This window comes from Myotis yumanensis, unplaced genomic scaffold, assembly GCF_028538775.1.
Source record: "Myotis yumanensis isolate MYYU_CA2020_CCGP unplaced genomic scaffold, mMyoYum1.0.hap1 SCAF_6, whole genome shotgun sequence".
Taxonomy (NCBI): Eukaryota; Metazoa; Chordata; class Mammalia; order Chiroptera; family Vespertilionidae; genus Myotis; species Myotis yumanensis.
The window spans coordinates 29,250,737-29,394,915 of record NW_027223757.1 but is presented as its reverse complement, the minus strand read 5'-3'; the positions used below and the strand labels follow the sequence as shown (position 1 = coordinate 29,394,915).

At 41.0% G+C, this 144,179-nt stretch overlaps 3 protein-coding genes and 1 long non-coding RNA gene across 6 annotated transcripts; 2 read left to right on the top strand and 2 right to left on the bottom strand.

Annotated features, from left to right (window-relative positions):
• Window positions 1-34,656: 34,656 nt before the first annotated feature.
• LOC139012226 (uncharacterized) lies at window positions 34,657-77,726 on the top strand. 3 transcript variants are annotated; one of them, XR_011471840.1, is made up of 7 exons: window positions 34,657-34,823; window positions 39,636-39,706; window positions 48,764-48,805; window positions 58,538-58,605; window positions 61,759-61,790; window positions 65,959-66,020; window positions 77,487-77,726. It is a non-coding gene; the product is annotated as an uncharacterized lncRNA (long non-coding RNA). The 3 variants fall into 3 exon arrangements; XR_011471838.1 differs by having other exon boundaries at window positions 62,944-66,020; XR_011471839.1 differs by having other exon boundaries at window positions 61,759-63,069.
• A 1,720-nt stretch (window positions 77,727-79,446) lies between these two features.
• Window positions 79,447-86,060, top strand: PLAGL1 (PLAG1 like zinc finger 1). The gene is made up of 3 exons (XM_070419272.1): window positions 79,447-79,603; window positions 79,729-79,926; window positions 83,675-86,060. Exons 2-3 carry the CDS (start codon window positions 79,775-79,777, stop codon window positions 84,900-84,902), a joined length of 1,380 nt encoding a protein of 459 aa, XP_070275373.1. The 5' UTR covers window positions 79,447-79,603; window positions 79,729-79,774; the 3' UTR covers window positions 84,903-86,060.
• A 1,648-nt stretch (window positions 86,061-87,708) lies between these two features.
• On the bottom strand, window positions 87,709-124,078 carry ZC2HC1B (zinc finger C2HC-type containing 1B). Its single transcript, XM_070419273.1, has 8 exons — window positions 124,051-124,078; window positions 119,583-119,644; window positions 116,709-116,828; window positions 116,023-116,161; window positions 102,225-102,364; window positions 95,626-95,734; window positions 88,663-88,747; window positions 87,709-87,883 (listed from the first exon to the last, which is right to left on the bottom strand). The coding sequence occupies exons 1-7, from the start codon at window positions 124,076-124,078 to the stop codon at window positions 88,677-88,679; spliced, it is 669 nt and encodes a 222-aa protein (XP_070275374.1). The 3' UTR covers window positions 87,709-87,883; window positions 88,663-88,676.
• A 5,953-nt stretch (window positions 124,079-130,031) lies between these two features.
• LTV1 (LTV1 ribosome biogenesis factor) lies at window positions 130,032-143,748 on the bottom strand. The gene is made up of 11 exons (XM_070417829.1): window positions 143,615-143,748; window positions 142,272-142,403; window positions 141,004-141,177; window positions 137,508-137,595; window positions 134,399-134,540; window positions 133,791-134,049; window positions 132,734-132,861; window positions 131,665-131,804; window positions 131,413-131,465; window positions 131,023-131,223; window positions 130,032-130,894 (listed from the first exon to the last, which is right to left on the bottom strand). The coding sequence occupies exons 1-11, from the start codon at window positions 143,615-143,617 to the stop codon at window positions 130,784-130,786; spliced, it is 1,431 nt and encodes a 476-aa protein (XP_070273930.1). The 5' UTR covers window positions 143,618-143,748; the 3' UTR covers window positions 130,032-130,783.
• Window positions 143,749-144,179: the final 431 nt, after the last annotated feature.

The following is a 144,179-nucleotide window of genomic DNA, read 5'->3' as shown; positions in this document are numbered from 1 at the left end:
AATCACTATGCTTTAATTATGTTCAATTTGTAACAATGAAATTGAGGGTCACCACAACATGAACTGTATTAAAAGGTCACGGCATTAGGAAGGTTGAGAACCACTGATCTAGATGCACAGAAACAAAGGAAGGGTTTACTTAAGGCAAAGATTAACTTTTTACTGAAGAAGTTATATGCCTGGGGTGTGACTACCCACCATGACCTGCCCAGTTAGGCATTTATGATCATTTCACCTTGTGAGGTTACTTTTCATAGAACTCTCTCTTTTTTTGGTCTACAGTTTTTATAGTTATTATTTGAGAAAAATAAGAGTGTGAAGTTTTTAGCAAGCAAGAGATAAATAGAAAACTACCCATTATTACTGATTTGCAATGTGTAAAATGTCATTGACCCTGTCTTTATATAGGTGTTGACATTATTTAATAAAGATGAATGTGTCGCCCTAACCAGTATGGCTCAGTGAATGGAGCATTGGCCTGCAGACCACATGGTACGGGGTTTGCTTCTGGTCAAGGCATGTACCTCGGTTGCAGGCTCCTCCCTGGCCCTGGGCCCTGGGAGGTCAGTGCTTGTTCAGGAGGCAACCAATCGATGTGTTTCTCTCACATCGATGTTTCTCTCTGTCTTTCCCTCTCCCACTCTCTCTAAAAATCAATGGGAAAATATCCTTGGGTGAGGATTAAATAAATAAATAAATAAATAAATAAATAAATAAATAAAATAAAGATGAATGTGTCGAAATATATAAAGTAGTTCAAACTGGTTCAGCGGAGTTCTGGGGTTCCACAGGGGTGCCCAAAGCTGGGTGTGGGTTGGGAAAAGGGGTGAGGGAAAAGTAAAGTGAATATATATATTTTTTTACAATGCTGCTGCTTCAACTCATTTGTTGTATTTTTATTTGTTTTATATTTGAGTTTTTGGGATAATATCATTGTGAAAAAGAGTGTCTACTTTCAGAAGTAAGAACATCACTATTTTACAAGCTTTCAAAGGTAAAATTTTAACCCAAATTATAGGGCTGCTATGTATTTATTATTTGGAACATGAATCTGTCTCTGTGAACATAGTACTGAAATGAAGACATGGCGTATGTAAAGTTTTGTGGGGATCAAATTCTTTATCCCGGGCCTCGTTACCATTAATAATGGAAATGTACCTTTGGTTTTCCTCAATGCACCTGTGCTTATGATTTATCTCTCTGACAACCGTGGCTCCAGTCTGGAGATGAGTGTGTTGACATTTCACTTTTTTGAGCCTCAGGACTTTGCTAACCATGAATATGAGGAGCAGGGTTCTGGGAAGAGAACAGATGAGCCAGCAGGAGGGTTGCCCATGGAAGAGACTGTAGAATCCAGCCTGGAATGGGGAGAAAGGATCACAGGCTTGAGGGTAGCTGGGGGTCTGGAATAGAGGCACCCAGGGTGCTGAGAAGCAAGATTTGGGGACAGAGGTAATTGTTTTTAAACCGTATAAAACCTCATCTATATAATATAATTCCTCGTGTTGAACAACGCCGAGGCAGTGTGGTTTTGTATAGCAAGCACAGCAAGAGACGGTGGTTGTGGCTGTGTTGCTGCTTCTGTTCTTGGCTTTGTGACCTTTGAGTCCACTTCCTTAGATGTAAAATGAAAGCCTTCAACTAAGCGTTCTGCAAGCTTTCTTCTCTGATAAACAACCCGCTTCAGGACAGGTGTGTTTTCATGAATATCTATGGATATGAATATCAATGAATGTTCCTTTCAGAGCGCATTTCTCACATTTCTTGTATAACAAGAAATTAGATTTTCTTTTTTCAATATATGAAAGTACCACCATACGTTCAGGATTTTTTTTTTTTTTCAGTAGAAAGGCTTATTTCTTAGGCTTCAACAACATTTGGGGTGAATTTTTCATTATGACAATTCATGGTGAAAAAGTACTGGGATACTGCATCTTTCCCATGTTTTATTCTATTTATTTATTTATTTTTAAATATATTTTTATTGATTTCAGAGAGGAAGGGAAAGGGAGAGAGAGAGATAGAATCATCAATGATGATAGTGAATCATTGATCAGCTGCCTCCTGCACGCCCCCTACCGGAGATCAAGCTTGCAACCTGGGCATGTGCACTTGACTGGAATTGAACCAGGGACCCTTCAGTCTGCAGACCGAAGCTCTATCCACTGAGCCAAACCAGCTAGGGCTCCCATGTTTTATTTTTGATACTGAGCTGCATTAGATGCAAAATAAAATGGCATAAAAAAAACAAAATAAAATGGCAATCAATTTTGCATTACCAGTCACCTATTATTTAAATACTGTGTTTCATTTATAAATGTAAAATTTGCTAGAAATATTTTGGTAAGGAATGTAGCTCATACATGAGTACACACACATTTGTTTTATTGTATAAATATAAAGAAAGTTTGGAAGGACATTTGCCAAACTTAATCATGGCTACCTCAGAATGCACTGTTAGAGGACCTGGTAAACTTCCAATTTTTACATTGTTACAGTGAACATATATTAATTTTCATAATTTCAAGTATGTGATATGTTACAGCATAAGCCTTTGTTATTATAAAGCATCTCACTTTATTGGACTTGTAGATACAGTCACCATTGGACAATAGTAATTTAAGACCTAAAGTTAAGTGGTATAATTTGTTAGACCACACAGAAAAATAAGTACCTCTTCCTTCATGGATTTTGGAGTTGAAGGTGTTCTTTTTGGTATGTGCTGGACTCATGGGATAGTTAATGTAAACAGAGACTTTTCTCCAATCAAGTAAGAGGCTTGAGCCCAGAGATGAAAAATAAATTTCATTAAATTTGATTATGGCTTCCTAGAGGGATGTGTGAGAAGAATCTTAAGGTCATGTCTATGTTCACAGGGCAAGAATTCCAAGGTCAGTAACTGGCCTGACATAGGTACCACGGTTGAGGAAAATGGCTCATCATTTGCCATCCTTGAAATCTAGAATTTTAGGTGATCTTTCTTTCTTTCTTTCTTTCTTTCTTTCTTTCTTTCTTTCTTTCTTTCTTTCTTTCTTTCCTTCCTTCCTTCCTTCCTTCCTTCCTTCCTTCCTTCCTTCCTTCCTTCTTCTTTCTTTCTTTCTTTCTTTCTTTCTTTCTTTCTTTCTTTCTTTCTTTCTTCATTTCTTCCTTTTTTTCTTTCTTTCTTTCTTTTCCAAATCTCTTAAGGACTGTCCTCTATATTATACTTAATCAGGTAATATTTTGCATAGTTAGTGGACATTTTAATGATAAATCATGCTAAGGTTGCAAGGACTGGAATCTTTTGTATTGCTCACAGAGGCTGGCATGATGCAATACCTGAAAGAACTACTCAGGAATTAGTGACTCATGAAATAAATGACTAGTTCATTTATTTTGGCAATATGAGGTTATAAGTAACAGGGATAAATCAATATGATTGAGCATCAACTAAAATAAATGTTTCCTTATTGATCAAAACATTTACCAGTATTGATGGTAAGCTGAACAATTGAGTACCGTGACTTGTAATTTTTTTCTGTGACCCTCTTTAATCATCTCAGTTGATGAAACCAAGAAAGAGTCAAATGGATTACATGCATGAAGGAGTTGCTTAAATTTTACATTTGTGGTTTTAAAGGGCACCAATTTTGCATATATCCTGCACGTGGAGAGAATGGTACATACACTCTTTATTTTCATAAGGACTAGCTGTTGGAAATGAAAATTACAGAAATTTCCCCCCTCCCTTTTTCTCTCTTGGAAAAAAAGAAAGAGAAAAGCACTTAATCACAGGGTAATATGAAGCTGCCAGCATATTGGGTCTCCAATTAAACAGACTGGATTTTAAAACAAAGTCATGCATTTGGATGATATCCCACTTACAACCATATGGACAAGATATTCATTCATCCGCTCACGTCAACCACTGTGCCAGACTTGGGGAGCAGAATAGTGGACAAGAGACTGAGCCCCTGCCCCATGTTATTCATTACAGATGAGAAAATGAAATCTCTACGAAGTGTCATGACCAACTCTTGGTTCTAAATTCAGTGTTCTATCCTCTATACCACATAGTTTTGGAGGACCCTGGTTGAATGTCAGCAGGATGGTTCTGTCTGCCTTTTCTTTGCTCTTCCCACTTCCCATAGGATGGTCTACTCTTTTCCATCATGGGAAGTGGTATGGATATTGTCCATGAGGATCACTTACACGTTTCTCTGGTTCTAGGGAGAATCATATTCAGTTTCTGAAAAGCAATCTAGGATCACATTATTAAAAATAATAGGTGAGTAAAAGCAGTATTTTTCCAAACTCTTGAGTTTTAATTTGGTAGAATGAAACCAGCATTTAACAAAATAGAAACGACGCATGGATACATGGAACAAACTGACAGCTGTCGGCGGGGCGGGGGGGGGCGGACTGGATGAAAGAAGGTGAAGGGATTAGCCAAAGAACATATATGCATAATCCATAGACACAGACCACAGTGTGGTGATGGCCAGAGGGGAGGGGAGGCAGGAGCTGGGTGGAGGGGAGCAAAGGGGAGTAAATAGGGACATCTGTAATGGAGTCAACAATAAAAATAAAAAACAAGGATTAAAAAATGTTAGCGTGCACCATGATTAGTAAGGTACATATTATGTAAAACTTTTATTCCATGAATATATCTTTGTATTGGGTTGCAATATGAATATTTCTTTTACTGTTGGTTGTGTTAAAAAAATCTTTGAAACATATTGATTTAAAGAGCATCAGGGAAGATAATGTTTGTGACAAAAATAAGGGTATATGATAATCTTTAGCTATTATTTAAGTGTGTGTGTGTGTGTGTGTGTGTGTTGTATACCTAAAAGGTTCATAGCAATAAAGTAGGATTTGTATAATGAAAGTTCTACAAGTTATTTGTCAACTGAATTATATGCCTGAACAAATTTCTTTTTTTGTTAAACACACATGTTGCAGTTACTGGTTTCCCTGTGTCCTATACTTTTGTTTATTGTGGTTTCCTGTATTCAGTGGTTTCGTTATTTTTTGAAATATATTTATTTTGTCATTTAACTGCATGGTATATAGAGAAATTTGGGGAAATACAGTATCTAATTGAGGCAATCCTATGCATTATTTGATTATGATAAAGTCTACAGCTGGTTAGACTTTAATATAAGTTGTTAAATATTGTATGCTAACTTATTTTAAAACTGATTTAATATATTATTTTTCACTTAATTTCTAATATCAGATTTTGCCTGAAGATATGATTTATAACACAAGAATAACAGATGTAGTTTTCTAAGTTGAAGTTTTTCATATACTATAGGAAAACATCATTAATTTGGAATTTGTGATAATTTGGACAAGTTGGATTAATACTTTAGAAAGATGAGAGCTTGTTGTTAAAAAAAACAACAGTGCAAATAGATTTTAAGAGTTTTAAATCTGTGTAAAAATATAGTTTTGGAAGTACATAAAAATCTACTTTTGTATGTTGTAATTTGTTTAAGATATATATATTTCAATTATTGAGATGGCCAAGATAGAGATATATTTAAACATTATATGCTTATTCTTTGCAAGGCAAGAACTTACTTCTCGGAATAAGTTTGTAATCTAATTATGGAGATAGAATGTAGAAGACAGGCTACCCTTGAAAGAATGTAGAGATATTTTTCTGTACAGACAGAGGATAGGAGAACATACAAAAGATAAAATTTCCTTGCCAAGGGCTCTGGGCAGGAAAGCTGAGGGAGCTCTGATTGCTGGTATCAAAGACCTTACAATGGAATTGCATTACCAGCACATTTATTTGAGTTCAGTCGAGGTCAAGCGAAAGAAAAGCACAAACTAATAATGATGTCCAGAGCTACCTAGCATTTCATGCAATTGGGTGTATGTCCTCGAAGAGTGTGTCATGGAGAATGTGAATCGCTTCTTTACTCAGCTCTCACCAGGCACAGAAATATTTTTAGTTCCACCCAGCCTGCACCCCACTTACTCTAAGCAAACAACCTGACTCCCTACCTCATTCAAAAACAAAATGGCAGCTGTCAGTTGTAAGCTGCTTCCTTCCCATTCACCCTTCCCCACCCCTTCCAGTCATCTTTCTCTTTTCCAGCCTCAGAGGTATGTCTCTGAGTCAGGATCTGTCTTCTCTCCTCTAGGACTTGGCTCCCTCACTTGTATTCTTCCTCTCATAATCGGAGGTTGGATGCACAGAGGAAAAAAATCCTGGCTATGGAGCCAGGCCTGCCAGGTGGGAATATAGTTTCCTACTTTCTAAGTGTGTGACTGTGGGCATGTTGCTTAACTGCTTTGTGCTTCAGTTTTTCCTTTTGAAAAAATGGGATTAATAATAGAGCTTATCTTACAGTGCTGTGAGCATGCCATGAGGTCAGGCACGCGAAGGGCTTGGAACAGTATCTGGCACAAGCTCTCAATGAACGTTAGTTCCTACCATTCTTACTACTACTGTTAACCTCCAATCTCTAAATCTCTATTGTTTTTCACCCCTGAACTCATATTTTTGCTGAACCATTTCCTGTTCTGGAAAAGAATGAAGCCAAAAATTCTCTTGACTCTGGCCCCCTTCTAACTACTATATTCTCTCTCTTCTCCTCTTACCCAAGTGTTTTAAAACTTATTCACGGTTTTCTCCATCTCCTATTCACTTTTGTTTTCTTTTTAGAAAAATTTAAAAAAAAATATTTTTATTGATTTCAGAGAGGAAGGGAGAGAGAGATAGAAACATCAATGATGAGAATCATTGATTGGCTGCCTCCTGCACGCCCCCTACTGGGGATTGAGCCTGCAACCCGGGCATATGTTCTTGAACGGAATGGAACCCGGAACCCTTCACTCCACAGGCTGACGTTCTGTCCACTGAGCCAAACTGGCTAGGGCTAGAAAAATTTTAATGAGATATTGAGTAGATACAAAAATGATAAAATATTTTTTATTCTCGGTACTCTGAAAACCTAGGTATCTATTATTTACTACTAGAGGCCCAGTGCACAAAAATTTGTGCACTGGCGGGGGGCGGGGGTGTCCCTCAGCCTCACTTGTGCCCTCTCACAGTCTGGGATCCCTCAGGAGATAATGACATGCTGGCTTAGGCCCACTCCTGGGTGGCAGAGGGCAGGCCCAATCCCTAGGTGCAGCCCCTGGTCGGGCTCAGAGCAGGGCCGATTGGGGGGTTGGGGCGCTGCCCCCTGTCACACTAAAGGCAGGGTAGATGGGGAGGTTGCTGCACCACCCCCTGTCACACACAGAGCAGGGCCCATCAGGGGGTTGGGGCACCGCCCCCTGTCACTCACAGAGCAGGGCCAATCAGGGGGTTGGGGCACTCCCCCATCACACTCAGGGCAGGGCCGATGGGGAGGTTGCGGCTCCACCCCGTCACACACAGAGCAGGGCCCATGGGGGGGTTGGGGTGCCGCACCCTGTCACACACAGAGCAGGGCTGATCAGGGGGTTTGGGAGCTCCCCCCTATCAGGCACAGAGCAGGGCCGATCAGGGGTTTGGGGCGCCTTCTCCTGTCATGAACAGAGCAGGGAGGATAGGGAGGTTGTGGCCCCGCCCCCTGTCACACACAGAGCCGCAGGGTGATCAGGGGGTTTGGGCTCTGCCCCCTGTCACGCTGATCCCGGTGCCGGGAGGCCTCGCGGCTCCGCTTGACACAGGGGCAGTGAGGCCTTGCTGCTCCGCTGATCCCAGTGCCAGGAGGCCTCGCGGCTCCGCTGATTCCGGTGCTGGGAGGCATATTACCCTTTTACTATATAGGATAGAGGCCTGGGGCATGGGTGGGGGCTGGCTGGTTTGCCCTGAAGGGTGTCCTGGATCAGGGTGGGGGTCCCCACTGGGGTGCCTGGCCAGCCTGGGTGAGGGGATGATGGCTGTTTGCAGCTGGTCACACCCTCTTCATGGTGGGGGTCCCCAATGGGGTGCCTGGCCAGCCTGGGTGAGGGGATGATGGCTGTTTGCAGCTGGTCACACCCCCTTCAGGGTGGGGGTCCCCACTGGGGTGCCTGGCCAGTCTAGGTGAGGGGCTGAGGGCTGTTTTCAGGCTGGCGGGTGACTGAAGCTCCAAACCTCTCCTTTTTTTCTTTTTTTTTTTTTATTCTTGGATTTATTTACCTTCTATGGCTGTCACTGGAACTGAGAGCCGGCTTTCTCTCTGAGGCTCGGCTCCAGCTCTGAGACGTCGGCTGCTGAAAGCAGGTATCTGGTTTGTTTGGGTTCTATAATCGAAACACTGTTTCAACTCCAGCTCTGAGGCCCGGCTGGCTGAAAGCAGGTTTCTGGGTTTTTTTTTTAGCTTCTATATTTGTAACAATGTTTCTTAAACTGCAAGCTCAGAGGCCGGCAGCGGCAGGCGGGAAACGTTGGCTTTCTCCATCACTGAAGCAAGCAAGCCTCCTGTTCGCTTCAAGCTGCCTGGCTGCCGGCCGCCATCTTGGTTGGCAGTTAATTTGCATATCGCCCTGATTAGCCAATGGGAAGGGTAGCAGAGGTACGGCTAATTACCATGTTTCTCTATTATTAGATAGGATTAACTTTGGAGTTCCCTGTGAGTCCCTCCCTAAATCCTTCCCCCCTCATTTCCCTTCCAGTGTTATCATATGCAGATTTCAATATTCATCATTCCTTTACTTTCTCCATAAATTTATCTCATATTTGTGAATATTTAATTTTGCATATTATTGAACTTTATAAGTAGAATTATATAAATTATCTGGAGGCTTGCTTCTTTGAGCCTAATTATAATTGCATTCATTTTTATTGGCATAAAGAATATCATCCTAAAAAAAAAAAAAGAATGTCATTCTATGCCACAATTTATTCATTTTTCTGTTGGTGAGCATTTGGTATTATAAACAGGTTTGCTATGAACATTCTTGTACATAGAACCTGGCATACACATACCCAAGTTTTTCTAGGATGCATATCTAGGAATGGAATTTGTATTAATTGAAAATTAAAAATTGGTGGTTAAAGTGGTTATGCTATTTGATTCTCCCATCAGAAGTGTAAATGCTCTTGTCAGACATTTTAATTTTGGACAGTGAAATGGTATTTGACATTTTAAAATTACATTGTCTGATTACTGATGAAATCAACCATCTTTTCATTTGTTTCTTGACCATATTTTGGTTTCTATTTCAGTGAAGTGCCTATTTATATGTTCTGCTCTGTTTTCTTTCAGGTTGTTTCTCTCTCTCTCTTTCTTCTATCTATCTATCTATCTATCTATCTATCTATCTATCTATCATCTATCATCTATCTATTTTCTCACTCATTTATTGATAGCAGTTTTTTATAATTGTGGGATAATAAGCTTAACTCCAAATTTGTGGTTTGTCTTTTGACTCTCTTTGTGTCCTTTCTCCCTCCCTAGCTGCTTTTGAAATAGTTTTCTTTGTTACTGGTTTCCAGCAATTTGACTATGATGTGCCGTGATGTGGTTTTCTTCTCTTAAAAAAAAACAAACTTAGATGTAATTCATATACCGTGCAATTTACTCACTTAAAGTATACAGTTCTATGGCATTTAGTATTTTCATAATCTTGTGTACCTATCACCACAGTCAATTCTGAAATATTTTCATTACCTAAACAAGAAACATCATTTCTCTTAGTCATCACCCCAAAGCCTTCCACCTCCCCAGGCCTAGGCAACCACTGACCTGCTTTCCGTCTCTCTCTGTTTGCCAGTTCTGGGCATTCCATATAAACAGAATCATACAATGCATGGTCTTTTGTGATGCCCCTCCTCCGTCATAGCATATGTTTTCAAAGGTCACCCCTGTTGTAGTATGTATGAGTACTTAATTTCTTTTTGCTGCCAAGTAATATTTCTTTGTAAGGTTATATCATATTTTATTTATTCATTTGTTGAAATGATTGTTTCCCCATTGTATTGTGTTGTCACTCTTGTGAAAAATCATCTGGCCATAGATGTATGGGTTTATTTTTGGCCTTTCAGTTCTATTACATTGATCTAAGTCTAGATCTTACAAGAGTACCGCAGTGTCTTGATTACTATAGCTTTAAAATAAGTTTTGAAATTGGAAAGGCTGAGCCCTCCAAGTTTGATCTTGTTTTTCAGGTTCCCTCAAATTTCCCTGTGAATTTTAGAAGCAGCTTCTCAATTTCTGCCAAGAGGTTAGCTGGGATTTTGATAGAGATTATGTTGCACTTGTAGATGAAGTTCAAGTGAGGCTTTTTTATTCCAGTAACATATTCCTCATTTCCTTGAGTCCTCACTGGTAGCACCTTTCATGTCCATATCTCTATTAGCAACAATCTGTTCAAGGAAATCTTGCTTCTCAAAACTCTTCCAGCCTTCACACACTGCTCGATTCCAAGGCTGTTCCATATTTTAAGGTTTTGATTATAACAGCCTACGACTTCAGGCACCACAGTTTATGTTCATTTTCTATTGCCGCCATAACAAATTAACATAAACTTAGTGGCTTCAAATACTTATTTGATTACCTCACATTTCTGTAGGTCAAGTCTGAGCTGACCCTGCAATAGTCTTCTGCATTATCTCTCACCATTCTTTGTGTATTCTAGGCTCTAGTGATTAAAACAAAACAAAACTGCTGGTAGGTCCCTGTAGATATCATGCCATTTACTTATCTATGCACTTCTTGTGGTCTTCCCTTTATCTACTGTGTGAGTCAGTTTGGGCTATTGTGATAGACTGGGTGGCTTAAACAAACATTTATTTCTCACAGTTCTGGAAGCTGGACATCCAAGATCAGAGTGCCAGCGTGGCTGGGGTCTTGATGAGAACCCTCTTATTGGTTATGTCTTCACCTAGCCTTTCCTTAGTACTTGCATCCAGAGAGCAAGAGAGCTCTAGCACATTTTCTCCTTACAATTTTTTGATAAGCCCATCATCAGGGTTCTATCCTCATGACCTCATCTAAATCTAATTATTTCCCAAATGTCCCCCATTCAAATACCATCACATTTGGGGGTTCAAACTTCAATATAAGAATTTTGAGAGGACCGAAATATTCAGTACATAGCATTCTGCCCCCAAATGCATGTCCTTCTCACATGCAAAATACATTCTTTCCATCCCAACAGCTCCAAACATCTTAACTCATTCTGGCATCAACTTTAAAGTCAAAGTCTTATCTAAATATCATCTGAATCAGCTATGAGTGAGACTTGAAGTATGATTCACCCTGAGGCAAAATTCCTCTCCAGCTGTGAACCCGTGAAACCAGACAAGTTATGTGCTTTCAAACTATAGTAGTGGACAGATTTAAGATAAACTTTCCCATTCCAGAAGGGAGAAATAGGAAATATGGAAGGGATGGTGGGTATCAAGTAAGTCCATAACTTAACAAGCAAACTCCCTTAGATTTTAAGCTTCAAGAATAATCCTCTTTGGCTGGATATTCTACCTTTGGGACCCACTGGGGCAATGGTCTTGAACCTTGGCTCTGCCAGACAGAGGTTGTGTCTCCACTTCTCTGGGTGGCCCACTCACACAGCTCTGCTGGGCAATGGTCCCACCCTTTGAAACCAATGTTGGGGCAGCTTTGCTCCCACTCCATGGACCCATGCACTCCAGGTCTGTGGTGGGAGCAGCATCCCTGATAATCTATGAATCTATGAATCTTTGGTGTTATTCTTCCTTTGTCTTGAAGAGTAGCTCATGTTTACAACTGAATAACTTCGTGGTCTGGTCCTGTAGGGTCTGAGAAGTCGGACAGCCTTCCTTCACTTTGTCCTACCTCTGCTCCCTTCAGTTCAAACTAGCAACTAGCAATGTTCCTGCTGGAGTGGTTCGGTTCATGATTCAGACCATACTAATCTCCTTATCAAATGGTTGGTCAGCCACACCCTTGGTATTCTCTTTTGATCATGCTTTCTCATTTTTTGCAATATGGATAAGCTGAATATTTTCTAAATATTTAAGGTCTGGTTCCTTTTTGGCTTAATAATTCCTTCTTCAATTCATTTTTCTCTTTTGCACTTTACTATAAGCTACTGGGAGAAACCAAACAGCTCCTTCAAAACTTTGCTTAGAAATCTCCTCAGATAAATATCCAATTTTTTTTTTGTTTGAAAGTTCTACCTTTCACAAAACACTAGAACACAAAGACAGTTGAGCCAAGTTCTTTGCCACTTTATAAAAATGATGGCTTTTCCATGGTCCAATAGCATGTTCCTCATCTTCATCTTAGACCTCATTAGGATGGCCCTTAACATGTTTTTTACCAACATCCTGTGCATTACTACTTATGTATTTTCCAAGAAGCTAGATAAAGGCTTCTCTACAGTTCTCTTTCCTTTTTGAACTCTCACAAAAATCTCCTTTAAAAGTGGCTTCACAGTAATATCAGCTTTTCTAGCTGGTACCTCAAAATGCCTCCAGCCTCTACTCATTATACAGTTCCAAAGCCCCTTCCATATTTTTTTAGCTATTGGTTCTATATTTTTTAGGTATTTGTTATAGCAGCACCCCACTTCTCAATACCAATTTCTGCTTAGTCATTTGGGCTCCTATAAAAGAATACAATTGGGTGGTTCAAACAACAAATTATTTCTCACAGTTCTGGAGACTGGAAGTCCAAGATCAGGATGCCGGCATGGTCAGGTTTGCAGAGAGGTCCCTCTTCCTGGCTGTGTCCTCAAATTGCTTTTCCTTGGTGTGTACATGCAGACAAAGACAGGGAAAGAGAGCTCTTGAGCTCTGGTTTCATCATACCCTCATAAGAGCTCATCATAGGAACTCCACTCTCGGGACCGCATCTAAACCTAATTATCTCCCAAAGACCCCATCTCTAAATGCCACCATATTGGGGATCAGGGCTTCAGTGTGTGAATATTGGAGGACACATTCAGTTCATAGCAACTAGCTTGCTCATCCCATGCTAGGGATCGTTGGCTATCATCTTTATTTTCTAAATTAATCTAGATAATCATTTATTCTAAAAAATTGGACTCTACTGCAAGTTGAGCTAAGTAGCCTTTGTGTGTTCATAATAGCATGTGGTCCTTCATCTTCACTTACATATTGTATCAGAATTACTTATCACATGCCAGTCACCCCTAATAGACTATGTCTCTCAACTCTGTACTCCCAGGGCTTAATCATTGCCTGATACATGGTAGTAACTAAAGAGTGCTTGGAACTGAAGTGCACTGAGGAAATTATAACTACAATTGACCACAAGAAGTTAAAAGTTCTGTCAAACAGCTAAAAATTGAAAGATCAAAAACTGGTTTTAAAAAGTTGCAATAAGTGACAGGAGAAGGTTGATATACAACGTATTTTAGGGAAAGCATTGTCCCCAATAAATCAAGGCGAAAAGGTCATGACTAGGTACGTCACAAATGATTAAATATAGAGCTTTCAAAATATGGAAAATGTTCAAACTGATTAGTAATCAAGATATGCCAGTCAAAATGATGCTGTTTTTCTAACCTCTTTGTCAAATACAAAGTTCTTGTGTTGCCTATAATGCCTGTGAAAGATACATATTGCTACCAGAAGTAGAATTTGCTAAGTCCTTTGGGAAAGCAGTTTCACAGTCAAGAGTCTTACAGTGTTTAGATGCTGACTGGATAATTCTACTTCTAGATGGAAGTAGCTATCTTTTAGATACCTATCCTAGAAGAAAAATTTAAATTTTATTTTTCTAATTGGAATACATTAAAATGATTTTCAATTTAAAAGGCACTAGAGGACCCTGGCCAGTGTGGCTCAGTTGATTGGAGTGTCATCACATGCACTGGAAAGTCATGGATTTGATTCCTAGTTAGGGTACATACCATGGTTGCATGTTTGATCCCTGGTTTGGGTGTATGGGAGGCAACTGGTCCATGTATCTCTCTCACATAGATGTTTCTCTCTCTGTCTCCCTTCCTCCCTCTTTAAAATTAATTTTAAAAATGCCACTAAAGGATAGATAGTGAGTGTTTGTAAAAACAAACAAAAAACTTGTGTATCTATTTAGAGGTTTTGAGCATTATTCATTCAAAGGTGTGTGTGTGTGGGTGTGTGGGTGTGTGTGCGCGCGCACGCGTGCGCATTATCTCCTTCTCCACACTCCAATTTTACACAACTGGTAACATGCTATGTAAACTGGTAGTATTTTGCTTTTTTGGAGATTGTTACTAACACCTTGGAGATTGTCACATGAAGAGCTTCCTCTTTTTTCTTTTTTAACCTCCTCACATGAGAATGTTTTACTGATTTTTCTTAGAGTGAATGGAAGAGGGAGGGCGAGGGAGACGGAGAGGGAGAGGGAGAAATATTAATGTATGAGAGAAACATCAATTGGCTGTCTTCCACTGAGGATTGTACCCACAACCTTTTGGTGTATGGGATGACACTCCAACCACCCTGGCCAGGGACTTTCTCATTAAAAAAAAAAATTATGTTACATGTCAGTACATGAAGAGCTTTCTCTTTTTTTAATCAGCTGCTTCCTATTCCATTGTATGAATGTATGTAAATAATGCTTTATTGCCTATCCTAGAAATATAGCATGCTAGTTTGTCTACAGGATATATTCTTAAAAGTGGAATTGTGTGATCCAGAGGTACACACATTTATATTTTTAATAAATATCATCCAATTACAGGGTTGTATTAATTTATACTTTCAGCAGCAATACCTGAGGGATGAGAGTGCCTTTCTCCAAACCCTTGAGTACAGTATGTGTTAGAATCTTGGACTCTTTGCCAATCTGATAAGTGAAAAATATTAGTGTAGCTTTAATTTGAATTTCTCTTATGATGAGGAGCATCTTTTAATAGATTTAAAAGCTCTCTCTACAGTCTTCTAAATGAACTGTTTATATCCTTTGCTCATTTCTCCTTTTTAAATCATTTTTTTCAACTACAATTGACATACAATATTATATTAGTTTCACGTGTACACCCCAGTGAATAGACCTTATATAACTTACTAAGTGATCATGCCAATAAATCTTATACCCATCTGACACCATATATAGTTATTAGAATATTATTGACTATATTCCCTATGCTGTACTTTACATCCCCATTACTTCTGTAACAACCAATGTGTACTTCTTAATTCTTTCACCTTTTTCACCCATCCTTATATCTCCCTCCCATCTGGCAATTGTCAAAATGTTCTCTGTATCTATACGTCTTTTTATGTTCTGCTTGTTTGTTTATTTTGTTTTGTTTTAGATTTAATTGTTGATAGATGTGTATTTATTGCCATTTTATTGTATGTATGTATGTATGTATGTATGTATTTATTTATTTATAGTGTGAGGAACGTGAGGAAATGTGGGGAGAGTGAGGAGCGTTCATATTTTTAATCTTTTTTCTTCTTCTTCTTCTTAAAGAAGACCCTTTAACATTTGATGTAATACTGGCTTGGTGGTGATGAGCTCCTTTAGCTTTTTCTTTTCTGTGAAGCTCTTTATATGTCTTTCATGTCTAAATAATAACTTTTCTGGGTAGAGTAATCTTGATTGTAGATCCCTGTTTTTCATCCCTTTGAATATTTCTTGCCACTCCCTTCAGGCCTGAAATGTTTCTTTGAGAAATCAGCTAACAATCTTATGGGGGCTCCCTTGTAGGTAGCTAACTGCTTTTCTCTTGCTGCTTTTAAAATTCTCTTTGTCTTTTGCATTTAAATTATGATGTGGGCCTCTTTGGGCTCATTTGTTTAGACTCTCTCTCTCTGCACTTCCTAGACTTGTATGTCTATTTCCTTCACCAAGTTAGAGAAGTTTTCTGTCATTATTTTTTCAAATAGATTTTTAATTTCTTGTTCTCTCTCTTCTCCTTCTGGTAACTCCATGATACAAATGTTGGTACACTTGAAGTTGTCCCAGAGGCTCCTTACATTGTCTTCATTTTCTTTTGTTTATTCTTTTTTCTTTTTGCTGTTCTGATTGGGTGCTTTTTGAACCCTTATGTTCCAAACTGTTGATTTGATTCCCAGCTTCATCTGCTCTGTTATTGATTCCCTGTAAATTATTCTTCATTTCAGTTTGTATATATTTCATTTCCGACTGGTTCTTTTTTATTGTTTCTATGTGCTTTTTTATGCTGTTAAAGTTCTCACTAAGTTACTTGAGCATTTTTATAACCATTGTTTTGAACTCTGTATCTGGTAGTTTGCTGCTATGGAGGGATTGACACCCAAGCCGATTGGCTGTGAGGACCAACTGTGACTACAGCAGAGGCGCTGCAGTGCAGGAGTCAACCCTACAGAGCAAGACTTGCTTCAGTAGGGTTTTGATACTAACTGAGTCTGCCCCTTGATTTTGTCCCTCCTGGAGGTGATAAGGTTAAATCTACGATGGTCTGAAGTTGTCCACTGGGTGTGCTGGCTCTGAGATAAGCTGGGATATGCAAGGTCAGCCATCACCTGTGCCCTGTCTGAGGCCCACAGGCATGAACTACAGAGTCGTCTGTAGATGGCTACTTGTGCTGGGCTTGGAGGTACCCAGGAGAGGCCAAGCTGTGAACCAAGGCCAGCTGTTGCTAGTGCCTGGCCTGGTGCCATTTAGCAAGAAATACAGGTACACAGAGGCCAGGTGCTCTTTATTTGAGATATTTTTAGGAAAGTCTGAAGCATGAGGCAAGAGAGGCCATTTGTATGGAAAAGCCACTGGAAATGGGTTGGGTGGGCCTGCAAGTTGAGTGGGGCGGGATCTCAGGGAATCACCAGGGCAGCATGAACAGTGTAAGACAGGTTGATGGAGACTCCGATATGGTACTGGACTGCCTGCTCTGTGTTGGGAGGGTCTCAGAAAAGGAACAATGGCCTCTACCAGCACTTCTGTCTGGCAGAAAGCTTCCTCCCTAGATCTTATCCTGATGCCAGACAATTCAGTTCCTCGCCATGTGTCCCTAGTTCCTTTCAAGCTGCTGTCCCAAATTGGGAGCTCAGAGGGAATGAGTTCAAGGAGGTGCACGCACTTTACGAGGACCTGTCTGGGACTCCACCAGCCTTCTATCTTACTCAACCACAATCCCAACTGGTTTTTACAGCCAGAATTTGTGGGGACTTCTCTTCCTGGCTCTGGAATTCTGGGCTGGGAGACCTGGTGAGGGCTGGGATCCCTTGCTCCTCAGGGGAGGACCTCTGCAGCTAAGCTATCCCTCCCAATTTTTATGCAGCACATGTGCCCTTACCAACCTCACTGTGTGTTCCTCTCTAAATCCCTAGTTGTAGGACTTTCATTCAGCTAGATTTCAGGCAGTTCTGAATGATGGCTGTTCTGTAGTTTAGTTGTAATTTTGAAGTGGTTATGGGATGATCTGAGCACCTCATTTACCTACCATCTTGACCAGAAGTTTTGCTATTTTTTCTATATTGAGTTGTTGGTCTTTTCCTTACAGATCTGTAGAAGCTCTCTGCATATTAAGGAAATTAGCCTTTTGTCATGAGTCACAGTTTGTTTTTCTGTCCTTCCCCCTCGTTGTCTTTTAACTGTGCTTATGGTGTGTTTTGTCATGCAGAAAATTTGTTATATGGTTGAATTGATAACTTATTTTTCTCTCATGGTGTTTCAAGTTTGTGTCAAACTTAGGAAGACTTTACTTACCTCAGGAAGTAATTTTAAATATGTTTAAAGCTTTATATGTAAAAGTGTTTATTGCATTCTTTGTAAATTTAAAAAATTGATAACAATGTAGTACTTCAATTATTATTGAATGGTTGCTTTAATTGTGTGTTATAACTACATTATGGATTACTATGCAACCTGTATAGATAATATGTACAGGAAGTTCTCCATATGTTTACAAATGAATGTCATGGGAAGATATTTGTGTTCAGGTTGAAATCGGAATCGAGATCATATTTATTTCAGATCATTGCAATAATGGAGAGTAAACAACAAAAGACATATTGATAATTGTAATTGGATAATGAGATGATTTTACTTTATTTTTTGGATGATGATTTTAAATGTCCTCCATTTATTTGTAGACTTCTAAAAACAAGTATGTCTTTTATAACAAGGAAAAAATTACAATGTGGATGGTACTGTAGTTTCACCTGCATCGTGTACTATGTGCTTTGTAGGATCCACTTGTTTTCAGTACTTGACATTCTCCACACCCTCTGAAATCGAGAAGCTGGGCAAAGAAAACAGATGGTTGTTTGACTAGAATAGAGCTAGTTTATCCAGATTTTCTTCTTTTTTCCCCCCCTTCTATTGTCAGATATCAGGATCTCAGGGAATGTTGTCTTTTATGTATTTCACTATAGAGAAGGTGCAGCTCAAATGACAACCGGCATCCTAAAATTAGCACGTAATTGTGAATTTTTATTTCTCACTTTTAAATTCTTCCTCCTAAAGTGGTCTGTTTCTCTTTTTAAAATTAAATCCCCAAATAAATAAAAAAAGATAAAAAAGAACAAAAAAATTAAACCCCCACTTTTTTCCTTTTGTCCTCTATATCCTCATAACATATGGTAGCGTCTCCCCCCCTCCTCCCCCCAGCCCCATTGGCTCTGTTGAGTTACAATTTTCAAACAATAAAATGCAAACAACCTCAATGTGCCGCTTGAGTTTTGACAAAAGTGTTAGCCCTTAGAGCTGCCACCACAATTGAGATAGAACATTTGCATCGGGAGACTACAGAGACGTGACTTCAAAAATACAATTTAGAAGGTACGATGTGTTTTATACTAATATATTCTGGAACGGTTACAAGAGTGACAGTTAATTTTAGAGGATTCAAAAGAAATAAAGATTTTGAAAAGTTAATGGTTTATACAGTAACTGTATATACTTCAATAATTAACTTCACAAAGGAATTCTGCTTTGGTTATAGCATGAAATTGTAATAATTAAACATGATAAAGAACCATATGAACCACTGATTGAATTCTTTCCAGCGCTGAGACTTTAAAGGAACAGACTTGTGCATTTGGGGGGTTTTGATTCTTTACATTTCCCGGTCCTCTCCGTATTCTTCCTTAAAATGCTGTAAGGCATTTGTTTATTCTCATATCAGAATGAATTATATGAGGCCACTGGGGATCAGCAGCAAAATTCTTTCTTTAGGATCTCATTATATGTGAGTGTGTACGCATCTCAGCGACACTGGAGACATTGAGATGATTAGAATGGATGTATAAAAGTAAGTTTAGCAAACATGGTTCAGATTTCCCCAGCACAGCAAAGTGTTTCTCAGTACAGAGATTGTTTTAAATATCCGCCCTCACTTCAGAAGCGGAACACTTACAGAAGCTTTCATCTGTAGGAGCAAGAGGTTATGTCGGTGTAAATCCAACCATTGCGCAATCTCAGTCTGAATGTGAGACTTTCCTAGGTCCTTTTCAGTGTGTGCAGCTCATGCTGGAGCTCGGTGGGAGTGCAGCGCAGCGCTGCCATTTGGACCGTTTTCCTTTTATTCCCTCCCATTTTGCGTTTATTCCCTCCTGTCTGTTTCACCCATTAACTACTTCTCTATTCCTACCAAACAATAAAATGCTTATTCTTGTGTCCTCTTTTCTCTTCCTCCCTAGCCTCTTTTCTGGAAAATGTGGAAGAAACAAAAAGGAGGCTCTCATTCACAATTTCACTTTTTATCCTGAATCCTTTGATTTCACTTCTTAAGAAAACTTTGTCCTCATACCATTTTATTCATATTATTAATTTGCATTTGGGGAGCCTAAGGTGAATTGGTCCAACCTGGAGATCTCAAATTGAACATTTCAATCTTTAGATAGAACATTTTCCATCCTCTTGTTTACAGTGGTTTGCAGGACATCCAAAGGCTTAAATGGTAATTGACCTTGTGCTTGTGGAGGTGATCTAGAGATTAGAAATGAATGTATAGTCTAACTCAAAATAATAGCTAAATAAACTTAGCAAGCCATTCAGAAACTTTAGTATACTTGAATTATTGGAAAATCATGGCCATTTGGATTTCTATAAAAATATACCATGAGACATTTTTTAGGCCATTTGTAGAGAGAATTTGTACAGCAATTGACCATTAGGCCCCTAAATTTCATAGCTTGGATGACTATCTCAGCTAGTTAGCTGCCTTAAATTCCTTTCGGAGGTTAGTGGTGTATTTGTCTGCTAGGGCTGCCCTCACAAAATACCATTGTCTGGGTGGCTTAAATAACAGAAATTTATTTTCTCATAGTCTGGAGGCTAGAAGTCCAACATCAAGATGCTATCAGGGTTGGTGTCCGGTCAGACCTCTCTTCTTTGCTTGTAAATGGCTATGTTCTCACTCTGTCCTCCCATGGCCTCTTCTCTGTGGGTGTGGAGAGAGAGAGAGAGTTCCAGTGTCTCTTCCTCTTCCTATAAGAACAACAGTCCTATTAGGGACCTAGCTTTATGACCTTTTTGAACCTTAATTATCTCCTAAAAACCCTATTTGCAAATACAGTCATACTTAGGATTAAGGCTTTACTCTATGAATTTGGAGGGGGACACATTTAGTCAATAACAGGTAGAGTGAGTGATAAGTAATTATAAATATGCAGTGATGCTAATTCAGCTATGATTGTGTGAACTGGTGAGCATTATACATTTATTTGTATGAATCATAGAAAATAGTTTCATTATGCTATAGTTGAAAAAAAAAATTTCCCCAAGATTTACTTTTCTGCTGCAAAAGCCCCTTGGGGCCAGGAACATAACTTCATGCAGTAGCTTTCAAGTTTTTTGTTGCTGTTGTTTTGTTTTTATTGTAACCTATATTAAGAAATTCACTTTAGGTCATAATCCAAGACAAACACACTCATACTCAAAATAGTATCCCAAAGCAAAATCTTGTTATGTAAATTGCACTTGGATATTTTTTTATCGTTTCATTTCATTAGGAAAAAAATGCTGGTCAGGACCCATTAGGTCAATTTCATGACCCACTGACAGTTTATGGCCAATGTTTAGAAAACTAGTGTAGTTTTTGAGTCACAGTACCTTGTAGATTCCCCGGCACATGGTAGGCCTTCTGTAAGTGTTTATAAAATATATGAATGATTGAGTTGGGTGCATAATAAGGAGCTGGGGTAGATTGGAGAAATTCTTGAGAGGTGGATTTGTTCAGTACTTGCCTATTACTTAGAGTTCCTGTTAGCTTCTACTCATGGCAGCATTCCCAAACTGACCAAATCCAACTCTCTTCAGGTGGAGCTCAGGCAAGTGGGTTTTATTTTTTAATACACTTTTTTTAAAGTTATTTTAGACTTACAAAAAAGTTGCAAAGGTAGTAGAGACAGTTCCCAGATACCCTGCATCCAGTTTCCCCCATTATTAACGTCTTACATTTCTATTGTATGTTTGTCACAATTAATGAGCTAATAATAATTTTATTAACTAGACTCCATACTTTATTCATATTTTTTCCCTAATATTCTTTTTTTCTGTTCCAGGGTCCCAGGAAAGCACATTGCACTTAGTCCTCATGACTCTAGGGATCTCTTGGGGGTGACAGTGTCTCACAGTTTCCCTTTTTGGATCATCTTGACAGTTTTCTAAAGTCCTGGTTACGTAGTTTGTGGAGAGTCCCTCAATTGAAGTTTCTGTAATGTTTTTTTCTCATGGTTAACTGGAATTTTTGGGAAGAAGACCATAGAGGTCAATGAAAAGCGAACATACTGTGAATAGGACTTATTACTTGTTTATGTTCACCTTGATCACCTGGCTGAGGTAGTGTCCATCAGGTTTCCCCACTGTAGCATTACCCTTTCCATATTGTACACTTGGGAAGGAAGTCACTGTGTGCAGCCCATACCTGGGGGGTGAGGGGTTAGATATGGCTCACCTTCTTGAGGGCAGAGTATCTACACAGATTATTTGGAATTCTGCACAGGATTTGTCTCTTATTACTTTAATCCTTTATAGGAGTCCATGCTGGTATAAATGCTGATATTACTTTATACCTCTGCTTGGTCATCGGGAACTCTTTCGAGTTAGCTCCTGCGTTCCTTTGACATGCCGCCAGTATTGTGTTGTTTCTGAGCACGTCCTTCCTTTCTGGCATTACAAGGTGCTTTAGATTCAATCTGGTGTATTCTCTACCCCAGCCCTGGAATTTAGCAATTTCTCCAAGGGGCCTGCTCTTCGTTATTGGAAAATGGTATTAGAAACAGAGATCTGAGTGCTGGGTGTGTTGTTGCTATGGGGTGTCATTGCATCTGGGTCTTCTCAACAGAGCTAGGAAATGTGAACCTGTGCGTGACACATATCTAGAACTATTTCTGTATCCATCTGTGTCGTTCTTAAGGTAAACAGCGATCATAATGATGTTCTTTGACTCTAACCCAGTAATACATGGCTTAGTCTAGCCTTTCCTTCTTTCTTTTTTTTATTTTATTTATTTTTATTTTTATTTTTATTTTTTTTATTGCTTAAAGCATTACAAAGGGTATTACATATGTGTCCTTTCCCCCCCCCCCCCCCCCCGCCCTTGACTATACCCCGGCTTCCCCTACCCCCCAGTGTCTTATGTCCATTGGTTATGCTCATATGCATGCATACAAGCCCTTCAGTTGATCTCTTAACCCCCTCCCTCCTGCCCCCCAACCCTCCCCGGCCTTCCCGCTGCAGTTTGACAATCTGTGTGAGGCAGCTCTGCCTCTGTATCTATTATTGTTCAAAAGTTTATAATGGTCTCTATTATCCATGAATGAGTGAGATCATGTGGTATTTTTCCTTCATTGACTGGCTTATTTCACTTAGCATAATGTTCTCCAGCTCCATCCATGCCATTGCAAATGGTAAGAGTACCTTCTTTCTTGTTAGTAACTTCCGTCTCCAACAGTGAGAGAAAGCTGGCTCCCACCATGTATTTTACTGTTTTCATTTAGTATGCATGTATGGCAGTTTCAGCACTGTTAACTTGTACCCCCATGGGAAACAACTTTATCAACTAGAGTGCATTGCTTATGTACAGTTCCTTTTTTCTTTGGTCACTTCCAAAGTTACTCAGGTCAACACCCTTTTTCTCAGATCCCCCCTCATTGAGATTTTAACATACATTAATAAATGTTAGATTGTTTTGTCACAGTCTGCATTACATGACCTCCTGGTAGATTTTTTTTAAAAGTTTTCATACATTTTGATTTACTTTTTATGCTGTATAATTCTGTGGGTTTTGTCAAATGCATTGTGCTATGTATCCACTACTATATTACCATACAGAATAGCTTCACTGTCCTAAAAATTCTCCTGGGCTTCACCTAGTCAGTGTTCTCTCCCAAAACTGATGAGTTTAATACATTTTTAAAAAATATATTTTATTGATATTTTACAGAGAGGAAGGAAGAGGGATAGAGAGTTAGAAATATCGATGAGAGAGAAACATCGATCAGCTGCCTCCTGCACACCCCCCACTGGGTATGTGCCCGCAACCAAGATAGATGCCCTTGACTGGAATCGAACCTGGGACCCTTGAGTCCGCAGGCCGACGCTCTATCCACTGAGCCAAACAGGTCAGGGCAATACATTTTTTAAAAAATAAATTTTTATTGATTTTCAGAAAGAGAGGAAGCGAGAGGGAGAGAGAGAAAAACATTGATGTGTGAGAGCAAAACATCGATCAGATGCCTCCTGCCCACCCCCTACCAGGGATTGAGCCCACAACCTGAGCATGTGCTTTGACTGGGAATTTAACTGGCAACCTTTTGGTGCATGGGATGTCGCCCAACCAACTGAGCCTCACTGGCCAGGGATAAATCAGTTTTTTATCTCTACAGTGTTGCCTTTTCCAAAATGCTATCTGAATGGAATCATACAGTTTGTAGTCTTTTGAAAATGTATCCTTTTACTTAATAATATGCATTTAAGATTCTTCCATGTTGTATGAATTAGTAACTCTTTTGATTGCTGAATAGTATTTCATAGTATGGATGTATCATTAGTTTGTTCATCCATTAATCTTACTGAAGGCGGACAGACGTTTTCCGCTCAGCTGATTCCTACAGCCAGTCGGCCTGGTGGTCAAATCCCTCTAGTGTTAACTACAACAATTATTGCTTGGCTAGAACAAGACTGCGCACAGAGACCACAAGGGGGTGCACCAAGAAAGCATAAAAGATGCGGAGACAAAAAAACATGACAGAAATGGAGGATATGGAGCTAAGAATCGCAATTTTGAGGGCTTGCCATAAATTTGTGCAGAGCCTCACGAAAACTAATGAGACCCTCGATGCTACGATAAAGAAATTAGAAAGTAAGCATACACGGACTGAAATAAAGAATATTATACCCAATAGCAGACCAGAGGAGCTCAAGAATCAAACCAAAGATCCGACAAAAAACACCCAATTGGAAAAGCAAAATGAAAAAAGAATCCAAAAATGTGAAGATAGTGTAAGGAGCCTCTGGGACAGCTTTAAGCGGACTAATATCAGAATTATTGGAGTGCCAGAAGATGAGAGACAGCAAGATATTGAAAACCTATTTCAAGAAATAATGGCAGAAAACTTCCCCCACCTGGAGAAAGAAATGGACTTACAGGTCCAAGAAGCGCAGAGAACCCCAAACAAAAGGAATCCAAAGAGGACCACACCAAGACACATCATCATTAAAATGCCAAGAGCAAAAGACAAAGAGAAAATCTTAAAAGCAGCAAGAGAAAGAGGCTCAATTACCTACAAGGGAATACCCATACGACTGTCAGCTGATTTCTCAACAGAAACTTTGCAGGCCAGAAGGGAATGGCAAGAAATATTCAAAGTGCTGAATACCAAGAACCTACAACCAAGATTACTTTATCCAGCAAAGCTATCATTCAGAATTGAAGGTCAGATAAAGAGCTTCACAGATAAGGAAAAGCTAAAGGAGTTCATCACCGCCAAACCAGTATTATATGAAATGCTGAAAGGTATCCTTTAAGAAGAGGAAGAAGAAGAAAAAGGTAAAGATACAAATTATGAACAACAAACATGCATCTATCAACAAATGAATCTAAGAATCAAGTGAATAAATAACCTGATGTACAGAATGAACTGGTGATTATAATAGAATCAGAGACATAGAAAGGGAATGGACTGACTATTTTTGGGGGGAAAAGGGGTTTGGGAGATGCGGGAAGTGACTGGACAAAAATCATGCACCTATGGATGAACACAGTGGGTGGGGAGTGAGGGTGGAGGGTGGGGTGGGAGCTGGAAGGAGGGGAGTTATGGGGGGAAAAAAGAGGAACAAATGTAATAATCTGAACAATAAAGATTTAAAAAAAAAAAAAAACAAAACAAAACAAAAAAAATCTTACTGAAGGCTATCTTGGTTGCTCCTAGTTTTTGGTGATTAGGAATATGGCAGTTATAAACACTTATGTGCAGGTTTCTGTGTAGATATAAGTTTTCTAGTCAGTTGGTAAATACCGAAGAGGGTGATAGCTAGATGGTATGGTGTGTCTGTGTTTAGCTTGGGAATAAAGTGCCAAACTGTCTTTCAAAGTGGCTGTTGCATTTTTGTATTCCCACCAGAAATGATGAATTGTTCTGCATCTGGCCAGAATTTGGTATTGTCAGAATTTTGGATCTTTGCCATTCTAATAGATTTATGGTGGCATCGTGTTGTTTTAATTTGCATTTCCCTTATGACAAATAATGTTGAGCATCTTTTCATATGCTTTTGTGCCATCTGTATATCTCCTTTGATGAGTGGTCTGTTTGGATCCTTTCCCATTTTAAAAAATTGGTTTTATTATTTTCTTGTTTCACTTTAAGTACTCTTTGTATATCCGAATACAAGTCCTTTATCAGATATGTGAGTTGCAAATATTTTCTCCCAGTCTGTGGCTTGTTGTGGACATGTGGCTTTTAAAATTTCTTTGGGTGATTCTAAACCTCTGGTTCAAAGCCCCAGATCTGATTGAGACAGGAGAGTTGGATCACCTCTACCTTCTCCTAGCCCTTTCCATTTCTTACTGGTCAGCCTCTGTGGCTCTTGGTGGCCTCATCTATAAATGAGGAATATTGAGTTACCTTCCAGAGAGCAGGTATCTTTCAATGTTCAGTTCTATGATTCCATGACCATCTGACCTTTGGAAACCACCCGGAATGCTACCAATATGCAGGTAGATCCCCTTACCTTTCTAATTGCTTTCACAAAGGAAAGAACTGCATGATCCAGACATTGAGAGTCTTTCATTTCTTTGTGGAATTTTATTACTTCCACTGCCGCAAAGCTCAACCGATATGATGGCATGCCAGAGTGAAATAAATCTGTCAGGAACTTTACAATGACAATGGGACAGAAATCTACTGGATCCTGTCTCAGAGGTACAGCTCACAGAAGTGACCTCCATGTTTACCATGTATTACAAACTTCGGACATCTGTAGGCAGGTGAGAAAACAATTCGGCAGTTTAGAATTTCTCTATATCCTTCCTCTATGCTTACTACATCATTAAAAAGCAGACCCCGTTTTCTATAGAACTGGTGTGTTTGTTTTTTCTCTGCAGAAAATGTCCCTGGAATGGCAGAACAGGAAAGCAAACTACAAGATATTAGAAAGATACACAAAGAGTGAGGGTGTCGTACCTTGAAGACCAGCTCCAGATGGAATAATTTTAGAAAACATATTAATAAACCTTAGGATAGTAACACAAAAAGAACAGTAATAATTGCTAAAAGTTTCCTAATGAAATAGACCTTGTGGGAGCTCTTACCCCATCCCGTGGTGTCATTCAATGAATGCAGAACACGAAGTCCCTTTTCAACTTCAGTTTCGGTGTCATGCGTTGTGGGCTCACTCAAACCTCACAGTCATAATGTCCTGCTACCCACTTTCTGTTTCTGCCCCCTGCCATTGTGCTCATGTCGTCTAATAATTCTGGGAGAGTTTCAGGACTTAGAGGCAAATCTTTAATCCATTTTGAGTTAATTTTGGGTTATGGTGTCAGATTCCGTGTAGTTTCATTCTTTTGCACGTGGCTTTCCTTCCCAGCACCATTTACTGAAGAGGCTTTCCTTTCTCCATTGTATGTTTTTGGCTCCTTTGCTGAAAATTGGTTGCCCATATATGTGTCGGCCTCGTTCGGTTTTTAGATGTTCAGTAATTCTCCTGTTTTAATCCTCTCACCTATGGGTCTGAGCCTGCATCTTTTCCAGTTCGCTTTGTTCAGATATTAGCTCTCTGGTTTCCTCTGGAGTGGAGGAGGTGTGCTTGCCTGACTCCTGAGGGTACCAGAAGGGACCCGGTCACCCAATTGCTCTGAATGCAAAATAAAGCCTTTCCGCTGACACTTTCCTGAAAGCCCTGCACTTGGACTCCTTGCTCGCTGGCACTGCTGAGAGTCAGGTAGCACTCCTGCATTTGCTTTTTATCTTTCAAAATCCATGGAACGCTCTCAGCCACTGCTCACGTCTCTCCTCTGATGTCCTGGTTTTGGCGGAGGCCTGGAAAGGGAAGGACATGACTAGGTGGAGTCAGCCTGCCGTATCCTTTGACTTTCAAATGAGTGGCTGGTCCCCCTAAATTATGAAAAGCGTCTAGCACCTTCCTTTCTTCTTGTATCTTCTAGCCTATTGCTGTGGAATTTTGTGATGAAATTTTAATTACAGCAGAATGACAAATGGAATATCAATATTTTGCATTTGTGCTGCTTTTATTTCTTCGCTCCAAAGGCCAGCATTTGGTCAGTCATTGTCAACTTGCTTTTTCTTTCATGCCACATGAAACGGGCATGAAAATTGATGCCACTGATTCTATTTTAAATCACCGCTGGCTGGTTCCGGTTGCTTATCTACAAAAGGCAAAAGTTTGGGGTTTCTTTCCCCCACATTTGATGTGTTTTCATTGCAAGCTAGACACTGAATTTTTCTACTTAAAAATTTAAAAATTGTATCCACACTTTGTATAATTTGAAATGCTTTAGTAAATTTTCCTAAAAACAAAACAAAAAAACAACAGAAAGCATATAGCTGCTGAAACCAATGGGCCATCCTCGTTAACTTCTTCTTATTTACCACCTTGACCCTTGGTGGATGGCAAAGCAACACAATTGTTTTGAATATATATAGTATATGATTATATATTATTTATATACTTTCCAATGTGCACATCACAGGAGAACTTCACCACATAATGTAAAAAGTGTCCGCAGAGGAGCTATATCCCAAACATCGCCTTGCGAGCTTACTGTGTTCCTCAAACATTGGTTGAAGATAGATATGGACATTATTAAGTCTTTCTTTAGGAAAAAGAAAATGTTCTCCTGGGAGACCTTTTTGAGGAAGTGATACCTGGATGGAGAAGTCATTGAAGATAGTGACAAGAATCAGGAAGAGGGGAGGGATCCTGTGAGCCAAGAATTACCCTCTCTAAAAACGGAGAAGGGACCTGGAGATTGAGAGGCCAGCCCGAGGCCCGAGCGAGATGATTTGTGTATGTCTTAAAGCGCTCCTTAAATTTCGGTTAGAGAACGTTAAACCTAGGCCCTCAGTGAATATTGGTTGAGTTGAATTCACCAGAAGATTTTTTCAAGTGGTTACGGTTGAAATCTGTTAAGCAGAATGTAAACTGTGTCATGCGATTGCTGCCCAGGGCTGGCACACAGCTCTTGTGAAAAAACACCAGATTGGGAGTCAGAGGAAAGACTTGGGTTTGAGTTTTATCTGAGCCACCTAAACAATCGCAAGTGAAAAGTGAATTGGTTAACAATGAGTAAAAACTCTGCTTAGTGGGGAACTGAGTCAGGTGGGGTTTCAGAGAAGCAGGCGGCTGTGGGGGCAGTGGACGTCGGAGGGCCAGGCTTGGGTCATGTTGGCAGAGGATCATCTGGTAAGCAGAAGGGACTGTGCTTTGCTTTCAGATGAGAGAGAGAGAGAGAGAGAGAGAGAGAGAGAGAGAGAGAGAAAGGAAGGAAAGAAGAGAAAGTTAACAAAAAAGCAGAAGTTAAATTCTAATTCAAACTGTGGATGAAGATAAAAAGTCTCATATAATTTATTTTCCCCATTCCGTGCAAGTAAGAATAGAAAAATTTTAATGAACTTCACTGAGGTTTTGTGTGCATATCACAAAATGTACTTAAAATTTTAAGTATATTGTTTGGTGACAAATATGAATCTGTGCAGTCATTTCGATGATCATGATATAGGATATTCCCATTACCTTATAAAGTTCCCTCATGCTCCCCCTCCATCCATTCTAGGAAACCACTGATCTGCTCTTTGTCACTATAGATTCCGCCCCCCGCCCTGATATAAATGGAATCATATAGTATGTTTTCTTTTATGTATGGCTTCTTTTACACAGCATAATGATATTTAGATTAATCTATGAGATGGTCAAAAGTTTGCTCATTTTAATACTGACATTTGAGTGGTTTTCAGTTTGGGGCTAATATGAGTGTTTGTATGTAAGTCTTTGTGTAGACATGTTATTATATCTCTTGGGTCAGTACCTAGGAGTTGGGTTGCTGGGTCATAGCGTAAGTGTATGTTTCACACTATAAGAAACCTTCTGTTTTCCAGAGTGGCTGTGCTATTTTATATTCCCACCAGTAACGTATGGGAGTTCTAATTTTCCCACATTGTTGGCAACACTTGGCATTATCCATCTTTTAAACCTTATCCATTCCGGTGGGTCTGTAGTGGTCTTGCATTGTGATTTTAATTTGCATTAGTCACTGGGGAATGGTGCTGAGTGTCACTCATTCATTGACTTATTGGCCATTCATATCACCTATGGTGAAGTGTCTTTTGAAGTCTTTGCCCATCTTTATTGCATTATTTATCATGTTACTTAGTGGTATGAGCTCTTTTTAAAAAAAAGATTTTTATTGATTTCAGAGAGGAAGAGAGATAGAAATATCAATGATGAGAGAATCATTGACCAGCTGCCTCCTGCACGCCCCACACTGGGAATCAAGCCTGCAACCTGGGCATGTGCCCTGACTGGGAATCGAACTGTGATCTACTGTTTCGTAAGCCGATGCTCAACTACTGAGCCATGCCGGCCGGGCTGTATGAGCTCTTTAAATATTCTGAAACAAGTCCTATGTCAGGTATATGTATTGTGAATACTTTTATCCTAGTATGTAGCTTGACTTTTCAATTCCTTAATGGTTTCTTTTGGAGAACAGAAGGTTCTGTTTTTGGTAAAAATCCAATTACCAATTTATTATTTTATGGTCATTGCTCTTCATGTCCTACCCAAGCAATCTTTACCTATACCTAGGTTTTCTTCTAGAACTATGCTACCAAACAGAAATATAGTGTGTGCAAAAGTAGGTTTACAGTTGTTCTTGTGGAAAATAATACAATAAATTAGTAAGACAAGAATGAACTCCTTTATGTACACCCAACTGTAAACCTACTTTTGCCCACCCCATATTATGCTGGCCATGTATGTAGCTTTTCCTAGTAGCTACACTAAAAAGTAAAAAAATAAAAAAATTTGAAATTAATTTAAATCATGTATTTTATTTAAACCAATATATCAAAAATATTATCATTTCAACATGCAGTCGATATAAAAGTCATCACATTCTATTTTTAACTGAAGTCTTTGAAACCTGAATTTATCCTGGAGCATGTTTTGGTTTGGACTCTCAGTGGTATGGCTAGTGGCTACCATATTGGACAGGGCAGTTCTAGAAGTTTTATAGTTCTTGCTTCTTATTTAGGTCTGTGATCTAATTTGATTTAATTTTTGTACATGATGTAAAGTATAAGTTTATTTTTTTCCTCTATATAGATGACCAGCTCCCCCACCATTTATGTTTTTCCAATGGAATTGTGATACCTTTGTCAAAAATCAATAGATCATATATGTGGGTCTATTTCTGGACTCAATATATTGTTCCATTTATTCTTATGCTAGTACCATCCTGCCTTGATTATGGTAGTTTATAGTAGGCCTTAAAATCAGGTAATGTAAGTCTTCCAATTTTGTTCCTCTTTTTCACTGTTGCTCTCCTAGGTTCTTTTCAGTTCTATATAAAATTTAGAATCTGCTTGTCAATTTCCACAACAAAGCTGACGGGGATTTTCCCCAGTATGAGGGTTGAAAGAATGGCCCAACCAAATATACGTCCATGTCCTAATCCCTGAAACTGTGAATGTTACCTTATTTGGAATAAAGGATCTTCGCAAATGTATTTAAGTGAAGGATCTAGAGATGGGGACATCCTCTCGAGTTATTCAGGTGAAATCTAAATCCAATGACAAGTTTCCTTATAAGATAAACACACAGAGGAGAAAAGTCACGACACATACAGAGGAGAAGACTATGTAAAAATGGAGGCAGAGGTTAGAGTGATGTGGCCAGAAGCCAGAGGCCAAAGAATACCACCAGCCACCAAAAGCTGGAAGAGGCAAGGTAGGAATTTCCAACAGAGCCACTAGAGGGAGTGAAGCCTCACGGACACGGTGCTTCGGACTCCTGGCCTCCAGAATTGTGAGAGTAACTTTCTTGTTTTAGCCACAAAGTTGTGCTAATTTACTGTAGCAACCATAGGAAACAAATACACCCATTAGTAGCGTGAGGAAGCTTCATTCTTTTCCTAGTTCTTTTTTTTTTTTCTTTCCAAGAATGGGCGTTGGATTTTGTCAGATGCCTTTTCTGCATCAATTGAAAAATATTTTCTCTACATATTTTGTTAATGTGGTCATAATCCATATAGATTCTCTGTTCACATGGTATTAATTTTAGCTTGATCCCATAGCCACTGCCCTTAGCAACACCTGTTCGTGAGAGTGTTGGGTCCTGGCATGTATCAAATTGTAAATATGTTGGCATGAATCCTCCTGCTTTATATTTCTAAAAGTCATTTTAAGAAGTCATTGAGGAGTCTGTAGAACAAAACTGTACCTCAAAATACTTAGAAGAGAAAAACAGTAACCGTGGAATTTCTCCTGAGTGGTTCTCTATAATAGGTATCACACTGGTAACCCTTGGTTCCAGTTTGGCCTGTGAGGGATACTTCATTTGGCTTCCGTAATGCTTCCAAAATTAGGAAATTTTATATTGAAATACTAGATAGCATGCCTTCCTGGAAGATTATACAGATTTGGCAACACTGCCCTGAATTCCAACATGGCAGCAGTTGGCCCGAGCTGCACAGCATCTGCTCCTTACACAAAGAATGTTTTTTCAGTTTACCATCATTTCATTCCTCATTGTTTTACACTTCATAAAGATTTGAGTTTGCAACTTCTGTTCTAGAACCTCTCTCTCTCTCTCTCTCCCAATTCAATTTTTAAAAAAAGTTTCTGTTGATATGTGGTGTGTCTACAAACCCCCACTCTCCGCCGCTGCCCCCCCCCCCCCCCCCACTCTTATTCCTCCGAATTCCTGCTGCAGGACATACTGAGGGAAAAGATGATCAGACCAAATCCTGAGAATTTTCACAAATGTCCCCCAATTAGGAAAGAAGTCAGTGAAGTCTCTGTGAAGCACCAAAGAAGCTTTATACACCGCTGGATCTTGCAGGAAAGTTTGCCACCTTCTAGGGTACTGGGCCGAACTGGGCCAATGAGTTGAAGCTCATAGGCTCGGGATAATCCCTTGACTGCCTTGAAGGTGGGCTGGTGAGGATATCAAGGAACCTCAGAAGTGATGGCTGATTTCCCCCAGTCAGCTCTATACTCAGTCTCAATCTGAGTTCCACAATCCCCCATCGCCTCTGCCCTCATTTGAAAACCCTCCAGTCACAGAAAAGGCAGAAACAACATTCAGCCCAAAAACGGAATCTCAGGATGGGGAAGACCGACACGTCTCAGGAGTTCACTTGTATATATTAGCTCAAATACAAGGTCTGTTGTTAACTTTTAAGGATAAGCGAGTTACAAATTACAATTTGGCTGTTATGCAAACATGCTATAGCATGGGAGATGGGAGTGTAAAACAAGGAAAATAGCATGCAGAAAGCAAATGAAGAACCAAGTCTGGAAGAAAACAACCAAGGAACAGAAATTTATCTTCCTTATATGTGTTTCACTCTACAGAAAAAAGAACAATTAAGAATGGAGTCCTCAAAATAGCTCAACAACAATATAAGATGAAAAAGGAAATTGCAGAGCTAAGGAAATTGAAATTCTAAACAATGTGACTTTAAAATCCAGTAAACTACAAAAACCAATGAACAGAATATTTTGAAAGAATCAGAGTTAGTGCAAATCGAAAGAAGATGTATGTTGAAGAAAAAGATCAAGTATAAGGATAAATGGCGACTCTGAAGCAGAAAATCCAACCAATGAAAGAAATTTATTCAGATATACGATATGAATGGGATACTGTACTAAAGAAGAATGGAACCCATAAGCTGAAAGATAATACTATATACTGGGGGATGTGGAATAATTGACGCTAAGCCATAGCCCGGATAAGGATATAAAGTGTACTTTAATGGTAAAGAATTTAAGGCATCCAACGAGAAGAATCAAATCACTTGGTAAGGAAAAATCACATGGGATTCTGATTCCCCACAGAAACCTATGTCAAAAATCAGTGAACCAATTGCCTCTGGTTCTGTTACGTTTTGAAGGAAGGTGTCAATCCAAAATATTTACCCCGCTCAGTTTTTTCTTATGTATGGAGATTTTTTTAATAAAAAACCACATACACAGATCAAATGTTAAGGTACTCTATCGCCCTTCTTAAGAAAACTACTTGAAAAAGAGAGCAGTCCACCAAAAATAAAGAAAAATAAAGCATTTAGGAATGGATAGGTTAGGGTGCACCTTGAATCCATTTAAATATAGGATTGAGACGGAATGTCTGAGGGATAAGGCGGGGCAGAGAACTGGTCAATGTTCCAGCGCCCTCAGCCAACAGTAACAGAGGCGATGGAAACTGGGAGGCTGCGGTGAAGATGGGCGGAACGTGCTGTTAGCCTCGTCTTTCAGAGCTGCGAGGCCCTGAAATATGCAGCGCATTCCTTATCTTCCCCAATCTCTCTACTTCGTGTTTATAGGGCTCTTAGGAATGTATATCTGGTAAGGAAGAAAATTACCGCCGGAGGTTTGCTTCCGTTTCTTTTTCTTAAATTCAAAAACATTGAACCGTTTTAAAATTGCTCACGGCATACATAGTGTGACCCCCAAACTATACAATTGTTTCCATCTAATCTCTCTGTGCCTTCGTGCCTTCCTCTGTCAGACGGGAACAACGGTCTTGCTCAGGGGTTCTCGTGAGGGGCACCTTTTTGCCCGTCAAGGGCTGAGACCAGGGCCTCGCTCACAGTTAGTGGTCACAGCGAAGCTGCCATTGCTCAACGCTGCTCCAGTTCGAGCAAGCGTGTGGCCTGCGGTCCTGCTCCCCTAACATCTGCCCGTTTCTCGGTTAGGATCGGGCTCCGGGCGGATCATCCCGGCGGGGACCTCGGTGCACGTTCGTAGTGACCGCGGGGACTTCGGGCCGCCTTGGGTTTACCTGCGCCAGCGCGGCACCTGGACGACCTTGGCGTTGCGCGCACGCATGACTCCATCGGCCAGGCGTCTGGGCGCCGGTCCCGGTCCCGCTCCCCCGCCCAGACCGCCGACCCCCGGCTCCCCAGCGGGGCCTCCTCCTGCCACGTGACGCCCCCGCCGGGGGCCCCAGCGCCCTCCCGCCCTCCCTCCCCGCAGACGCGCCGTTCCGGCTCGGGCTCCGCCTGCACGGCCTCCCCTCTGCAGCCATCCTCGCGGCTGCCAAGCGGCAAAGCCCACGGCATCTGCCACTTGTCACTCAAGCCGCCGGCACCGCCCCGAGCCTTGATTTAGGCGCGGCCGGGAGGATTCTGGCCTCACTCTCCTGCTGGACAGACGGCCACACGGACGGGGCGGCTCTCCTGCTCAGCTCAGCTCAGCTCAGCGGGCATCGCGCGGCACTTCCCCGGCTTTGCCGTCATGGCCGCAGTGGCAACAGCCTGAGCTGCCTCGCCTGAGTTCCGCGGGACTCTCGACCCGAAGGGTAGGTGGTTGGTGCCCGTGGCCAGGCTCCGTGGCCAGGCTCCGTGGCCGTGGGGCCCGCCACGGGACTGGGGTGGCGGCGGGCGGCGGGCGGAAGGCGGCGGCATTGCCGCGGAGCAGAGCGAGGACCGGGCTCCGTGCCGCGCCGGGGAGGGTGTGCCGCCCGCGCCGCGGACGGGAAGGTCCGGGCTCCTCGGGACCTCGGGACCTCGGGACCGAGCGAGAAACTCCGACCGATTGTCACCGGGCGAGCCCCGTCCGCTAGAGTCCACAGTGCTGTCGCCAGGTCGCATTTCTCGCCCCTTTGGGAAGCCTTCGCGTCTATTGGGCATGCAGTAAGTGGACTCGCTGTTCGAAACCTGGCGCTCCAAACTTGCCCAAAGGCCGAAAAGATCATTGAAAAGTCCGTTAAAAGTAAGAACACGAGCTGTTTGCAGGTTTGTAAATGCATTATGGAAAGTAGGATTCGTTTTATGCTTTCATCGTACGGACCTACCCGATAGGCGCTTAAAACTATTTTAGAATGTGGGCTCCTAACATGTCTCTGGGATAGGATAGGTGATCGTGTAATTTTTGTTATTTAGTTTCAGCATCAGACTGGAGGGACACCGGTGAGGATGTTTACTTCTTAATAAATATACTCCTGTAATTTTGACTTTTTTCCCGCCCTCCCAACAAATGTGTTACTTTTATGTTTCAGGAACCCAATAAAAAAGTTAAAAATAGAAACACTCAACTTAGGTCCTCCTCCTTCCAGGAATCCTTCCCTCCCCCCTCCCTCCCCAGGCACGATCCGAGTCCCCTCCTGTGAGCTTTCTGGGGCCTCACCGAGGTCTTGGTCCCTAATGTCCTCCCCACCCCCATGCCCGTGTATTAACCCATCCGTCTGGCTCGGAGCCCAGTGGATCCTCAGCACATGGTAAGTGATTAATACTGTTTAACGACCGAAGGAAATGATAAAACGGCCTTATGTTTCATGGTTTTAGCTCTAACATTAGAGTGGTAAAATTAGATAAGAATATTTGTTCAAAAGTTAAGGATCTGGAAAAGTTGACAACAGCCGATGCCCCTGTTCCACGTCCTCTCAGATATTTATCCTCTAGAGCAGCGGTTCTCAACCTGTGGGTCGCGACCCCTTTGGGGGTCGAACGACCCTTTCACAGGGGTTGCCTAAGACCATCGGAAAACACATATATAATTACATATTGTTTTTGTGATTAATCACTATGCTTTAATTATGTTCAATTTGTAACAATGAAAATACATCCTGCCTATCAGATATTTACATTACGATTCATAACAGTAGCAAAATTACAGTTATGAAGTAGCAACGAAAATAATTTTATGGTTGTGGGTCACCACAACATGAGGAACTGTATTAAAGGGTCGCAGCATTAGGAAGGTTGAGAACCACTGCTCTAGAGCGATGTTTTTCAAAGTTTGGAGCGCATTTTTGTGGGTCTGAAATCAGTTACGTGGATAATGATCAGGACTTGTACAACACGAATTGACAGAGAATAGAAAAATATGGGAATGTATATCAGGTCATAGGGTATTTGTTTCATGAAAAAAAATTTTTCCTCTCAATTTTATACATACACACAGATGTGTGTCATGATGTAAAACGTCATTCTTTAGTATGTATGAGTCATGGTCAAAAAAGTTTGAAAGCCACTGCCCTAGATAATGTTCATACATATACACAAGCAGACGTGTACAAGAAGGTTTGCTGTAGTGTTGTTTTAATACCCCCAAAGCTGGAAGAAACCTTTATGTCCATCTGATAGAAGAAAGGTAAATTGTACTCTAGTCATAAAATGAAACCCACCCAGTACAGTGGTGAACGAAGTAGTTTTGCATTTTAACATAAATGCATCTCGAAGTTGAGCCAAAAAAAAAAAGCAAGTAAGAATACTGTATGATATCATCTATGTAAAATTCAGAACCTGATGAAATAAAGCTCTTCTTAAGGATGCATGCATAGGCATTAAAAGTAGTGAAGAAATTAATACCATAAAAGTCAAGTTAGTGGTTATCTCCTGGGGGAGTGGGGTGGGGGCTGTGAATGTGAGGGGACACACGGAGGGCTTCGGGGATGCTGGAAGTGTTTTGTCTCCTGATCTGGGCAATGGTTACATGGGTGCTTTTGCTTTATAACTCTTTGTTAAATGATGCATATGTCTGTATATTAAATCCCCCCCCCAATATATTAAAATATGGGCATCTCAGAATGAAGAAACCTGAAGCCAGAACTCTAGTTTATTATTCATATTTTCCAGCTGCTCTTTTTTAAAAAAAAGTCATGATCAGGGAGAGGTATCTAGGAAATTTAAATATCAGAAATATTTTATTTCATAAATGTTATGGTAGATACAACAGTGTTCATAAAATTTTTAAATGTTTTATATCCTAAATAACAATATTTAGCCAGGGGATTGTCAAGGGCGGGGAAAAAAAGGAGACATATGTAATACTCTTTGTAATACTTTAAGCAATAAAATATAATTAAAAAAATAAAATAAAAAATATTTAGAATAAAATTAAAATCATTCACAAATAATAAATTCACATTTTGGTGTGTTTTCTAAAATGCAATTTTTGTGTATTTTTTTTACAAAACTGCAATTATATTTTATATAGTAATTTAAATTTAAATAAAGTCTTTTTATGAAAAATCAAAGATGGAAAAACCTATAAAAACATAACAGACCTTCATCAGAGATTTTAAAATACTAACATGTTGTCATATTTCAAAAATTTCAGTTCCTCAGTCACTTTAGGCTACATTTCAAGTGCTCAGTAGCAAGTGTGATTAGTGGCTATTATATTTCATGATATTATTTTACATTATACTATATTGTTTAACAGAACTTTTTCATCATTGCAGAAATTTCTATTAGAAAACATTGTTTAAGATACAAACCCTTTGTTGGTTAAATAAACTGCGGACAATCTTTTCTTTGCGTTTTTGTGCCTTAAGGTAGTCTTCTCTATTAGGGTAATATATTTTGAAATTCTTTTCTAAAAAATTTTGAAGTTTGTATCTTTTACATACTTAGATCTTTAATTTACCTGACTCATAATGTATATATGTATGTATCAATGTATAGTTGTTATGTTGTGATATTAAAATTAATCTGTTTTCTTTTTCCCCGTGTGGAGCAGTCCCGGGACCTGTGGTCTGCAGTGCCACCTCCGTCATAAACATATTTCCAGATATGCTTGGGCTCATTTCTGGGCTCTTTATACTGCAAATTCTGCAGATTTTTATTTACTATTGCTTTATATTTAGTATATTTTTCAGTTCTAAAAATTAAAACTTTTTTTCATTATATTTTTCTTTTTTAATGAGATTTTTAGAAGTATTATTTACTTCCAAACCTGGAAGGTTTTGTGAGTTATCCTTTTGTTACTGGTTTCTAACTTGCATTGTAGTCAGCAAATGAGGGCTCTATGCTACCGATTCTTTGAATCTTTGAAATTTGAGAGTTGCTTTATGGCCTCATGGTTACTTTTCCAACTGCTTCTTGAATGATTGAGAAGAATATGTACTCACAGACTTTTGGGGCAAGGTATACACACACACACACACACACACACCCCAGTCCACATATCTCTCTCTCTCTCTCTCTTTCTCTCTCTCTCTCTCTCTCTCTCTCTCTCTCTCTCTATATATATATATATATATATGTCTTAGATTAAGCATAAGAATTGTGGCACTGAAATCTTTTCAACCTTACTAGTATTTTGGTTTGTTTGATCTATCAGTTACTGAGATAGGTATAATAAAAACATCACAATAAAATAATGTGTTGTCTCAATTTCTTCTTGTAATTCTGTCACCTTTGCTTTATAAAAGTTGAGTATATGCAAGTTCGGAATTGCTTTATCTTCTCTGTGAGTTGGAGCTTTTGTCATTCTATAGCTGCCTCTCCCAAAAGCCTTTTACCTTAAAATCTGTTTTGTTTTATAATACTGTAGTCACACCTTCCTCTTAGCATTAGCTTAGACTTTCAAAAAGGTAAAATCTGATTGTTTTTCAATCCACACTGCCAATCTTTGTCCTTTTACTGGGAGCTCTCAGCCCAATTAAGTTTAACATAATTACTGATACACTTAGGATTAAAGTTAGCATTCTGTTTTATGGTGTGGGTTTTTTTGTTTGTTTGGTTTGGTTTTGTTTTAATCCGGTCTTCTTTGTGTGTGTGTGTTTTCTTTCTTTGCCACCTTTTGGATTTTTTCTTATTTCATTTTCCTCCCTCTCAGCTAGTATGAAAATTATATGTTTGAGTTCTTTCTTTTAGTCATTTCCTTTAAATTTTTAATGAATAAACTTAGCTTACTCTAAAGTTTATTAATTCTATTCTTATTACAAATAATTCAAGAAAAAGTTTGCTAAGACTCCAGTTTAGTTTCCTGGCTCACATGTTATTGTCATCCAGAGTTTTGGGTCCATCTTGATTTTTTTCTCCTATAAATTTTACATTATTTTTTTCTTTTTATGGATTCTTTGTCATTCTTTCTTGTATCTCAGATTTTTTTTCTTCCTCGGGCATATATTTTAGAAGCTTGTTTATTCAGAGGCTGTTGATGGCAAACTTTACCTGAAAATGTCTTTATTTTGCTTTCATTCTTGAGTAATGGTTTTGCTTGGTATATAATTTCAGGCACACAGTTTCTTTCTCAGCCCTTTGGAGGTATCATTCCATTGACGTTCACTTCAGTGTTACAGTTAGTTCAAATAACTGCTGTTTGTTGGTAATCTGTGTTTTTTTGCTGGATTTTAAGATCTCTTTTCTCTTGTGTTCTACAGTTTTACAACGGAGTGTGTCCAGGTGTGGCCATTTCATTTATCCTGGATTGATTGTGTTTCCTGTGTCTAAGGTTAGTGTTTCATCAGTTCTCAAAAGTTTTAACCTTTATCTCTTTCAGTATTGTTTTCTCTCCATTTTTTTCTTTTCATTCCTTCAAGAACTCTGATTCAACTTCTGTTAAGCTTTCTCATTCTGTCATCCATGTCTTTTAATTTTAATCTAGCTTTTCTATATTTTTCACCATGTTGAATTTTAGGTAATTTTAGACCTGTATTGTGATCTTTGTCTAATCTTTGTTTTCTTCTCCAAATTTACATACAATAAAAACAAAAATAAAATGTGTGGCTTATTGAAATTTATGGCTGCGTGATCACCACCCTGATAAAGATAAAAAAACATTTTTATCCCTGCAAAAGTTCCCTCCTCTTCCTTACTATCGACAGAACCGTTCCTCTCCCCCAGTCAAGTACTCTCCTGACATCTCTCACCATGGATTATTTTCAGGTATTCTTGAACTGCTTATAAATGGAATCATATAGTTTATTCTTTTTGTGTTATTTTGTTCACAGAATATTTTTTAGATTCATCCTTGTTGCCAGTATAAGTAGTTTTGTTTTTGTTTTTGCTTTATAGCAGGGGCTGGCAAACTATGGCCTGTCAGCCCATGCAGCCCAAAACATGTTTTATTAAAATGTTATTGGACATAGCCATGTCCTTCCATCAGCGTCGAGTAGTTGTAACAGAGACCATATATCCCACGAAGCCTAAAATATTTTCTATTGAACTCTTTATGGATAATGTTTGGTTTATATGGATATACCACAGTTTATTTATCCTTTCTCTTGTGGATGAATATATGAGTTGTTTTCAATTTTGGGTCATTATAAATAAATAAATAGATACATAAATAAATACATAAATAAAAATTACTGCAGATGTTCATGACACCGCCCTAAATACATGGAGCTGAACTGGTGGTCTTTGGGTAAGTTGGTTGCATTTCCATGAGTATTAATGTTAAACATCTTTTTATATCTTTATTGACCAGTCAGACTTGTTTTGTGAAGTTCCCTCAAGGTCATAAAGAGATTTGCCTCTGGTTTCCTCTAAGCTTTATCATTTTAGTCCTCACAGTTGGGTCTTTGATTTACCTCCAGCTGATTTTGTGTATGTTGTGAGATGGGGGTCAAGATTTATTTTCCACATGGACATCCAGCTGCTCTACACATTTATTGAAAAGACCTTTCTTTTCCCATCAGGTTGCAGTGGGGTCTTGGTTAAAAATGAATAATCATATTTTGGATCCTCTTCTGTACTCTATTCTGTTCCACTTGAAATGCTGACCAATTTTCCGTCAGTACCACACTTTCTTAATTAACTACTGTAGTTTATAGTAAGTCCTGACATACAGTAGTGTAAAGCCTCCACTTTTGTTCTTCTTAAGGACTGTTTTAGCTATTGCATTTCTATATAAAATTTAGAATGAGCTTATTAATGTCTATTTTTTTAAAAAGTCTACCAGACTTTTGATTGCGATTGCATCAACTCTATAGAACAAATTTTGGAGAATGGGCATCTTAACAGAATCTTCCAATCTATGAACATGGTATGTCTCTCAATTGAATAGGTTTTTCAATTATTTCTAGCATTATTTTGGTGGTTTTAGTGTGGAGAACTTAATGCATTATTAAATTTATTTATAGGCACTTGATTTATTTATGCTATTGTAAATGTCTTTTTCTTAATTTTATTTTTCAATCATCTTGCTGGTATCTAGAAAGACAATTGATTTTGTGTATCGAACTTGTATTTTGTGACCTTGCTAAATTCACTTTTCAGTTCTGGTAGCTTATAGATTGTTGGGGATTTTATCAATGCACAATCACATCATCTGCAAAAAAGAAATTGTTAATGCCTTTCTAATCTCTACTCCTTTTTTCTTTTTCTTGCTTTATTGCATTGGCTGGGAACACTGGAAGGATATTTAACAGAAGCGTTTAAAATGGATATCCTTGTTTTTTTCTAAACTTAAGGGAAGATAATCAGTATTTCACTATTAAAGATAATGTTTACTGTATTTTTTTGTTTTTTTGGTAAATGTCTTTTACCAGATTGAGAAATTTTCTTCTATTCCTGGTTTATTGAGATCTGTTTTCACTAATGGGTATTAAAGTAAAAAATGTATTAAATAATTTTAGATTTATGGAAGAGTTGCAAAGATAGTATAGAGTGTTTTTATACACCCTTCACCAACCTTCCTCTATGTTAACATCTTACATAACCTGGTACATTTACCAAAATTAAGAAATTAACATTGACACAATACTATTAACTAAATGACAGGCTTTATTCAAGATTTCCTACTTTTCCCACCAATGTCCTTTTTCTGTTCCAGGATCTAATCCATATACCAAATTGCATTTAGTTGTCATGTCTCTCTAGGCTACTCCAATCTGTGACAGTTTTTTTAGTTTTTACTTGTTTTTCATGACCTTGCCACTTTTGAAGAGTACTGGTCATGTATTTTGTACAGCGTCCCTCAATTTGGGTTTGTCTGATGTTTTCTTACTATTAGACTGAGGTTGTGGACTTTGGAGGAAGAATACCACATAGATATTGTGTCCTTCTGTTGCATCCTATTTGGGGGAACATGATATTCACTTCAGCATGTTAACCTTGATCACATAGCTTGGATGGTGTCTACTAGATTTCTCCACTGTAACATCATTACTTTTTCACTTTCTATCTATTCTGTTAGAAGCAAGTCCACACTCATGGGGAGGAGAAGGAAAAGTATCAAATGATTTGAGAATATATGTTAAAACTACCATGGTAATTAGTAAATACTTTGAGGGAGATATTTTGAGGGTTTGCAAATACCCTGTTTCTCCTTAAGGTTGTCCACTAATTTTAGCATTCAGCTGATCTTACCTGCAGCAATTATTGTGGTATTCTAATGATGATTTTCCATTTTCTTCATTCTTTCTACATTTATTAACTGGAATTTTGACTCTGGAGCCAGATTGCCTGGGTTCAATTCCTAAGTGTGCCTCTTCTTACCTCCACAGTGTAACCTTGGGCAATTACTTAACTTCTCTATATTTCAATTTTCTCATCTATACAATGTAGATAAAATGTCTACCAAGAAGGTTTTTGAGATCATTAAATGAGCTCATACATAGAAAGGGCTAAGAATTATGCATAGTCCTAGGGACATAGTTATTTTTTCCTTTCTGTATTTCTTAATGTGGCAGGTTATTTTAATTTTAATTATTTTAATATATTAATTATTAAATCATCTTGTATTCCTGGTTAAACCTTACACATATTTCTATGATCTGGATTTAACTTGTTTAATTTTTTTCATATACTATTCATATCATACAGTGGCTCTTCTTTTGCCATAGCACAAGACGTAATGAGTGATAAATTCCTGAAAAAAAGATTACACAAGAGCTTAGCAACTGAGGTGGCAACATTCCCAACTTTCTAGAGTGATTTATATCTGAGTCTTTGGGTAGAGATAGAGATCAAGATAGCTCTTGCAAATGAGTCTTTTTCAATATTGAATTGAGCAAATTCAGAACTTGGCATATATTATGAAAAATGGGCCCTCAACAGGAAATGAAAAATGATCTTAGCTTTTCTACATGTTTCACCTTGAACAATCTTTTATTGTAGAGGTTTCAATATTTGGAATATTCTGAAAGATTCATTTGCCAACAATATGTATTGAGTACTTTTGATGTGCCAGGCAATATGTTTTGCTGGTTTGGGATTCTTCTCTGCTCTTGAGCGTATGGGCCGTGTCAGATGTCTGTCCATTTTTAAAATGTGGGTAACATTGAACTCTATCTTTTCTGTTTGTTTCTTTCACTCCTCTGAGCATCTTGGATTGGGCCCTTATCATCCTATGTTCTCCCCCCCCCCCCCCCCCATATGTTTTCCTCCCCTTTCTAGCATATGTTTTCCTCCCCTTTCTAGCATGGCTAATGACCACTGGGGGTCAGTTCTCTAAAAAAAATCCTTCAGTGACATGCCAGGACTTGAGAAAACAGGTCCTTGACAGTGGTCCTTCCCTGTCTAGTCCCAACTTGCTTTCCGAGCCTCATAGTCTTATTCCTCAGAGTTAGTCCAGTAGCACAGTGGGTCTTAACTACTCGCCAGAATCTGAAGTCACTGTACTGTGTTTGAGGCTCTGCTTTTACTCATGCCATTTCCTATGCCTTAAGTGGGTTTTCCAAAAAATTCCCAAGCTCTGTTCAGAGGATACTCCTCCGCAACCCTACTAGCTAGATAAGAACTCTGATTTGTAATCTGTAGCCCTTGTTAAATTCTTACCTTTCATCACCAGTCTTTATATCTAAATGTCATTTCCAGTTGGTCAGGTTCTTAGAGCTAGGGTTCCATTACCTACCATGATACTTTGCATACAAAGAGCTATTGCTAAATATCTACCATTCTTAAGTACCTTCTATACCTACTATAATTGTACTACAAGTCTGCAAAGTAAGTATTATTGTCCCTGTTTTAAATTGTGAAGAAACTCAGTATCAAAGAGATTAAGAAATTTGCCCAACACCATATAGTTAGTAAGTGGCAGAACTGGTTTGTCTGATTTAAAAGCTCTTGCTCTTTCTTCTATGCCATACTACTGTGGTACTAAAAATAAATAGTTAAATAAAATTATTTAATAGACATATTTATGGCAAAAACACACTACCAAAATTGCGTTACTTACATCGTCAGTGTGCTGCTTGGAGTCTGTTTCAGTGACGAAGCCACTTGATGTGGACTAACTGATGTACTCCTACTTTCTTTGGATTTTCCTTCTAAGTTTTATTTATTCTAATGAGTAAGGTTTGAATAGTCTAATTATTTTAGGGCCAGTGAAACAGTTAGAAACTTAAGCACAATTTGTTTGGTTTCTGTCCTATGTTCAAGTAGAAAATTTTACGTTTGCCTAATAACCTTGAAGTAAGGCAACTGATAAGGTAAAAATAGTTGGCCTATATTTTATGAAGTACTTTTTCTCCTACTGAGTTATAAAATACATGGGGCGGGGGGAGCATATAAAGTGAGGCAATCTTAAATATACAGCTTGATGAATTTATATATATCTGCGTAAGCACTAGATCAAGGTGGACAATATTACATCCATCCAGAAAGAAAAATTCTCTCATGCATCCTCCGGCCAGTACCTCCCCTAGAGATAACACTCTTCTGATTTCCCTCACTCTAGATTAGTTTTGACTATTTTTGAACTTTAAGAATAACCAAATAGTATGTATTGCTTTGTGTCTGACTTTTTTTCATTCTGCATACTTTGTTGAAATCCATCCATGTTGAAGCATGCATACATACTTTGTTGTTTCTCATATATATATATATATATATATATATATATATATATATATATTCTGAGTAGCATTCCATTATTTCAGTATACCATAGTTTTTCTTTGATGGGAGTGGAATGTTGATGATCTCTGAATTGCCTAGGGGGGGGTGTCCTTATTTCCTTTTCTTAAAGAATAAAGCATGGTTTGCAGTCAAATAGCTTATCTTCTAGTCCTATTCAATCTCAGTAGTGGAAAAGCCTTCCTTTATTTTATCCTATCTAGGTTCCCTTTGGTCCAAATTGGCAGTGTCCTGTTGGTATAATCCCAACTCTATTTCTGGCTTTTGCAGATTTAGCTGATTAATTCCAATCTCATTGTGGAATGATTATCTAGCCACACCTTCTCCTGGACATGCTTTCTCATTTTTTGCAGGATGGGTAGATTGAGAATTTTCCCAAATCTTCATGTTCTCATTTTTTGCTTAGGGATTTTTTCTATTTATCTCTCTCCTCTTAAATTTTACTGGAGAAGCCAGGTCACATGCCTCAACACTTTGACTAGAAATCTCTTCAACTAAATATTTGATTTTATCACTTCCAAGTTCTTTCTTCCACTAAATACTAGAACACAATTCAGCCCAATTCTTTGCCAGTTTATAATAAGGATCACCTTTCCTCCAGTTTCCAGTAGCATATTCTTCATTTCCACCTGAGTGAGTCTCACCAGAATCACCTTTAACTTTCCTATTTCTACCAGCAGTCTCTCCAAGGCAATATAGACTTTTCCTAGTAAGCACCTCAAAACTCTTTCAGCCTATACCCATTAATTACCCAGTTCCAAAGCCACTTCCTCATTTTCAGTCATTTGTTAAGTAGCACCACACTTCACAGTACCGAATCTAAATTAGTATGCTTAGGTTGTCGTTAACAGAATACCACAGATTGGGCAGCTTAAACAACATAAATTTATTTTCTCACAATTCTGGAGGCTAGAAGTCCAAGATCAAGATACCAGCAAATTCATTTTCTGATGAGACCTCTTTTTTTCTGGCTTACAGATGACTACTGCTTTCTTGCTGTGTTTTCACGTGGCCTTTTCCTCTGTGCTTGCTTGGAGAGAGTGGCCCTGGTGTCTCTTTATCTTTTTATAAGGACACCAGTCCTGTTGGATTAGGGCTCTACCCTTAACCTCATTTAGCCTTAATTACCTCCCTAAAGGACTTATCTTCAAATAGTCACACTGGAGGTTAGGGCTTCGACATACGAATTTTGAGAGACCGAATTCAGTCCATAACAATGGGTCTTGTAGAAACTCATGTGGCAGTAAAGTATTGGGGCTGAATACAAGCTACTTTAGTAACTACTCTCATATGCCATGTTTTTTTAAGCATACTATTAGCATTTATAATGCAACTAGTTTAGTTTAGCTCCCGCTGGAGATTTTGAGAGCTTGTATGAAGTAGAACTATTATGTTAATTCTGTCTGCACTTCTGTGAAGCAGAAGTCAGTGTCATACATTTTAAGGGTAAGACCTTGTCGCATTCAAAGAGATGCTTAAAATTGCAATCTAGAAAATTGCTTTTAAACAGCTGGGGAAAGACGTTCATATCCTCAGAGGACATAATTTAGGAAATCATTGCGAGGTTTTAAAAATCTACATTATATAGGAAAAGTGTTGATTTTTCTGATACCTTTCTGGGGATATTAATATAATACAATACAGATCCATACATAATCTTTAGATATTGTAAATTAAAAATTTTCCAGTAAACTTTATGGTTTATATTTTGTTGTTGTGATTTACCTATTTGTGTTAATTCTAGTTTCCCCTCAGTGTTGGAGAAGTAGGTGATGGAAAATGTTCTAACTTTAAAGCATGAACATATTATTCAGATTCCTAAAAATTAGAGTAGATGGTATCTCTGTGTGTATCTAAAACAAGAAGGAACATTTAATTTTTTTCTATTAGGCTGGCAACTCAAAATATTTTGTAATTACCTCGCTGAATTTCCCTGCCCCCTCAAAATAGGAAGAAAGAGGAGGAAAGACTTGGTTGGTTGGGATATTTTGGAGGGGATTGATCAGAGGTTGTATATATTGAAGATGTGTTTATTTCATGAATCCTCTCTTAGAAGCTCTCAGCTATTTAGAGGCCAGCATCTCTATTTCTGTAATTGTTTTAATGGGTGGAGGTGGTGGAGTAGCCTATTCCATCTCTTGCCTGGCTATTTTGTCAGGAACAGCTAATGTAGAGCTAATAGCAGCAAAGGCAGCAGCATCTGACCTCCCTGTTCAGAGCACAGACAGATGAATAGCAAACAGTTCCTTCTGAACTGTCCCTTCCTGGTCCCCATTTGTAAGGGGGCGTTTTATCTTAGCCACATGGGAGTGGAGAGTGGAAGGTTTGCTCTGTTTGGGAATGGGGCAAGTCTTTCTGCCCACTTCCTCCATATTCCAAGTCTGCCCCATACCCCCTCCTTACTAATTTAGCTTCCTAGGTAGAGCTAGGGAGGGAAAATGTGCTGACCACCAAAGTTGAGTGTCATGTCTTGACAATTATAATTCCCATTATAAAGTCCCATTGTGATATAGAAATCAGTTTCTTATGTGTTTGCTCATAGCAAGTTTGTATCAATGGTCTTCTGACCTTACGGAGGTATTGGGACCATGCCACCTCTCTCTGAATGATGCCCTTACCGTGTTACCGTGTAATGGGAACAACTGAGAAAACTATGAGATCTAACCATGATGAAGGGCTGGCAGCTTTGGGCCCACAATCCAGGTGATTGGGTCAAATGCTGGCTGTTCTACTTCTTAACTATCTGCTATAGGGAAAGGTTTTATTCTTTCTCAGCCAGAATTTTCTTATTTGGACAAAGGGGATAAAACCTCCTATTCTCAGGTTGTTGTGACAATTAAATAAAATAATATACATCAAGTGCTATAGATAAAATATTCATAAGTCAAGCAAATTCTTTTTCTCAGTTAAAACTGATGAAAAACAATGAGATATTCCAAGAAATCGGAGATTAAATGCAGAGAGGATGATATAAGAGAGGAAGGAAGTATAATATTCTGAAAAGAGTACTTTGGGGTAGTCCTTGGGCTCTTGCTTATCTCCAAGGGAAGGTTTTTCTTTACCATCTTAACCTCGTAATCTCTCTTGAGCTTCAGTATCATGATTTTTAAAATGAAGATAATAATGGCTTTGAGGACCTTGATAAGGATAGAGTGGTGGAGATGGGAGCCAGGGGAATGGGTCGAAAAGTGACTAGGTGAGGAAATGAGGATTATCTAAATTTTCTATTCTTTTCAGAGTTAGTCTGGGGATATAGTGGGAGAAGTGGAGGTCAGTAAAGGTTTTGTTAATTAAAGGTTGGGGAATGCCAGAACATGGTATGTTGGGGAGAAGTATCTCTAGTATAAATGGAGAGGGTGATAATATAGAGGAAACTGTTAACAGAGATATATATACAAGTGTTGGGAGTGATGAAATTCTATAGAACTAAATACACACATACACACACACAAACACAAATTTAATGAGACTGGGGTAATCTCAAAAGACCAGTGGGTTGTATTAATATAAGTGTACTGATTGTGATATTGTACCTCAGTTTTGTGAAATGTTACCGTTGGGGGGAACTGAGTAAAGGATACTCAAGATCACTCTTAAAACCCCATGTGAATCTGCAATTATCTTAATGAAATTCAATTTAAAAATGAATATGAAACTATTATATAAAACTAAAATAATTTTTATTTTTAAATTTATTTTATTTTTAGGTTGTTCCTGCCTGATTGATAACATAGTCATCATTGGCTTTTGTAAGTTGATATTTTAATTTTTTTATCCTCCACCCTGATATTTGCATTTTCTAATTACATGAGAGTACTTTTCTAGAGAACCTGGAGCAAAACTTGTTACCAGAAAATAAACAATAAGATCTTAAGGAAGCAGAATATGTTTTCAATACTTAGGTGTAAGAAAAATCTGCTAGAGCTCAAGGTCAGCAGAATTTTGTAGGTTGTAGGCTTGCCCAGATAACTCAATAAGGAAGTTTGAATGCCTGATTTAGAACTTTAATTAGATTATATGTGACTTAAAATAAAATTCAAATATTAATCACCTATATATTTCTGTATACTTTATTTTGTTATTCGTTGTTTGATTAGAAGTTCTTTGGTAGAAAAAAAGTGAATCGGTCTTGATACTTTTAGTAAATGGTTCCTAATGCCATTTTGTTATTGAGGACTTGGAGTGTTCTTTCAAAATTTAGTTCTAGAAGCTCCCCTTTTACGAGTTATAAATTAAGGAGCAGAAGGCATGTTGGAGAGCACAAGTTTTAGAACCAAGCACAGCCTGGCTTGAATTCTGGCTGTGATATGGATAAGTACATGACTATAAACAAGTTAGTGCACCTTTCTTAGCCACAGTTCGTCATTTATAAAATTGAAATAATAATAGCTGTGATATTTATGAGGATTAACTGAGGTGATACACCTGGCCATTAGCAGCATTCAGTAACTATTAATCTTTTAAATAATTCTATATTTCTCAGTACTGTAAGCTTGAGACACTAGTAATAAATAATTTTACAATATGCTTTATACAGAAGACTATCTTTTTTTTACTTATATCCTTATATGTAGTAAATTTTGAAAAAATTATATATTTTTATAGGAGAGAAAATGATTAGGAGACATGGGCTGATCTGCAATAGACTCAGCAAATCACTTTTTTGCATTTTTTTGAGCTTTTACGTAATCTCTACATCTTAGCAAAGTGGACAAAAGAAATGAGGTAATGTAGATTTGTCAGTACTTACTTGAAAATGTAAAGCACTAATGAAAATGTAAGAAAGCAGAATTTCATAATGAGGGGACTTCCACCATGACTTCCAGCCATGATGTAGTAACAGAAACTGGATTTATGCTCCTGCCTGAGCAGCCAAAAATAAGAGCCCCATAAACTATTATGAAAAAAAAGTTTTCAGACATTGAACAACAAGCAACATAAGAAGTGAACCCTGAGAGAAGGGAAACAAATCATGTGCATGAGGCCACAGCATAAGAAGGGAAACCAAACACAGACCAGTGGTCACACTGAATTACAGTGATAAGAGTAGGGAATTCAGGGAGGCCGAGGCAGCTAGAATTGCAGGATAGAGTCCAGAGAAGAGAGAGTTTCACAAAGAGAACTCTGGAGATCTTCAGCTGAATGCTAATTAGTGCATGCATGTAAAAGAATTACCCAAGGCTGAAAAAAGAACCACTGGAAGGGAAAAGGTAGCTCACATAGGGCTGGGAAGTGTGTGTCCCCACCATTGAGAGTAGAGAAACTTTGTAATACAAGTGTATTAGATGGAATGATCAGAAGGGTTTTGTCTAGTAACAAGGCAGAAGTAGCCCCAGAGTAAAGGTTGCTCTGATCTTCCTAAAAAATCTTAGAAGGAAGCCATTAAAGAAAGGTCATAAAACCTTTTTGTAAAGGGCCAAATGGAAGATATTTTAGACTTTTCAGGTCATATGAACTCTTGCAACTACTAAGCTCTGCTATTGTAATGTAAAAGCAGCCATAGACAATATGTAAATGATGGGGGGGCTGTATTCCAATAAAACCTTATTTACAGAAATAGTGTGGGCCAGATTTGAACTGTGGGCCATAGTTTTTGGACTCCTGTTTTAAAAGTATCAAATGGTTTCTAGTAGCTTAATTCCATCCCAGAACAAAGCTCAAGAATATTTAAAGAAATAACAAATATCTAGCACCCAATAAGGTAAAATAAGCAGTGCCTATGTTCAATCAAAATTTACCAGCTATACAAAAATTCAATGGTAAAGAGAAAAAATAATCAATAGAAATAGGTCCAGAAATGCCATGGATTTAATAAACAGATTTTAATTAAATTAATCTAATTAAAATTCGTAATATTTTAATAAGGAAAACATATTTACTAAACAAAGATGTTAAAATAGTTATAACTATATTCAAGATAGTAGAGGAAAGCATAAAGTTTGTTAAGGATAGACATGAAAGCTATTATAAGACCCAAATTGATTTTCTAGAGACACCATAACATGATGAAAATTACACTGGGTAGGAATAACAGTAGACTAGGCATTGCAGGAAGAAAGATTTTGTGAACTTGAAGACATAGCAACAGAAATTTTACAAAATGAAAGACAAAAATACTGAATAAAGAAAACAGCCCATCAGTAAGCTGTGGGACAACTTCAATCAGCCAAATACCCCTGTATATGTGTAATTAGGGTCTCCAAAGGAGGGAAGGAAAAGAAAAAATAATGCTTGAAAGTCTGCTAAATTTGACGAAAACAATAACCCCACATATCTCAGAAGCTCAATGAAAACCTAGCATGAACAAAAAAAAAAAGGAAGAAAATTAGACCAAGGTACACCATAATCAAATAGTTTAAAACCAGTAATAAAGAAAAATATTTTAAAGCAGAGAACAGATACTATAAATTTAGAGGAACAAAGAATGAGGTCAAACTTTTGTCAAAAAGCAGTGTAAGCCAGAAAACAGTGGAATAATATCTTTAAAGTAATGAAAGAAAAAACTGCCAAGCTAGAAATCTATAACTAATAAAAATATCTTTTAAAAAAGATAATGAAATAAAGACTTTCTCAAGTTGAAAGAATATATTACCATTAGACCCTCACCACAGGAAATGTTAAAGGAAGCACCTAGGAAGAAGGAAAATAATATCAGATGGAAATAAGCAACATCAGAAATGATAGCCATCTGGGTAAATGTATAAAATTTAAAAATCTTTAATCTTTAATAAAAGATAAATGATTGTTTAAATAAAAATAGTAACAATAGAGTTGGGGTTGATAACATGAAATATAAGAAAATAATTGCACAAAGGTCAGGAAGAAAAAAATTGAAATATAAAACCATAAAGTTTTTATATTATATGTGAGCAGGTATAATATCCCTTGAAAGTACATTGTAATAAGTTAAGGATATGATTATAAACACTAAATCAGCCACTGAAACATCAAAACAAAGAGTTATAAGCCAAGAGATAAAATAAAATAATAATCAGTCCAAAAGAAGGCAGAAAAAAGGAAAAAGGGAACGTAGAACGGATGGGACAAATACAAAAAAAATAACAAGATGCTACAGTTCAACCTAACAAATGTCAAGAATCACATTAAGTATAAATGGTTTAAGTACTCTAGTTAAAAGACAAAGAATGTCAGAGTAGATTTGATAAAACACACACAAGAATTAGCTATATGCTGCCTGAAAAAAATGTATTTCACATATATAAAGGCACAAATAGTTTATAAGCTAAAGGATGGAAAACAGCATATATTTTAGCACTAATTTTTTAAGAAGTGGCTATATTAATATCATAAAGTAGAAAATAGAAATAACAGCAAAGAATATTTTCAAGAATAAAATTATTTCATAATGGTAAAATGGTAAATTTCTCAAGAAGACATAATCTTAAATGTTTATGCATCTAATAATAGAGTTTCAGTTTGCACAAGGAGAAGTAGACAAATCCACAATTATAATCAGATTTCAACACCCTCTCTCAGTAGATGATAGATTAAGTAGATAGAAAATAAGGATATAGAAGAATTAAATAGCACTATTAACCAACTGGACCTAATTGCTGTTTATAGAACACTCCACTCAACAACAGCAGAATACATATTCTTTTCAAGTACACTCAGAACATTAATCAAGATAGACCATATTCTGTGTAAGAAAACAAGTCAATTAATTTAAAAGGATTTAAATCATACAAAGAATGTTCCTTGACCATAATGGAATTAAATTAGAACAGAAAAGTTCTAGGAAAATATCTTTTAACCGAACATCACACTTCCAGCTAACCCAGGGACATATTCTAGGCCATAAAAAAATTCCTTAAATTTAAAAGGAAGCGTTTTCCCCATTTTAACAAGTTTTACATTGCTTTGACTTTCAACATCAATGCCAACAGCCACCCTTATTGAGCATTTGTTATATGTTAACACTGTTCCAGGTGCTTTATACAGGTTATCTAATTTGACCCTTCACAGACCCTATGAGAAAAGATATTATTATTATTCCTCTTTTACAGATGAGGAAACTGAGGCTCTAAAAATATTGTTAACTGCTTAATTTACAAAAAGGCGACACTAAAATTTAGGTATGGATCTACTTGATACCGGAGTGCATGCACTACCTTCTTGACTGAATGGTGCAATGCATTGGGTTTAGAAATAGATGATGACTTACTTAATATAGCTATGGTGAGAGAACTTCGGTGAATAATTATATGCATACAGGGTAGCTGGGTACAGTGGAAACAGCATGAGATTTAGAAACAGAATATTTCAAGTTCTAACTCTGCTACTTACTAATTCTATGACTTTGGTAAGTCAGTTTATTACCTCTCAAGTCTATTTTCTTCATTCAAAAATAGAAATGAATAAAGCCAGCTATCTCGGCTGGTCATGGTGAAGATCACATGGATGTTTCTAAGTTCTCTAAATGCTCTTGAAAGGCATATAAATGAACTGATGAGTGTATTTCATCATTTGGCATAGTCTTTCTTTAAGTAGGACATTTTTTGAGTGCGTTTAAAAAATGATCTGATTTATAGAAACTTAGTGAGTTTCCAGAACAGCTCTCTTAGATTATAGAGTGATCTATTATATAAGGAGTTTCTACTCATAAGAGCAGCATTTTTGATGAGATACATAATTTTTGAGATGTGGTGTTATTTCCCAATACCTTGTAAAGGGATTCTTGATGTTTCTCTCTCCATTTTGGGAGAGTAGGAAGACAGAGAGGCCCAACATGATCCAGTGCCAGAGTCAGCTTTCAGGTTCCTACGATGACTGTACAACTGCGCTTACTAAGCTACATTTTCTGTGCAGTTTAGAGCTCTGCATTTCTTAAGTTCATCTCTGTCCCCAGCTGAGCCAATGTGGGCTGTTCGGCACCCTGTACAAAATGGCATCGTTGAGTCAAATGAGTAATCAGTGATTGAATCCCCCAGGTCAACACTGAAACTCAAAAGACAGGCACCTAGAAAGGTCATGTTCTGTGTCAAGGAGTGAGTTCTCCATCCCTCTCATTCCAATATCGTTTCTTTTCTTTTTAGGTTAGGAATTTTGAAATTTAACTGATCTGTTCCCATGTTCACTGAGGATTAGTGACAGGAATGGAGTGGAGCTCAGTAAAATGAACACATTTTGTTGCAGATTTTCATGAAAGCTGTGTCAAAGAAGCAGTTCAGAATGCAGTGGAGACCTTGGAAACTTTTTAATAATATCTGCTCAGTGTAGGTAACCAATCAGGCCAATCCATGTTTTTTCCTAGTCCCTCCTCACTCCCACAAACACACACACGGCTCATTCACACAGACTGTCATTTAGGAGCCTGGATTACCAGTTTGGATGATTACCCAGCTCAAATGAAAAAGCTAACTGTTCTGTCGCTGTTCACGGTTTTGTTTGGCAAACAGAACTTACGCAAACTGACTCTTTCTTTAGGTCTAGCGGCCTTTGCGGGAAGCCCTAGGAGTTACAGCTCTAAATTCATGCTATGTCGTAGCTTACTGGGTGCCAGCCAATAATGAGGGCTGCACGATAGCCACACTCCAATCATCAGTAGAGCTATTCGATGGAGAATAAAGTGTCCCTGTCGTTTGGGTATGGTGACACGAAAGAAATTGGAGATGAAGGGAGACCATCCCTCGGAGGATTGCAGAATGGAAGAAGAAAGGGAGAGTGAGAAGGCGATGTGTATTTATGGAATGTCAGGGGGCCATTGAGGCCCAGCAGGCCCTGGTAGCGGAGGACTTCCCTTGGTGCCCGTTTTCTCCCTCTGACCTTGGATGAACTAGCGCGCAGTATATTATGCCTGGCGATTGTGCTGGTTTGTCATGGTTAGCATTCTGGACTGTCACTGGAATGTAGGAAACGGATGAATTTGAATTGAACCATGAGGTGGTCTCCGGGCCTTCTCCTTGTCTCAAGGAAACCTGTCGCTGTTTGTCTGGGCCTGGCCTAATGAAAGCAATGGAGGGAGAGAGAGGTGGGCCTTTGATCTCTTTGTTGCAGCTGCTCCCTGGGAACTCGCTGAAATCAATGCCCTGTTTTCCTGAAGGAATGAATGGCTCTGCCTAACTAGCTTTGTGAAGCCCCGGGGGAATTCACTGCCTCTGTTTATTGACAGCTGAAAAGGAGCACATGGGGTGGAATGGACCTTCTTGTGAAAACCAGGCACAAGGAAAATTAGACCTCAATTTAACACAGAGGAATTTGGAAATTCACCCCAAAGGAGACCGTGGTTTCTCATGCTTACATTAGAATTACTCAAGTTTGGGGCTAGTGTGTAATGAACAATGGGGGTTCTGTCACAACTATGTTATAAGTAGGAATATGGCATGCATGAGAAATGATGTTAAGTAGAAGTTGATCCAACACCCTTGTTCTTTTTTTAAACACAGAAGTAGAGAAAGACAAATATTCACCATGATATAATCAGGTGATTCTTTTATTTTTTGCCTGAAGAAGAAAAAAGTGATATTTAAAAGTCATTATTAATATAGTAACACTAAGTCGTTAGAGTGTGTCTTCTGTTCATTTATGTTTCAAAACATCTTTGAACTTTCTAACTTTCACGACTGCTAGCTAGCTATTCATGCCATTCTGGATTATGCGTGTTGCATGGGAATATTACAAGAACACATTTATTTTTTAAAAAACTTATATCCCTAGGATATTTTAACTGAAAGTCTGTGTCAAACATAAATGAACCAACATATAGCACTTGCAAGTAGAACAGTTCATAAATCCTGAAGTTAGTGCCTTATTTTGAGAACAGAGTAAGGAAAAGGTCTTGAGTCTGTCGCAAGGAAACAACACCAAAGCTTCCTTTTACATCTCCCTGCTTGCTTGATTTCCCAGGAAGAATTTATGGCTTCTTCCCTTGACCTCCAGCCCTTTGTGCACACCTATAGTATAGCACTTAACACATTGCCCTGTAAATCTTTGTTTAGGTTCTTCTTTTAGCTGGAAGTACAGCAGCTGTATAGTATTCATTTTTATATCTCCCAGCCTCGCAGACCTCCTGGATCCATGAATGCCTGCTGATGAATGGAGATTGATAGCTCCCCGTTCCTCCGTTCCTTTGAATGTAATTGCTTATCCAGATCTCAACTGCAAACACTATATTTTAAGAAAACCTGATTGATCTATTGTTACTTGATTGGCACTATAGCCTTTTAAAACCTTTCCTTCAGGGAGAATTATTAAATGGTTGTTTAGATTTGGCAACTTTTGCCGGGCAGTCCATCAGCCTCTGAACAGGAAGCATAAGAAGTGGGAGGCATGGTCCTCTTCAAAGCCAAGGTCTCTTCTCTAATATTCTTTCCTAAAAATAAATCTCAAAACAGTGTCTAGACATTTTCAGTAAGAAGATGAAAAAGCTTATAATTTAGAGTTGTGTAGACTTTCACTTAACCAGATTTAGTGATTGAGATGGATAAAGCTTCCATTTTACATGATTTAATTCTGTGGTGTAATGTTAAATAATGCAAAGCAAATCATCCTTTGACAATATCTTTAACCAGATTTACCACCACTATGTGTTATGAACCCCTTATCAAAGGAAGCAAACACCTTCATCGCTCAGTGAAAGTGTAAAGGAAATTTTGATTCTAAGGATCATCTGCTATGATTTTACAGGACCCAGAACAAGCCCAATTTCTGAGCTCTTAAGTTAAAACCTATTTCTTTTTAAGTGGGAAATGGTTGACAACATTCATTGGGAAAATAACATCTTAAAATTATAATGGAAAATTTTAGAGAATGATTGAGGTGGGAAGGGGAGATAGGTCAGTAAGCACACATTACAGGAACTTGCTGATATTTTACTCATCCATGTTATTTTTGTTTTATTTTTAAAGAAATCTATTTGATTTTCTATTTTGATTAAAAATAGGGATGAAATTTAAAATACAGGTTTCCAAATGTGGGAGTGGTGGTAGCAACTTTGTAGAGGAATGGGCGTTCGCATAGCTCATACAAATGTGGTGGATTCAGCAGCTTGTGATTCTGCTGAGATTTTAGGTTTCTTACAAAATGGGAAAATCACCATGGCCTTGATCATCGATAGACTCTCACTCCCATAAGTATTGACTTGTAGATAAGAAAGCAGTAAGCATAGCGCTGAGGTTTTATAACTTGGCAGCTCAAGCCTCCCAGTTTCTGGAAGTAATTTTGTGTGACATGATACTAAGTAGGGAGGGGGCGAGGGTGGAAGGAAAAGTAGGAAATCAAGCCACACTTTTCCATGGGGTGTTTCAGCTTTTAGTAGTGAGGCATATCTTTGTCTGCGTCGAAAGGAAGAGCTACACACAGGCCAACGCAGTGACCGCAGTTACAAATGGCGTTCTTGCTATGTTTATAGAATCAGATAACTTCCACTACGTGGTCCTCCATCAGAGAGGCTTTTTCCCCCTCAGGACTGAAAACTGCTATGATACCCAAGTAGTAATAAATTAAGAGTCAAGCCCACAATGTAGGTTTGGGGATCAGCATATGTTAGGTGTTTGTATTTGTATGTTTATTTCTAGTAGAAAGATATCAGTTCCTTCCCTCTCGGATGGCTTCCCATCCGTCCAGACCGACCAGATAAAGCCTTATCTAGTCATTGGGAAGGAGACATCTCCTTCCTGATTAGATTGAAATGCAGGAAATGTAGTCTGAAATATAGAATTATTAAAAATACCTTTACTGGGTAGGCTTGCTATCAACAAGTTCTGCCCTCCAGCTTCTCCTTTTAGTAGTAGGCTTGTCTTTGAAAAACAAAATTGGAATTAAGCAAAAGTGTGTTTTTTGTTGTTGCTTGTTTTGGAGTTTTTGTTGTTTGTTTTGCCTGTTAGTGGCCTTTCCTTGCTGCTAGAGTCCTCCTCCCCTCATTGTCACTTCACCCTCAGCCCCTCAGTACTTGTTGCCTTTCCCAAAGGATAGTGTTCTTAATTGACACTTTTTTTAAAGGTCTGTCATCTGATATCTGCTCAAGGCTGCGAGGTGTTTTCACTTGAGTCAGGGTCTCTGGGAAATAACTAACTACAAATACCCGAGGGCTCCCTGCTTACCACTCGGTGTTAAGCCCTTGACTCAGATGAACTCATTTAATCCTCAAAAGGCTCTTGTGCCATAGGTATGATTATTTCCATTTTACAGGCAAGGAAGTGGAGGCAGGGGGAGACTAAACAGATTGCACCAGGTTTCTAAGTGGCCCCAGGAGGCCCCCGGATTTGAATCTAGGCATCCTGGCGCCATAGCTCCTGCTCGTAACCACATCCCTAAACTAAAACTAAAAATCCTTTAAGGACTTAAAGGTGTGCCTTTGGAATGTTGGAATATGCCACTGTGGCATGTTGACGGAGAGAAATTTTTTTTTTGATTCTGGCATTCCTGAACTCGTATTCCATATATAAATGTCTACTGACACAGTGCCAATGTGTGTTTTTTCCATGCCTTGTTTTTTCACCTTTTGATTTCCCCCCCTCTAGGGTTGCTCTACATTTGATGTGGCCTCTGTTTCGCATCTAAAACTCCTCTGTACGTCAGACTTAGCCAGGTTAGTATGCCTCTGCCAGATCGTCTGACTTCTGCCCAGTCTGCTCGCCCGTGGTCAGTGGTGAGTCTGTGTCCCGTTCTCTCTGCGTTAGAGTGGACACCACTGCTGTGTGTAAGGGCTTTTATACAGTTGACTTTTATTTATCATGACTTGCTTACTCGAAACTTTGTGGTCCCACTCCCTTACATTTTAAAAAGATGTTTTAGCATTGTTTTATCTTACAAAACAAACAAATCCCAGGGAAAATCTGGGGTGTTTTCCTCCATGTAGAATCACATTTAGTATGTTACATACATTACAATTCAGAGTTTCTAAGTCATGCTCCTAAGATTGTAATATGAAGTGATTCTCAGTTTGCATATGTTCTGTCCAAATTTCCTAAAGTTGTGAAATACGTGTTAGGAAATAAGTGCCCCTAAATCCAGTGTTTATTTGAGGGAACTCATGGTTGGCAGGAGTCACAGTTTTATCTCTTATCATTCTCCATACATCTGGAGATTACGATTTGTATTAAACACCTATTTCATAATAGTAATTCCTGCCTTAAATTTCATATTCAGCATTTTGGTTGTCTTTCCCACGTAGCGTGCATGTTGTTCTCTGTTTAAGCCCATTGCCTTCTTCACCCTAAAGCAACCCTCCCCCTGTTTTGCAGCTTTAAGCGCTAACAGCGTTGCTTAACCATAACTCTTGGCCTCTCTCCAAACATTTTTTTTTTACAAAATGTCCTTGACTGTAATATGCCATAATTTTATTTTTGTTTTAGTGTTCTTTTCTTATATTTCATCTTACACTTGAATTTTTTTCCCCCCTAAGCCTCTCACTAGACAAACTGCTTCCAAATTTATTTTACTCTTGGGGCTGACTTCTAGAAAAGCTATCCACAGCTGCTCCAGTTGGAAGGCCAAAGCGAGGAGAATATTAGATGGGTGTGTTTAAATTCCTGCTCTCCAGATAATTCCAGTTGAAACTAGTCCACTTCCCCACTAACACATACAAAAGGAAAATTCTAGCAATATCCAAAATGCCAGAATCACTTCTATATGTCACTTGGGTAACTTTATAAAATACTGGTAAGACCAATTTATGCCGGCCCATTTTTTAATTGGCTGCTTAATAATTTAGAAATCTTTCAAACATATGACATATAAAACTTAATGCATGCAGGAAACTAGAAATTTCTTTTGTAAGTACTTGTTAGGAAATGGAATTGTGTTGTGATTATCCACATGAAAGAAAGATTATTGAAGTGAATCAAGAACTTCTACTCTTCCTGTGATAGTGTACTCTAAAACAGGTTAGCATGCTTTTTCCCAATTGTGAACTTAACCCAGTTTGTAAAATCATTCTTGACACTTATTAACAGACCCGTCTACTTTGTACGTATACTTTAGACTCTGTCCCAGTCACTGGGCCTCTGTTTGTACGTATGGACACACGTACTGTATAGTCTTGTAAGAGCTCTGCACGGAGGGGAGATGTCACCGTGCAGAGAAGTTCGGGGACTTGCCTCGGGTTGCATACCTGGCCCGCAGCGGAGCCAGCCCTCCATCAGCCATCTTCCTGAGATGGCACAGGCACCTTTTCCCTTTGCCTTTATGTGTATTCCTGCCCCCCCCCCCCCCCCCCCCCCGCAAGGAAATGACCAAGTCACTGATTTCAAGGAATAAAATGGATAAATCCGGGAGCATAATCTGTATGTCTCCTGTCTAAGGTCTCTTTCCCCAACACAAGCCTGAGCATACTGCTCTCCTGGTGAAAACCTTCCAGTGATTCTGATTGTGCAGGACTCTTGGTTGCAATTGACAGAACTAATGGGGCCCTTAAAGGATTCCAGAGAGCCGAGAACAGGAACATAGGTGCTTGCAGAAGGATCACTCTGATAGTAGATTGTGATTAGGATTAGGATGAAGGGGAAACAATCCAAAAACAGAGACCAGGCAGCCAGTAGGGATCTCAGTCTCTTTGCACTGACCTAACTTGACTCCGAGCTCTTTACTCACTAGGCTGGTAGTAGGTTTAAAGGAAACCCCATGAAAATTGAGTTTTGGCCAATAGAGTGGGCGTACCTTCCCACCGTCCCTCACCCTCACCCCCATCTAGTTTTGGGGTACCACAGATTGGAAAGTAGTGGTTCCCATGTTAGGCGGTGGGGGTTGGGGATGGGCCACGTGAGTGTTCATTAACTGCCTCCTCCTCCCCCTTCCCTCCTGGGACCCATGTGTCTGATGTGAGAAGGGAGGCAAGTGTCAACAGAGGCCAGACCCCTGTGAGGCCAGAGTGGCCCACGCTCCGGTTGCTGCCATTTTCCTAACATCTGCCTGCTAATGTTCCCTGCTTGCTTAACGCACCCTCGCTTCCATGTTCCCTGCTTGCAAGTTCTCTTCTTGGGTACGATTTAATACAAACTACTCAGCTTCCTAAAAACCAAAGCACTGTCTTGGCACACTTTGCATCCACACCGGGGCATGTGGTTCCCAGGCAGGTCCTCCTCTCCCAGGTCCGACTCCCCCCTGGACGTGCACTCCACGTGCCGGGCAGACTTAGTGGGTGCCTGTGTGGCAGGAAGATGGGGTTCCCTGGTTACTGACTCTTGTACATTGAAGTTCTTCTTCCTGCCCAAGCTCTGTTCTAAAAGTCCTGGTCTCTGGACAGTGGCTGCCATGTCATGAGTCCTCTCCAGTTTTCAGTGGGGCCCTCGTAAGCCTCATCCGAAGGGCTCACTTAGCCATAAACTCAAAGGGCTTTGCTTTGAGGACATGACTGACCTCAAAGTCTGGACCCTCTTAGACATTTCATTTGGCGCCACAAGTACCTACAGTTACTGCCACATCTGTGGTTCAACAAATTTGTCACATTAAGGATTCATATCCTTTCTCTTGGGGTGGGAATCGCCTCTCCCCAAAGCTACCTCATTCCCAGCACGCTGTCATTTCTACCTTCTGAAAGCCCACGGCCCCAGTCCCCGTCCCAGCATTCGGGGCTGGGGACACAAGCAAGCTTGGGGAGCTGGCTGTCCTGTGCCTCAGCATGGCACACTGGCCTCTCCTCTCCCTGGTTGACTTCCCAGTTGTTAGTTTCTTTGGTTTTTAAGCAATTTGGAGTTTAAGATAAAGGCCTTAATGATAACTTTCTTTGCCTCTCCCTTCCTAGGTATTTGCATAGGAGTCAGAGGAGTTAATCCTGTGAGTAGAGTCTTAACATCTGCTTCTTTCCTTCCTTCTCTATCTGCCCCCTGGGGTTTCTAAAGCGCTGGCCAGTCCAAGCTTCTCTCTGCAACAGGGCGGAGGCCTTCTTTGCAAAGGAGTCTGGCTCCGGTTATGGGCAGCGAGTCCAGAGCACAGATGTGCACTAGCCCAAGTCTTAGCACCTGGTTGAGGCACCGGGGAGTCTCTGTGTCTGGCTCCCCAACTTCAAGTATGCAGGAAGTATCCCCTCCTTTATTCCCCATAAGGACCTCAATTCACACTCCAGCCCCTACCTGGCCAACCGCTAGGGAAAGTTCATGGCAGTCATTTTTAGGTGCTCCCCTTCCCTCCTAGGGTATGGCCTAGAACCTGCGATTTCCCCATACCTGATAGGCCAGGGACTTGCCTCTGGCCTTTGGCGTTTCACAGCCCTGGTCTCCTGAAGCCTCAGGGACACCAGTGGAGCTGAAAATGCTCCTCTTCCTCCCCAGGCCCGGGGCAGGAGAAAGGAGGGAAAGTGTCTTTTTCTTACCTTCTTTCCCACCCTCATCTTCTCCCCACTAGACATTGGGCAGAATCTCCTCATTGGGTTTAGATGTTCAAAACAGACTGCTTCTGCCAACATCTGGGCTGACACACATAGATTTACAAAGCCTGTTACCTGTTAGAGCTAGAAATGAGCTAGAAAGGAAAACCGAGCTAGAAAGGAAAACTGTTGGCAGGACAAGGTGAAGTTCCAGAGCTGTTCTGCCGTGCTGGTGTAAGGCCTACAGGCAGGGCAAACATCGCCCACACAGTGGCAGCCCTGGACACAAAGAGAAGGGAATAGATTCAGAGACTAGAAGCTCACAGATCTTAGAGCTCAGCTTAGTCAGAGAGAAAACCTAATGTGACTCCAGACGTTGACCCTGGAGAGGCTGGGCAGTGACACGGTGAAGAGACTGACTTATTAGTAACGTGGAGACTCACATCACACCACCTTAGCTGCTGGCCGGGCAACTTGGTACAACTCCTAAGCCTCAGTTTTCCCAAAAGTAAAATGGGGTTAATACCTCCTACTCGTATGGTTGTTGAGGGCATTTAGTAAAGTGACGAAAACAATGGCCATCACCCTGTGAGCATCCAATCCACGTTCGCTGTTATTGCATAGTTGGCGCCGGTGGCTGACATCTGTAATTTTGGAAGAGGAGCCGTGAGTCTAGAGTTAGCCCTGCGTGGAGCCCCTGCTCTAGAACAGGTGACCTTCCGGGCGCACTGCGGGACATCGAGGTGAGAGGTAGGTAGATGGATTTGTCTGGAATTTGAAAGTTTAGAATTGAAGGGAGATATTTGGGAGGCCTGTGACCTCCAGGAGTAGTTGAAACTTTGGGTTATGAACAAGGTCAGCCAGGGACTGTGAGAAAAGGTAGAGGGCCAGGTCTGTTCGCATTACTGGTGACCCTTTGCAGCATGTTCCTCTGTGTGGTGGGAATGCGAATATCCCACTGAGGGTCTTCACTTCAGAGACACAGTCTTGTTGTCCACTGTGGTCCACCTCATTGAAATAAGGTTTTGTTGTGTGCAGTCTACTCTATAGGGTCGGCTCCTTTCCATTGGGAATTATGGGCTTAGGAAATAAAATAAAAAACTTAGTTGACAGGCTTTTCAGAAACAAGTCTTGTCCGTCGTCTGCCTAGATGAGTGTTTCATGGAAAACCAAGTCAGAACCCCCAGTGTTTGGGGCTTGCCCAGTTCTTTCCCACTCAAATCATTAGAAATAAAAAACAAAGTCAATCTGAAGAATTTACTGAAGCAAAATCAGGAGTAGCTAGAAGTGAATGAGCTGAAACTGGAGGGAAATCCCTTTGTTCAATTCGGGTTTCAGTGAATGCTCAGCAGGCGGTTAAACCAGTTCATTAACAGAAAAGACATGTTCTTAAGCTGCTCTCAGCAGTAAGTGCCTAGAAAAACATATTGTGACAACCGAAAAGTACATTCTAGAAGTCATATGCTCTAGATTCATGAAGCTGTAGTTTTTGTCATCAATGAAGAAACAGATCACTTACCCCCAAATATTTTCCCGTTTATTTAAAACCATTAACTAGAACTAATCTGGCTGCTGTGTGCCAGTCCTCATTCCTAGAAAAATGTGATTTTTCTTGCCCCTAGGGAGCTCAGAAACATTTGTATTTAGGAATGTTGAATGTTAGAGGTTCATTTTTTGTTCTTAGCATGACCACTTTTTAATCTAATCGACATATTAAAACCTTTTTCTCTGATTTTGAAATCTAAATTCAGACCTGGAAAGCAGTCTGCAAGTAGCACCCCGTCAGCCTTAGATGTGTTCTTTTTCTGAACTGTCTCTCCTCTGCTGTGTTCAGTTGTCCTCTGCCGCCCAGGATCCCCCCCAGGGCCGTGCGTGCTGTCAGGTTCTCCGTGACATTGCTAACTATGTAAGCGTCCGGCCGGTGCTGAGATGGCAGGTGGGAAAGGCCGGGGACTTGATCTCCTCCCAGCCAGAGTTCTCCACTTTCACTAGTGCTGCTCCCATTGAACAGCTCAAGAATAAGCTCCTGTGTGAGCCCTCGGGGGCCGAGGAGTATTGTTGAATTCAGAAAGGCAACGCTTTCTCGTAGTGATCATTTGAATATTTTGACAATGAAGCTGAGCTACTCCGCTGCCTGGTTTGCGTACTTCATGTCATGTGCCCCCTTCCTAGGGAAGCAGAGGCGCCTCGCCTCCCTGGATGCATAAAGCGGTATTGTCTGTGGGGAGACGGGTGGGAGCAAAGGAAGAATCATCCAGAAGAATTTCACTCTCAGGTTTTCTAGAGCCCTTTAAAAAAATGTAATCCAGGCCTTTGGAGACCATGATAAATGTTGAGTATTTTCAGAGGAGAGACGGGCCATGAAGATGATTTGTGAAGTGTTTATACATGCAAAGTGAGCAATACACTTAAAACAAATTCTCTGGATGATTCAGACAACCTACTCACCTCCGCTTTTTTCCTGACTTGTAACAGGTTATTTTAAAGACTTAGTTGTCTACAATGGCCTGCATTTTTCTGATTTTAACTAAAAAGGATGTTTTCATGCAAAATAAACAGCTTTTTTAAAAAAATCAAATTAAGAGGCAACCAAGTGAAAAAATCAGTTAGGTGATCTCTAATTGGCTTTGTTTCATAATATATTTACCTTTGTACTGGGCAAGAAAATCCTGAAAAGCTTTTCACCTAAGAGGATCAACGGGTTGGAATAGTCTTAGTTGGAAGAAGCCAAGCTTTATAATTAATTGGCGAACAGAGATACCGGTTTTTAGATGCTCATCAGGGATCAGTAGTACAAAGCCGGCTGCAGCCTGGGCCCTGAAGACTTGGTAAAAACATGAGTCCCAGGGCCCTAGTGACGCTGTGCCAGCCTGTGCCAAAGATTTCCCCGGCATCCTAACACATAGCCAGGTTTGCTGACCACCGAATTGTCTATTCAGTTAGGAGCCTTCAGCCCATTTGATAAATCTAGACGTTTATATAAAGCTTTTGTTAGAAATGAATGCCTACTAATTATTACTGACTTTTTCCAGTTCGTCATTTGTTTCAGGTTTTGTTATTGCATAGATTTGCATGCCTGTTTTATGGTATTCTAATACCGTTGATTTAAAAAAAAATACCATTTCCTCTCAGTGCTATTTTGAATATTTTTATGTAAGCAATTGCATGAGTTTTTTGTTTTTTCTTCTACTTGCAGAAAGCAGGGGAAGATTTCAGGTTTTTTTTAATCCAGTTGTAAGTAGGACAAAGGATATAATGGAAATACTTAAAGGTCTTCTTGGGCAAGATTATATGAAATACTGAAAATCTTCTAAGTTGCAACATTGTGAACTTTATGACACTGTTTAAATATATCAGATGACACACATGTTTTAAGGCTTTTGCCATGTGGTATTTCTGAGATATTTTAAAGTTAAGGGTGGTAGATCAATTGAGGCGTTGAGGGTTTTAAAGTTTAAAATTGATGGATCCTTTGTTAAAAATGCATGGAAAATGTTAAAAAGCAGTAGAACATGTCCTCTGCATGTCATCAGTTGCGTGTGTGGTGTGGGCTCTCGGAGGGAGGCTCCCTTGGTGTGGGGGTGGGGGAATGTTTCCCCAGCTTCCTTCACTGACGACCTGCGAGATCTCTCCTCACAGGTGTGACTCCTCACACACTTCTGAGAGGACCTCACGACTGCCTGAACGCTGACACCCAGCAGGTATGCAAGTGACCAGCGCTTTTAAACATTATTTCTGTGTGGGCATGTCTATTGATAACTGCTTGGAAACACATAGTAAAATTAGTCAAGGACATGTGGGAGGTTCAAGGGGTTTTAGCAGAGAATAAAAAGACATTTCCCTTTCAAATCACAAAAGTAATCTTAGGACAGAATTTTTGACCTTTTCTTTTCGTACACTCTGTATTTCAGGGAATCAGAGGATGCAATTAGCAACTTTTCACACCCACACCCTCTGTTGTCTGCCCCTCCTCCCCTACACACACACACACACACACACACACACACACTCCCCGTAGCACCTGCAGATCCATGGCATTTCTGCTGGTAACCCTGTCAGTTCCAAAGCTTTAGGGCTGCCCCGTCTACATCCTAACTTGTGCACATAAGGGCATGTGTAAAGGTTGCCCTCCCCTTTGTGGAAGATGTTGACTGATAAGCCAGAGGAAGATGCTGGCCGCATCCCAGTAGTGCTAGGACTCCAGAATCATAATCATCGGTGCCTGTGGGTAAAGAACTTCAGTCTCTGAACCTCAGTTTCCTCATCTGTTAGATGGGGATGAAAGTGACTTTCTGCCTCTCTCACCGGGCTGGCTGATGGAAATTATTAGACAAAATAGCATGAGAGGGCTTTATGAGCTCAACTGAATTATTCTTTCACTAAATATTATTTAGGTTCCCTTTGAAATATAATGTTCTTACTAAATAATATTTTGATGTATTGGCCAAGAAATTGAAATCCATTCCAACATGCCAGTATATCTACTAGCAGCCAAGAAAGGCACTAGCAGTTCTAATGAGGCGGGGCTCAGGGAATCTTGCCTTTGTATCTTCTGTTCCCATGTGATTGACATTACAAGACTGGGCATGAGGACCAGTAGGATCCTGGAGTGTGTCTGCCCAGTAGTTGGTGGTGGGTCTGTGGGCTGAGGACAGGTAGGGGGCAGCTAACACACTGGGCAGGAGACACAGGCACAGAGTGGGACAAGCTCAGGCAGGACGGACCGTGCAGTCGCTCGGGGAGCAGGAAAGGAAGCCCAACTTGAAGCATCTCTATAGGCTACTGGGAAGGAGCAGCAAGCATGCGGCCACGGGAAATTGGGGCTTATTGTGAGCAGGGTGCCCGGCCTCCAGGGCGACTGGAGCACAGAACGGCACATTGAAGCGGCCTGCTATGGGCTGTGGGATGGACCACACATGTGGATTGGGAGACAGCTACTCAGAGAGTACGCATTCCTCCCATTGAACTGGGTATAATTGTAATGGTTTGTTAAACAAACAAAGGACCCAGAGCTGTGAATGGGGGAGAGAAAAGACGTAAGGTGAAAAGGAGAGGAGGCCCACACGCCAGTGTCCTGCATTTTAAGCTTTCTCCCCCATTTCCTGGGCATTCCTCTCCCCTTTCAGAGCAGCCAGAGCAGGAACTTGGAAAAGCGGCCTTGTCCCTCTAGTGTCATTTCCTTTGAAGATGGAAACCTGGAGAAATGTTTACCATCTTCAAAAGAAAAAATGAAAAACGGGGGTCATCCTAAAGGATAAATATTTACATTTATATCCTAAATGTAAACCTTTTCATATTTGGAATTATTTCTGGATGAACAGTTTGCTTTGCATCATTTGAACGTACGGACGTGACATGGGAAGGCAAAGAGAAAACTCTCAGTGCAGCTTTGTGTCTAAGGAACAAGCCTGTGGGCTTCCGTAGGAGGCTAGAGCCGGTGGGGCAGCAACTCCACTCTTCTTTCTTACTCTGTACAGAGTTGATAGGAAAGTGAGTTCTGGATGCTCATCCATTGAATAAGCTTGAGAAACCATAGTGTTAAGTTGTCATTTAAAATGGCCAATTACATTTGTGTCCATTTGGGTAATCAGATTTGGTCTCAGGCTCATCTTGTCAAAAAAGACCATTTAGAATTTCAGAACAGTACTTTTCACTGGGCTGTGCCCTGGGGTTAGGAGGGGGAGGAGCTGTTTTCTCGTGTAAAGCAATCTGTTTTTTTTTGTTTTTTTTTTAAATTAAATCTTTATTGTTCAGATTATTACATTTGTTCCTCTTTTTTCCCCCCATAACTCCCCTCCTTCCAGCTCCCACCCCACCCTCCACCCTCACTCCCCACCCACTGTGTTCATCCATAGGTGCATGATTTTTGTCCAGTCACTTCCCGCATCTCCCACACCCCTTTTTCCCCCAAGAATAGTCAGTCTATTCCCTTTCTATGTCCCTGATTCTATTATAATCACCAGTTCATTCTGTACATCAGGTTATTTATTCACTTGATTCTTAGATTCATTTGTTGATAGATGCATGTTTGTTGTTCATAATTTGTATCTTTACCTTTTTCTTCTTCTTCCTCTTCTTAAAGGATACCTTTCAGCATTTCATATAATACTGGTTTGGTGGTGATGAACTCCTTTAGCTTTTCCTTATCTGTGAAGCTCTTTATCTGACCTTCAATTCTGAATGATAGCTTTGCTGGATAAAGTAATCTTGGTTGTAGGTTCTTGGTATTCAGCACTTTGAATATTTCTTGCCATTCCCTTCTGGCCTGCAAAGTTTCTGTTGAGAAATCAGCTGACAGTCGTATGGGTATTCCCTTGTAGGTAACTGAGTTTCTTTCTCTTGCTGCTTTTAAGATTCTCTCTTTGTCTTTTGCTCTTGGCATTTTAATGATGATGTGTCTTGGTGTGGTCCTCTTTGGATTCCTTTTGTTTGGGGTTCTCTGCGCTTCTTGGACCTGTAAGTCCATTTCTTTCACCAGGTGGGGGAAGTTTTCTGCCATTATTTCTTGAAATAGGTTTTCAATATCTTGCTGTCTCTCATCTTCTGGCACTCCAATGACTCTGATATTAGACCGCTTAAAGCTGTCCCAGAGGCTCCTTACACTATCTTCACACTTTCGGATTCTTTTTTCATTTTGCTTTTCCAATTGGGTGTTTTTTGTCGAATCTTTGGTTTGATTATTGTACTCCTCTGGTCTGCTATTGGGTATAATATTCTTTATTTCAGTCCGTGTATGCTTACTTTCTAATTTCTTTATCGTAGCATCGAGGGTCTCATTAGTTTTCGTGAGGCTCTGCACAAATTTATGGCAAGCCCTCAAAATTGCGATTCTTAGCTCCATATCCTCCATTTCTGTCATGTTTCTTTGTCTCCGCATCTTTTATGCTTTCTTGGTGCACCCCCTTGTGGTCTCTGTGCGCAGTCTTGTTCTAGCCAAGCCTTAATTGTTGTAGTTAACACTAGAGGGATTTGACCCCCAGGCCGACTGGCTATAGGACTCAGCTGTATGGAAAACGTCTGCCTTCTGGGGAGGCGCTAATCCAGCCTTTGCCTGAGGCGATCGGCAAATGGCTGTGCGCAGGGTTTGGGCGGGGCGGGATCAACAGGGCGGGCGGAGGGAGCAGTTATGGCCACGCTCAGTCCCGTTCCCAGAGGCTCTGCTTCTCAGAACCCCGGCAGCCGCTGCAAACCTCGGAGAGAAAGCTGCCCTCAGGTTCCAACTGATGCCGGATAATCCCGCTTCTCCCGTTTGAGTCTGGGTCCCTAGAGACTCGCCTGGATCTGGAGCCCAGAGCCTGAGACTCACTCCCGACAGAAAACGACAACCGCGCCCTCAGCCACCAGCCCGCTTTGCGCGCGCACCTCGGTACCTTTGTATTTTCCACACTGCGCCGCCTCTGAGCCTCGATTTGCTGTTCTCTTTCCTTCTAGTTGTAGAGTCTCTCTTCAGCCCGCCTTCCTGTGGTTCTGGGTGATGTCCGTTCAGTCTTTTAGTTGTATTTTTGAAATGGTTGTTTGCGGCAGCGGTCTCCGGTGTTTACCTACGCCGCCATCTTGGTCTCCCTCCTATAAAAGCTCATGTAAAGCAATCTGTTGATGAACCGTCATCACTTTCCCTGCTCCCAGTTCCCAATAGAGTAACCCCAGGTTCCTGTCCTGGTGTGCGGCCCCTTTGTGTTCGGGCACAGCCCCTTCTCCAGCCTCCCCTTCACACTCACACCTGCCGTCCAGCCAGACTGAACCCTGGGATCCCTGCTGCCCTGTGCTGCTTTGTGTCTCTGTTTTTTATGTTCTACTGTCTGCCCGAAATGCATGCCTCTTTTGTCCACCTGGTAAACTCCTAATGAGCCTAAGTACTGGTTTTAAAATTTAGAAAGTACAGATAGTCAAAAAGGAAAAACAAAGAGAAGGTATCTCTAACTCCACCCCCAGAGATACTTTGCTGACCACAGTTTTCTCGGCTCTTTCATGCCTTTTTATTGGTTTCGCAGTGGTTCTCAACCTTCCTAATGCCTCGACCCTTTAATACAGTTCCTGATGTTGTGGTGACCCCCAATTTCATTATTACAAACTGAACATAATTAAAGCATAGTGATTAATCACAAAAACAATATGTAATTATATATGTGTTTTCCGATGGTCTTAGGCAACCCCTGTGAAAGGGTCGTTTGACCCCCAAAGGGTCGCGACCCACAGGTTGAGAACCGCTGGTTTAGAGGCACTGTTGCTTTAGAATCAGTCCACCCCTCGTGAGCACCCTTTCCAGATCTCATAGCTTTCAAGTTTCCTTCGAGGGATGTTTGACTCATGAATCTGGCTTCCCGTCACCGATGTAACTAGTCTGCTTTTCTTGCTTCTTTTCTCAGTTGCGCCTTTACCCTCACACACTTCCTGGGAAGGACCCAGGCTTTTCTTTCCCCCAGAATGCTAACCGTATTTGGACAATAGCCCTGCCGCTAATTAGGTAGTTTTGGTTCCTCAGTGCCCTGCTCTGAAAGTCCCAGGAAGAGAGAGCAGGGCTGTCAGCTATAGAAGCCTCCCCTAAAAGGGGCTGGAGGCCGGTGGCTGAGGGCTTGTTGGGGGCGGAGGGGGGTTATTTTCAGCTGTCACAAAGGAATAGTCCCCATCACTGACTTTAATGACTAGAAAATCTTCTCCTAATTCCCAAGGCTCTTGTCTGGGTTTGGGGAAGGCTCTCTGTCCCTCACCCCCACCGTGCTACCCAGAGTTCATTTATGGTCTTACAGCAGCGCCCGCTCCATTTCAGCAGCACCAGTCCCGGGCTCCACACCTAGCTTGCTTGTTGGTAGACATTTGATATTCCTGCCTAAATGTTTATATTGAAAAATACATTGCATGTGGTGGGGAGAGGAGGCCTGTGGAAGATTTAAGAATCTGTAAAAAGGCTCCTGCTCTCTCTCCCCACCCCCTCCCCAAGCACGCCTGCTCAGATATTCTTTTTGTGTGGACTCGCCTAAGCTCCAAGGGCCCTTCTTTTGCTGTAACGTGTTTCTGGAGCCCATTTCTTCTACAGCTCCCTTCTGCCTTTGTAACTTTCTAAATAAACTTTCTGATAATTGGGGAAAAAAAAAGGATCTGTAAACATGCTTCCCTCCTTCCTGCTGGGTGGATTATGTTGAACTGAATGACCCATCCTGTGGAAGCACTCGGCCTGTCCGGGGACGCCCAGCTATGCAGGCCCTGTGCAGACGGTCTGCCTCACCCCCTGCAGGAGGGAAGGCTGCGTGCTTACAGACCTCTTCCAGGAAAGCACGCTTGCGGTGAAGGTCCTGACTCAGGCATCCTTTCGCCTTGGTAGTGGGGCTTCTCTTCGTCTGCTGGGGCTCTTTGAGGCTCATTTCCTGGGCTTCTGCCTCTTCCATTGCTTCTTAGGGCTTCCTTCATTCCAGCTGAGATAGTTCTGTTGGCATTGTCTGCCTGCTTCTACCTCTGTCCTTCCCACCATCCTCACCTTGACTATTAAATAGGTTAGGCATTATTTTCAATCCGCTCAACATCTTATAACAAAGAAAGGCTCCCACCTGTAAAAAGCCAACCTTCAGAAGAGTGGGCAACCAAACAGGGATTTTGAGCTTCTAGGGTCTTGTTGTATACTATCACCAGTTAGAAATGATGTTGGAACATCTTATTACATTTTTTTTAATGCAAACTTAATTCTCATTTTGCTTATTTTTATCACCATTGACTTGTCACTACACCGTCCTACCCAAGAGGAACTGGGGAATTTGGAGCCAGAAGTCCTCTGTCCTTGGAGTCTCTGAGAATAACATGTCCCCACAAGCCTACTTCCACCCTGCTCCACAGTGCAGAGCAGATATCCTCAGGGCGGATCGGTCTAGCTGCAGCCTGCCACAAAGAAAACAAACCCCTCCTCACCCCCAGGACAACCCACTTTACCAAACCACTCTGGGTTGATCATGTGAGCTTACTCACAGGGTCTGAGGCCACCCATGGAGAGCTCCGTAATGTAAAAAGTCACTTATAGAAACAAGATTCACAATGGTCCTGCTCCCCAGAATCCAGAGAGGGTCAGAGTGTCATTTGCTCTATTTGGCCAGAAAAGCATCTCAGCTCCTCTTTCCTGCTGTAGGTCTCTTTGTTGGCCTGGATCATAGGCACCATTAAGCTCAACATATCAGAAACTGAACTTGGAACTCCAGTGCTTTGCTGGATTTTTCTTCTGGTGCACATCCTTCCTTTCCTTGTCTGACAATCTTGTCACCTCTTTTCGCTAGCCTAACCCAAGTCCTATCTAACTATTCTGTTTACAAAGTGTCCTTTCAACCTGCTCTCTCTTCCTTTTTGGGCCACGGTTATCTCTTCTGAGAGGTGGCAGAAGCCAAAGTGGTTTCCCTACCCCTGGTCCCACCACTCCAGTATATCTTACACAGCCCTGCTGTAGTTACTGCTAAAAAGTAGAATCTGACACACCTGTTGCTCGGAATGGATTCCTGTTGCCCAGCACCCTGGTCGTCAGTATTGGCTCATCCTTGCCCCTTGTGATTTGGCTCCTCTGTCTTCTGGTTCTTTGAGGCTTAGAGTTCTGAGCTTAGGCCTTTCCCGTTGCTTCTCATTCCCATTGAGACAGTGTTTTGTTGGCATTCTCTTCTCTCTCTTCTCTCCCCACCTGCCTCACTCCACCTCCACATAAACTCAGAGTTAGTGGCTAGCCTTGACTAAATAGGCTATTCATCTACTAACATATTACAACAAAAAGCCTACCTTCTCCTCGTGGGATGGAGCCATATATCACTGTCCCTCTGTGATGGGTCTTTCCCTCTCTCTCCAGCCTGCTTTTTTGTATTTGTTTTGTGTCACTTTTTCTTCTGCTTTCTGGTGATCCTCTGTTGCCTACTGATTTTGAGAGTGGAACCACTAAAAGCCATGGAAGCTTTGTATGTTTAGACAGGGCTTGTCAATGAGGGCTCTGCTTTAGGTGATGTATGTAAACCCTGGGACTGTCATCTGTCCTTGATGTTAGCTCTTTCCTCTTGGGCTTCCCCAGAGAAGACTCCTTCAGGCACCTGCCATGGAGGGCGAGGTCCTGGTTGCCAGTGTCCTGTTAGCCAAATGGGGGAGGTATACAAACTCCACTTAATCATTCCGTTGCAGCCTTGCACCCCCATCCCGTGCCCTCCCTTGGGGCTGAGGCTTCACTACCAGACTTTCATGCCTTTCACTCTACTTTCATGCCCACTTTCACCCCCACTTCCAGAGGTACCTAGTGCCCACATTTCCGAGACTTATGATGGCTTCTGAGGGTAAGTCAGGTTGCTTCATGGCTTTCCATGACCTGCTCAGCTGCATACTTTTATTCTGTTGGTCATCTTGACTCACAGATGTTACTCACACTGCTTGTAAGTGGAAGGTACTCTGTGCTTTTTCAGTTTTCTAAGTTTAATGCATACATCTGATGTTCCGAAACTGTGCTGTAATCAACAAGACAGCTTCCTTATTAATTTTCTTTCTGAATAGTAGATAAATAATTCATTTCAGCTCTTGCTTATTTTAGGCCTCATTTCTAAGAAAATAAGAGCGTAGCCCTGGGTTAGTTAACCAAATTAAGTCTCTCAAGGTTGCAGGCTGTGGAGGGACGCAGGTGGTAAAGTGTGGGGTAGTGTTCCCCAGGGCAAAATAGAGGGGTGGAGTCGGTAGGTGTTCTCACCAACAAGCACAAATGAGGGCATGTTGTTTCAAGGGTAGGAGGGTCAGTGTCCCCCAGGTGGCTGAATAAATAATTCTGGAGGGAACATAGAAGGGCCTTTGGTGAAGGCAGGGCTTGCCAAACCCGTTTTTCTCTTTCTAATTTCTCTGTGGTTTTAGTGATCTCATTTTATGTTCACCACAACCACTGGCGTCTCACCTGGATGATTACTGTCACTTCCTCAGTGATCTCCCAGTTTCACTCTCTCACCACGTGGAAAAGGAGCTCATTCCTCTGCTGGGGCGTGACCAGGAAGAGGAAGAGTTTGCCAGGTGGACAAGGAGTGGCAGGGCATTCCTGGATGGGGCATAGCGTGGAAAGCAGAGAAGCATGAGAGAATGGGGCACATTGAGGAAATAGCAAGTGGGTTGATCTTCGGCCTTGGTTGCCTTTGGGCCACTGTGGGAGAGAGGTCTGCAGACAGCAGGGCCATAGGCCTTATGGATCCAGCTTAAGGGCTCATCCCAGGCAAGAGCCTTCTTCCAAATGATGTGTCAGCTCAGGTGTTAGTGGATTTTAATGATAATGTCTTAGTTCTTTATTGGAGAATAATATATAAAAAATATTTTTAAAGATGCTGACAAATGAACCCTATGATTTTGAGGGAAGGTGGACCTATCTTACATGATAAGATCTGTTAGATTATCACTTCTATCCATGTTTGATAGGACATTTGTACAACTGGTTTACTGCTTGAATTTCAAAAGAATATTATTATAGAAACTTTTTTTTAAAACCTCACCTGAGGACATGCTATTATTGATTCTAGAGAGAGAAAGAGAGAAAGGGAGAGAGAGAGAGAGAGAGAGAGAGAGAGAGAGAGAGAGAGAAACATCGATGTGAGAGAGGAACATTGATCGGCTGCCTCTCAACTTGCCTAACCAGCCTGGCCAGGAAAGAATCTTTATTATTAACCTAATAAAATGCAGTGATTGAGGCACAAAATATGTGTCCCATGGTTTAGGAAATAGTATCAGTGACTTTGTGAAGAGTCAAACTGAATTGATAGCACAAAGAGGGATGGTCTCTTTTTCCATCTAAGTCAATGCTTCTTGTTTAAGAAAAAACAGAAGCTTATTAGAGGCCCTTTTTTAAATTGGCCTGAACACATTGATATAAAACAATCCTGGTTTGGGGAGTATGAAAGAGAGAAACATTTAGAGTAGAACTTTCTTATCTATAAGGAATGGTTGGTGAATGGCGTAAAAAAAAAAAAAAAGCTTAGACTATTCAAGTTGGAAGACTAAAAATGGCCATTCAGTTTCCTCTCAGAAACAGGCCTTGCATTGTGTCAGTGGGGACAATGGAAATAGAAGCCAGAAGTCACGGTTTATTTTGAGGTTGTTGTAAAACATTTGTCCCCCATTGGATGACTGGGGACGCCCCGGAGCTACAGTTGTGCTCTGGCCTCTCCCTCTGCCGTATACCATGAGCCCTCAGGGAACACAGGCCTTCCTTGCTATTGCCATATATATATATGTTCTTATTCCAATCTGATCCTCTCTCATCCCTAAAATAATCAGCATGAACAGAATGAAGCAGATGGCACAAGCCTTCTTTGGCATACTGGCAGATCTGTATCACTCCGTATTTTTAGAATCAAGGGGTTGGAAATTATGTCCTGAGATGTTTTGGAGGAAGACTTACTATCTTTCTATGGTGACAGGTGTTGAAATATTACCATACTGAAGACTCACAGGCAATCTGTGCATTGAGTCTCAGAACAGACTAATTATGGTCAAGACCCTCCCTTTGTCGTTCTCTGTCAGGATTGTTGGACGTTTGCCAGGTAATAGAAAGATACTCACAAGTCTGTTTTAAGGATGTGACCATAAAGCGAATCAGGTTTCAACCAAAGACTGGAATCAGCAACAGCCAGAGAGCTCTGGTCAAGTATGTGGTGATGGGATATGTTGTGTTATCTTCACGGTTTATTTTTTAAAAATAGCTGAGCTTTGATCCTTGGCCACAGTGAATTTATAGTCTGTTGGGAAAGATTATTTTTATAGACGTTTGTGATTATATCATGAAAACCGTGCAAATATTTATATTTGAAGGTCCATATTTAATGAAATACACAGCTACAGTGAATGAAATAACTATTTGTGAATTTGAATTCAACCTCAAAAAATAATTTCCTGAAGAAATTAAAGAATGTTTACTATCATATAATTAATCCAGTTCAACATCTGAGGACTAAATTTTACTTAGCGCGGGGCTAGGTGTATTTAACACACAGATCTAAAACTCAGAAAGATAAACGTCTTGGGAATGAAATAAGTTAAATAAGGATGAAAACGTTTAACTGGCTTAACGTTTTTTAGTTCTTGGGGAGGAAGTTCAGTGGGGGAGAGAGTTGGAGGAAATGTGCCTCACTTTTAAATAAAATGTGGCCATGTCTGAAACTCCCTGATTATGTACTTACCATCTTTGAAGGCCCAAGAGAAATGCAGGTAATGATGTCCATGACTGTTGGACTTCTGAATCTAGGGAAGTGGCTGGAGATTGGATCTGGGAAAACTTGATTAATGCCAAAGGGCAGACACCTTTTTATTTTTAATTGAAGAAAAAATTTTCATTTGTATTCGTGATATGTTGGTAAGCAGTCAGTCAACCTTGCTATCTTTTGTGAAACAAAAGAATGCAGGCTAATTTTTACTTGCACCCTCATATGTCCTTTCTATATGCGTAGACATAAGTGTTATTTAGACTACCAGCCCCCCAAGTAGGAATAATGGATGGTGAATTATACGTAGGGAGAGAACATGGCTTTTTCCCATTATATCCATAGCTGGGTGGTTAGAACCATGCGCCAGCTGATGGTTTCTTCACAGATCCCATAGATTTGTACAGTGTGTTCTTAGACCACAGTGTGCTTGCAGAGCCATCTTGTCTTAGTTGGCTGTTGCCAGCAGCCCATGCATCAGGGGGCTATCACAAATGAGGGACCTGAAACTCAGGACACAGCTAACAAGTGGCTTAGCTGGAATCTGAATGGGGAACCTTCCTGCTGTATTTGTAAAATATGTGACTAGATCTACATGATCTCCTCCTTTGCTTCAGGGGAACACCGGAGGGTCATCTCTTTGACAGTGAAGCTAAGAGCCAGCCTGTGCTGCCCAGTCCATCAGCCGTCAGCCACACGTGGCTCCTTAACTAAACATTTCCGTTTCTCAGTGTCACATTTTGAGTGTTCAGTAGTCATCATATATGTGACTTCCCATCATCACAGAGAGTTCTATTGGACATGCTGGGCATCTTTCTTAAAGCTAGAGTTGGGGAGAAGCTGAAGAAAGTGTGTATATGCAGGGGATTAGTAGGCGAGAGAATTATGAAATCCTCACCCCAAACCAGCTCCTTCTGGGTGACTAGTGCTACTTTGGGTTCAGCTAAGATGAACTTCACACTTCATATTGTGTGCACATTTTAATCTTTTTGACAGACTTGGGAAGAACCCAGAGCAGTTTCGAGTGAATGAGTTGAGCATATTTCAGCTCTCTGCCTTTTATAGCTGGGCCAGTGTGAGCCAGACTTAGGCTGGAAAAGTAGACGCATCATGAGACCTGGCAGCAAGAACTCGGCCACACAGGGTAGGATTCCTGGAAGGAATTACTTTGTGGCCAGGGTTGTTGGGGACGCCTCAAAGCAGGGCCTCAGGCATGAACTGGGTTACTGTGAGGGAACAGGGAGTTGGGGAGATGGATTTGGACAGGGGTTCAGTGCAAGTCACCACACTGAGTTGCAGAGGAGCAAGGTGTGTGCGAGCTGCTCTCAGAAGATTTGGTGCCAAGATGCCGGCTTTGGCTCAGTGCCGAAGCTCTGATTCAGAGTGTGCGTGTCAGTCCTGAGGGTTCCCAGCAGGTGTGGCGGGGTGGGAGGGTGTCAGCCGGGTGCCGGCTCCTGTGAACTCGGTCCAGACACTAAACATCTGAGCTAGTGGATGAGGAACACAGGAGTTTGCCGCGATTTTGGCCACTAGAAAAGGAACGTATGTTTTGCCTGTGAACATGTGCTGGGGGCTGATCTAGTTAAAGAAGCTCGAACTGTTACAATAAAGTTTCATCTAGCTAGACTCTAGCTTTCCGATCAGAAAGTAACTGAAAAGGTAAAGATGAACTTTCTATAATACAGAGCAACTCTAAAGACTTGGCAGTAAATGAATGGCTGCAGGACACAGACTCCTGGAAGACCTGCAGTAATTGGTCAATTGGCCATGAGTGCTCTGCTTACTTGACAAAGTACAGAAAGTGCAGGCCTGTGTACAAAAGTTTCTCTGGTGTTTAATGCCAGCATATAGCTCTCTAATTGGCACTTGAGGGGTTAGCGTCTCCCCTCTGCTCCCCCTCTGCCCACCCCTCCCCAGAGTTACTCTCCAGGACTCTGGGTAGCCAGAGTTATACTATGTTGTTTGTGGCACTGTCTCGGGCTCTTGGGCTCCTCAGATGATGACCAGTTGGTAGGAAAAGAAGAGTCTGGTTTTGGTGCTTTGCTTGGGTTGGAAGGGTGGTAATCATTTGGGTTCTCCTGGAAGTGGCTGACCAACGGGGTGAGGCTGGGGAATGAGGAAAGGCCCCCGTAAACAAAAGGGGGAGAGACTAGTAGAAACAGCTTACAAGAGGATGGTGTCTACACATTTCAGTGCAGCCCAAGCTTTCCCCCAAACCATCCTCAGTGTTGTTTCCTGGGAACAATGTGTCCCCGCTCCAGAGGCTCACCAGTGACTTGAACTCGCTGTATTCACATCTTGTTTCCATCCGAGAGTCGAGTCCTTTTGCACGGTAACCTTATAAGCAAATGAACGTGGATGCATACAAATGATTCCGTCTCATCCCCTAGAAGTTTAAACAGGTGTGATCAACAACATATGCTATGCTGACAGTGAGGGGAGAGGAACAGAGCCCACAGTTTGAATAAGCAGGGATGACCTTGTTTCTGTACCAGTAAAACACTCCAACACCATTTTTTTTCAATTGGTCAGCTGAGCCTCACACTGACCAGAAATCATGGTTGGAAGTACAGTGGGGCCTTGACTTACGAGTGTCCCGACTAACGAGTCTTTTGAGATACCAGCTGTCTCTCGGCCGATTTTTTGCATTGAGTTGATAGAGTAATTTGAGTTAACGAGCTCCTTAACGAGCTCGGTCTCGGAACGAATTAAACTTGTAAGTCAAGGCCCCACTGTAGATAATACCGAGTCTATAGAAAGAGCCATCTCCCTCACAAAGGAAAGTGCTTCACCCACCAGCAAAACACTGTGCTCGACTCCTCGCCACTCTAGAGAAGCATCTCTTAAAGGCCCTGGGAGGATAGGGCATCGTGCTGCATCAGTAGTTGATTCTGAACTGGTGGGGTTGGGTGGGGGGGGGGGAGTGGGGAAGCATTGTTTTCCAATAGCTAATGCAAGAAAACGGTTTCTCTTCTCTCCACAGACAGTCTGCAGATTACCTTTCTACTCGTGGAAACTCATCTGTGCCCAGACTCTCTCCTCTGAGCCTGAGACTGCACACACGCTAGGCTGTGGGACAGCAGGAAGCAGAGCTAGTGGCTCCCGAGACCCAGGTCTGAGTAGAACCAAGCCCAGGACGCTGCCTTTGTCCTGGCCTGGAGTTCGGGGGGGGGCGGGGGGGGGGGTGCTCTGCTCATGGGCTCAGGACCAACCTTTCTTTTGTGCTTCACTGGTACAGCATTTGGTCAGCGCATCTGAAAAGGAAGGTGTGAGAAGCAAAACCCATGGCTGCCTACCTTTGCCAGGTCTGTGGCCAGACGTTCCTCACCCTGGAGAAGTTCACTATCCACAGTTTCACTCACTCCAAGGAGCGGCCTTTCAAGTGCCTGCACCCAGAGTGTGGCAAAGCTTTTGTTTCCAGATATAAACTAATGAGGTGAGAGGCTTTAGACAAGGTATGTGCTTTTACTTATGCCTTTACATGGCTTTGCCAGTCCTCAGATCAACACTGCACGGGAAAGGGATGCAGAATGTGGCGCGCTTCAGCCTTGAAGCCGTGTCTCTGGTGTGACTGGAGTTTCATGTGACAGTTTTGCTGTGCCCTGTCATTCTTTCAACAAGTGTGTCTTGTGCTCCTCCAGGAATAGGCCCCATCTAAGAACAGAAAGATTAGTCGACTGGGGCTGGGAGGAGTGTCGTGCACACAGACTCCTTGAATTAAAATGCAGCCTGAGCGCTCTGACAGCTGTGCAGGTGGAAGATGTTCTCCCCTCCTGGGGCGAGCTGGAAGGCTTCTCAGGAAGGTGCAATCCTCACCTGTGGCCTGAAGAACAAACAGGAGGTGGACAGTGAGGAGGTTCTGGGAAAGCCCTGAGCCTTGGCCTTAAAGCTCCCAGAACCTCCCCAGAGGGTGGGGTTGGAGGAGGAAAGGGTGAGGCTCTCAATAGAGGCAAGGAAGCAGCTGCCAGCAGGCCTGTCCACTGTTGGAGAGGATTTGCGTTATTCTAATGAGTCTAAGCGGTGAAGAGCATGATTTGGTTAGGACACTGGAATGATGGCTCTGGTAGCCATTTGGAGAATAGAAAAGAGGCAAGTAGACGGATTTGAAATCTGTTGTAATAGTCCAGGTGTGGCATATGGAGGGCTTGCCCAGGTCCGGACAGTGAGGGTGCAGAGGAGGGAACACCTCCGAGTGTAAGGTTTTGTAGAAGTTTCTCCACTCGGGTCTAAAAGCCACCCTAAGCTCTGGAAATGTGTGGGGTATACAGATGGTGAGTGTGTGCACTAATCAGATTTTCAAAGGTACCCATGATATCGCAAAGGATAGAAACCACTGTTTCAGCAGATGCCATAAAAAAAAGTACATTTAGTCTAAGTTATTTCTTAGGGACTTCCAGGAGGAAATCGGATATCGGAGATGTAGCGTCTGCCTCCGAAGGATTCTTATATCATAGAGAAGACAGAATATACATGGCAGTCTGGTTAACAGTGACTGCTGTGCGCACGGCTCCCTCAGAGCAATGCAGGTAGCATGCACACAGACGCATGCTTCTTCAGATACCTGGTTAAGGGACATACATGTGCCGTTAATCTTCATGTAACGAACTTGAAAGCTTCAACTTTCAGACTACTTGCATTTGAGTACATAGGTGATGGTCAGAATTTAGCAAGAGAGGATTTACATCTGGGTGGTATAAACAAGGACCACATTATTAGTAAATCTTGGAAGAGTTAAAAAAAAAAGATATGAATGATGTTCCTGGCCCTTAAGAATACAGCTGTTATAGATCATGTAATATAATAAGCTGATTTTTAAAATGAGGTTATAAATGCTTAAGTTTTAAAAAATTCAAATGTGCTCAGTACCTGTGAGTACTGAGTGCCTTACTGTGTGCACCTATTTTGTTGCAAAGGCTTCCTGTTTTGCAACAGGCTTCTCATGTGTCCACAGTCAGGATCCCGCTTGAGCGCAAAAGCAGCGCCTGCTCAGCTAGCCACCAGGAGGGCACTGTCCCCGTGGGGACAGCGGCGCTCACAGCTTATGGGAATGACAGGAACTAGGTGGGATGACTGTGGTCAACTGCGCTGAAGGGATGTCTTAGCCACATTTAGGAGGTGGTAGTTCTGAACAAGGGCAGATGCTTGTTCGGTGCCGGGTGAGGTGAGGGGGAGAAGGGAAGCAGTGTCCTTTGTGCAAGAACCGCCTGCCCAGCCACCGCCACAGCCACCCCACGCCTTGCCTCCTGCCTGAGTAACGGCTGAGAAAAGAACAGAGATGTGGTGGACAGCAGAGTACCTTAGCGTTTGCTTTTGCGCCTGCCTCCCTCCCTCCCTCTCTCTCGCTCTCTCTCTCTCTCTCTCTCTGTCAATGGCAGCATTCCATCCCATTTCCCTCGGTTACAACATACGCTCCATTTTATAAGCAGAGGTTGAGGGAGAAAATGACTGACTTGCTTCACCAGAAAAGAGGACATGGGTCCCAATACAGCAAACACTGAAAGCAGTGAGAGGGAGAGAGCCACAGAGAGGTGATCGAGAGGCAGGGGAAACCCATTAGAGCAGCATTCCCTGAGGAGTCCTAAGGCTGCTGACGTGGCCCAGGTGCCACCCCACCGTGGCGCTCTGACTAGGGGACAGACAAGTATGGTTTCATGGGTTGTGAGGTACGAAGAGAGGTTGAGGGAAGGAAGCAAGTTGTTAAAGTAATTTCAGCCATAAGATGATTATGTCCTGGGCTGAGTCTGTTGCATGAGTAAGTGAGGGATACTTTAAAAGGGGAAGACAGGATGCCAGACAGAGGAGAGTGAGAAATTCAGGGGAACAGAAGCTGGTGAAATGGGAACAGTGGTGTCATATGCCTTTCCATGGCTTGATGTGAACCCAGAGCAGTTATCCCTGGCTGATACATGAAACCTAATCAGACAGAAAAAAAGCAGAGAGGTGCAAGAATGGAAGATCCAGGACAGAGCCTTGGGGTCCAAGTCACTAGTGTTGGACCAAATAGAAAATTGCTTCAGTGCCAAGTTTGTCAGCCAGTCCCCTCTCCCATCTATGTCTGCTGCTATATCTGTGGATATCTTGTGTAAGGACGTGGCTATTTTCTAGAGGTAACAGACTCAAAAAAACCCTTTCTGCAACCTGCAAATGTTTTTAAATACATCTGGAAATTGCAGACATCAGCATCATTTCAGGACTCTCAACTCCCTGTTGCACTGGCTTCTGTCATCAGCACTGTTCATACCTGCCTTTGTTACCTGTATCCCTTTGTTTGCTGAGCCCTTATGTCCTGGAGGGAAGGTGCAACTTTTCTTTCTAGCCCCTGCACAGAGCAGGCTACTGTTCTTAAGGGAGACGGGAAGAGGACTTGAGGTTTTTGCTTTTTTATATTTAAAAAAATGACAATTAGATTCTGATCAGCTTTAGGATTTTGAACTGGCTTCCAGTCTTCCTGCCAGTAGGGACCACCGCCGGTTTCTCAACAACTACTGTAGACCCCTTACAGGTTCTCCTCCCACAGAAGGGTCAGGAGTGGACAATGTAGAGTAGAAGGTTGGGTACACTTCTGACTTACACTGTGTTGTTTTTTTTTTTTAAAGAAATTCTATCTTTTTTCATAGAATGAGTTGTTATAAATTCCAAAATCAACAAGCTCAATTGCATTGAAATTGTCAGTAGGACAAGCTTTAGCTCCTGAAGACAAAACACCTGAGAGTTAACTGTCAAAGGGAGCTGAAGCAGCCTGGGCTGTGTTTGCAGCCACCAGCTGTTCACGGTGCTGTCTTGTAAGAAACACTAACATACAGGACTTGCTGTTTTGTATGACACAGTTATTAAAATGAACCTTTTTAAAGATGACAAACTCAGGGTTCCCTTATAGCAGTGGTTCTCAACCTGTGGGTCACGATCCATTTGGCAGTCGAATGACCCTTTCACAGGGGTCGCCTAATCATATTCCTTACAGGTGTGAAAATTGCATCCTGTCCCTAGCAGCACCTGTTTTTTTATTATTAAGTCTTACTTATGTGTAGAGTCTGGAAAATATAGAAAAGGACTTTAAAACTGAGAACTATTTCTTAAACCACTACCTAGAGAAAACTACTGTTACCATTTTAATATTGTTTCTCTACCTTTCTTCGGCTCTTAAAAATCTGGGTCAATTGTGAAATTCTGCCTTCTGCTCCTAGACACATGGCTACCCACTCACCCCAGAAGTCTCACCAGTGTGCTCAATGTGAGAAGACGTTCAACCGCAAAGACCACCTGAAGAACCACCTCCAAACCCATGACCCCAACAAGGTGTCCTTTGTGTGTGAGCAGTGTGGGAAGAAGTACCACACCATGCTGGGCTACAAGAGGCACCTGGCCCTCCACAAGGCCAACAGCGGCGACCTCACCTGTGGGGTGTGTGCCCTGGTGCTCAGGAGCACAGAGGTGCTGCTGATCCACCTCAAATCCCACGCCGACGACAAGCCCCACGGAAACAAGCAGAAGAAGCACCGGTGCGACCACTGCGAGAGATTATTCTACACCCGGAAAGATGTGCGGCGCCACATGGTGGTCCACACAGGCTGTAAGGACTTCCTGTGCCAGTTTTGTGCCCAGAGATTTGGGCGCAAAGACCACCTCACACGCCATACCAAGAAGACACACTTACAGGAGCTGATGAAAGAGAGTCTGCAGGCTGGAGATTTCCTGAATGCCTTCCACTCTCTCTCTCCTCAGTTTCAGCTGAAGGCTGCCACTCTGGCTCCTTATGCTCTAGGAGCCTCTGTGCAGAATGGGCTCGCCAGTGGCTTGCCACCTGAGGTGCACACCCTCAATCCCATAGAGCCACCCTGCCAGCCTGTACCACCGCTGCCAGAGCCCCTGATCCCCCTGCCGCCCATGGCACCTCCCAGCTCTCCCCCTCAGCCCCTCCAGAACCACAAGTACACCACTGCTACCTCATACCCACCACTTGCAAACCTGCCGCTCAAAACAGATACTAAAGGGTTTTGCAACTTCAATTTGCTCGAGGAATTGCCTCTGCAAGAGCCTCAGTCACCTCACAGGCTCAACCCAGGTTTTGATCTGGCTAAGGGTAGCCCTGGTAAAGTAAACCTGCCCAGAGAGCTCCCCATAGATGCTGTGAACATAACAATACCTGCCTCTCTGGAAATTTCCCCCCTGTTGGGCTTCTGGCAGCTGCCCCCTCCTCCTACCCAAAATGCCTTTGGGAATGGCACCCTCGCCCTGGGGCCAGGGGAGCCTCTGCCCCATAGGCTCAGCTGTCTGGGGCAGCAGCAGCAAGAGCCCCCACTGGCCATGAGTGCCATGAGCCTGGGCCAGCTCCACCTGCCTCCCCTCCCCCATGTTTTCCCAGCAGGCACCGGCACTGCCATCCTGCCTCATTTCCATCATGCATTCAGATAAGTGGCTTATAAAGCATACTTCTCTTATTCTGGAAGAGGTTTTAAGGAGCATTTTACGGTTTTAAGGAGCATTTTAAAGTTTTATGAAGCATTTTAAATGTCAGTTGTAATACAAGGAAAGATTTGGAAAGCAGGATTGGGGATATGGCTTACTCAGTTACGACTGGCTTGAGATAAGAGTTCTAGAACTGCATGCATCGTGCCAATCTGTCCTGAGTGTTGATGATTTGTTCATGCTTTGTACCAAATGTAATCACCAAGTATTCTTTAATGGAACTGCAACTATCTATTGTCATAACCGACATCCAGACGAGGGCTGCTATATATAGTTGTCAAATTGAGTTTAATCGTAAGCCATGATCATAATGATGTTAGCTAAATAACATCACCTGAGTTTGTCATCTTTATGTAGCACGGCCTAAGGAGGGAACTATGGGAAGGTTTGGATTTCTCCAAAATGGGAGATTTTTTTTTCTTTTTAAGTATACCTTTATAAAAGTAACCTTTATATTGCATATTATAAGTAGACTTTGTATTTTTTTTCTCCAGGATTCTTCTACCTTTAGTTGGATGTAGTGTAGTTACTATTGCATAGCCAACCTGTAGTTTTACAGAAACAATTTCTTGTGGAATAATGTTTCCATTTTAAACAAGCATTTTAAATGTAGTTTGAATATTTTCCACAAGATGCTACAATGTGAGTTATCACTTCATTTATCTTAAAGACTAAACTGGTTGTCAGTTACATCTGACAGAAAAAAAAAATCACTGTGTAACCAGGTTAAGTGATAAAATAATCCAAGTGTCAGTCAAAAATAGTATTTTGCTGACTTTAATATTGATTATATTTTAACAGGAATTTAAGAAATATTACTGGAATTTAAAAATATATATATATTAAACAAGATTTTTTTTCTTTGCTTTGTCTGGCTTAAAGTACTACTCTGCTTAAGTATATTTTAATCACCAATAAATAAATGCATTTTAAATTTTATCATGTAATTCAATATTAGTTTTACTCAGAATAACATTTTTCAATGTAACTGTAATCTCAAATTTGTATCTAATGAGTTTTAAGAATATGAAACCTAATCTTTTTTTTAAAAACTCCTTTGTCTGTTGTCTTTAGAGGCTTTCTATATGAAAATATATCTTACATATAATAAACTCTGCAAATTCTGATGATGGCTTGTTTGATTTTTACTTACAGCTACACCGCCTAACCATCCTGATCTAGACACAAAACATGAACAGCTCAGTAGCTGGCTCCCTCATGCCCCCTCCTGGCCATTACTTTCCCCACGGAAACTAGTAGTCTGACCTCTATTTAGCGTCTACTAGAAACCAACTTTGAGTAAAATTATGATTTAAGGTAGAAGCTTGTGTGCTTCACTTAAATTCACAACACTAAAAACTTATTTCTAAAAATTACTATATAAAATTCTGGATCCTTCTATATTTAGAGCTTATTTCTGATATACTGGTATAGGTCAGAATACTAGCTACTGAAGTTCAGTCTACTGGGCCAGTTTTACAGTGGCATTTGCCGTTACTTCCTAGCATGAACTAGAAATGTATTCCTTAGTGGGATTCCTACACAAAGTATTCCCCACTCGGAAATCTGACACACTTATTTATTTGTGTTTGTTTTACCTCTAAATAAGGGGTGGGGGAGGGTAGGCAGAGAAAGAGATGCCTGGAGTTCCTTTGCCCATCAAAGAAACCTGGCAGCCAAATGGGAGAAACCTTGGCTCCTAGCCCTTACCAGTGGGGCCCATGGCAGCAAAGGGCCAAGGCATTTCAGGAAAGCTGCCTGGGGTGGGGCTGTCGCTGTGGATCCAACTTAGTAGATTCTTAAACTACAGCTTAATCTGGGGGGAGGGGATGAGGTTACCTCATCAGTGGGAATGCACTTTCTGGGATGTCTGAGTCAGCTCCCATAGCCCCTCTTATCTCTGTGAGGAAAGCAATCTCCCAGAAAAAGGAGAGAGAGGAGTGGCTTACCTGGGCTACACCCTCCCCAGACTCATGGCCGAGTAGTCTTCAGTCAGTTCCAGGACATACATCTGACTTCCCTGAGCATAAACTTAGGATGTGATCCCCAAATACATACCCAACGCGTTTCAGATGTTGTGTTTGCTGCATTACAAGAGGGAGTAGTTTGGGGTTCTACTTAAATTTAGATGGGAAAATGGCTTTTAATTCCTAATTACAATTCCCTGAGTTGAAGAAAACATAAAAATCATTAGATTAAGAAGCATGAATTAAGTATAAATGACTCTACAAAAAGAATTTGTTAACCCCTAAGGCGACAAAGAAAAATAGCTGCAAGACCACCTCCCCACAGTTTATCAACCAATGGTGAGATGAAAAGTTGGTGCCTGATTTGTCCGAGATAAATAAATGGTTTGAGGCTGCATAGAGCATCCTTCCCACTGGGTGGGAAGGTTATTGTAACCTGTTCCACTGCGGTGTTTCCCCAAAACCAGCTGTGTGCACTGGTATTGGAGACAGTTCTATGTGTTATACAGACGGACACTTAAAGCAGGAGTTGTTACTTTTTATAATTTCATGCTTATCAGAAGGAAATATCACAGAGGGGATTTCACGACTATTGTGTAGAATGAGCTGGGTAAAAAACACTTTTTCTAGTAAGTAAGTAATGCTAGACTCCATAGACTGTTTTACTAAACATTTCTAATATCAAAGCAACGTTTTTGAAAAGGACTATTAAATATCCCATTAAAAAAATGCTTCAAGTAAATCTCCAAATCAAGCATTATCATACAGATGAATGCCTTGTTTAATGATTTGGTTCTGAATATTTTGAAGGGAGGAAATAAGAACATTTGAAGCTAGTTTTACATGTCCTACATGATGTCTCGAGAGGAATCAGGCATTGAAGCAGACACCTGCTCCTTCCTTTCAGGTGGCATTGTTGGGCTCACAGCCATCCAGGCTGATGAGCTGTAGGGAGCCAGTCTGAAAGCAGAAAGAAAAGGATTTACTAGAACTTGGTTGTTGTCACACTGAGAATGTTAAATACTTAATATAAGCTTCTCTACATGTTTAAATGTCTTAAACAATTCACAAGATAAAAAATGTCCCCAACTTCATACCAATTCTACTCCGTGTCAATCTCAGGAACTGTGTTTTGGGGGGGGGCAATGTGTTTAGAAAGAGGGACCGGGCAGTAGCCTTCCAGGTCAAAATAAAGAACCCATTTCCCTTTCCTGTTAAGTCCACAAGCAAATGGAGTGTCATTTTCCAACTCAGGGTTTAACAAAAAAGTTTCTAGAGCAGTGGTTCTCAACCTTCCTAATGCCGCGACCCTTTAATACAGTTCCTCATGTTGTGGTGACCTCCAACCATAAAATTATTTTCGTTGCTACTTCATAACTGTAATTTTGCTACTGTTATGAATCGTAATGTAAATATCTGATAGGCAGGATGTATTTTCATTGTTACAAATTGAACATAATTAAAGCATAGTGATTAATCACAAAAACAATATGTAATTATATATGTGTTTTCCAATGGTCTTAGGCGATCCCTGTGAAAGGGTCGTTCAACCCCCAAAGGGGTCCCGACCCACAGGTTGAGAACCGCTGTTCCAGAGCATATTTCATTAACCTAGCCTAGCCCATATTTCTCTTGGGTTTGCCTGCTAGAGGTTTCTTCCCTTAAAGGCTCATTCATTCCCTGTACCTTGGACATTAGATGACCACCAGCACCTGGATTAGAGTGTTTGTTTTTCTTACCTGGCCTCTAGGAGTTAATCTTTTTTAGAAGATTTAGTAAATCCTTGTTTGAGTTTTGCTCCAGAAGCAGGGTCCGAGGCTAATCCTTTATAGACATAAACAGATTTGTTATTATGTAAAAGCAAACAGCAAGAAAGAAAAAAAAAAAAAGGAATGATTGTGAAATCCTCCCGTTGGATCAAAGTCTCTATCCTGTTCTGTTTTGTTCTGTAGCTATAGACAAATAGTCTCTATCCTGGGCCAAATAATAAGGGAAACCAGGGACTGTCCCAGGAGCCTTCTCTCTCTCCCCTGGCCCTCCACTTACCCATGGACGGGCCGTTTGTACTGCCACCTCAGGGAGCTCCCCTGACCCTCCACACCTCTCCACACCACTGCTCTGAGTCTCAGAATGTACCCTGAGCAGTCCATACCCTCACAATTCTTTACCTGCTCTCATGCTAGCCTTATGGAAGCATGAGGTGCCTCCCCCAACCCTGGTTTTTTCCATAGCAATGGACTTGCTTCACAAACAGGATTCTTTTCCTTTGCGTCAAGCAGCTGTTAGGTATGGAAAGGTAGGAGTTTATGGTTACAGGCATACCATAGCCTGTCTTAGACCACATGGTATGGGGCAGGATTCTCAGAGAAATCATTTTTTGTAAAACGGAATAAGTCCCCTCTGTCCTAAAGGCCTGGAGTGTTTTATGAAGGGGGAGTAACCAAACAACCCAAGGAAACTATGAATCAAGCTACCAAAGGACTCAGAAGACGTAGGAATAGAAAGAGCTTTAGTGTTCATTTTACCCAAAGATCTGCAAGTTTTATTCCTTCCAATGGATCTGCATGGACCCTCTGATACTCACTGCATTTGCCAAACAATGAAGCTACTTAAGGAGGGGGTGCTGGTGCAGGGAAGATGCTTGACTCCATCAAACCCACTGGTTCCAGAAATAAAGCAGAGCCCACCCAGCAAAGTTATAAAATGCAATTCAGTAAAAAATGAAGCAGCACAGCTCTGGGACCCAGAACTACACTTCATAGTGGTCTCAGACTCTCTGTATTAAGGTGCTGGAGAAGCTGATCCTCAGAGGTGCCTTCCAGCCAATCAGTCGCTCTTATACCAAAACCCTTGAGAAAACAGCCACCAGTCGATATTTGCTGACTAGGCTATAAACGCATTTCCCATCTGAAGTTTAGACTCTTTGTGGGAATAAAGGGAGAGCCAGACCTTTTTCTAAAACAATTATACAGATATTTACATAATATACATATCATATATATACAATATATAATATATATATTTTACTATCTCCTTCGTGTCTATATATTTTTGACCTAAGCTGACAAAGATTTGGTTGGCTCTATCATTTCCTATTAAATTACTTGTGCAAATTGCTTTACCTCTCTCATCTATAAACTAGGGATATGAAAAGTACATTTATCCCCTTGTGAGGATTAAATGAGGATAAATATATGAAGTGCTTAGAAGAGGGTAGAATTAAGTGTGGACTATTGTCCATGAAGAAGGGAGTTATTTAGTATAGCAAAAAAGTAGACACAATTGACCTGCTCACCACCAGGAAAACAGCTAAATAAATTACATAGTATAATTGTGATGTGATACTATGTTTTTAAAGATAGTCTTTTCTTCATTTATTTATTTAAGGTCTTATTTATGTCCTGTTTAATATATAGTTCACTTCTGGCCATTTTAAATGTTTGACATAGAAGAGGCTATATTGGAATATTTACAGCTTTATAAATCTTCTTCAGATTAGTTGTTAATTTTTTGTGATACAAAAAGTTTCAGACAAGTATAAAAGAATAAAATATGTCTCAGGCTGGTAGTTAACAGTTGTGACCAAGAAGTTTTCAGTTTTATTTTACAAAATTTGCTCATTTCCTACATGAGAGATAAACTTATTTTAATATAATCCTTTTCCACACTTTAAAAATCAGCCTTAGTGTTATGTATTTATAGGCAGCCTTTAACAATCCTGTCATATTTGTACTAACCCAAATGATTCACAGTGACAAAACATTTTAGTAACTTGATCACAAAACCATATGGACAATATGAATTTTAATATTATAAATGCTATTTTTTAAAGGTAGAATTTATTCTGCACAGGGTAAAAAGAATGTACTATTTAGCTCTCAAGTTTGAATTATCAATATGTTACTACAATTTTGTATATCAGAATCTAAGTGTTACAGGTTCAAAAAGCATACTGCTAGCCAAATGAACAAAGTTTAGCTGAATCTCTGTCACATGCAAATCAAATAAATTTAAAATCTTAAAAAGAAAGAAAAGAAATTCTTTTGCCATAGGGAAATGTTCAAAATTTGTTAGTGAGAAAAAAAATCAGGATGTTTATACATGGACTATGATCCTAATTTTGATAAAAGGAAAACAGGAAAAAAAGAAAAAAATTGAAAAATTTATGAATGTTAACAATGGTCAGTCATGTCAGGGTGTGCAATTTTGGATGATTTTTTTCTTCATACTTTTTCTCCATTTTCTAATATTTTTTACAGTAAACATTAATATCTGACATGATAATTTTTGAAAATGCTCTTTCTCAAAAGAAATTTTTGCAGGCTTACTTAAAGTGGCTAGAAATGAAAAGTTCCTAGGTCACCTGACTTGCCTAACTTACAGTGGCAGCCTGGGTCACACACAGCCTGGGCGCCTGCCCCAGCAATTACGGCCTTCCCTACTCTAGGGCCAGCCTCCCACCCCAGCTTTAATTTCTATTCACACTCTACTCCGCTCTATGCTTTGATGGACCACTTGTTTCCACAGTTTGTCGTCTGCATTCTCATTTTCATCTCTTTGTTCAATCTCTTTGCAACTTTTCTCCACTAGTAAAAATCTAGCTCACCCTGAAAGCTCATCTTAAGGCCTCCGCCTCCACGGGCTTCCTCTCTCAGAGGTAGCCTCCTCCATAAAGCCTCCTAGGCAAAGCTGATCTCCTTCTTGTATTCCCTCAGGAGCTTTGCATCCCATTGCTAAATATTAGTTTACACCCCACTGTTAAATATTGACTGCTACCCCCCTAGACTTTTAAGAACCCACAGACGCAAGAAACAACCATGCATACTAATTATGTGTTGAATGAATCTTCTTAAACATCCCCGGCATGTGTACCAACTTCATATAACATCACATGCTCCTTTGTATTAGATTCTCCTGCACATGCTTATCTTCTCATAAGACTCTAGGATGGATAAGGATTATGACTTCCACACACATATCTCCCCTGACTGTGAATTTAGAACAAAAAGCTATACATGGGAGATACCAAATACATATTTTACTCAAGAGAGTTGAAGAATGAAAACCAAAGTTTTAAGGGGTTAACTATGAGCTAAATGAAAAGACAGTAGTAGGATTTATGTGGAAGGCAAGTGACAACAAGTGGCCTAAACGACTGATTGGCAATCTAGATATAGCAAAGCTCAACAACAACAATTTTTAAAAGACCCCCATATTACAAATAGATTAATACTGACCAGAACAAATATAATGGGTAGCAGATGTGAATCTGATTCACACACTGGTCTGTTGACATCAGCAAAGGCACTCAGTGCTTTTCTCCAAGCCTTAAACATTTTTGCAAATTCACCCCACCCCAGTCTACCCGTCAATATACTTCTGCTTCCTTTCCAACATAGCTCTGAATGCATGCGAGGCCACAGGGAAGAAAAAAAATTTTAAATTGAAAAGGCATCTTAAGTCTTCGGCACAGGTAAAAAAAATCAACCATCACTGCAAACTGTTCAAGCCATTCCCAGTTGTTCAAGCTAAAACACTGAATACACAATCTCTGGTCAGTGCACTCATATCAACAAATTTGCCCTGATCCAATCATTCTCATATGTATTCCTCAGGGTTATTTTCAATAAAAATTGTCAAAATCTTGGGGCTGGGGTAAGAAATGCATTGTAAGCCTGAAATAAATAAAAATGCTTTCTCTTAAAGCTAATTAACATAACAATTATATGCATAGGCCAATAACTTAAGAGGGACATTACAGAATCAAGATACCTACTTTTTACCTTACATTTCACTAAAAAAGTATTTGTTGAGCACCGCACATATGCCATGAACAATTCTAACAGGTAGAGATGTAGCAGTTCAATAAAAAATAGATCCCTGCCTTCTTAAAACTTATATTCCTTTTTGGAGGGATGGGGTGGGAAGAGACAAACACATATACATTGAATATTGGATGGTGATAAATGCTGTTTTAAAAAACTACAGAGGAAATTGTGGAGAAATTAATTTTAAATGTAGAGGTTGGGGGCCTCATGTGAGATGACACTCAGCAAAACACTGGAGGGAGGGAGAGGTGAGCAGTGCAGATTAGTGAGGGAGGGTTTGGGTTTTCAGCAGGGGGAGCGGCCAGTGCAAAGGCCTGGACCGGGAATGTGCAGGCCTGTGGTGCTCAAGGAACACCACAGAAGCCACAGGGGCTGGGTCCACAGGACAGAGTGATGGTGAGGGCAGGTGGTGGTATAGAACTCAGTGTGGGCCACGTTAAAAACTTCGCCTTTTCCTTAGCAACATCACAGTGGTGATAAACCACCATTACCTAGTCCAGTGGTTCTCAACCTTCCTAATGCTGCGACCCTTTAATACAGTTCCTCATGTTGTGGTGACCCCCAACCATAAAATTATTTTCGTTGCTACTTCATTACTGTAATTTTGCTACTGTTATGAATTGTAATGTAAATATCTGATAGGCAGGATGTATTTTCATTGTTACAAATTGAACATAATTAAAGCATAGTGATTAATCATAAAAACAATATGTAATTATATATGTGTTTTCCGATGGTCTTAGGCGACCCCTGTGAAAGGGTCGTTTGGCCCCCAAAGGGGTCGCGACCCACAGGTTGAGAACCGCTGACCTAGTCAAAAGCAAATATAATTCCATTTTGCTTAGATCTACTGGCCTACTAATCTATTTCCTAATGTAGCAGAATGGTGTCTTTATAATGTGCTTCTTACTGTACTGAGACACAGGACTTCTGAGTTCTCACTTAGGCCTTCTGCTGATTTTTTAAAAATTACTTAGTTCAAGCAAGGAAACTCTTTTCTGATTTTCAACACTGCACCTGACATGCTGTCCTCTCCCATTTCCAAATCTCTTTCCAAGTTTACTAGACCAGGGAATAGAGGCCCGAGACTCTGTTGCTGTACTTGGACTCAACTTTGCATGTTGTCAGAGTTCCCTAATCCTGATGAATTAAGAAATATTCCCTCTTGGCAAATAAGGTTTGACCTCAAACTCAAAGGAGTGCTTTTTACTGGAAAGGGAACATTATAACATATTCTTGGAAAAAATAAGAAAATCATCCATAATATAAAGAAACTGCCTTTTCTAAAGGACATTAATCATTATACTTTAAATAAAAAGTTTATTAGTGAAAGTTTTACCAACGAATACATACATAATTTGATGTGTATGTGAGTGTGTGTGAGTGTGTGTGTGTGTGTGTGTGTGTGTGTGTGTGTGAATACCAAAATCTAACGCATTATTAAATTTTCACAGATCAGGAAAAAACTACTGACTTGGGTTTACAGGGCTATGGGGAAATTTTCAAATATTCATTCAATTTTTAGCCCATGGTAAGCAACTCATGAGGAATTTAAAAACTAATAATAAACTTTTCTGTGCTGTTTATGAACCATGAGACTGGCAATTCTGACTCTGGTTCTTATTAATACCTGCAAAATTAGACTCCTGGCCAGAGGTGCCATATAGCCATGAATTAATTCATCTTGCCTTCATAGTGCATGCTGATCATTAATAAAGAAGAATGCCACATTCATTAATGCAGCTCAAAGAAGAGGGAGACCGCAGGAGAGAGAGATTTAACCCAGCTCAGCTGCTTACCAGTTGAGCGCTTAAACAGGTAACCTGTCCTCCCAGCTCCAGTTTCCCTTTCCATAATGAAAACACTTGGAGGACTATTGTGAGGATTAAATGAAATGGGTCTATCATATAAGTAAGTACTGCAATGGTGGTTATGCCGTTCTGTTACTTTGAAGACATTATTTTGTTCTAGAAAGGAAACTCTTCCCTTTTTCTTTTTTTTTTTCAGCTTTCTTGAGCTGTAACTGAGTATGATATTGTATAAGTTTATGGTGTACAATGTGATGATTTGATTATGAATATATTGTGAATTGATTACCACAATGAAGTTAGTTAACATCCATCACCTCACATAGTTAACTTCTATGTGCGTGGTGGTGAGAACATTTAAGATTTGCTCTCTTGGCAACTTTCAGGTAAGTGACACAGTATTGTTAACTCTAGTACATGGTCACTATATTCATCTTATAACTGGAAATACTATATCCTTCGATCAACATCTCCCCATTCTCCCACCCCACCCCACCCCTGGCAACCATCATGCGGTTCTCTGTGTTTATGAGTTTGACTTAGCATAATGTCCTCAATGCCCACCCATGTTGTCCCAGATGGCAGGACCTCCTCCTTTTCTATGGCTGAATAGTACTTCGTTGTGTATATTATGCACTTTATCTTTATCTATTCATTCCTCAATAGGTTGTTTCTGTATCTCGGCTATTTGAAAAATCTGAAATGAACATGGGAGTACAGATCTCTCTCTGAGATTGTTTTCTCTTCTTTTCATCACATCTGATAAGCTGTTATCTCCCATTCTTCATCTCCTTTCAATTTTAATAGCCAGGGAACGATGGCTCTAGACCCTGCTGCTGTAATCGGATCTGACTCTATATGTTGTCAGAGTTATCTAAACCTGACAAATTAGGAATTGTGCCCTCTCAGCAAATAAGCTTTTTCCTCAAACAAACACATGTGTCTTTATATCCAAAAGCAACACTGGATATCACAGCTTTGGCTAGCAGCCCACGAATCCCAAAGCCCACGGTGGTCGCCTCTATGACGCTGGCATGCGGTGGTTGAGATGTTCACTCTGACTTACCTGGCCTGGCTGGGGCCGCTCTCATGGCCTCCAGGGCCCTGTTCTGCAGCAGAGTTCCCACGGCACTGGTAACCGTCGGTTCTTTTCTTGAACTCGTCTGAGCCCTTCCCTACAGAGAGAGGGGGCAGATCTATAACTCAGGCAGCACACAAGAGGAACGATTTCCACTCAGCCACTTCGGACCAGAGTCACCCTGGGGACCTGCTGCACCCGGGGACGGGGACACGTGCTCCCTGCGCCTGAGGTGGCCTGGTTCCTAACCTCCCTGCTGGTGCTCAGAGCCATGTCAGGGTGCAGGAGCTTCCATTCCATAATAGCGCCTTTGAGGGGATTTCGAAGTTAATCCTGTAAAATTAGTTGTATGGAGACAGAGGACATCACTTCATGTCAGTAAGGATAGTAATGGAACATTTTAGTTTTTCATTACACTTGAAGATGCGTTTGTTTTTAAACATACAACCAGAGAAGAAAAACAGACATTGGCAGGCAGCGAATGTTTTAAACATGGAATCCAACATCCCTGCGCCACAGCCCTCCCCACTGAGCTGCAGGAGCAGAAGAGGTACATGAATGCAGAATAAGGACCAAAAGGTTCCTCGGTGGCGCCTTGCTACCTCCTGACCAATCCCCCCAATGTCTCCACGGAACAACATAAAGATAACCTGTTTCTCCAGTGAGAATTCTCACTTGGGCAAGGCAAGCTCTGAGATGATAGCAGGCAGTTCATCCCCATCCAAACAAACAGGGCTATTTTCAGAGGGCATAGCACTTTTGTAAAGTTGATTTTATTTAAAATAGAAACACATTTCAGCTGTGCTGTCAACAGCCCTTCAGAACCGAGCGGGCCCCTCCCTTTCTGCCCCACTTCTGAGTGTGCTTCCCTCCGAGGCAGGCCCCAGCGTGGCGGAGCTGGCTGGGGAAACAAGCCCTGCTGTTCAGACACACTCACAGCGAGTTGACTCAGAAAGCAAGCAATTTTTCTTCTGTGTTCCCAATCACCACTTAGCTCTGGAAAACAAGGCGGGGACCAGGGCCAAGTCCCTGGTTCCAGGCGGGACGGCCAGCTGGCCTCCTTCAGGAATAAAAAGCACTTCCGCTGCGGCTTCCCAGCGCTCCCTTTGGCCCCACTAAACCCCGACTCACTTCGGGAACTGGCCAGAAGAACCATTCGAAGAAATGTACTCCACCCTTTATGCTTGAGAAAGAGGAGGTAGAGTTATACTAAGAAAACCTTTCCAAAACTAAGTTGAATTCAAGCCCAGAGCAGTTACATCCCCTCAAAATCAGGGTGTCTTTTCCACCCACAGGAAAGGACTCCCAGAAAGGGTAGGTGGGGAGGGGTGACGGGGAAAGAGGAAAGCCAGGGACCCCTACACGAAGGCGCTTTCACTTTATTATATATTATCCTCCCGACAACTCAGCAAGGTACTGATGAAAGTGGGAATTTAAGTAACTTGACCAAGTTTGCCTGCAGATAGTCAATGATAGGGCTGAGATTCAAACCCTGGCTGGTGATTGTAGAATCTGGGCTCTTTCTTCATTGCACTGTCTCCCACACTATTTCAGGTGTAAAGACTGAATCTCTACAACTATCTATCTACACTAATAAAAGAGAAACATGCAAATTGGTGTCACTCTGCTACACCCACCAGCCAATCAGAGAAACTACGCAAATTAACCCAACAAAGATGGTGGTTAATTTGCATACACAGGCACAGAGTGAAGACTGAAGACTGAAGAGGCTTGGCTTCTCCACTGTGGCCAGACCAAAGGCCTGGGTCCCGGATGCCAGAGGAAGACCAGTGCCAGCAGCCAGGCGAAGGAAGGCCTATTGTGCGAATCTTCGTGCAACGGACTTCTAGTCTAATCTAATAATAGACAAACAGGGTAATTGACCGTACCTTCGCTATGCCTCCCATTGGCTAATCAGCGAGATATGCAAATTAACCACCAACAAAGATGGCGGTTAATTTGCATACGTGGCTCCAGCCAGAGCAGCGAAGCATTACTTCACTTTAACTTAGATGACAGTGAAGGCGTGTGTGACCTGTTTGATGTCCAGATACTAAATTATTAGACTCCTTGGACACCTGGGACAGTATCTACCTCTTACTGAAACCTTGTAGACTTGCTAATAACCTGAGTATTTATAATGAACATAACACCTGTTTGGGTTGCTGATTCTGACGTCTTCTTCCCTAATACTTGCTCTCTGACTTCACAAAATGTCAACTGTGAAAACAAAGGGCTCCGAAGCCCCTACAGTGACTGCATTCTGGAACTTCAACTTTCCTTCCAATTCTAACTCCTGTTTTTACTCTTGTGAAAGGAAAGTTAAAAGTAGGTTAAGGTCATCAAAAACCAAAATGGCCAAGGGCTCATCACTTATTTGTGTTCCGCTTTTACTGCCATGAAACTGTCTGTATTTCTGAGCTCCAATCCTGACAGACAGTCACTGCCACGTATGGAGTGAAGGTGTCCGAAAGGCTACGGTCACTTCCCGTGAAGAGTTTGTGAAGTGCCTTTGTTCTAGCACTTTAAGTTCACCACGTTTGCTGACTCCTGACATTCCACTTTCCTGGATTATAGGAGAGGGCTGTTTATGTAGTGGTTTTTAAAATGTGCCAATGCCTGTACATTAACAAGATTTTTAAAAATAAAGTTGTATAATGCAAAAAAAAACACACAAAAAACTTACCTGGCCTGGCTGGTAAATATTAGTTTACACCCCACTAGAAGGGCTTGGAGTCAAGCCAGTTCAGAGAGGAGGAAAAGGGGATTGAGTGTAGAGGGGCCCTGAAAGCTGAGGCCCACCAGCCCAAGGACCTGGCAGCAGGGATTGGAAGGTCCCCAGGGGCTCAGGAAGTTCTCTTCGAAGGCCTGGGTGCTGGGTGCCAGTGGAAAACCGGTGCCAGCAGCCAGGGGAAGGGAAGACCTATTGCATGAATCTTTTCGTGCAACAGGCCTCTAGTATCCTATCTAATAAAAGAGAAACATGGTAATTAGCCGTACATCCGCTACCCTTCCCATTGGCTAATTACTGAGATATGCAAATTGACTGCCAGCCAAGATGGCGGCCGGCAGCCAGGCAGCTTGAAGCGAAAGGGAGGCTTGCTTGCTCCAGTGACGGAGGAAGCCAGGTTCCCCGCCTGCCTTGCCGGCCTCTCAGCTGCTCTCTAAGAAACATTGTAACAAATATAGAAACTAAACAAAACCCCAGAAACCTCCTTTCAGTCAGCCGGGCTTCAGCCAGGAGGATAACAACATTGTATCAAATACAAAAGGTAACAAAGGCCAGAAACCTGCTTTCAGCAGCTGAGCCTCAGAGCTAAAGCTGGCCCAGAATAAAAAAAAAAAGAAAAAAAGGAGCGGTTGGGAGCTTCAGTCACCCGCCAGCCTAAAAACGGCCCTCAGCCCCTCACCCAGACTGGCCAGGCACCCCAGTGGGGACCCCTACCCTGAAGGAGGTGTGACCAGATGCAAACAGCCATCATCCCCTCACCCAGGCTGGCCAGGCACCCCAGTGGGGACCCCACCCTGATCCAGGACACCCTTCAGGGCAAACCAGCCGGCCGTTGCCCATGCACCAGGCCTCTATCCTATATAGTAAAAGGGTAATATGCCTCCCGGCACCGGGATCAGCGTGACAGGGGGCAGCGACCAAACCCCCTGATCGCCCTGTGGCTCTGAGTGTGACAGGGGGCAGGGCCACAACCTCCCTATCCGCCCTGCTCTGTTCATGACAGGGGAAGGCGCCCAACCCCCTGATCAGCCCTGCTCTGTGCCTGATAGGGGGGAGCTCCCCAACCCCCTGATCGCCCTGCAGCTCTGTGTGTGACAGGGTGCGGCGCCCCAACCCCCCCCCCCCCCCACAGGCCCTGCTCTGTGTGTGACGGGGTAGAGCCATAACCTCCCCATTGGCCCTGCCCTGAGTGTGACAGTGGTGGCGCCCCAACCGCCTGATCCACCCTGCTCTGTGTGTGACAGGGGCCAGTGCCCCAACTCCCCTATTGGCCCTACTCTGTGCGTGACAGGGGGGAGCTCCTCAACCCCCTGATCAGCCCTGCTCTGTGTGTGACAGGGTACGGAGCCCCAACCCCCCTGATGGGCCCTGCTCTGTGTGTGACAGGGGGTGGCACCACAACCTCCCTATCGACCCTGCCTTAAGTGTGACAGGGGGCAGTGCCCCAACCCCCCAATCGGCCCTACCCTGAGCGTGACTAGGGGTGGCATCGCAACCTCCCGATCCGCCCTGCTCTGTGCATGACAGGGGGCAGCGCCCCAACTCCCCAATCGGCCCTGCTCTGAGCCCAACCAGGGGCTGCACCTAGGGATTGGGCCTGCCCTCTGCCACCTGGGAGCAGGCCTAAGCCAGCAGGTCATTATCTCCCGAGTGGTCCCAGACTGCGAGAGGGCACAGGCCGGGCTGAGGGACCCCCTCTCCCCCCCGAGTGCACAAATTTTTGTGCACCAGGCCTCTAGTATATATATATAAAAGCCCAGTGACTGGAACGGTGGAACATCCAAAACGACCAGTGGCTATGCCATGCACTGCAGCAGCCAACCAGTCTGATCCTGGCCTCAATTGGCCCCCAACATCCCAATTGGGGGCGGGGCCAGCCAGCCAACCACCCTCACCACCCCCCCCCCCCCCCGCCCGTGCACGAATTTGTGTGCACTGGGCCTCTAGTATTTATCATAACCACCCTGCCTGCTCCACCAACACACCCATCCCCTCCCTCCTGCATTCTTTTATCTAGATGTGCAGTATTATAATCTGCCTAGGCTCTGGAGCTAAAAACCTTCTTGTCCATCCTGACCCTTTCCCTCCCTATATCCAACCATCTTCTCAGTCCCATCAATTATTTCTTAAAATTATCCCCCACCCAACCATCCCCATTAGTGCTCTCATTCCAGCCCATAATTCTTTCCCTGTTGCTGTGGCTTGTAACCATCCTCCTGCCAATCCATCTTGAACACCAATTATAAGGGGAATCTTTCTAAAAAAACCAATTCCATGTCACTTCAGTCTATGCTGTTCAACCAGTCAGCACAGCCACAGGGTGACACATGTGGCTCATCATAGACAAGTAGACAGAAGGCCCAGAAAGTCAGGAAGAAAGCAGGAGCATTGTGGGAAGAGGTGACAGGACATGGAAAGAGAACTTCCTGAGCCCCTGGGGACCTTCCAATCCCTGCTGCCAGGCCCTTGGGCTGGCGGGCCTCAGCCTTCAGGGCCCCTCTCCACTCAATCCCCCTTTTCCTCCTCTCTGAACTGGCTTGACTCCAAGCCCTTCTAGATCCGACGCCCTCCTGGCCCCATCCATCCCGAAGCCCTTCTAGATCCGACGCCCTCCTGGCCCCATCCATCCCGAAGCCCTTCTAGATCCGACGCCCTCCTGGCCCCATCCATCCCGTCGCTCTCTCAGGGGCACCTGTGCTTTAACCTCACACACTGGGCTCCTCAGGCCACAAGCTGGATCTGGGAGGGGAAATGTCTGCTCCTCTTTGAAGCCGTCCCTGGATCCCAGTGGCCTCCTTCCTCCGCCGTGCCCCTATATATGTCAGCTACCACCCTCCTACAGCGTTGCTTCCAAGTCCTCTCCTTTCCAAGCAACCAGCACCTCGCCAGTGCCGGGTTCAGAGGAGACGTTCAGGACTGTCTAAAGCAGGGGTCCTCAAACTTTTTAAACAGGGGGCCAGTTCACTGTCCCTCAGACCGTTGGAGGGCCGGACTATAGTTTAAAAAAAAAAAACTATGAACAAATTCCTACGCACACTGCACATATCTTATTTTGAAGTAAAAAAACAAAACGGGAACAAATACAATATTTGTATTTGCATGTGGCCCGAGGGCCGTAGTTTGAGGACCCGTGGTCTAATGCATGTGCAGATGGAGCCAGGGCTCACAGATGAGCTGTGGCTGGAAGGGGCCCCATCCCCATGAGGAACTGCATTTCATGGAAATCTTTCTAAACCTATTTCCTACTCCTCAGTCTTCAGACCAATTGAATCTTTTCATGATGTCCGAGCCATGTTTACAATGAACAGTTTTCATGCTCCATGGTAAGCGATGCTCCTGCTGGCTCTGGTTCTGTCTGTTTTTATCCATCTATTGTCTTCTGTTGTCATCTTACCTATTTGTATCTATTTATAACAGTTGCTCCCATTTTTCTAACTTGCTGATTCTGTGGCTTTTAAAACAACTTCTTCTACAGAGCAAATTGCAGGGCCTGGGACCCATCCCCTGTGGCGGCCTCCCCCATGCAGGCCAGTTTCATTTGAGGGTCACAACTCTTTTCGGGGTGGTGAAGGCTGATAACCACCGTTGGACACAGAGCCTTATCATAAAACTATAAAAATCCCACTTATATATTCAAGTCTTCATTCTAAGAAGCTGCAAACGCTATAGAAATATTTTGTTCCTATAACACCCAGAGGTGTGGTAAGCTGGGAACTCAAAAGGAGCCTGCTCCCGTGAGGATGGGTGACTGTGACCGGCTATGGTGATGCTCACATTTCCCAGGATGGGTAGCAGTTTCCCCACCAAATCACCTGCTGGCACCAGGCCTGCAAGGGCACCTGGGAGAGAGGCTTACCTGCACTCTGGACTCCAGTTTGGCTGCTGTCTGGGCGGCATCAAAGACTCTGCGAGAAGACTGATCCTTGCAGAAATTAATATGCCGACTGGCTGCATTTTCATTAAACCTCCTCAGACAATACGGGCACTGAATATAATCTGAATGTAAGGATAACAACAAAAGGCAATTAGCATTTCAGAAACAACCCTGAAATGGACTATAGGAAGGGAAATAAATAGGATATGAACCCTGCTCCATCCTGAAAGAAAAAGATCTTAAAGCCTGCTGTAGAGATCGCTAACTCCAGGGGAGGTGTGCAAAGGCTCAAACGAAGGACAGTGGAGGGGACTATTCTGCTTGTGCTCTGACTTCAATGAAGAGTGTACCCTTGAAATGTTTACATGAACTATACTTAGGAACTTCCCAATTCAAGGAATTATTTAGGGGATCATCAGTCAAAAAGTAGTCATGGAATCATAGGATGTTAGTATTGATGATTTGAAAGGGCATAAAAGCTCAGGTTGTGGTACTGGGTGTGACAGAAACACATACACGAGTTTATGGGGCCACAGAGGGAGATAGGAATGTGGGCTTTGAGATGGGATTTGAAGTCAGTGTCACTGGCAGAAAGACGTTGCTCTGCAGTGGGAGATGTTTTCACTGAACTCCAAAGTGAGGAAGCAAATGATACATTCAAGGAGAAGGTAGTAAAATGAAAAAAGGTGGGGATTCAGAAAAGATTAAAGAAAAAAGGAGGGGTGATTGGAAAGTGGCTCTGGAAACAGCTTCAGCTTCTAGTGTTAGACTGTCCCAGACAGGTGGGTACAGGGAGGAGGAGGAGGGATAAATGATGGAAGAAGATTGATTTGGGGTGGTGAACACATAGTATAATATACAGATGATATATTATAGAATTGTATACCTGAAACCTACATAATTTTATTAACCAATGCCACCCCCCCAATAAATTCAATAAGAAAAGAGGAGAAAGAGGAAGAAGAAGGAGGAAGAGGAAGGAAAAGGAGGAGGAAGAGAAGAGAGGAGGAGGAGGAGGAGGAGGAGGAGGAGGAGGAGGAGGAGGAGGAGGAGGTCGTCCCAGGAAGCTCTGGGGCACTAGGTTCTGTGTGGGTCTCTGGGATACCCAGTCATCAGGACCTGGCTCTCATTTGCAGATATTAGACAAGGAGAGAAGTAGGAAGTGAAAAAGATCCAAGGTCTTCTTTAGAGTGTGGAGATGTTCATAGCAAAGCCAGATTGGAGTCTACCCCTCCCTAAAGCAAGCAGAGAGAGATGCGAGGTTTTGTTGTAGGTACCTCTACTTAAGGGAAGACAAAGTGGATATAAGCAACATGAGAGAAGAGCTTCTCCTCCCCCCCCCCCCCCGCCCTTCCCCCCCCCCCCCCCCCCCCCCCCCGCGCCCCCTGGAAGGATCTGAGACAGCACCAACCTTGAACTCTACATGGAGGTTTGGGTCAAAATTCCTACATGTGGGGAGAGATATTTAAGGCAGTGATGTCTTCAAAGTTAAGAATCCTTGAAGGCAACTTCTAAAGCACTTTGGGAAGCTATTTTAACAAATCATTTCCAAAAGTGAATACTCATAAAATGTAAAAACTAGAAGAAATTGGGAGGAAATAAAAGATTAGCACTTATCCTAACCTTTAACTTCACACCCTGGAAGTCAGTCCTTAATGACTCATTCAATACATATTGAATACACATTCTGAGCCAGGTGATACGGTGTCTCCGTAATCAAGGACTAGGCATTCCAATATAGAAACAAAGTTTCCCACAGTGATAAATTCCTTGAAAAAAATAAAATAGGGCAGCATTGGGAAATGATGAAGGCTCTGACACCTGCCCGGCAGGTTCCGGGCCCCAGCTCTTCACCTGCTACATGTGTGTGAACTTCAGCAAGTTACTCAACCTCGTTAAGCTTCGATTTCTCCAGGACCTACATATCACCTCCCGCATCGGGTCATTGTGAAAGGAAACTAAAATAATCAACACGAGGACTCGGCACAGTGGGCGGGATAGAACATACTATTACTCTAAATAAACAGGCCCAGCAAGGTTGTGTTTCCAACTACCCAACAAGACAGAAACTGCTTAGAAAAAGTAAAATACAAAATGCCATTATCATGCAGAACTCACACTGGTGTTGAGAACCATCCGGAGCTCAGCTCTTGGCTGGGTGGGAATTTCTTCCGTTTTAGCAGCTAGAAAGCCAAAGCTTCTATCAGAAATGCTGCTACCATAGCCCTGGCTGAGTTCAGGCAAAGACAATGATTATGACGACGACTGCTTCCTTAATCCCACTTGTTTATTCATTCATTGATGCCCTTGTGTGTGTTTGGCACTAGATGCCACCACAGAGACAACACAGTTGTGTATTTCCTGGACAACAAAACCTCAGAGAAGACTAGAGGAAGAGGCAAAGGAGTGGACCATTGCCATTCCGTGCGGTAAGCTGTGGACGGAGGCGGCTCCAGGTCCTCCAGGAGCCCACAGCTGGAACATGAAGCCCTGGCTTAGGGGGCAGAGAAAGGGAACTCCAGCCACTCTGAGAATGGGAAAGTATATTTCAGCAACAATAATCTGGACACAGCATGACTGAGCTACATGCTCTCCTCTCCTCTCAATCTGAGTCACCTCTTTCTCAATGGATCACAATGACATAAAAATCACTATGGACTGTTTCTTTCCATCGGTGATGGTTTTAAAAGTCTGACTACAAATGGACTCTTATGAGGACTCTCGGGGGATGGCCAGATCTCATTAAAAAGAAATAAAAGTAGAAAAGCACAAATCATTTAAAAATGCAAGCATTGCGCCCTGACTGGTTTGGCTCAGTGGATAGAGCGTCGGCCTGCGGACTGAAGGGTCCCAGGTTCTATTCCGGTCGAGGGCATGTACCTTGGTTGCGGGTACATCCCCAGTGGGGGGTGTGCAGGAAGCAGCTGATCAATGTTTCTCTCTCATTGATGTTTCTGGCTCTCTATCCCTCTCCCTTCCTCTCTGTAAAAAAAAAAAAAAAAAAAAAAAAAATCAATAAAATATTTAAAAAAATAAAATAAAAAAAATAAAAATGCAAGCATTGTGGGGCAGGGGGAAGGGGACATACGTAATACTTTTAAAATAAAGATTTTTTTTTTAAAGCAAGCATTTTGTCGAGTACCCATGTCTATATAGCCCTGCAACAATGGTGACCAAATGTCCCAGGCCTCACTGAAAATCCCAATTATAAATATTCAGTATCATTGTCCCCATAAACTCTTTTTTCTTCTTTTTTTAATATATTTTATTAATTTTTTACAGAGAGGAAGGGAGAGAGATAGAGAGCTAGAAACATCGATGAGAGAGAAACATCGATCAGCTGCCTCCTGCACATCCCCCACTGGGGATGTGCCCGAAACCCAGGTACATGCCCTTGACCGGAATCGAACCTGGGACCCTTCAGTCCACAAGCCGACGCTCTATCCACTGAGCCAAACCAGTTTCGGCATCCCCATAAACTCTTACGACATCCCAGAAAGTTGAATGATTGCTGGACTTACTTAACTCAGTAAGAATTAGAATAAATATATACATGTCACAAAAACTGAGTCATGAAATATGGAATCATGTTAGAAAAAAGAAAATTAATTGCACACTCATACATGCCAGGCAATCCTATATAATAAAAGCATAGTATGCAGATTGTCCCCTCGACTCAGAGTTCGTCTGGGAGATTGACCAGGGGGCAGGGCCAGCCAGGGGAAGGAAGGGAGGCCCCGGCCAGCAGCCAGCAGCCACTAGGGAACCTACCAGTGCATGAATTTTGTGCACTGGGCCTCTAGTACTACATATAACTCTAGTTATGGCTCTATATATTTTCTCCTATTTAAGCCTGAGAATATATGGGCTGACATAAAATTCCCAAACAATCAATATAATTGAATAATTAAAATGTGCTATTGTATATAATCATTTTGTTTGGTGCATGTAATTATAATAAGGCCACAAGAAAGAATTTAGTGTTATAACTATATTTTAGCATGAAACTGTAAAGGGCAGAGAAATAAACTGCATGTTTGATTAGGCCTTACAAAGGGAATGAATTACTTAAAAAACGAATAATCCCCACATTTTAAATTCAATTTGAAAATTACAAAAATTCACATGGTTTCATCTGACATGGTTCACTTATTCAATTAAAGAACCATAAGTAGTTGTTTAACCCTGTAACTTCTGCCATTAAAATAAAAGTATTTCTGATAAAAGATGTTTTGTTATATAAAGCTTGTGGTCAAAGTATTATCAAAATCACAGCCATAGCTATTTCTACTGAACATCTTAGACACATAATATTCTAACTACATTTTCATTAGTACCCAGCAAGAGTGAAGCACTTACTAAAATTATTATCTGGTAAAGATGTTCAGATGACATTTTCAGATAATTTTTATAGCATAATTACACAGTGTTGTTTTTTAATCTTTATTGTTGAAAGTATTACATATGTCCCCCCCACCATTGACCCCTTCTTGCCCACCCCCACCCCCAACCCCAGGCCTTCACCACACTATGCACAGTGGGGTTTTTAACTTTTAAAAACAAACTTTGAGAAATAATTTACATGCAATAAAATGCACTTATTTTAAATGTACAGTTCAATGAGTTCTGACAAATATATATACACTTGTATAACTACCCCAATTAAATACAGAACAATTTCATCACATGAGAAAGTTCCCTCATGTCCTTTCAGTCAATATTCCCCCAAGTCCAGTCTCAAGCAACCAAAGATCTAGGTTCATGACTGAAGATGTTATAATTTCATATAATAGAACATCCATGATGCTGCATGTATAGTGGCAATCTCTTCTTACTGCTGAATTATGTTACATTTTGCAAATATTCCTCAATTTAGCTATTCCCTTGTTGATGGATATTTTCAGTTGTTTCCAGTTTATGCTATATAATAATACGATAAACATGTATTTTTTAAGGACATGTTTTCAGATTTTTGCATAAGTAGCTAGGATTGGAGTTGCTGTAGAATTATATCCATGCTTAAGAAAACACCAGTACAAAGTGGCTGTACTATTTCATACTCCCATGAGCAGCGTGTGTGACTTCCAGTTATTCCACATCTAGCCATTACTTGTAGTATTGCCAGTCTTAGCTATTCAAGTGGATATGTAGTGGTATTTCATTGTGGTTTTAATTTGCATTTTCCTGATGAAAATAATATTGAATATCTGTTCATATAGTTATTGTTCATTTTTTTTTATACATAGGTTCAAATACATCGCTTGCCTTCTCCCTCTTGGACTTAGTCTTAATATTGAGTTGTAAGAGTTATCTATATATTCTTGATATGAGTCCTTTGTCAGATGTGTGTATTATGAATATTTACCTCCAGCCTGTGGCTTGCTTTTGCATTCTCTTAATGGTGTCTCTCAAAACTGAGATTTTAAATTTTGGTAAAGCCCAATTTATCAATTTTCCTTTTAAAAATTGTTAATGCCTAAGAAACCTTGACCCTTAGATCAAAGATTATTTTTCTAGAAATTTTATAGTTGGAGCACTTATGTTAGGTCAATGATCCATTTTGAATTACTTTTTGTATATGATTAAGGGTCATTCTCCCATATTGATATCAAGCTTTCCCATGTAATTTATTTTTTCCCATGTAATTTATTAATAAGACTATCCTTCCCCATATTGAATTACTTTTGTCAAAAACCTATTGTCCATAGATGGGGGAGGAGGAGTCTATATCTAGATTCTCTTCATTGTTCAATTGATACACCAACACCAAATTGTAATGATTATTGTAACATTATAGTAAGTGTTGGCATAAGAGAGTGTATGTCCTCCAATTATATTCTTTTTCAAAACTATCTTGGCTATTCCAGACCCTTTGAATTTCCATATAAGTTTAAAGTCAACTGGTCAATTCCTACTTGGCAAAGAAAACTTGCAAGAATTTTTATTAGAAATACCTTGAGGCCACAGATAAACTTGGAGAGAACTGACATCATAACACAATGCTGAGTCTTCCAAACCATGAAAATGGTAAATCTGTCCATATATTTTATTCCTCTTTATCGTTCTCTAAGTTATAAGATTTTCATTTTATAGGTCTACATATTTTTAAAAATATATACCTAAGTATTAATGTTTTATATTATTGTAAGTGGTATTTTTAATTTCATTTTCAACTGTGTAAGTATAGTCTATGGAAATACAATTCACTTATGTATAGTGACCTTATATCCCAAAAGCTTGTTAATTCACTTTAATTTCAGTAGCTTTTTTGTAGTTACCTAAGATTTTCTACATTTACCCATTCATGGTCATGTTGTCTGTGAATATAGTTTTACTTCTTCCTCTTCAATCTTTAAATGATATAGGTATATACCATTTATATATGGCACACACATATATTTGTATATATCTATATGTCTATACGTATCAATTATTTTTTTTTTCCTTACTACGCTGGGTACTATCTCTAGTACAGTGTTGAATAAAGGTGGTCAGAAAGGACACCCTTATTTTTTTTTTCCATTTCTCAGTAGGAAAATGTTCAGTTTTTCACCATTCAATGTGATGTTAGCTATACTTTCTCAAAGATTACCTTTATTAAGGAAGTTCCCTTCTATTTCTACTTTTCTAAGTATCTTTCTAAAACATGTATGGGTGTTACATTTTGTTACAGGCTCTGCCTATATCTATTGAGATGATAAAGGACTTGTATGCATGCATATGAGCAAAACCAATGGACACAGTGCGGGGGGTGAGGGCTTGTGCTTGGGGGAGGGAGTGGCAGGGGAGAGATCAATGGGGGAAAAAGGAGACTCATGTAATACTTTAAACAATAAAGGATTAAATATTTTTAAGTATTTTAACAAAATTAATATGATGAATTGTATTTATAATTTGTGTGTGTTGCATGCGGTTGAGTCAGCTCTGACTCCTGGTGACCCTCTGAGTGATGTCTACAATGCCTTGTCCTCAGCAGCCCTGCTCAGCCTCTGTTATGGCTTCTTTCATGGACTATCCATGCAGCTTTCCCCCAACACCATATTTCAAACAAACCCTTTCCCCCCATCTGTGATACACAGTAATTGGAATACGAGAGTGTAGAAAATCTTAGCTTTGTCTGTAATAACATCTTTGTTCTTGGTGATCTTTCCTAATTCTGATGGTTGCCATTCTCAGTCTTGGCTATCTCTAAATTTCTTGGCTGTAGTCTTCATTTGAACTGATGACTTAACTAAGGTAAGCAAAATCTTTATTTCATTATCAATTCAATGTCTTCATTAAAGGTACATGTATTTCTCTCATTGTCATGATTTTTGTCTTCTTGATGTTTATATGGAGTCCTGCTTTGGCACTTTCTTCTTTCACTTTCATCAGAAGTTGTTTCAAATCATTACTACTTTCTGCCAGAAAGATGGTATCGTCTACATATCTTAAGTTATTGATATTTCTTCTCCCAGTTTTCACTAGCCCAGTTTTTCAGATGATATATTCTATGTACAAATTAAACAAGTAGGGATAAAATTCACCCTTGTCTGATTCATTTGACAATAGAAACTATGTTCTTTCTTAAAACTACTTAATTCAGGTGTAATTTTGTTCTTATATTTTTAACTTTTTAAAGATGAAGTTTAAGGTAATTGATTTAAATCTTTTTCCTTTTCTAATATAAGTATTTAAAGCTATAAAATTCCTTCAAGGCACTGCTTTAACCAAACCCCACAAATTTTGATATGCTTTTATTACCATTCAATTCAAAATATTTTATAATTTTGCCTTAGATCCATGGGTTATTTAGAAAGGAGTTGTTAATTTCCTCATAATTCCTACTTTAATTCTAATGTGGTCAAATAACATAGTCTGTATGATTTTAATACTTTTAGATTTAATCCTTTTAGATCTGTTTTATGGTTCTGCACATGGTCTGTGGGTGAATGTACTTGAGGAGAATTATATTCTGCTCTTGACATGTGTCACGTTATAGTCATAGGTGTCAATTAGGTCAAACTGGTTGATATTGTTGTTCAAATTTTCTATATCTCTGATGATTTTCATGCTGCTTATTTAATCAGTTACTAAGAGAGGAATGATAAAATCTCCACATATTATTGTGAATTTGTCTACTCCGTCCAGTTTTGTCAGTTTTGTTTTGTGTTCTTTGAAGCTCTGTTACTAGGTACATAAACATTTAGGACTGATAGGTCTTCTTGATGAATATATTTTTTAATCATTATCTCTGCTAATAATACTTGCCTTGAAGTTTACTTTGCCTAATATTAATATTAGCCACTGCAGTTTTATGATTATTATTTGATGTGTATATTTTTCTGTGCTTTAAACATGCCAGTCAACATTCCTGGTGTTTATTTCTCTTTTTACCTTTTTATCGAAGAGGAAAGGCACAAATCATAAGTGTATGGCTCCATGAAATGTCCACAAACTGCATACACCCCTGTAAACAGCCTAGATAAAACACAATGTCCCACCAGAAGGGAACACACAGGAGACTTCCCATGTGTTCCCTTCTGGTCCTCCCCAACCCTCCAAGAAAACCACCATCTGACTTCTAACCTGATATTCAAACATGAAGATTCTAAAAAATTGAATTTATGATATTTACAGGTCAGGAAACCTGCGTTGCTGCCATCCTTTGAGAAGTTAGATCTGGCCCATGGAGCCACCAATTCATTCTGTCACCTGCCTGACCCAATTATTTGTATCTTTATATTTAAAGAGTGTTTGTTACAGAAAGCATATAACTGGACCTTGCTTTATAGTTCAGTTTGATAATCTCTGCCTTTTATCTGAAGTTTTAGGTCATTTCTATACAATTGTCCATAGAATTAGGTTGAAGTCGAGCATCTTGCTATTTTTCTTTATCCCATCTGTTCTTTGTTCCTTTTTTTCTCTTTTCTTGTCTTCTTTTGGAATACACTTTTTTAACATATTTTTTACTGATTAAGATATTACATATGTGTCCTTATCCCCATGTTACCCCCCTACCTCCCCCCCCCCCCCCCCCGCTCATGCCCTCACCCCCCCGTTGTCCGTGTCCATTGGTTAGACCTATATGCTTGCATGTATGTCCTTTGGTTGATCTTTCCCCCTTACCCCCACTCTCCCTACCTTCCCTCCAAGGCCCTACAGTCCAATCAATGCCTCTCCGTCTCTGGATCAGTCCTTGTTGATCAGTTTATGTTGTTCATTATATTCCACAAATGAGTGAGATCATGTGGTATTTATCCTTCTCTGACTGGCTTATTTCACTTAGCATAATGCTCTCTAGTTCCATCCATGCCGTGGCAAATGGTAAGAGTTCCTTTTTCTTCTTCCTCTTCTTAAAGAATACCTTTCAGCATTTCTTATAATGCTGGCTTGGTGGTGATGAACTCCTTTAGCTTTTCCTTATCTGTGAAGCTCTTTATCTGACCTTCAATTCTGAATGATAGCTTTGCTGGATAAAGTAATCTTGGTTGTAGGTTCTTGGTATTCAGCACTTTGAATATTTCTTGCCACTCCCTTCTGGCCTGCATGGTTTCTGTTGAGAAATCAGCTGACAGTCGTATGGGTATTCCCTTGTAGGTAACTGAGTTTCTTTCTCTTGCTGCTTTTAAGATTCTTGGTTGTAGGTTCTTGGTATTCAGCACTTTGAATATTTCTTGCCACTCCCTTCTGGCCTGCATGGTTTCTGTTGAGAAATCAGCTGACAGTCGTATGGGTATTCCCTTGTAGGTAACTGAGTTTCTTTCTCTTGCTGCTTTTAAGATTCTCTCTTTGTCTTTTGCTCTTGGCATTTTAATGATGATGTGTCTTGGTGTGGTCCTCTTTGGATACCTTTTGTTTGGGGTTCTCTGCGCTTCCTGGACCTGTAAGTCTATTTCTTTCACCAGGTGGGGGAAGTTTTCTGTCATTATTTCTTCAAATAGGTTTTCAATACCTTGCTCTCTCTCATCTTCTGGCACCCCTATAATTTTGATGTTGGTACGCTTGAAATTGTCCCAGAAGCTCCTTACACTATCTTCATATTTTTGGATTCTTTTTGCTTTTTGCTTTTTCGGTTGGGTATTTTTTGTTTCTTCGTATTTCAAATCTTTGACTTGATTCTTGGGAACCTCTTGTCTACTGTTGGATCTCTGTATATTATTCTTTATTTCAGTCCGTATACGCTTAATTTCTAGTTGGTCTTTTTTCATATCCTCCAGGGTCTCACTAAATTTATCGGCGGTTTCCAGAAAACTCTTGAAAAACCTTATAAATGTGGTTTTGAACTCTATATCCAGTCATTTTCTTTCCTCCATTTCTGTCATTTGTGACCTGTTTCTTTGTCTCCGCATTTTTTATGCTTCCCTGTGTTGGTAAAGTGGTTTTGTGTGCTAGGTGTCCTATAGGGCCCAGTGGCTCAGCCTCCCCAGTTACCTGAGGTGTACACTCTTGGGGCACCCCCTTGTGGGCTTTGTGCACAGTCTTATTGTACTTATGCCTTGATTGTTGTAGGTATCACTGGGAGGAATTGATCTCCAGGCCAGTTGGCAGTGAGAATCAGCTGTGTCTGCAGTGGGAGAACTTCTGTGCTGAAGACACCCTTCTGGGGCAAAACTTGCTTCAGTGGGGCTTTGGTGCTCACTGAGTCTGCCCCCTGAGTGTGTGCCTTATGGATCTGAGGAGTTGTAATCTGGATGGTCCCACTCTGACCACTGGGTACACTGGCTCTTGAATCTAAGGAGGTGCTAATTTAGCCTCTGCCTGAGGTTACCCAGCAGGAGCTACGAAGAGATCTGCAGATTCCCCTTCCTTTTTGGGGGTTTGGAGGTGCCCAGATGAGGCCCAGCTGTGAAGCAATGCAAGCTGCTGTGGGGCCTTGGGCCTTCTCTTGGAAGTTCTGGGTCTGTCTGGCCCAGCTGCAATTTGTTAGGTAATTTTCAGGTTGCAAAAGGCCAGGGCATTCATATGCAAAAGCCTCTGCCGCAGCCTGGGTGGGGCGGGGTCTAGGAATCAACAGGGCGGAGCAAGCAGCTATGGTTGATCCTCAGCCCTGCCCTAAGGGGCCGCGAGTCTCAGTGTCCCGGTAATTGCTTCAAGCACCTCTGAGGGAAAGCCGCCCTCAAGTTCCGAGTTCTGCCTGCTGCCAGACAGTCCACTTTCTCCCCGTATGAGCCCTGGGTCCCCAGAGACTTCCTGGAACCGGAGTTCAGAGCAGTCGGGAGCTTGTGACTCCCTCCCGATTCAAAAAGACAGCCGTATCCTCAGGTACCAGCCCCTCTCCGAGGGCGCGCGCTCCAGCCTCCGTACCTCTGCACTTTACTTTTGCAGTTCCTCTGAGTCTCAGTGTGCTTTTCTCTTTCCTTCTAGTTGTATAATTTCCACTCAGCCAACCTTCCTGTAGTTCTGGATGATGTCCATTTTGTCTTTTCGTTGTATTTTTGAAGTTGCTGTGGGAGGCAGCAATTTCCAGTGTTTACCTATGCCGCCATCTTGGTTTCTCCCCCTGGAATACATTTTTTCATCTCCACTCCATATATTGTCTTATTAGCTATATGTCAATATTTTGGGGTGTTTACTCTAGGGTTTAGAATAGGCATCTTTATAATATAATATTCTACCTTCAAATAACACTATACCTATTCATGTATAATGTGAACCTTTCAACAATATACGTCCATTTTCCTTAATCTCATCCTATTGGTTTCATACATTTCATTTTCATGTGTTGAAATCCCCATAATATGCTGTTATTTATGTTCAAATAGTCAATTATAACCCTAAGCTAACATTATACTCAATGGCAAACAAGACAAGGATGTCTACTTTTGCCAGTGTTATTCAACATACTTTTGGAAGTTCTAGCTAGAAGATTTAGATACAACAAATAAAAGGCATACAAATTGGAGAAGACGAAGCAAAATTATCTGTTTGCAAATTACATAATCTTACATGTAGAAAACCCTAATGATTCCACACTGAAAAACAACTGTAGAACTAATAAATAAAATTCAGCTAAGTTGCAATTTACAAAATCAACACACAAAAGTCAGTTGTATTTCTATACACTAACAAGGAACAATCTGAAAATAAAGTTAACACTTCCATTTACAATAACATCAAAAAGAATAAAATATTTAGAAATAAATTTAATCAAGGATATGAAAGACTCATACACTGAAAATTATAAAACATTGCTAATGGAAATTAAAGAAGACAAATAAATGGAAAGACATTTCATGTTCATGGATTGGAAGACAATATTGTTAAGATGACAATAATATCTAAATGATGTACAGATCCAATGCAATCCCTCTGAAAACTCCAATGGCATTTTCAGAGAAAAAAAATTATATAAAATCTCAAAGTTCCCCAAATAGCCAAAACAATCTTGGGGAACTCACACTTCCTGCTTTAAAAACTTACTACAAAGCTATGCTAATCAAAACAGTGAGAAATCTAGATAACCACATGTAAAACTAGATATCCAACCTCCAATGAACTTGGTATCTTATTTTACACCACATACAAAAATTAACTCAACCCGGATAAAAGACCTAAGTGTAAGAGCTAAAACTATAAAACTGTTAGAAGAAAACATGAGGAAAAGGCTTTATGACATTGGATTTTTGCAATGATTTTGAGGGAGTTTGACATCTATGGCCGGGCAACAACAACAAGAAAGGAAAGTTGGACTTTATCAAAATTAAAAACATTTTTGCATCAAAATATACCATCAAGAGACAGTTAACCAAATGGGAGAAAATATTTGAAAATCCTATATCTGATAAGGGATTAATATGAATATTAATCTAATCTAGCCTCTAAGCCTAAATTCCAATTTATAGAAAGACGGGGGAATAGAAGGACAGGTTAAACACTAATATGACTTAGAAAAACAACAACAAACCCACAGACAAATCCAGAACATGAGAAATTCTAAAGATAACTGGCCTGGTAGGGACGTTGTACAGGGTTAAGAGAAACTAAACAGACAACATAAGACAATGCGTAAATCTTGGATTGTGGCTGGGGGATGAGGAGAAAGCTTTAAAAGACATTCTTAAGAAAATTGGGAAAACATGAGTCTATGTTAAGTGCAAGAATAGTATTGTGGTCATGCACGAAAATATACTTAACAAATGCATAATGGAATAGTTAAAGTGTTATAAATTCTGAAATTTACTATTAAATAGTTCTGCCATAAAAATAAAATGAGTGATAGAAAATATTACAACAATGTCAAGAACTGTCAAATTTCAGTGGAAGGTATATGAGTGATCACTGTACTATTCCTTCCTCTTTTCTGTAGATTTGAAGTTTTTCAAAATAAAAAGTTTAGGGTAAAAACGCTGTGGGCCACTAAACTATACAACTTAAAATGGTTAAAATGATGACGTTTATATTATGGGAATTTTATCTCAAAAAAGTAAAAAAGGGCTGTAAGTATCTGACATTGGGGAGCTAATGTATCTTAAATTGCTCTACACAGTTCCATTCTCATAAACCACGATGTGAACAGCATCCCCTGGAGTTATGTAATGCCATGACACTGGCGACAGTGGTGTTCTCATGTTGAGATAGAGTTAGAAGGAAACACAGACTCTTTAGACAGAATTGAGGGGGGGGTGGGGGGGAAGGAAAAGATAAATTATATGATAAAATTACTTTTATACAACTTAATTCCTATTGTTAATCTTAGAATAAATAGAAGGAAGCAAGGCATGATAATTTGGCCAAAACTTGAGCATAGCCTCAACTGGTTAAGAGTTAGTGTCAGAAACAAACCAAACTGGCCACACACCTGGGTTGATGGATGCGGGGGGAGGTGGTGGGAGAGGGCGGCCTTCTTTCATGGCTAGGCTGCACTGCTTTGCTGATTGAATTGCAATAATAAAGTCTTCATGTTGTTGTCTCCAGTTAGCTTTCCTCACTGGTTGAGGCTACAAAAACAAAACAAAACAAAACAAAAAACATATACTATCCTAGACTTTATATGTCTCCATTATAATTTTTTTTTCTTTTGCAGCTGGGATTTGAATTTACAGGAAACAGGACTGTGAGATTTGGAGAGGGAAGCAGAATTTGTGTTTCAAAAGTATAAAACGGGTTTGGAAAATACAGTAATAAAATTCACAAATCACAGTAGTGAAGGAAAACACAAAATAATCAGAAAAACAACATAACTATAAAACCTTAAAGGAAGACTTAAATGTAAGGTTAAAAGTGACTTTCTTCCAAGTTAACTGCTAGATTTAATGCTACTCTAATGAAAGTATAAACAAGATTCCTTTTTGTCACATCTGGAAAGTATCTGAAATACATTTGGAAATCTCAGTGAGCATGATTAAAAAGAAAACAGTAAAGGTGGATTATACTTACATGACTTTACATTGCTCTATCAAGCAAGAATGAAACCAGAGAGCCAGAAAGAGGCTTTAATGTACTTAAGGATGTAATCATGAACAATAAGGAAGATACTGATAATACCTTGGATTGAGGAGCCAGGCTCACAGTGGGAAAGTAAGTGCCCTGTAATCTTTGTTTTACGGAACTGAAAGGCTTACGCTTTTTGTTGAAGAGTTTTTTACATATTGGTCCATGCCTTTCCTAGAAAAGAAAGAGTGGGGATTAATTTTTTTTTAAATGTACAAATCACCAAGTTTGTAATGCTGCAGTGTACTCAGGCAGCCCTCACTACAGGGACTGAGTTGTACCTTCAGAGCCAAGTACATTCTCCAACTCTCAAGTCACAGCAGAGCAAATCCATCTGGCTCCCCTCGCCCATGTTACACATAACTAGATATTATGTTCGAACGGTCAAGGTCATTAAAAGGCCTCTACAGCTAGAGAGACTTACTTCAAATTTGGTTTTACACATTTAACTCTACCACTTGGGCGGTATGAATGGTTCTGAGCATTAAATAATGTTGAAAAGACAAACTTTGTAGTTGAAAACTGAAATAAATATTCCTGACCATTTAGCCATTTTAACCAATGAAGTTTTGTTGATTACTTCTTATTCAGTTTCCTGCCTTTACTGTTCCTAAATTTCAAAAGCAAGTCATCCAGTAATATAACAGGAAATTCGAGTTCCAACAACCTTAATATTCAGTTTTACCATCCTTTTGAAATAGCTCTGTGCATATAGCAAGGGGAAACATAGCTTCCTACCAATAGAATCTTTTCAGAAAAACACCTCTTCCCACTCAGCATTTCAAAATTGAGTTTAAATGGGCCACTTTTCCACAGAACCACTTAACTCCTGAATAGGAGTGGAGAGGTTTCAAAGAAATAGTTGAGAACATCTGCAAAAGACAACTGGAACAACCACACAAATGCATGAAGAACATACCAATTCTGTTTAAGTTATAAACACATTTTCCTTGAATTGTACCCAAACATCTCACATGATTAGTCAAGTCATTTATTACAATAAATATTACAATATTTGCAATATGCTTAGCAGGGAAAACATTTTTAAAAATCTAGCCAGTAGTCCTCCATATTTCTGTTACAAAAACCTGGGTACTAACACATTGAGCTCTGCCCATGTACTGACTTTATAGAGTCTGTTATTGCACCACTAAGATACTATACTAACATCTTTGCTTTCTACTCTAAATCCTCTTCGTTGGTGGATATGTAACTCATAAGAGCTATCACTTACATAGTTGCTTTGTTCAGACCCAACAAAACACATGCTCTATGAAAATCACTGCACCTGTCTATAAACAAGCCATACCATTTGAAACTAAAGGGGAGAGATCAGATCAGTTGATCAGATGCTCTCTGTAGCCTAGAGATAGGCATAGGAAATAAAACTCGAGAGGACCTGAGGTGCACTTGACATTTAGTGACCCCTCTTCAAAGGGCACCTCCTGGGTCTCAAACCCCTTCCTCCCAAGGGGCGCGGCCCAGGCTGGAGAAGGCAAAGGCAGCACTCCAGTGGGTGCCAGGCCACAAGAGGCCCTGGAGCTCTCCTTCTAGATTCAGGAAACTCTACCTGCACTTAATTAAAAGGACCGATACTTCATTTGTTTGTTTGTTTTTGTTAATCCTCACCCTAGGATATTTTCCACTTACTTTTAGGAAGAGTGGAAGAGAGAGGGAAAGACAGATGTGAGAGAAACACATCGATTGGTTGCCTCCTGCAGGAGCCCCGATTAGGGCCCAGGAGGGAGAGGAGCCTGCAACCAAGGTAGGTGCCCTTGACCGGAATCGAACCCAGGACCCTTTGGTCCGCAGACCGATGCTCTATCCCAGTGGTTCTCAACCTTCCTAATGCCGTGACCCTTTAATACAGTTCCTCATGTTGTGGTGACCCCCAATTTCATTGTTACAAATTGAACATAATTAAAGCATAGTGATTAATCACAAAAACAATATGTAATTATATATGTGTTTTCCGATGGTCTTAGGCAACCCCTGTGAAAGGGTCGTTCGACCCCCAAAGGGGTCGCGACCCACAGGTTGAGAACCGCTGCTCTATCCACTGAGCAAAACCAGCTAGGGACATTTTTTTTTTTTTTTAATTCACCAGAGAAATAAAACTTACAAACCTCATTTTGCAGTCTTTTGCCTCAAACGTAGTCAGGCTTGTAGTCCAAATGCTTGTAGTTACATGTAAGTCTCCTTGATCTAAATGTCCCAACTAACAACTGCATTATAAATCTAATTTTTTAAATCATTTTTTCCTTGGGAATCTTTTTCTAATGTTGGGGGTCTAATACCTGTTTGATCCTCTAACTTTGAAATAAATCAAGCTTTATTCCACCTTACAGGCATCAATCAGGAAACGAGATGTGTAGCTTGAAATTGGCTTAGCAATTAAATCTTGGAAAAGGCTTTATGTTCATTTTGTTCAAATTACATTAAAAGCCTGAAATTGGAGGATTCTGTCTTTGTACGTGGCAAAGCAGGAAACAGAGGGAGGTTAAAGGGCTTGTCAGAATTAGTGACAAATTTGAGGCTAAAAGCCAAGTTTCCAGATGCTCCAAATTCAATGTTCATTCCTCTCGACTAGCTAATTTCCCTGGTGCTTTGGCCTTAAAATTTGGATTTCTGATGCTTATAGAAAAGGAGAAAGAGCCAAAACCTCTCAAGAGACAATCAGCTGTGCCAAGATACTTTCTTCTGGCATCCTTTCAGTTAGAGAACCAGGTTTAATAAGTTCCCTTTTGAATGTGGGCAGCATCGGACAGCTTCCGTGTCCTCCGGGCCTGCCAACCACAGGTTGTGTACTCCTCTTCCCGTGCTTTCCCTCCACATCTGTCTTTAATCTTTGCCACTGCGGCCTCCTCACTAACTTGACAGTTCATTTAACTCCAATGAAACACATCTACAAAATGTCTGTATGTTTACCAGAACATCTGCTGCAAAGCGTCTTCCACAGACTTCACAGGGAAATAAGTTCTGATTGCCATCTGTATAGGATCCAAGAGCACATTATGTTAGTTTCAAGGAATTGCCTGCCTGAGAAGAAATGACTAACTGGAGACCTCAATAGCTCGATATCTTCACTCTTTTTTTCTTTCCCACCAACTTCTTCTAGAAAGATCCTCTGTAAACTCACCTGTGTTTTCTTCTCATGCCATTAAACAGGTAAATTCTATATCCTTTAGGCCACCAGTATATAATTATAATTATTTAATAAATATATTCTTGAACAAAGTGCCTGATAGCTTTGCTTTAGACTTAAGTACAAAGTTAAGAACTTAGTATGAAGCCATAAATAATCCAATGGGAATGTCTTGAGGGTTACTACTAGAATGGAAGGTCTATAGGTGTGCTCAATGAAGGCACGCCAATTTATCAGAGACCATGACAAAAAAGTTGCCTCGTCATTGAATTTAAAGTAAATATTCCTGAGAATGGCTTCCTCTCTTCCCATAAACAATCTTTGCTGGAGAATAACTCCTAACAATGAAGGAGGAAGTGGAAGAGACTGATGAAATGGACCAAGTAGAACCGGTCTCCTTTGATTGAAATCAGGAAAGAGGTGTGATTACAATGAAGAAGCCTATGAAAATGAGGAACATCACCCTAGCAGTGATGGCGAACCTATGACACGCATGTCAGAGGTGACACGCGAACTCATTTTTTTGGTTGATTTTTCTTTGTTAAATGGCAATATATAAAATAAATATCAAAAATATAAATCTTTGTTTTACTATGATTGCAAATATCAAAAAATTTCTATATGTGACACGGCACCAGAGTTAAGTTAAGGTTTTTCAAAATGCTGACACGCCGAGCTCAAAAGGTTCGCTATCACTGCCCTAGAGGTTGTGTTCAGGGTCAGACCTCCTGATGGGGCTAGTGAATGATACTGCTGGCATTTTATATGCAGTGGTGAATGAGTGAAGGATTATAATCACAATATCTTCAGTACTTGCTATTTTTTATTTTAATACTTAACCATAGCGGTATTTTAAAAGTTAAATGAAGAATAAACTCGCCCTGGCCAGGTGGCTCAATTGGCTGGAGCCATCAACCAGAAAGTTGCAGATTCGATTCCTGGTCAGGACACATACCCAGGTTTCGGGTTAGGGTGAGGATGGGAGGCAACTGATTGATGTTTCTCTTTCACACTGATGTTTCTCTTTCTCTCTCTTGCTTTTCTCCTCTCTTTAAAACCAATAGAAACATATCCTCGAGTAAGGGTTAAAAAAAAAAAAGAATAAACTCAAATATAAAGAAAAAAAAAAGCTGAAACTGGGCCCACTATGTCCCAATGCCTCAAAGTACCTGACCCATAGTAAAGTGCTCAATAAATACTTATTGAATGCATGGGCCAAACAAGAATTGCGTTTCCACCACAGGACCAATCATTCATTCAATAAATATCTGCTACATGCAACTCTGTGGGAATATTGAGAGAAACCATACGTGGGTCCAGCCCAGAAAAGGAGGAAAGTATGTACATAAATTAAGTGAAGTTAGCAAAGTGTCACGAGAAAGGGAAAACATTATGGAATTCTGAAAAAAAAAAAAAAAAAAGAGTTGCACTTCATATTACTTCCTCTCTGTTCATCTGGAGTTGAGTATATACAGATTTAAAAAGCAGTTTGATCATGGGGAAGATTTTATATTAGAATAAAAATCTGGATTTTTTTCTCCAAACAGGGGGAGCAATCAAGAACACTGATGAGGAAAAATCTGAACTGTGGAAGACTGATGTGACAGAAAGGAGGAAAAAGAGAATTTTATTTAAAAAGCTGAAGTTGCAGGCCTGAAATAGAAAGGAAAGAGAAAATGGAAGACACTATGGTCAAAGAATTGACAGCATGACTAGATCTGGGGGATTTGGGTGATGGCAGTGAGAGAAGGATGCCTGAGGACAGAGAAGATGGTAGGGCTGCGGATAGAAATGGAGCATTTGAAAAATAGGGCCATCTTAGTGAGAAAAATGACCTCAGCTTTGGAAATACTGAGTTTGAAAGAGAGTCAGCCAGCCAGCAGGATGGAAATGAGGGAGGTCAGGGCTAGAGACACAGATGCAGGCTTTGTTTGGAGAGTGATGTAAAGGCATGATACTGCCAGGGAAGAGGTCATGGAAAGAGAAGCACAGGGATGATCCCGAGGGAACTCCATATTTGAGGGCCAAAGAGATGATGATGATAAGCCAGAAAGAGAAGCAGGAGAGAACAGGGTCATGGAAACCAAGGGAAGACAGTTCAAAAAAGGAAGGCTTGATTAACAGGAATCAGATGGTAGCTCATTACACACATTGTTGATTTAAATGATTTCTTCTCACATCTGCCAGATGGTATTGTATTTGCAACACAGGTCATCCATTACAGCATACAACAACACCACTCATCCTCTCTGCGCTTTTGGCCTCCTCTGTAAAATATGGTCTTAATTTTTTTTTTTCCCAGCAAAGATATCCCAACCCTCCACATACTTACTTGTTAATAAAAACTATTCATCCTAATTATAAAACTGCTTTTTCTAAAACACTAGTGAAGGTTTATTTGTATAAATATTACTTTAATACTTGTATAGTGTTTTCCTGTTCCCACTTTTCCTGTGTAATCTCATTTGCTCCTCACAGTAATACTGTGAGACAGGGTTGGTATTCTTATTTACAGATAAGAAAATGGAGGTTCAAAGTTAGGTGACTTCTCTAAGACCACAGATAATAAGTGGTAACACTGACACTTGAACCTGATACGAGAATCAAGACTATTTATTCAACTGTTACCATAAATATAGCCATATTATGTCAGTACTCACCTGCAAAGCAAATGGAAGTCCCTAGAGAAACAACACCTCTGGTTTATAAATCAGTGAGTGTTAAAGAGTTCAGTGAATTAAAAAATAATGACAGATACAATATTATTCAATTGAAATACATAGACCATCACATTCTGAATGACATTCAGCTTGGAAACTTGACTAACAAAGAAAGAAGCTTGACTTAGTCAGTTGAACCAAACATGGAGACTAATAGGTCTACAGAGTTTGTTCCAGAATGCTGAATCACATGGACTATATGATCACTAGAACCTTAAAAGAATTCTTTGAAATAACCAAAACACCCTTCGATAGGTGAATCATTAAATAAACTGTGACATTCATACCTGGAATACTACACATCAGTAGAAAGGAAACTATTGATACATGTACAACCTGGATGGATCTCAATGCTGAGTGAAAGTAGTCAATCTCAAAAGTCACATACTGTATGATTCCATTTGTATAATGTTCTCAAAGTGACAAAATCATAACGATGGAAATTAGATGAGTGACCTCCAAGAGGTAGGGATGGTCGGGGAGGGAGGTTGTTGTGATTATATAGGAGTAGAGTGAAGAAGATGTTTAGGTGATGAAATGGTCCTGTATATTGTAGTGGTTACACATGTATAATATGGTACAGAACTATATATTTCTTGGTTTGGCTATTGTACTGTAGTTATTTAAGATGTAACTTGGGGAAAACTAGGTCAAGTGTGCATGGGCTCTCATACTATTTTGAAACTTTGTGAACTATAATTATGTCAAAATTAAAAGTTTTTAAAAATATCTAGGAGTTGGCAAATTGTGGCCCATGGGCCAAATCTGGAGCTGCATGTTTTTGTAAATAAATTTGTCTTGGTAAACAGTCATGCCCATTCGTTTGTTTATATAATATATATTGCTGCTTTCACACGACAACAGCAGAGTAGTTGTAACAGAGACCATATGATTTGCAAAGCCAAAAATTATACGTGGTCTTTACAGAAAAAGATCGCCACCCAGCAAATGAGAATGTAGTCATTAGAAATTATTTTGGGAGAATAACATGGAAAATGTTAATGATATATTAACTATACAGGTCTCTCTATATATACATGCAGTAATTAACTCTGAGTGATAAGAATAAAAGTGCTTATTTCTTTTTCCTACATTTTCAATTTTTCTATAAAGATTTAAAAAATCAGAATAAAAGATTTAAAAAACCTATTTGAACCTCTTTCTCCAGCTGCCGGTAAGGTGCTCGGCCCTTCCGAGGAAGCCAAGGCTGTGGTGGGGAGGAGGGGGGGCCTCACTTCACCCAGCCACGAGCACCATGCCTGGAAGTGCTTGCTAAGAATGTGCCCACTGCATGGCCCCTGTCTGGAAGTTCACCTGCATCTACTAGGTCCTTATCCCACACGACAATGAGGTGACCACGATGAGGTGACCGTGACGGAGGCTAAGTGCAATGCCCTCATTAAAGCAGCTGGTGTAAATGCTGAACCTTTTCGTCCAGGCCTGTTTGCAAAGGCTCTGGCCAGTGTCAACATCGGAAGCCTCATCTGCAATAGAGGAGCTGGTGGACCTGCCCCCTCCACCATGGCTGCACCAGCAAAGAAGGAGTCTGATGATGACATGGCCTTTGGTCTTTTAGATTAAACCTCTTTTGTAACACATTTAATAACATGCTGAACTCTTAACACACAACCCTTTTGATAGAAAAGATTCTAAAATAATGAATATCAATTAGCTATTCCTATCTTTACCCTGGCTAGAGTCTTACTTAGTAGATTATTAAAGTAGCTATTACTTTTATACATTGGTTTATAATCTTAGACAATTTTTTAAATGAGGAAAGGAAAGTGATCTGGAAGTGATCAACAGTTTTGTGTAGCATGTTGACAGTGAAAAATAAGCATTACAAAGATCTCAGTTCAAAAAATTTATAAGAAGCTTGGAGAGGATTATGGTTGTAACGAAATTTGGGGAAAAATTCTACTTCTGACTAGACATTTTCTTTCTGAGTTGGAAGAATGCTTTGTAAAAACACCTACTAATTCACATTTCCTTATAAAGGCATGATAAAGAAATAAAAAGGGAGATGTTTTCTCATTCCCTTGCTAGCCAGTCAAAGCACTCTTAAATCCTTTACAATCCAGAACATGTAAACATTAGCAATTTCGACATCTTCCAAGGCCATATGGCAAAGCTGATATGACCTCAACTTATTAACTTATCTCAGGAACATGACTTGTGAAACTAGAAAAGGAATGAGTTAGGATGGCAGAGAAAACAGCCCATCAATATTTGTTCTCTCCCTAAGCCCCAAAATACTAGAGTACTGTAAACAGACAAAAGGACATAGAGAGCCAGAAAAACACAAGGACAGGGACAAAAGACAACAACAACAAAAAAAAATTGGAAATCTGGAAAGCTGATGAACATGGTAACCAACTTGGAGGACTTAAAGCTACATCAAAATCTACTTCCCAAGCAGACAGGAGGGAGAACGGAGAACCATCCAGATTTGCACAGCAGAACCCTTCAAAGTCACAGGAGCCCCTGGAGCAGCACGCACCTCTGGAACTGAGACAGGGTAAATGAGGAAGAGACTGCTAAAATATGGGGGGTTGGGGAGCAAGTTTCCTAAGAAGTTAAGGTTCCTAGACGCTTCCCTTACTCCACACTCCCTGGGTGATTGCCCTTCCCCAGCGGCAGCATAGGTCTACTCTCCAGAAAGGGTGAAAGAGGTCAGTGCAAGCATCAACACGAAGCACAGCTGAAGGTGTGTGTCGGTAGATGTAGATACACACACACATATGGCTGATTCCCAGTATTTGTGGTAGTTACATTCCATAAAGTCTCTGTGAGCACTAAGTGAGCAAACACTGGATTTACTATTCTGGGGGGAAATACAAGGTTAGATTCCTGTGAGCCGCTGGTCAGAAATTGTTATCAATCTATCAATACATACCTTGTTTTATGTATTTCTGTTTAAAGAGACCTTATTTAAATAAATATATTTGATTCAGTATCACTGAACTCTGGGCCAACACTATAACTCATGCTCAGATGAAGTTTACCCAGCAGACATATTTTCTCCGTAAGGCACACTGGAGCCTTCCTGTGCTTAGAAACATGAGATAACACTTCAACACTGCACTGAGGAGCCATTTTAAACAGCGAAATCACCAAGAGGAAGTGCACAGACATGAAAAATGTGACACCCAATGTACCGTGAAAAGGACACTTGTTTACAGCATGAGCTGACACTAGAAGGCTTGTTCTACCTCAGCTGGGAACATGCATGTCAGGTGACTCAACTTTATAACTGCTGCATGCATGTCTGTGAATGACCATGAAAGTGCCATGAGTATTGATTTTAGGGTTACAAACTTTAGGGAGTAGGCAAATTTGCAAATAGGGACTCCATTGATGAGAATTAACTGTATATGCATTTGTATGTGCACATGTATACACACACCAGGGTGTCCCCAAAAAATGTATACACGCTTTTAATAATTAATTCCAATGGGTCAAATCTGAAAAGAAAGAAACATCAATTGAGTTATCAGAAAATGTAAGAGTGTACATTTTCTGGGGACAACCCTTGTATGTATGTATATAATCTAGTGATTAACCTCATGAATAGCAATGCTGAGAGCAGAGAACACCCCATACATACCTTCCTCTACTTGGCTCACAGAACTCTGCTTGCTAGTCCTTTACTCCCAAGACACAAAAACTTCCCTGGGAATATAACTATTCTCTGAGGAAAGAGGGAAGATGCTGACCTTGGGGAGAGTACCAAACAGCTCAACCAGGTTACCCTACAATAAAGCTCAAAACCATCAAACACTATTCATCCACTTAAAAGCTTCCAGTGTTCTCTTCCTCCAATCTTAATCATGGACACAACTTTCCAAAGACATGAGGAAAGTCTCTAGCACAAAAGACCAAAACAAAGCAATTTAAAGGAAAATTAAACCTCTTGGAAATTAAAAGACTTATTGAAGACATTAAAAACTCAATAGAAGGTAGGGAGATAAAACTAGGGAAATTTCCTAGAAAGTAAAATGACATAGAAAGGGAGAGAAACATAAGCCGTACCTGTCCAGAAGGCCCTACTGGCCTACTCCAAAAAATAGGGAGTTAAGAGAGAAAATGAGAAAACACAAGGAAGGAAATAAAAACAATTATTAACCATTTCCAGAAGTGAAAGGACACCCACCCCCTAGTTGAAAGGATGAAAATAGATCTATACCAGTAAACATCATTGTCAAATTTTAGAACATTGGAGACTAGAAAGTCTATCAACTCAGAGAAATAAAACCAGTAACATACGAAGTGTCATGGATTGAATGACTTCAGATTCCAAACAGTAAAAATAGAAATAAATGGGACAAATCCTTTAAATTTCTGAGGGAAAATAATCTACAACCAAAATTTTATACCCATCAATCAAATATGCAGGTAGGATAAATACATTTCCAGATATTCAAGGTTTCAAAGTCTATACCCCGTGTACCCTGACTCAAGAATTGCTGGAGGATATGCTCCACAACAAGGTGAGCAAATAGGCAATTCAACACGGGAGAGAGAGAAAAAAATCCCAGGAAAACATCTGGGCACCCACACCAAAGGGCTACCAGTCCAGGGTAGGGGTGTGAGATTCAAAACACTGACATGTTGAAGACTGTTATGACTGAGAGATTCGCTGCCTTTGTAACCGGAGAACAGTTATGCTAGTATATCTGGTTCCCACTGTGCTCTAGTTGGCTTGTTTGAGCATGTCCCAATGAGATGCCTGCTCTCCCCTTCATAGTCGGACATCTAGATTAGCTGAGGATACTCATTTTACTCCATGGGAAGGTTCTGCATTGATCTTCTCTTGAGACGGGGGTAGGTGAGCTTAGAAGCAAAAAATATAAAACAAGCATATTTAAAGATATTTCTACAAGAGATCCAGGATGCTCCAACTGCAGTGACGTATGTCCCCCCAGGGGCTCACTCATCACCTTGCTCACTGACATCTCCACATAGGGCTCTTGTAAACTCTAGAAGCTGAAATCAGACTCAGATTATTCAGCCCATCTTCTCAAAAATGTCTTCATCAAATGGTGGCAAATACTGCCTTCATAGAGCTAGATTTACACTTCTCAGTTGTTCAAATCTAAATAAAATACTGTGTTTAGGGATACCATACAGGTAATGAAGTCTGTATAGTACATAAGAGAATGGAATGAAATGGAAGATGGACCCACAGGTGGCCTGTATGTTCTATTTCTTAACTTGAATAGTGAGTATGTGTTTATTAAAAATTCTCCTGTAAGTTTCTCAATTAAAATGTGAGGCCATTAGAATTTTTACCTTCTCCTTGCATTATCTGGAACAAGCTGGACAAAACATACTATCAGCACACAGGAAGAAGCAACATAAAGGTATTGATAATGACAGACTCTAGAGTTCTGTCCTTCACTTGAGGTGATTCGATGACATCATAATTGAGGTTTGGATACAAGATACCACAGGTCATATACACAAATGTAATTGCTCTTGGTAGTTTGACTTGTAATAGTCCTAAAATATCTGAAAAAGTGACTTTATACCACTCACGGGCAGTATTTAAACAATTTAAGTCCTCAAGATAAAGCAGGCAAATTCTTTATGATTTTGCCCCCCACCTGGGACGCTTTAGGCCTTCTTTCTTCTTGCTGGTATTAATCCTGTTTCCCATTGCTCCTTTTAAGTTTAAACAACTTTTTTCTGAAAGGCCTTTCCCAACTATCCATTCATTTACATACTACTTAGTGATCATTTACCCAAAGCCAGGCACTGTTCTAGACCTTGGGGATAAAGTGGTAAACAAATTCCCTGCCTGCAGTTTGAGAGGAGAGTGAAATATATCTGATGCCAATAGATGCTATGAAGAATATAAGGCAGGGAAGGAGCATAAATGCAGGGGAGGGCATGGCTGAATGGATCAGCTGGAGTGTCGCCAGTACACCAAAAGGGTTGCGGGTTCGTTTGGCACATACAGGAAGCAACCATCAATGTTTTCTCTCATGTCGGTTTCTCACTCTCCCCCTTCCTTTCTCTCTAAAAACCAATAAACATATCCTCGGGTGAGGATTAACAAAAAAAAGGACACAGGAGAAGGATATGTGTGCCATTTTTTAATACATGGTCAGGGAAAAGTTTATGGGAAGGTGATAATTGAGCACAGCCTTGAAAAATGTTTATTTGCAATAAGAGCACTTCAGGGGGAACAGCACGTTTCCAGATCCTCACGTCAAGTGGTACTTTATCAGGGATTTGGCACTGCTAGTCCTATTTTGCTGCACACACCCTGCCTCCTCAGATGATGCAGTCCTTGAAGGCAAATCCCCCTTTATCACTTTGGACTCCCAATATTTAGCATGGAGCTTATGTTAAGTTCCCAAGCATTGCTTACAGATGACTCAAATCATAAATATTCCAAAATGTTATGAAATAATTCAAAATACTGTATAAGAATTTATTCCCCAGAATAAAATTAAGATCTTTAAGTTTGGAGGATAACCCACATAAATCACAATATGTTTCTCCAAGACTTGTGGCTTATAGTCACATTCTCTAAACTGCAAAATATGTGATGTGCTGATTTAAACCCTTTGGGTGAAGTACAGTGAAACTAGCTCATAAGATGGAAATTTGAATAGCACCAAGCCAAAGTAATATTCCACGTCTCTAAGATTCTTGCTGGTTTTGTGAACCTTCAATCGAGATACCTACCAAAATAAAGGGTCAATTCTTTTAGGACTTAATACATTCCCAACACTATCACAAACCATCATCTGACCCTTTGCTTCTTCAGGTTGGCATTTACATACATACTCCCCAGCATCCTACTTTTGTAATGACAAGACCTTCAGCCAAGTTTTTTATATCAATACTAGAGGCCCAGTGCACAAAATTCATACACAGGTAGGGTCTCTAGGCCTGGTCAGCGATCAGGGCTGATCAGGTTCCCCGCCTCCTCCTTCCCTCACTCCCTCAGCGTCCAGCTGCTGGTCACCCGCCATGTTCTGCGCTGCCCCCTGGTGGTCAGCACACGTCATAGTCAGCGGTCAAACTCCTGAGGGGACACTTTGCATATTAGCCTTATATATATATAGATTGGCAGAGTACCTAATGCTGTTGTTTTTCACAACTCCTTTAAAACTCCTATAACAATGACTTCGATTTAAAATTTATAACAGTGAACAAGATAACACCAACTTTGGAAGAGCCATAAAATAATGAATTAGACAAAGACACTTTCTAATTAACTTAGATATCAAATGCAGCTCACCTGCTAAAAATGGTTCTACACCAGCCATTCTGTTCCCAACTCAGATCAAGTGTTCACAGATTTCTTTTCCAGAACAGTCCAGATAACACATTAGTCATGGACACATGAACAAGGGTTACTAACAACTTGTCTATTGCAAGGAAGTCACAGTTTACCAAACAATTAACAATTGTGATGGAGTCATTGCCTTAGCCTTGAAAATGTTTAAAGAAATTAAAAAAAGAAAAACAAAACAAAAAAACACACAACCCAATTCATCAAAAAAGCAGGGAGTTTTTCAACTATGTATTTTAATCAAGTATAAATGGTTCCAAGCATTAAATAATGTTTAAAAGACAAACTTTCTGGTTTAACTATTTCTGATTTTGAGCCAGGCACTCACTGAAGCCAAGGAAGTTTTCTTGATTATTCCTTCTTCTGTTTCCTGTCTTCACTGTTCCTGAATTCCAAAGGCAAGTCATCCAGTAATTGATTCCCAACCACATTAATACTCAGTTTTACCATCCTTTTGAAGTAACTTTTACACCAGCTTCCTACCAGTGGAACCTTCTCAGAAAAACTCTTCTTACCACTCAGCATTTCAAAATTAGTTTAAACGGGCCACTTTTCTACAGACAGCAAATTAAACCACTTAACTTACTGAAAAGGAGTGGAACGGTTTCAAAGAAATAGTTGAGAACATCTGCAAAAGGCAACTGGGACAACCATACAAATAAATAAGAACACACAATTCCATTTAAATTATGAAGGCATTTTCTTTAATTTATCTAAACATTTCACATTTATGAAGTCATTTATTTCAGAGCAAATCTAAGCTCATCATATTAAATTTAAAAATATTACAGTATTTACAAACTTGCTGATATAAATACAAATATTGTGCTGTTTTCTTTTCAATACCTGCCAGTAAAAAAGGCAGATCAGTCTTATCTCTTTGAAGATCCTCATTCCTTCTTGAACACAATGAGGAGCTCTAAGGGGAATGCACCTCACCCTAAATGTTCCACCCTCATAGCTTCAGACCCTCAACATTCTTCTTCAGGTTCAGTAGCTCCTTTTCCTGCCTTCTTTTCTCCAGTTTGAAGGCTAATTTGTTAGCTTTCTTCTCTACTCTCCGTTCCTGTACAAGAATACATTCACGTTATTCAAATCTTCAAACTGATTCAGACTAACTTTACAAAAGAAAATTCGCATGACCTCCCTGCCACCAGCTCTCTGTAAATCTCATATCTGAGAAAAGTCCTTTACCTTGCGCTCTTCCTTTATAGCTTGCTTTCTTGCTCTTTTATCTTCTTTGCTTTCATTTTTAGAGCGTGGCTGGGTTGACACCTTGGGCAGATCACTGTCATTAATCATCTGCATTCTTTCAATTTGCTTTGCTGTGAATCCTTTCTGAGGTAAGACATTGAGAGGTATTCCTGTCTTAGAAGATATTCGGATTTGTTTGGGCTGAAATAAAGATAAAATGGCTTAGGGTTATTTCCCATTCCTATTAAAAAATAGCTCACTTACAACATTTTTGTTGCTTTTCCTAATGGTGTTGGGAGCCACTAGAGATAAAGCTGATGTGAGAAAATAATTTATACACTTCCTTTTCTGCATTGCGTATTTCAAACAGCTCAGGACATTAGCACTTACCTTTGGTTCATACTTAATAAGTTGTGGATGGTTATATAAATTTGAGTATGTACCTAAAAAAAAAAAGTCACATATTAATAAGTAGACTTTCAGTTCAGCAAAACACTACTGAGTTCCTACTATATTCCCAGCTTTAGTGTTTTCATAGTTTAAACTAACAATGGAGTCTCTCTTATAAATATTTTCATATTGTTTATAACAGAAATATTTATTTCCCCATTATTTTCACAAAATATATACTAAGATACTTACTACAAATGGATTCACAATCCCACTTCTCCTTGACTTCTTCAAGAACGACAGTGACAATCTCCTCCTCCTCAGACCCATCAAGTTCATTCACAGGCAAGTCTTGATCCTCAAAGGGTTCTAGAATACTCAGCTTTACACAACTTGTGGTTAAGTTTTCAAAAATGAAAACAGGAGAAAAAGAACACCACCCATGTTACTGTATGTTACTCAACCTGCACTTAAAGAGCTATGGAAACAACAGCAATTTTTAAAAACCCACACACTCAGGTGTCCTGCTTCTCATTTCCTGTCACAATTAGCTTTGTTTCCCTGCCTTTTGCTTCCAGCAGGTTCTGGCTGTTCATTCTGCTGACAGGAAGGAAAAACCTATCTGCGTTTTTGCAAGGATATAACACATTACACATAAAGGCGCTTTTCTAAAACATAATCTTTTTTAAAGCCTCAAAAAGCATTAGCCCATCTGTCCCTCCGAAGGATTCAAATAATTCACTCCAAGTATGCAGCTCTTACCCCGCTGCAGGATCTGCGTGATAGTGATCATCAAACATCAGACCTCTCTAGCAGATGTAAACACCTCATTAGTTTCTCAGAGGAATCATTTAATGTGGGTGCTGATTCACCAAACATTTGGCTGGAAAGTTCTACTAATCCGGCTGGAGAGATATGCTCTTGTCTTTCTTTAAGCCATAAATACCTACTCCTCAGATGCCTGGCATTTCAGGAAGATAAAGAATGTATATATGAAGTCAAATAATTCTTTAGCCAAAGAGGCTAGAGGCACCATCTCATTCTCATTCTCAAGTGGAACGTGACCTTGTACACGTCCCACTCTCACCCTCAGTTATTGATCATTACTCTTGGACAAGTTCCAGAGAAAGTGGTTCTCAGTATGTTCCCATCCAATGTTATGTTCAGTTTCAGAACTCTTAATATGAAAATGGGAGCCAAAGGTTATGGAAAATGTACCATCTTCTTCATTTGGATTCTGACTAGGTGATTTTCAATTCACGTGCACAATTACTTTATTTGAAAATGAAAAAAGCAGGTAAACAAGGAAAAGTCACCATACTTCTCTGCCTTATCTTTATAGTAGTCATTCAAAACTTCCTCTAAGCGACTGCTGTCTACTTGAATGGAACCTTCCAATTCAGCATTATCCAGAGCTCCAATTTCATCATCATCATACTGCTCATAAAACTTGAATATAAAGAGAGAAGATACCATGAAAATAAATGTATTCAGTAAGAATACAGCATTTAAAGTTATCCTACACAACATAGGCACCACCATGATCACAACTACAATGAAAATATTATCAGGATTCAATACCATAATATGATGTGGAAGAGGTTCTACCTATCACTTTTAAGATTGTAAGTAGGTTGCCATTTAACATGACAATGAAGACAGTTACTCCATTCAGCTTGGAGAGCAAAATGCTAGGCAGAAATCTTTACTCAGAATATTTTACAGATACTTTCAAATTCATTAATTTTGCAAACTAATGTACAAAGTTCACTTCTTTTTTTAGATGATGTTTACTGTACTATTCAATGATGTTCACACTACCAGGCTTTGTAAGAGAGTAAGCAGGGTGATGTAACTCCTGAAATGAGGTTATTCATGGTAACAGTTTGCTTATTTCTCTGAGAAGAGGGAAACTAGTACTTAGTGAAATGCAAAGTTAGAACCTTTATCTTAGGAAGCCATCCATCCATCCAACCATCCATCCATCCATCCATCCATCATTTACTGAACAGTTCAAAGTTTAAACTCCTACCACATGCCAGATACCACTTTAGGCGTTGGGATGTATCAGTGAGCAAAAACATACACACAAAAATGGGGAAAAATGGCATTTCCTTTATGCTTAATCTCAGGAACTGTGACTGAAGAGGTTTGGAATCAAAATATTATCAGTCTAAGAGCAAAATCAGTGGAAGGTTTGATAAGCCATCTTTTGACCTATCTGCATTCCTTCCAGAATTAAAATTAAGGTGGTTTTATGGTCTGTTTCAATAAAAGTTATTGGCTGTTTCTCATGCTGAAAGTTCTAGCGTTAGGTTCCAATGTCATATATAATTTACTAAAAACTAATATTAAAAGGCCCTTGATTGGAACCTTACCTTCTCAAACCTTTCATCATGTAAGGTCAGCTGTTCATTTCTCCTCATAACTGAGGATGTCATAGAATACTCAGTAAAGCGACTTTTTGTTTCCTCTTCCCAGAACAAGTGATTTTCTAGAGCCCCCGGAGTTTTCCCAGGGGTAGACACATCCTCATCTGAGAATGAGCCTGCAGAGTCATAGTCATTGTCATCACTGCCTTCTTCCTTCTCATCGTCCACATCTGCCCACTCACTGCCATCTTCCGCCTCTGATTTCCTAAAGTCAGAGTCATAAATTAACTGTCAAAACAACTTGATAAACAACAGAACCCAATGCCTTTACACAGTAAAACCTGAGGGTGTTTCAGGGAGGATTACTGTTTAGGGAAAACAGCTGTGCTGCTTGACTAGTCTTGTCTGGCACGGTTGGAAAAGTGATGAACTAGCAATCAGGCAACTTGGACTTTAGCCCCACCTACTGATGGCTTGTATCTCACATTGTCTGCTGAAACACAGAATTCTCAGACTCAAGTCCTGAAGGTCTTTCAGCTGTAGTGTTCTATGGTTGATATCCTATTAAAGAAGCAGCAGTCAGGTCATCCTGCTTTGAAACAAACCAAACATACCGCACATCCATTCCCTCTTCCTCTTCTGTTGGCTTATTGGCCTGAAGAATAAAATCATCTTCAAGCAGATTAGCTGGATCATCAAAGTCAAAATCATCATCAAGGGCTGCGACAATGTCAGGATCAAAATCCAGCCGAGGCCCTAGATGAAAAATAAAAATTCAGTAATAACTCCCCAAGAAAGCATCGTTCCTTCATTTAACTAAGATAATCTGAGTACCTATTATATGCCAGAGTATAAAAGAATAATTAAGAACACTAAGTCAGTCAAGTGAGGGAAAGAGATGGATGACTGCAAATAAAAGAAAAAGGGGGGCCCTAGCCGGTTTGGCTCAGTGGATAGAGTGTCGGCCTGCAGACTGAAGGGTCCCAGGTTTGATTCCGGCCAAGGGCACATGCCCGGGTTGTGGGCTCGATCCCCAGTGGGGGGCGTGCAGGAGGCAGTCGATCAATGATTCTCTCTCATCATTGATGTTTCTCTCTCTCTCTCCTTCTCCCTTCCTCTCTGAAATCAATAAAAAAAGAACTATATTAAAAAAAGAAAAAAAAAAAGGGGAGGGGTTTGAAGGGGAAAAACCCTTCCATTACAGGTCTACAATGTTAAACTGTCTAGTAAGCAAAATTCAAAGCTTTGACCTGTAGGAAAAAACTGGACTTTAAATTCACCTGTCAGAAATAACTCTCACCAGTTAAAAGTCACTCAAATTAAATATCTGTAACCTATTATATTATACCTTGTCTTCTCAGACTGAGATTTTAGTAAATCCCAACCCGTTTCTTCAGCTAGGTTCTTCTATAAGTAAAACCACTACAGAGTTCAAGGAGAAGTTTCATGTCCAAACCTGTAAACTGACATGGCTTCCAACACCCTCTCATCATGGCTCCTGCTTGGCTCTCCAGCCTCAGCTCCTAGTAATCCTGACCCTTCACTCCAGGCATGCGCAGAGTGTGCAGTTTCCTCTATTCACGCTGTCCTGCTTTTGCACAGTTGTCTGCACAGAATACCCTCTTTCCCATCCCACTCTCCTTCATCTACCTGCTTAACTCAGCCCTAAGAAATCAACTTGGACATGCTTTCCCTAGGAAAACTCCCCCAGGCTTGGTTGGTGCTTCATCATTTACCCATTTGTACTGTAGTGGTATTTACCCATTTATTGTCTATCTTTCCCAACTTAGGGTAAATTCCCTCTGGTCAGGGACTATGCTATTCTGGTTTAACCCAAAACCCTGTCGAACAGTGGCAACACAAAAACCTGTAGAATGAATTAATAAATGAATGCTCAATGGCAAGTTTACTCAATAAGGGTTGAGGGACTGGGTGAAAAAGTGAGAAGATTAGTAAGTACAAATTGGTAGCTAAAGAATAGTCATGGGGATGTAAAGTACAGCATAGAGAATACAGTAAATAATACTGTAATATCTATGTATGGTATCAGATGGGTACTAGATTTTTCAAGGTGATCACTAAGTTATTTAATGCCCAATCATTGAGTTATACACCTGAAACTAGTATCATATTGCATGTCAACTATACTTGGAAAATAAAAAATTAAAGTAAAAAAAAAATTGTTCTCATCACAAAAAAATTTTGTAACTACATGTTAACAATGTAGTCTTATTGTGATAATCATTTCATAATATATAAATCAAATTATCTGTATATCTGAAACTAATGTAATATGTCAATTATATCTCCATCTATAATAATAAAAGCATAATATGCTAATTAGATTGGACAGCCAAACAACCTTCTGGACGTCCTTCTGGATGAAGCTGGAGCTGCGAGGGCCGAGCCCCTTGCACAAATTTCGTACATCGGGCCTCTAGTCTGTCTCTGTCTCTCTCTCTCTATATATAAGCCTAATATGCAAATTGTCCCCAAAGGAGTGCACCTGGAGACCGATCGCTTGCTATGACATGTGCTGACCACCAGGGGGGCGGCGCGGAACAAAACAAGGCCCTGGCCAGCAGCGGGGAAGGCCCTGATCAGCCAATTGCCGGCCAGGCCTAGGGACCCTACCCATGCACAAATTTTGTACACCGGGCCTCTAGTAAAATATATTAACCATTGGGAAAAAATTAAAGCTATTTAAGAAAACAAAATGAACACTACTTCTGTGTTTGTTCTAAAATACGTTGGTACTGCAAAAAAAAACCAACGAACATAAACATAATTTTTCAGTGTATGTGAAATAGATGGATAAATGGGATGTCTACATAAAACTGGAGGCCCAGTGCATGAAATTCGTGCATGGGTAGGGTCCCTATGCCTGCCTGGCGATCTGGGCCAATGGGGCCTTCTGGTTGCTGGCCGGGGCCTCCCTTCCCCAGCTGGGGCCTTCCTTCGTTCCACGCTGGCCCCTGGTGGTCAGTGCACGTCATAGCGAGCGATCAAACTCCCGAAGGGACAGTTTGCATATTAGACTTGTATGTGTGTGTGTATATATAGAAGGTACTTCCATACTCTTGGGAAAACGTTTTTTCTTTTAATCCTCACCTCAGGACATGTTTTTGTTTTTGTTGTTGTTTGGTTTTAAATCCTCACCCGAGGATATGTTTATTGATTTGAGAGAGAGAGAGGTAGAGAGAAAGAAAAATCAAACTGTTGCCTCCCATATGCACCCTGACCAGGGATTGAACCCAAAACCTAAGTATGAACCCTGACCAGGAATCAAACCCACAACCTTTTTTGATGTACGGGATGACACTCCAACCGAGCCACACCCGGTCAAGGCCTGGGAGAACTTTTAAAAGCTAACATGAAGTATTTCCAAGATCACACTATATGTATGTAAGGCTAATTGAATATTACTGTTTCCTTCAGTAAAATAAGAGGTTAGGTCAAGGTTAAAAGTCCCCCACTATATCATGAAAAATAATCTTTCCTACTTTCCTCTCTAAATAGGAACTTCAAAGACTAAGAATTTGATGACAATAAAAGAAAAGAATGCTAATTACACTCATCCCTTCCTAACCATCTCTCATCTGAATTGAGACACATCTCAATTGTTTCAACACTTTATCAGGAACAAAACTCTGAATTATTACTATACGAAGTTTCTTTTTGTAAAACACAGCTCCACTGAAAGGGCAAAGAAATTAAACACACCTGAAACAGGAGCTGCTTTATTTAACAATCCAACATCTTCCTCAAACTCTGATGCAAACACTGATGAAGGCAACTTAATTCCAGTGGTCTTGAAAAAAAGAATTACACAATGGTTAGTTTATTCAACAATACTTCTGGAACTACTTTACTGGGCTGAAAAGTGTTCTCCCAAAATTCATGGTCACCCAGAAGCTTAGAATGTGACCTCACTTAGAAACAGGATCCTTGCAAATGTCATCAGTTACGAGGAGGATAATTGAGTATGGTGGACCCTAGTCCAATGACTGGTATGTCCTTCCAAGAAGGCCATGTGAACACAGGAAGACACACAGGGGGGGATGCTGGAGTGACGCATCCACAAGCCAAGGAACACTAAAGATTGCCAGAAACCACCAGAAGTGAGGAGACAGTCAGGGAACAGATTCTTTCCGAGCCCCCAAGAAGGAACCTACACCCTTTGGAAAGCTTGATTTCACTTCTGGCCTCTACAATTGTGATAAAATAAATTTCTGCCATTTTAAGCCACCCAGTGGTAATTTGTGACAATGGTCCTAGGAAACTAATACAATCACATTCTGAATTCTCTCACTTGTGCTCCAGTTATACATTTTAAACATGTATATTCCACCATCAGCTTCAAAGCAACTTCCCTGCAATACTTCACAAAGCTTTCTCCAGTATACTATTCCATTTAATCCTCACAACCCCTTCAGGAATCAGCATGTTTTAGTGAGGTTCTGGGATTCACAATATTACCTCACGTCCCTTCCTCTGATTGGAATTTTCCTTCCTCTTCAATGGAACCCACCCATTAGTGGCTAGCTCAGCTCCTCCTCCCTCCACGAAGCCCTTCTTGATTACTGTCCTAGAACTTCCCACTGCTGTGGACTCCCCTCTCTTCACACACCATACAATCTACTTCAATGTGTACTGGCACATATTTTCTGACTAGTCCTTATGCTTTAGTTTCACCTTTTCAACCAAACAGTTAATAATGTGAGGGTCACCAGCACATGTTATCGGTCCATGTACCTCGCCACCTACTCTGTCCTCAGCTGAGCAGCAGGCATGAAGCTGAGATGTATATTCTCACTGGCTCACAGGCAGCATGCTGCACTGAAAGCCTCAGAAGAGCATGAGCAAAGGCCACATACAGTAGTGCATACCCAGCAAGCTGTCATGGCTTCCAAAGTGAGTTACTCTATGGCATAAACTTGGGCAAATACCTGGTATTCTGTTATCGAGTCCTTTTAATGTATTTAGTTTTTCTACTGATTTCAGAGAGAGGAAGAGAGAGAAAGAAACATCTATTTGTCGTTCCATGTATTTATGCATTTGTTGGTTGCTTCTTGTACATGCCCTGACTGGAGACCAAACCTGCAATCTTGGTGTATCAGGACGTGTCTAACCAACTGATCTACCCTGTCAGGGCTATAGAGTCCTTTTTTTTTAGCAAACAGACTTACTAGATAAAATTCACATACTATACAATTCACCCACTTAAAATGTACAATGTAATGATTTTTTTGTATACTACATTATTTTGTAAAATTGTGGTAAAACATATATGTGGTCTTTAAAAAAGATACTTGGCAATTATTAATCCTTGGAATTTAGCAGTTTAGAAGGGAGGAACCTTGTTTTTAGTGAATTTACCTTTGGAGATATTTCTAAATATTGAGAAACAGTCAAAGAGTGTACACAATTAAGAGTTTAGATCAGGGGTCCTCAAACTTTTTAAACAGGGGGCCAGTTCACTGTCCCTCAGACCGTTGGAGGGCCGGACTATAGTTTAAAAAAAAACTATGAACAAATTCCTATGCACACTGCACATATCTTATTTTGAAGTAAAAAAACAAAACGGGAATAAATACAACATTTGTATTTGCATGTGGCCTGCGGGCCATAGTTTGAGGACCCCTGGTTTTGATAGTGATTAAAAAGAGGAATGGGATTCTTTTTATTGGTTGTAGTAGCTCCTAAATACAGGGGTGGGCAAAAGTAGGTTAAATTACCAACCAACATTATTTAAAGATAAGTCATAAGTAAGGATACAAAATGATAATAACACAAAAATAAGTAATACCACAAAAATAAACTCTTTGGAGTACTCAGAACTGTAAACCTATTTTTGCCCACCCTGCTTTCTACCACGGCAGCACCTGCTTTCCTCCACGTGAAAATCAGGGGCTACTTAAGTACTAATTTTTGTACTGCCTTATTTTCTGGTATTTTTTAGGGTTTATTCAAGATTTCTGATTTAATTTTGGTGGTTTGTTACAAATTACTTTAAGATTAAAAAAGCTCATGGGACTCATGTACATTTTTGCACTGTGCTACAGAAAGCCAATGGCAATTTTGTCTTTAAAGATAATGCATACATCTTTATAAACATCATTGAAGTGTCCATTTAAGAGCCTTATTCTGTTAAAAATGAAATAAACCAGTCAGAGAAAGACAAATACCGCATAATCTCACCTATATGTGGAAGCTAATGAACAAAATAAACTGACGAACAAAACAGATACTTTGAGGCATGGATACATGTAACAGACCGACAGATGTCAGGGGAAGGGGGACTGAATGAAAGGTGAAAGGATCAGCCAAAAAACATATACACATGACACAGAGACACAGACAACAGTGTGATATCAGCAAGAGGGAAAGGAGGGTGGTAACTGGGTGGAGATGGGCAAAGGGGATGGGGATAGACTTTGCTTGGGGAGATGGGTGCATGATGCAGAAAAAGGAACTTAAACTGGTAGCACCAATCCTATATAATTAAAGGGTAATATGCAAATGGACACTAATGGCAGAATGACCAGAACGACTGCTCAACCAGTCACCATGAGGTGCACTGATCACCTCTCGGCCAGCAGGCTCCCATTCCCTAATGGCGAACGGGGAACCAGGGATGAGTGGCAGGGGATGTGGGCGGCGCCTGGCCAAGGCTCCCACCGCGCTGGTCGCCCCACACACAGAGGGCGACCCACGGTAGGGGCGGGGCCGGCTAATGGGTGGGAAAGGCCGACTTCTTAGCCCCTCCCTCCCCCCCCCCCCCAACCCCACCCCAGCCGACAGAGAACAGGGGTGGGGGGTGGGGGGGGTGGCGGGACCGGCTGCTGGCAGCCGGGGAAGATGGCCCTGATCGCAGAGCAGGCCTAGGGACCCTACCCGCACACGAATTTCGTGCGCCGAGCCTCTAGTTTCATATAACTATTGTGCTCTCACTTGCACTTAAACAATGAAGTATTAAAGTGCTATCTAACATGACCACATCTATCAAAAGTTCTAACCCTGTCAAAGACTTGTCACTTTTAATAACTGCCACCAAAGAACAGGTGGCCTACTCTCACCTGCACTCACACACCACTTTCAGTAAGAACATGGCCTGCCCCATTTCTTGCCCAAAGTTATATTGATATAAAACTGTTTTGTTTTTTTTTCACTCACCCCCCACACACTCTTTCTCACACAAATTGTTGAAAAGTCTTACTGAAATTATTGAAGTTTCTTCGTTTTCATTTCTCCTATTGGGTACACTGACTGTACTTGTGGGAATCAGCTCTGAGGGCCCAGACGGTTCCTTCAGATGCTGTAGGTAGTCATAGTCGTCATCGAAGAACACTCCATACTTCCTCTGTTCCGCTCGCCTCTCTTCATCATTTTTCTAGGATAATAAACAAAATGGAACTACTACCTCTTCCAAAATCAAGGCACAGGAACCTTCCAATGAGCACAGCTTTCAGAACAGGAGGCAGATGGCACATCGACACTTTGGTTGACAGGAATGAGACAATGAATTCTTAACAAATTTAGAAAACACAGAGCTTCCAAACTATTGTGTCACATGAAATTAAAATGGAACCAATTCCTCCTTTCAGTAGATGTTTCTGTGCAATAATCTAAGCCAAGAAACACACACACACACACACACACACACACAGCAATTTGTTTTATCATAGAGTAGGGGCCTTGAAAGGTTAAGTATAATTTCTTGTATTTATACACAAAGAAAAACTGGCTTTACTAAAAAGCTAAATAGGCCCAATGTTCCCCAACACTTCCTTTCACATTACCCATGCTTAACAAGTACACTGACTGCTAATTAGCACATCGACCCTTTAAAACAGTGGTTCTCAACCTTCTGGCCCTTTAAATACAGTTCCTCATGTTGTGACCCAACCATAAAATCATTTTCGTTGCTACTTCATAACTGTAATATTGCTACTGTTATGAATCATAATGTAAATATCTGATAGGCAGGATGGTCTTAGGTGACCCCTGTGAAAGGGTCGTTTGACTGCCAAAGGGGTCTCGACCCACAGGTTGAGAACGGCTGCTTTAACAGCTCCCTGGCACTTTCTAAAGCTGACTTACGAGTTGCAATGTTTTGCATTTTGTGAGACGAGTGACCAGGAGGCAAAATGCAGTTCGTGGTTATGAAACGAAGGATCTTCGGGAAAGCAGCGACTGAGCTTTTGGTTGTGCCCCAAATAACATCAGGCAGTACTGTAGCTGATGGCTTAGTACATATTTATCATTACGCAGGATGTGCTCACTGAAACATCCCAAATAAAGGCGATTCATCCTCTCACTCAAAATGAGTACGCACGACGTAAACATCAGCACATTTACTGGAAATTAAGTCACAGGTTTTGCTTCCCTGAAGATCAGTTACCTGAAAATGGCAGCTGGCTGGGATAATTTAAAACACCGACAGTCTGCCCACACACTCACTGGCTGAAGAACAGCAGCACCTACTTTCTGTGTTGGCAGCAGGACCCTCTGGGGTGCAGTCTCATCCGCTGCTAACGGATCTCGCTGGCTCCGGTGGACCAGGTGGAAGGACACAGCTTTCTTCTTCTCTATGAAGGGCTTTTTCTTCCTGTGAGGCTTCGGGGGGACAGAAGCGGAACACGCCGTGAACACAGAACCCAAACCCCTGTGGCTTGTGTCACAGTCCGCGCGGGCATCTTCGCTAAGTTACGTGAAGGATCAACGGGTTTTTTGAAACCTACACTTGCAGGGCAGGCAACCTCAAGTCTGTTCTTGAAACACCTACACTCACCTTCCTCCTCCAACAAACAGCTGTGGGCACCTACTCTGTAGGCAGACCTTGTCATGGGCGCTGGGGATACAGCAATGGCTAAGTCAGACAAGCCCCTATTCTTCCCCAGCAAATCATCAAGAACAGTGATTTCAGGTAAAGAGAAAGACGGTGTTGTGCAAAATGACTGAAGAGTGATTTTAGCCAACGTGCCCGGAGGAGGTCCCCGACAGGTTGGACCAGGACAGCGAGCCTGCCACCAGGAAACCCGGGGAAGGCAGATGCAAGCGGGGTACACGCTTCATGTACCAACTACAGTGGGGCCTTGACTTACGAGTGTCCTGACTAACGAATACGAGCCGTCTCTCGGCTGATTTTTTGCTTTGAGTTGCGAGCTAAAATTCGGGTTACGAGCCAGCTTCAGATACCCCACCGCTAGTTGGCCCAGCGAACGTCACAGTGAACGCCACAACATCAGCCCAGCATCATGTGTCTCACTCGTTCACTTTTTGATTTGACATACGAGTAATTTGAGTTACAAGCTCCATCACGGAGTCAAGGCCCCACTGTACTGTGTGCAAACACGCACAACAGCTGAAATCAGTGAGACCCGCCATTCCTTTCTACGTGTTTATTCCACTACCCCACCGTGATTTTTCTACGCTGAGAAGGCATCATCCCAGCTGAGTAAGCCGCCTTGCTTCGGGACGAAGCTCAGGCTCTCCCACAAGTTCCTTCCCCCAGAGCAAACTGACGGGCAGACACCCCCTCTCCGCCGGACCCCGTGCATCACAGGGCGGTGCATCTGCGCCCAGCTTGGCAGAGGTTTTCGGGGTAAAGGGAAGGCCATTCTCCAAGGAGGCGCTTGGGCGTGGGAGACACACTGTAGGCTGCAAAGTGTGCCCCAGGGGGTGAGGGTGACCCAGACCCTGCCCTGCGCCGCGAGCCGCCTGCCCGCAGCTTCGGACCAGCCCTCCCGGCCCCCGGCACCGAAGGACCCAGCCGCGCTTCCGCAGACCCAGAGCGCCACGCCCCCCAGGCCACCGGGCTCGCCCACCATGTTGCGGCCGCCGGGCGCTCACACCAAAGAGCGGCGACTACACCTCCAGGTCCTGGGACGCCGCAAGGGCCAGCTCACCGCGGCGTCTTCAGGCCCCACCGCACGTGCAAACCCGGGACCCGGACAGGAAGTCCTGCACCGGCCGCGGAATCGGACCAATCGCCGGAGAGCTGAAGTCTCGCGGCCGGTAGTGACGCAGGCCTCACTCTGTCCCAAAAACCGCGAGAAGCTCTAGGGAGGCGGGCTGTTCCCGCCCCCTGAGGGCGGGACTATTGTGGCCGGAAGTGAGTCCGCGCCGGGAGGAGTCGCCGGCGCCTCTGTGGCGGCGAGGCGCCAAAGGGGGTGTCTGGTTTGGAAGAAGTTGTTTGTATAACGCCCTGTACGGAGAATGCAGGCGAGGAATCTAGCATCTCCACTGACGATTGTATTCCCTGCCCATTTCCAACCGTGAAAAACAAAACCGAAAACCGTGTACACGGAGGGTGCCCACCATCCCCAGACCCGAAGTTTCAAGTCCCCTCTCTCTGGGGCTGGCGCGGAGTCAGTTGCCTTAGCAACAGAG

What these genes read in the sequence shown, in the direction of transcription:
- ZC2HC1B (XM_070419273.1), bottom strand. Translation starts at nt 124,078, where the DNA reads ATGTCATCATCAGACTCCTTCTTTGCTG. An exon ending in AACTGGAGTCCAGAGTGCAG is followed by an intron (nt 95,735 to 102,224) that starts GTAAGCCTCTCT and finishes CTCTCTCTGTAG; the next exon opens with GGAAGGGCTCAGACGAGTTC. An exon ending in AGCGGCCCCAGCCAGGCCAG is followed by an intron (nt 88,748 to 95,625) that starts GTAAGTCAGAGT and finishes ATGTCTATAAAG; the next exon opens with GATTAGCCTCGGACCCTGCT.
- PLAGL1 (XM_070419272.1), top strand. Translation starts at nt 79,775, where the DNA reads ATGGCTGCCTACCTTTGCCAGGTCTGTGGCCAGACGTTCCTCACCCTG. An exon ending in TCCAGATATAAACTAATGAG is followed by an intron (nt 79,927 to 83,674) that starts GTGAGAGGCTTT and finishes TTCTGCTCCTAG; the next exon opens with ACACATGGCTACCCACTCAC.
- LTV1 (XM_070417829.1), bottom strand. An exon ending in TCCTGCTGCCAACACAGAAA is followed by an intron (nt 141,178 to 142,271) that starts GTAGGTGCTGCT and finishes TTATTATCCTAG; the next exon opens with AAAAATGATGAAGAGAGGCG. An exon ending in GGATTGTGAATCCATTTGTA is followed by an intron (nt 131,466 to 131,664) that starts GTAAGTATCTTA and finishes TTTTTTTTTTAG; the next exon opens with GTACATACTCAAATTTATAT.